The sequence below is a fragment of the Artemia sp. Qi Xiang Cuo genome, unplaced genomic scaffold (genome assembly GCF_049724085.1).
Source record: "Artemia sp. Qi Xiang Cuo unplaced genomic scaffold, ASM4972408v1 HiC_scaffold_3007, whole genome shotgun sequence".
NCBI lineage: Eukaryota > Metazoa > Arthropoda > Branchiopoda > Anostraca > Artemiidae > Artemia > Artemia sp. Qi Xiang Cuo.
In genome coordinates this window covers 325,207-441,939 of record NW_028300402.1, presented here as the reverse complement: position 1 = coordinate 441,939, position 116,733 = coordinate 325,207, and the positions used below count along the sequence as shown (strand labels likewise).

The following is a 116,733-nucleotide window of genomic DNA, read 5'->3' as shown; positions in this document are numbered from 1 at the left end:
TGCTGAAAATGCAGTTTTATAGACGTTATTTTTGATTATTTTCACTTTATGGTAGCCTTTGGTAAGGTGCAAAGAAGTAAAGATTTACTTTTTGCTTGGGATTGAGTAAAGAATTTCATCTATTCTTGGTAGAGGGAATTCATCACAAACTATTTGTGTGTTGAGTGCTCTATAATCTACTACGAGTCTAAGAACATTCTTTTTTGGTACTAAGATCACTGGTGCACTATACGGACTTATACTTGGACGTATAATTTCATTTTTTCTAATTCATGAATTTTATTTTTTAACCATTCTTTGTGCTTATATGGCACACGATACGGCTGTTTTGCTACGGGATTACCAGTCGTTAAAATTGAATGTTCATAAAATGGTATCAGCCCGATGTCATCTTCAGATGTAGAGAATACATCCTTATAATTCCATAATAATTCGCATAATTTTGTCTTAAATTCCAAGTCTGTAATATGATCCATATTAAATTTGTTTAAAAATTGTGATTTAGTTAAAGGATATTTGTCATTTGAAGTTTTAATACCGTTAACTAGGCTTCTTTTAGAATTTTCCCATGAATTTAAATCATTCTCCGTTAAAACCTGGATTTGAACTAAACACGTCCCCTTTTTAATTGTAATTGTATCATTTTCACGGTTATTGGTTACCCAAATAAAACCTTCTCCTTTGTCAATAGGATATAATCTGTTCCTCGCATAGCAGATTTTCTGGTATTTCAGATGGGGTCGCAACCATATTTCTGATTTGCTAACCACTGGCTCAATCATCTGTAATATTTGAATTTTTGCATCGTTCTGGGAGGGACTTTTGTTTTCCTTATCGCGAATCCGTAATATTGCTCTTTATTTTCATTATTTATTAGATTTATACTGGCGCTATGCTGCGCAATTGCGGCATCTTGCGGAGTCACATTGGGTTTTACTATGTTTTTCATTAATTCCGCTATTTTCTTAATTTCGTTTGACCTGTACTGTCGCATATCTCCTATTTTTGTTTTCGCAGATTCAATACTTCTATTATTTAAATTCACTTCATTTTTGCAATGTCTCTCAGGGTAATTGAACAAATTTCTAATTATGCCATGTCTTTGCGAGACATGAGGTTCAAAATACTGCGACATTATACTACCAGAAATTTTGTTGACTTTTACGTTGTCTTCGTAACCTCTGTTAAAATTTCTTAAGGTAGAAATTTCTTCGCCTACCTTAGCTGGGTAGAAAAGCTTTTCATTAGCCACGTCTAATAGTATTCTATTAGACCTTAGAAAATTTGCGCCTATAATAGCCTCATATGGAAAGTTATCGCATATTATAAAATTTGTTATAAAGGTCCTATTGTCTCTTTTTACGCTTAGGCAAATTGAACCTTTTGCGTCTAATTTATGGCCTGTCACACTACTTAAATTGGGATTATTAGGGTTCCTCTGTCGCCTAATATGCAGAGGCAACATATTAAATACGCAAGAGTTTATGATACTAATTGTCGCTCCGGAGTCAATCAAAGCCTTGAAATAATATTTTATACACAAAAATCATTAAATATAGGTAACTTGTTATTAATATCACTACAAGACGGCACTAACATTGTTTTGGACCTATTAAATATATTCGGCACCATCGGGGTCCCATTTATATTTCTGAGGGGCCTGAAATGTTTCCCTGAGGATTTATTTCATGTGTCGGTGCCTGTAATAGGTATTCAGACGTATGAGATACCGTAGGCATATTTAATTGATTTACGTCTGTCTGTCTTCGCCATGTATTATTATGGTAACGTGGACTTCTCGTGTCAGTGCCGCTTGCTGGCGCTGACTGCCAATTCCGTTGGTTTGCAAAATTTTCATTTCTCATCGACAAATTTTCGTGATTTCTATATTGCATTCTCGCATTATATTGGCCTGGGCGAGTATTTGGGTTTTCAAACCGGTAATTAATTTGTCTGTTGGGGGGGGGTTATACAAATTTGGTTGGTACGTGTTGTAAGGTACTGATTGGCACAATCCCCCTGGCTATAGCCTATTGCACGACCGGTGCTAAAATTTGTTCTTCCGAACAAATGGTTGCCGTAATTTTGCGTATTACCGACAGCAATTCTTGGCATGCGATTGGGGACATAGTGGCACTCTCTCGTAATATGGCCAACATGATTGCAATTATAGCACCATATTATTGTAGGGATATTTTCGTAATTGGATTGTTTGATAAGCTGAAAGCGTACTGTTTTCTGCCTAGCGGGATCTTGCGTTTTATTTCTTTGTGGCACTGGGGAGTTATCCCTGGAAAAGAAATTGGGGGATGCCTGATCGCCCTTGAAGATTAGGTTCGCGTTTGAATTGCCTAGGCTATTTATTTTGCTTTACTATGATTAGAGACCATTGTATCAACTTCGATGGATCGCTCTACCTCCTGAACTGCAAGATCCAACGTCTGAATATTTTTGGATATTACCACTCTATATAGTTTTGGGGGTAGCCCTTGCAAAAAGGTATTTAGTATGACTTTTTCATACAGTTGCCCCGAACCACTTCCGTATTTTGCCTCTACCGAAATGCTTATGCTATCAAGGTATTCTCTTATATTTTGTGAAAAGTCAAAGCTCATTGTTCCGTGTTTTAATTTATTTATGGAACTGGTGTCTATAAACATATCTTTGAATGCTTTTAACAAGTTATCAACCGTATTTATTGGCAAGTTGGCGTTATTGCCTATGGTATGTTCGATCTGTTTTATAAAGGTTAAGGCCTGGCCTTTTAATCGTAGTAGGAGCATGTCTTTTAACGCTCCAACGTCTGTTTTTGTTAGTTGTACAAACTGGATCAATTGGATATTAAATTCGTCAATATCTGATTGACCATTGTACTCTGGTATAGACTTTGCTATCTTTATATTTTTCGCGACTAACTTCTGCACTATTAATAAATCGTTCAGTTCGTCCATTTATTTTTGAATCAATTGAAAATAAATTTATCTTTACATACCCTATTTTGGGGGATGCTATTATCTCCTATGAGATATAAGGGGTTTCCTATCGTAGCCTATCGGTTATAGGCCTAATCACTTTACTTATATGTCTGTATCTCTATAATAATTAAATTCAAATTACAAAGTTTATAGCGTGACTAGTTCGCAATTTTTCCTCCAATTTCCGACTGTTCCATTTGTAGCAATAGAATTTTTCTTTGTAGCAATAAAAAGTTTTCTGGCCGTCCTGATAGCGGTAATGAAGATTGATCGCGTCAAGTCTAAAATTATACCTTAAACTGTGAACTTACACTTTATAGGTACTCCGATAGCGCCGCTTATAGCGCTAAAGATTGTATCAACTAGGCTAGCGCCGCCCTCAATCAATGGGAGAAAATTGAATATGTAGACATATAAATGTGGCCTCTTTTTTTCTCGAGCTATCTGGAGATCCGATTCCCTGGGAGTGTTTACCTTGGAGACATGCGAACTAACTACCTATTATTAGACTAGATGCAACAAATAAAATGAAATAAACACAGATAAAAAAGGCAATAGATTTATTGAACTTACATACTTAGGTGCACAGCAATGGGTCACTTCAAATGACAAATAACGGTGACAACGATGGAAGAATATAAGAATTTTGTCTGAGTGGTTTTGACTCTGATTTACCAATAATCTCCAAAAGCACTTCTACCCCACTATCAAACATAGCTCTTCAGTCCTGCGCCGTGAGAACTGGCTCACCATTGGCCCGAGTGGACCAAGTATGTGAACCCGTCGTCCAATAATCTTTCTTAACTATTTTTGATGATTTAGACGTTCACACGGTTTCTATCGTTTAAACTTCCTTAGAAATATTGTACTTAGCATAATTTTTATTACTCACTCTCTTAGCGAAATCTAAAGCCTGGATAGTGCCGTTCTTTGTCTGGAGGTGACTGTACTTTTTCTCTTTGCTGATTAAGGACTTCATTTTTGAAACTAGGTTTAATTTAATTATAGGAAATCGGAATAATCTTTAGAAAGAAGGAACTTTATTTTGGTATTTTAAATACATCGCATTTTACTCATGGTACATTAAAGTGGCGTGTCATCTCCTGGTAATCGAGTTGAGCCACTCGGCATCCAAGCTTGATCTTAATTTGTATTACGAATAGGTTCTACATTCTCTACGTAGAGCTGAAGCCGCTGCAGTTCCACTCTTAAGGGTCCGAGTTGGTTGAGAGAAATCAGGTTTGTCTCTCTCCCCGGATCTTGTGAAGGCTAGCCAGCATGACGAATTTTGGCTGCGGTTCTGGATTGCCTGCGGAAGACAACATCGTGGTACCACTTTTGACCTAAAGTACAGGACAAAGCGTAATTATAAAAAATTACTCCGTAAGTTTCACCTGAAAAGAATTTCCTAGTTCTCTGGTTCGTAGAAATCATGGCGCCAAGTTCATAAAACTGAAGATAAGATATTTATTTCAAAAAATGACTATCACAAGCCCCGAAGGGCCGAATTCACATTTCGGGGTCATATAAAAAAAAACATAGAAATAGCACAACAACTAAAAAACTGGCTAAACAATGCCAAAAACAACAATATCAGAAAGGCAAAGCCAATCATTAGTCTAAAAAAAAAAAAGTGTCAAATGTAAGAAAGTTAAAAAGGCACAAACTAAAACAACCCCCCCCCCAAAAAAAAAAAATTGTGATAAAAATAGTGTTAAAAAGGTTTAAAAGAGAGTATATAAAAAGGGGAGGGAAAGGAAGAACCAAACGGACACAAGCGTATCATCAGTACAAAAAAAAACAAAAAAAAACTAGTGGTTTATTTGATCAGCAATGAAGGGGACAAAGGTTTTTTCATATCTGGAGGATAAAAAACGGATGGGGGACAAGATAAGGACGGGTTCAGAAACAGTACGTGGCGGGTGGTGTCTGGATGGGGAGTGTCTTTTGGGGAAAATGTTTTCCGTGCGAGGGTTTATTATTGCATTTTTTGCAAAACAGAGGCACAGCGTTCTTCTTCTGCGCTCAAGAGTTTTCAGCTTGGCCTTTTTTAGAAGGAGTGAATATGGTGCCAAAGTTTCTTTAAAAATTATTCTTAGGTCTCTTTTTTGAATAGATTCAATTTTATCTGATTCATCGCGGGAGATGCCAGGATGCCAAACTGGACAAGCATATTCAAGATGCGGGCGGACAAAGGAGGTATAAATCCTTAAAGAATGGGATGGGGGGAGGTTAAATTTATTCAAGAGCTTAAGGAGAGACATGTACGCATTAGTTCTACGGTCAATATCTTTCACATGGATATCCCACTTTAAATTAGAGGAAATTGTAACCCCAAGTAATTTATAGGAAGACACAGAAATATCTGGCGGGATAGGGTCAAGGAAGGCAGGAGTAGATTTCAAGAAATTTATTGTCATTATATTTGATTTAGTGGAATTTACTTTCATATTTAGGTTCTTAACTTCATCCAAAATGTGGGTTAGAATTTCAAGGGGGTCACTTGTAATGTTCCTGTGACATACTTCGAGGATCGACAAGTCATCCACGTATTTCCACCTTTGGGGGAAGTCCTTACCAATATCGTTAATCATGACTAGAAATAAAAGGTTTCTTGAGGAATTAAAAGGTCCCAATAAGGTTTCTTGAGGAATTCCACAATATATATGGAGGGGGTCAGAGAAAATATTTTTGTATTTGACAACTTGAGATCTATTTGTAAGAAACGATATAACAATATTTACTAACAGAGGATCAAGTTTAAAGTTAACCAGTAGTGAACGAATTAGGGTGGTGTGGTCAACCAGGTCAAAAGCTTTTTGGAAGTCAACTAAGACAAGGTTCAGCCAAACATTTGGTTTATCAAGGTTACTTACGATGGTATGCATTAAGTGCACAAGGTAATGGGTGGTGGAAGTTTTCTTTAAGTTACCAAACTGCCAGGTGTCAATACGCGGACAAATTTTATCCTTAAGCCAGTCACAGAGGAAACCTTCATAAAGTTTGGAAAACACCGAAGTGAGTGTAATGGGGCGAATGTTGGCGAAAGTCAGACTAGTGCTTTTTTTGGGACAGGTGTTATAAAACCTTGTTTCCAGCAACTTGGGAATTTGCCAAATTTTGTGATGTGGTTGAAAATATTTGACAAAGGCTCAGCAATTTTGTCCGAAAAGGCTTTAATTAAGTCAAGTGGGATGTCCACGGGACAAATACTTGATTTTCTAAGCTTAAGAATTTTATTTATAACATCAGAGGGAGAAATAAAGGGGAAAGAAGTATTGGGAAGAATAGTTGGACTTGAGCCAGTGAAAGGGGGGAGACTTTGCACGATGGAAGCAAGGTACAAGTTCAGATCGTTGGGAGTCTTATTAGGGGGTTCAGAGAGATGAAAATCAATTTCGGAAGGACTTTTTCCGCATATTTCTTTAATTTTTCTGTATCATTGTTTGGGCATGCTAGAACATAGATCGTTGGACTTCACTATTATAATAATCTGAACCTCCGTTTCTTAATATTTTCTTTAGGAACTTCCTTAGACTATTAGCCTCAGTAATACGACCTGCTTTGAAAAAATTGATTTTTTTTTCTGATAAGTTTTTAAAAGACTCAGTAATATAAGGCTTATCTGTAAAACACGTTTTAAATTTTTTCTTAGGGAAGTGGAATTTATAATTACTCCTCAATAAATTTTGTAGGGACAAAGCCATGTAGTCAACGTCATTTGTTTCATACACAGTGGACCAATTTTCAGTAGTAATCAAGGAGCCAAAATTGAAAATTCGTGAGTCAGTGAGAGGTCTATAGGCGGTTTCAGCTATAGAAAACGATTGTTTAATTTTAGCCAGCGGAGATGGGAAGAGGCTAAAGCGGAAACTACCCCCTAGAGGGGGCAGAGTGGAGACGGGTTTGTAAAACTTCGAAAAATTAGTGCAAATTAAATCGAGAGTAGTATTGCCTTTTGTAGTAGGGACATTAACGACCTGTTTTAAATTAAAAGCGTTACATGTAGAATCAAGTCTTATATCGTTTGCGTCACCCATCAAGAAAATTCCTGCATTTGGGTATTTTGATAGTACAAAATCAGCACTTGCATGTAATTTTTCGATAAAATTTATTTTGTCAGCGGATCTCTGATTAGGGGAGTAATAAAAACAACAAAGGACAATTAATTGAAAGGACGCGGTAAGACTTTAGGTCGAACACACACCCACATAACTTCATCAAAGGGAGTAAGACACAGAATTGGGATTTCATTTGGGCTCAAATAATTACGGACAAAGAACAGAATTCCACCACCTTTCTTACCCAGATGGTGGTTTTCTGGTCTGAGTTTGATAAACTGAGAAAAATTGTTAATCTTTAACATGTGCAAATTTCGAGCTAGAACTTCAGTAATACCGATTATATCTAATCTATATATTTTAGAAAGGGTGTCTAATTCATTAAGTTTTTCAAAGTTAAGGCTTTCAGCGTTGCTCAACAAAAGTTTGGGGAATCGAAAGCGACTTGTGAAGGTACCATTTTTACACTTTACTTTTTTTATATCACAGGTGGGGTCAGGGGTTAAAGTGGAATTCTTGACGGGGGCTAAACTTGGATAGTGAGAACAAGGGACAGGGGGATCAAATCCGTCTTTTTCAAATACAATTGCATTTAATTGAGCAGGTACTAGAGGAGACTCTAAACAGCGGTAACTATTTGAAGTTTTAAAAACTCTGCATGGAGGTGTTTCAAGTGGATTGTTCTGCTTGTTTACTCTTGAACCAGAGTCATACTGGTAGGGTAGCCAGGGGGGATAAAGTGCAAGGGAAGGGAGAAAGGTTTCCTGGTGATTTGGGAATAAGTCAAATTGGGAGTGTTCATTATATGGGGGGGGCAAGATGATGCTGAGGGAGGGAAGTACGGTGGGAGTGTCTGAGAGGGGAGGGGTTGGGTTTGTTTGGGCAAATAACGGGTGGAGTCCAGAACCGGACGGTAACTTCTTGGACGCACGGAGAAGAACGGAGTCGAAAGGAAGTGGATTTTTGGGAGGAATATGAGTGAGGGGGGGTTTGGGGATGGTCCGTATTGAGTGAAGTGATTTTGGGGGTTGGACTGACTGGGCACGCGTAATTACTTGGGGCGGGGGATTGTTTCGAGGGAGGGATTCCTGAGGTATACTGCTCTGTATCGGGTATGCAGGGGGATAAGACTGAAAGTCGAATGGAACACAAACTAGGGGAGGGGGGGAGGGTGGTGAATACTTTCGGCGTCGCTCTAAAAAACTTTCGGTTTTAAACCTGCGCTCCAATCCTGAAGATACATGAGCAAAAGTACACGACTTATCAATACAAGATAAAACAGAACACAGATCAACATGGTCAAAAATACACTTATCAGACACACAAACTCCCGAAATAAAATGACGACAAATATGTAGAAATTTGCATTGTTTGCGGAACTTGCAGAAACCACTATCAAAATGCTGAAGAGAGTTCGCGCGGCCAACCACCTTCCAATCTCTCACTTAGTGCATGGGAAGTATACTATAACGACCCTTTTTCTGATAAGACTCCTTCAATCAGCGCAACATTTTCTGCTTGTGTTCATTCACTACTGCCCGCTTGATTCACGCAATCAAGTGGTTCTTGCATGACTTTTCTAGTATTGGCTTCAAATTAATAATTTAAAGTGTGCATTTTTAGCGTTTAACTGTGGTTACCCAGTTTCTGTTTCTATCGGTACTTCTGCTATTTCTTGCGTTGATTCATTTGTGTATCTAGGAGCACAGTTCGCTTGTACGTTACATCAGACAAGAGAGGCAATATGTTGTCAAATAGTGGAAAGTTTTTTGGTCTAGTCATGATTCAATTGTACAAAATCAGGGTAGATTTTGCCGGAAAGATCTTGGAAAAATCTCCTCCTCTTGTGTTGCGCCCCACGTTACGTGTTTGCTGGGAGTGTTCCTCCTCCTGACAGGAAGAGATATGTCGCGTCTTAGAAAAAATTACTTTAAGTTTTGTAAATATTTCCCATATCTTCCTTCTAGGCACAGTAATTCAAAATAATTCGCAATTTCCATGTCCGGGATTCTTTCCGTCACTTAGATAGTACTGAGCTCCGTGCTATGCGTAAATCAGCATCAGTAAAGTCGCACCTTGTGCCTAGTTTTTGTAAATAGTGTTTTTTTTTTTTTTTTTTAATAGTAATAGTAATTTATTAACACACACAAGGACAATACATTTTACTCACTACCGACCCAAGAACCTGGGGTCAGGTTGTCCTAAGGGTAGGCATATATCAAAATTTCATATTCACAACAGAAATATACAACCTAGGCCTAAAAAAAATAAAATAAAAGAAAAAATCATTCCCCTTCGCACGCAGTTCCTACCACCAATCACAAAATCACCATACTTGTCCTCCAGGTACAAAAAAAAATTTATCCAAAAAAAAAAAAAAAAAAAAAAAAAAAAAAAAAAAAAAAAAATTAAAAATAAAATTTCTCATATAACATTCCTTTTATTTTATTTTTAAATTCCTTCAGATCCCCTATTTCTCTTAACTCTTTATTAACCCCATTCCACAACTTTAATCCCCTATAAATAGGCGAGAATGTCGACCTGGCAGACACCACGAGCGGGGCATGTAAATTTTCCCTTTGGCGAGTTTCATGATCATGAATCGAAGATCTAGCTTTTAGCATTCCTGAAAAGCAAGACGGTAATAATTCATTATTATATTTGAACATAAATTGAAGGCTATAAAAATCTCTAAGGCCTGCAGCAGGTAATACTTTTACATCAATATAGGTAGCTCTAACGGATACAAGATTTGATTTACCAGTCAACACACGGATTCCGTTATTTTGGATCACTCGAACTCGATTAGTAATTGATGGAAACGTACTCAGCCAAATAGATGAGCAATACAATATATGTGGATGTATAATAGAAAAATACAAAGTGCGAAGAACAGAAGGGGGTAATACATGTTTCAATTTACGCAGTATTCCCAGATTACGGCACAGGATTCCTGACACCTTTTCAACATGTTTCCTAAAAGATAGTGTTTCATCTAGCATAATACCCAAATATCTAACACACTGATCACGCTTAACTTTACCTTCCAGGTAACTCACTTCTTGGATCCATGGGTAGTAATTAGATGTACGCGAAAATATTACAAAACTGCTCTTTGATGGGTTTACTTTTATTTTATTAACTCTTAGCCAGCTAGACACTTGATCTAAACACTGTGTCATTAATTCAACTAAAAGGCGTTCTGTTTTTGCAATGCAAATCAATGAAGTATCATCGGCAAATAGAGGTACTGTAACGTCACTGTCACTGTGAAACATGTCGCTCATTTTAGTTTTCGCATCCTTCAGGGACAGTACAAGATCAATTACAAATATCAAAAATAGCAAGGGGCCAAGAACGGACCCATGTGGCACACCACAATTCAAATCTACAACGGAAGAAGTAGATCCATTTATTCGCACATACTGCTGCCTATTAGACAAAAAACTACGTAGGAAATCAAGAGCAGGCCCTCTAATCCCATCAAATTCACATTTTTCAAGCAATATACCATGGTCTACAGTGTCGAAAGCTTTTATAATGTCCAAAAAGATGGTAGACACTTTAAAACCAAGGTCCAGGGCAGTGTTCACAACACCACAGAGATAAGCCACAGCTTGTTCGGTCGTGCGTCCATTTCTGAATCCAAACTGGGTGGATGTTAGTATTGAATGGCACTCTAAATAATGGTACAACCTCCGGGAAAAGCACTTTTCCACAAGTCTTGACATGACCGGTAAAACGGAAATCGGGCGATAGTTACTTACCTCACTGTGATCACCCCCCTTCTGAACCGGTGTAATTCGTGCCAACTTGAAACAAGATGGAAATACTCCCTGTTTAAAACAAAGATTTATTAGGTTAACTAATACATGCGATATAGCTGGCCACAGATATTTAATTATCCGTAGAGACAAAATGTCACTACCAGCTGCACTATTTTTCATGTCGAAAATTATTTCTTTTACTTCACTCTCGGTCACCGGTTTCAGGTAAACTGAAAATTCTGTTTCGCTATTTCCAAGGTAATGTTGGAAAGGGCGGTCGCCATCCACTATTCTTACTCCCTCAGCCACATTATGTCCAACTGTAGCGAAGTGGTCAACAAATTCTTGGGCTATATCAGACGGGTCACTTAATTCTGCACCTACTCGACCAATAATCTGATCCGGGGCGACTGTGTGGGGAGGATTTATGAGCTGTTTAATTATCCGCCATGTTTTATTGGGGTTTCCAGCTGCATCACCAAACTTTTTCTTATAATGAGCTTCCTTTGCTTTTCGCAAAAGTCTATTTAATGCATGTCTGTAGTTTTTGTATATCCTTTCATTAACATCACTAGGTTGTAACATTTTCTTTTTAAACAGCAAATCCCTTCGATTTATTGATCTGAGCAATCCTTTTGTCACCCACGGCTTCTTAGGCATTTCTCTGCGAGCTCTTTTCCGTACCTCTTTAGTGCAACTAATCAGCAGATTATGCAGTTTATTATAGAATTTCACAAACTTCGCATCAGCATGATCAGGTAGAGCTAGCTCTTCATCCCAATTAACATCCATTATTTTGTTTTTACAATCACGGAGGGCACTAGGATCCAGTACTTGTGTAATCTTATTAAACCTGCCATTTACCGAAGGAGAAGTCTGCGTCGATGTTGAATATGAGCCAAAAACACCAAAGTGGTCCGAGGTATCACTAACCAGGACACACGGATTAGAAAACGGTACATTTGTAAAAATGTTATCAAGGCACTTCGCAGTTGACGCAGTTACTCGAGTACTTACATTAATTGACGGAATCAGGCCATAAGAAATCATCATATCTAATAGAAGATTAGTCTTTTGACCAGGATCAATTAGGTCAACGTTTAAATCACCCATCAAAAAACAAGGGGTCTCCACTGGAATCATCTCTAGCTGCTGCTCATGGAGGTCCACAAATTCAACAACCGCACTCTATGGTGGGCGTTATGAAACAATAAAAAAACTTTGTAATTTATAAATATACAACTTTAAAACAAACGACTCAAATACCATTTCTTTATAAACCGACATATCACTTTTTACCGTTACCTTAATATCCGAGCGAACATACGCTGCCAATCCCCCATGTTGACGAAGCTCCCGATTTTTGGTGAATAAAGAGTATCCAGGAATCCGCAGCAATTCAGAATTATGCTTGTTAAGCCAGGTTTCCGTAAGGCCTCTTACCTGAAATACAGAGAGACTAGATATATCATTAATAAAATAAAAGCTGGAATTCAACCCTTGGCAATTTATATGGAAAATACTGATCTGCTTCTCATCCCCCCGGCTCTCCGAAGGGACATCACTCAAAAACACATACCTTGAATCCTCACATGCCAGCCGACAGCATCCACCAGGATCAACGTTCTCACTCAAAATTTCATTATATCTTTCAAAACTTACTTTTTTACTTTCCAACTCCTTAAAATCAGGTGTACCTGGAGGTGATTCATTCATTCTAACCAATTCTTACAAGAAACCTTGCGTGCGAAAGAGGGAACCAATAAAGCATATAAAATGTCCACGGCATTCGGTTACAAAAAACAACACATAAAAAAAAAACAAATTCCAATTTACTCCCAACCATCTGGTCATTCATAAATAATGTCAATATTCTTTTCCAAAATAGAACTATATTATCGAACCAAATTCCGGTCGCAGTTAACGGGCATTGGTAATTTTCACCAAAACACATACAACAAAGAAACAAAAACAAAAACACGTATTGGGTTTCTGCATTCGCAGTTTCGCCCATTACATTCCCTAATACTAGTGGGTATCGTAGCTATTTCAAATCATCACATTTATTAACACACATTTCATAACACACGAAAAAAAAATAAAAAAAAAGTAAAATGTTAAGTGATTTCTATTGTCCATTTTTTTATTATTTCGTATATATTACACATCTTACATTGTGTTTTTATAGTGGGTTTGTAATAGTGGGTTAATGGGTCCTTGGTATGCTAAAAGTAACTATTTTTCCTAAGAAGACTTTCAAGGTTTTCAAAACCAAAGCATAACTTCCGTATCTATCCTAAAGTTTCGTGAAATCATACTGTATAGCCTGATTTCGAAACAAAGAAGTTTTTTATTATTTATTTTTAAGGGTCTACCAATACAGTTATGCATGTTCATCGTCCCCATCATTCAATTCTGACTCCTGGGTCTGAATTTACCTTCCGGATACCACAAAATGCAATAATATGAGGGGCATTACAAAAATACCTGACATTTTTGTAAGGAACCCTTTTTTATGACTCTGAAGGAGTTGTATTTCTGGTTTTTAGAAGGTTGAATGGATCTCTGAATTTCCCTAAAAATGGTCTAAATCAATAAGAGTTCCAAATAGGAGTTCCAAATTGATTTCGTCATGGAAAAGGCAGTGTGGTCATGGAAAAAAATACCAACATCGCATATATGGGGATGACAGACCAACTTTAGAATCAGCAACCTTTCATTTGCTATTAGAAGAATAAAATGATAAGTTTAGCACCTACAAATTCAGCATTATTCCATTTTTAATTAGAAGAATATTCAACGCAGTATTACAGAATCCAGGAACAGGGTTTGAGATTTGTATGTCAATGATCAGTTGCAATTAATCTACCTAGGAAATTTATGATTATTGTAAAAACTTTATTCAGCGAAAAGTTAAACTTATCAAGAGAAGTTATATAGCATACTATGTCAAATAACCGGTCCAAACAGGTGACCTAAGATTTTGAAGAAAATTTTACCACCTTTATTCAACGAAGTATTACAAAACTCAAGAACAGTTAGTGAACTTTCTAAGTCAATTGACCGGTAACCTGCTTTGACCTAAGATTTTGAAGAAAATTGTGCCACCTTTATTCAACGCAGTATCAAACAGTTCGTGGTAACGAACTGTAAGTAAGGAGCGACCCGGCTCAATGGTAACCGAAACTCTAGAAAACGGGTTATTGATACCAATAGATATAACAAAAGAATTAGATTCCAATGCTGATTTCAAAGATATAACTTTCATCAAGTTTAGTGCTAACCATCAAAAGTTACGCGCCTGAGAAAATTTGGCTGATTTTCAAAAAAAGGGGGAAAGACCCCCTAAAAGTTATGAAACCTTAATGAAAATCACACCATCATATTCAGCGTATCAGAGAACCCTACTGTGGAGGTTTCAAGCTCCTATCTACGAAAAAGTGGAATTTTTCATTTTTTGCCAGAAGAAAGATCAGGGATGCGTGTTTATTTGTTTGTTTGTTTGTTTTTGTTTTTTTCCCCAGGGGTGATCGTATCGACCCAGTGGTCCTAGAATATCGTGGGAAGGCTCAATCGAAAGGAAATTAAACGTTCTAGTGCCCTTTTTAAGTGACCAAAAAATTGGACGGCAACTAGGCCCCTTCCCACGTTATTTTTTTCCCGAAGTCACCCGATCAAAATTTTGAGATAGCCATTTTGTTCAAGATAGTCGAAAATCTGATAAATAAGTCTTTGAAGATGACTTAATCCCCCGAAGTTCCCAGAGGGAGGGCTAAAAGTTATGAACTTTACCCAATGTTAACATATAGTATTGGTTATTGGGAAGTATACAGAAGTTTTCAGGTGGTTTTTTTTCGGTCAGGGGGAGGTATGGGGGGGGAGGTGGTTATGTTGGAGGATCTGTTCATGAAGGAAGTTTTCATGGGGGAAGGGAAATTGCCATGAAGGGGGCGCCGGACTTGCCAGCATTATTTATTGGTTATTGGGAAGTATACAACCATTTTCAGGAAGGATTTTTTCTGGAGGGGGGGCTAGAGGAGGGAGTTACTCTGGAGAATATTTCCATGGAGGAGGTTTCTTTGGGGTAAGGGACATTTCTATGAAGGGGGTGCCGGATTTTCAAGCATTATTTAAGAAACGATCAGAAATTAAATAAAAAAAAACAAGTTTTTTCAACTGAAATGTAAGAAGGAATATTAGAACTTAAAACGAACAGAAATTATAACATATGTGATGGGGTTCTCCCCCAAGTCAGTACCTCGCTCTTTACGCTACAGTTTTTTTTTAGTGCTTTCAAAAGAGCTATCTATTCTAATTAAACGGCCTTTGTGATTCAGGGGTTTCTGAATCAAATTTTTTTTTAACTTTTAACTTAAAGAGCGTGGTATTGACTAAGGGGAGAACCCCTTCATATAAGTAATAACATATACGTAATAAAAAAAACAATAAAAAAACAAGCGATACGGCTCAATAGTAATCGAAACTTTTAAAAACGAAATTTTGATGTCAATAAATGTATCAAAAGAATGTGTTTATAATGCTGATCCTAAATATATAATTTTTATCAGGTTTGGTATTACTCATCAAAGGCTACGAGCATGAGAAAATTTACTCGATTTTTTAAAGAGGGGGGAAACATCCCCTACAAGTGAGAGAATTTTAATGAAAATCATATCGTCAGGTTCAGCGTTTCAGAAAACCCTATTACATAGGTTTTAAGCTCATTACTGCAAAAATTTGTAACTTTGTATTTTTTGCCTGAAGAAAAATATACGAATATAGAAGTTAGTTACGTAAGTTAATTTGTAAAGACATCCATTTAGCAAAAGAAAAGTAAAATTTTTATACAAATAAAAGCTGCATTAACTAAAAAACGATCAGAAATTAAATAAAAAAAACAAGTTTTTTAAACTGAAAGTAAGGAGCGACATTAAAACTTAAAACGAACAGAAATTATTCCGTATATGAAAGGGGCTGTCCCCTCCTCAACGCCTCGCTCTTTACGCTAAAGTTTGACTCTGTCTCACAACTTTATTTTTTAAAACAATAAAAAACTTTAGCGTAAAGAGCGAGGCGTTGAGGAGGGGACAGCCCCTTTCATATACGGAATAATTTCTGTTCGTTTTAAGTTTTAATGTCGCTCCTTACTTTCAGTTTAAAAAACTTGTTTTTTTTATTTTATTACAAAACTCAAGAGCAGTTAGTGAACTTTGTAAGTCAATGGACCGGTAACCATCTTTGACGTTATATTTTGAAGAAAATGTTGCCACATTTATTCAACGAAATATTAAAAAACTCAAGAGCAGTAAGTGAGGATTGTAAGTCAATTAACCGGAGAAATGCTTTGAACTAAAATTTTTAAGAAAATGGTACAAACTTTATTCAACGCAGTATTACAAAACTCAAGAACAGTTAGTGAACTTTGTAAGTCAATGGACCGGTAACCTGCTTTGACCTAAGATTTTGAAGAAAATTGTACCACCTTTATTCAACGCAATATTACAAAACTCAAGAACAGTTAGTGAACTTTCTAAGCTACCAAGACCATGAGATGAGACCAGTAACCTTCTTTGAGCTAAGATTTTGAAGTATTTTTTACCAAATTTATTCTTCTAATTATTAAAATAATCAAGACCAGAAAGTAATCATTGTAAGTAAATGGACCGTAGACCTGCTTCGAAATAGAAGTTTTAAGACTATTATAACACCTTATTCAAAGACTTATGAAAAAAATCAAGAACAGTAAGTAAACTTTCTATGTAAATTAACCGGTAACCAGCTTTGACCTAAGATTTTGAAAAAAATTGTACCACCTTTATTCGACGAAGAATTAAACAACTCAAGAGCAGTTAGTGAAGAGTGTATGTAAATTAACCGGAGACCTGCGTTGACCTATAATTTTGAAGAAACTTATACCACCTTTATTCAACGAAGTATTAAAAAACTCAAGAGCACTTAGTGAAAATTGTATGTAAATTGACCTGTGACCTGCTTCGACCTAGAATTTGTAAGAAAATTGTACCACCTTTATTCAACTAAGTATTAAAAAAATCAAGAACAGGTAGTAACCTTTCTATGTAAATGGACCTGTGACCTGCTTCGAACTAGGATATTGAAAAAAATTGTACCACCTTTATTCAACGAATTATTAAAAAAATCAAGAACAGTTAGTAAAATGTGTATGTAAATTAACCGTTAACCTGCTTCGACCTAAGATTTTTAAGAAAATTGTACCACCTTATTCGACGAAGTATTAAAAAAATCGAGAACAGTTAGTGAACTTTCTATGTAAATTAACCGGTGACCTGCTTCGACCTAGGAATATGAAGAAAATGGTACCACCTTTATTAGACGAAGTATTAAAAAACTCAACAACAGTAAGTGAAATTTCTAAGTAAATTAAACGCTGCCATGCTTCGTCCTAGGATTTAGACGAAAATGGTAACAACTTTATTCAACGAAGTATGAAACAACTCAATAACAGTTAGTGAACTTTGTAAGTAAATGAACCGGTGACCTGCTTTGACATAGGAATTGGAAGAAAATGGTACCACCTTTATTCGACGAAGTATGAAAAAAATCAAGAGCAGTTAGTGAACTTTTTAAGTAAATGAACCGGTGACCTGCTTTGACCTAAGATTTTTAAGAAAATGGTACCACCTTTATTCAACGCAGTATTACAACACACGAGAAAACTTAGTAATCTTTGTAAGTCAATTATCCGGTGAACTGCTTCGACTTAAGTATTTTGAAAAAAATGGTACAACCTATAAACAACTAAATATTACAAATCTCAAAAACAGTTAGTGAACTTTGTAAGTTAATGGACCGGTAACCTGCTTTGACCTAGGATTTTGAAGAAAAAGATACCAACTTTATTCAACGAAGTATTAAAAAACTCAACAGCAGTAAGTGAACTATGTATGTAAATTGACCGGTAAACTGCTTTTAACTAATAAATTTAAGAAAATTGTAACAACTTGTGTCGACTACGGATGAAAAAAATAAAATACTTAATTTGAAGCTTTGTATGACAATTAAACGGAGAAAATATTTTACCTAATTTATTTAAGTCAAATGAAAAAACATACTTAGCATAAAACTTACAAAAAAAGAGAAACTTTATATTTCTTTGTCTTGCACTTATCCGGTAAACAGCTTTGACCTCATATTTTTAAGAAATTGGTTACAACTTTATTATACTAATTTTTTATAATCAATAGAAAACTGATTTATCTTTGTAAGTCACTGGACAGTAGTACATATTCTAAAGAATAGAATGATGAAAAATGAGACAAGATTATAATCCTATAAAAGAAACATATAACATAAAGTTAGAGTGCATTGTAATTCAATGGAACAGAGAACTGAGTTGTACTCATATTGTTACAACCCTTGTCCCACCTTTATTCAACTCAGTATTAAAAAACACAAGAACAGTTAGTGATGTTTGTAAGTTACTGAACCAGTAACCTGCTTTGACCTAATATATTGAAGAAAATGGAACCACCTTTATTCAACTCAGTATAACAACAATCAAGAACAGTAAGTGAACTTTGTAAGTAAATAGACCTGTGACCTGCTTTGACCTAAGATTTTGAAGAAAATGGTACCACCTTTATTCAACGCAGTATTACAAAACTCAAGAACAGTTAGTGAACTTTGTAAGTCAATTGACCGGTGACCTGCTTTGACCTAAGATTTTGAAGAAAATGGTACCACCTTTATTCAACGAATTATTAAAAAAATCAAGAACAGTTAGTGAAATTTGTATGTAAATGAACCGTTGACCTGCTTTGACCTAAGATTTTGAAGAAAATGGTACCAAATTTATTCAACTAAGTATTAAAACACTCTAGAGCAGAAATTGTACTTTTAAATTAACTTAACCTTTTAACTGATGTGACCTCCTATTGGTATGAACAATTTACCACCTTTTTTCAACGACGTATTAAAAAAATCAAGAGCAGGTATTGAAATTTGTAAGTAAATTAACCGGACACCTGCTTAGACCTTGGATTTTTCAGACAATGATACCAACTTATTCAACGAAGTATTAAAAAACTCAAGAGCAGTTAGTAAAATTTCTATGTAAATTAACCGGAAACCTGCTTTGACCTAGGATTTGGCAGACAATTTTAACACCTTATTCTACTAAGTATTAAAAAACTACACAGCACTTAGTTATATTTGTATGTAAATGGACCGGTGCCCTGCTTCGACCTAGGATTTTGCAAAAAATGTTACAAACTTTATTCAACGAAGTATTAAAAAAATCAAGAGCAGTTAGTGAAATTTTTAAGTAACTGAACCTGTAACCTTCTTCGACCTAATATATTGAATAACTTTGGACCACGAAGTGACTCCGACGAAGAAAAATAAACAAGTAGTGTTTTTTACATGTGTTAGTAAATTGAACTTTCCAAATCAGTTTACTACTAAATAGTAGAATCATGTCCATAACTTAGACTTCTATGTGTTAATCCTATAACGAACATTTATTGAAATTTGAATTTAACTTGACATGAGACATGCTTTGTCCTCATATTTTGCAAATAATGGTACAACCTTTCTTCAGCGAAGTATTAAAAAACTCAACATCAGTTAGTGAACTTTGTAAGTCAATGGACCGGTAACCTGCTTCGACCTAAGATTTTGAAGAAAATTATACCACCTTTATTCAACGCAGTATTACAAAACTCAAGAACAGTTAGTGAGCTTTGTAAGTCAATGGACCGGTAACCTGCTTTGACCTAAGAATTTGAAAAAAATTATACCAACTTTATTCAACGAAGTATTACAAAACTCAATACCAGTTAGTGAAATTTGTAAGTAAATGAACCGGTGACCTGCTTTGACCTAGTATTTTGAAGAAAATTGTACCACCTTTATTCAACGCAGTATTAAAAAACTCAAAAACAGTGAGTGAAGTTTTTAAGTAACTGGACCGGTAACCTGCTTTGACCTCAGATTATGAAGAAAATGTTACCACCTTTATTCAACGAAGTATTACAAAAATCTAAAGCAGTTAGTGAAATTTTTAAGTAAAGGAACCTTTAAACTTCTTTGAACTTATAGATAGCAAAACATTTTTACAACTTTATTCAAATAAGTTTGAAAAAAATCAAGAACTGATAGTTATCATTTTAAATCCATTGAACTCTAAACTTCAGTGACCACATATAATGAAAACAATGGTACAACATTTATTCAACTAAGTATTAAAAAACTAAAAAACAGTTAGTGAACTTTGTAAGTCAATGGACCGGTAACCTGCTTTGACCTAAGATTTTGAAGAAAATGGTACCACCTATATACAGCGCAGTATTACAAAACTCAAGAGCAGTAAGATAGCAGTGTAATTCACTTAACGAGAATCGTTAAATTACCATCTAATATTAATAATTGTAGTCCAAATGGTTTAGAATCATTATTCCTAAAATAAAGAAATTGTATTTATCTTTGTCAGTTAATTAACATTAAAACATCTGGGTCCTCATATATTTTAGACAATTTTAACACATGTCTTATAATATGAATTACAAAAATCAAGAAAAGAAAGTGAAGTTTGTAAGTTAATGAACCGGAAACCTGCATTTACCTAAGATTTTTAAGAAAATTGGACCACATTTATTCAACTCAGTATTACAAAACTCAATAGCAGTTAGTGAACTTTTTAAGTCACTTGACATGTAACCTTCTTTGACATAATTTAAATAATAATAAGGTTAAACGATTTTTCAACTAATTATTAAATAAAACATTAGCATTAAGTTAACATTGTAAGTCAATGGAACTTTGAAATGAATCTACATAAGATTTATAAAACAATGATACTACATTTATTAACCTAAGAATTACAAAACTCAAAAACAGTTAGTGAATTTTATAAGTAAATGGACAGGTAACCTGCTTTGACCTAAGATTTTGAAGAAAATTGTACCACGTTTATTCAAAGCATTATTAAAAAACTCAAGAAAATTAAGTGAACATTTTAAGTAAATGGACGTGTGAACTGCTTTGACCTAAGATTTTGAAGAAAATGGTACCACCTTTATTCAACGCAGTATTACAAAACTCAAGAACAGTTAGTGAAGTTTTTAAGTTAATGGACCGGTAACCTGCTTTGACCTAAGATTTTGAAGAAAATGGTACCACCTTTATTCAACGCAGTATTAAAAAACACGAGAACAGTTAGTGAAATTTGTAAGTCAATAAACCGGTAACCTTCTTTGACCTAATATTTTGAAGAAAATTGTACCCCCTATATTCGACTCATTATTAAACATCTCAAGAAGAGTTAGTTATGTTTGTTATTTACTGAACATTAACAATGATTTGAACGAAGATTTTGAAGAAAATTGTACAAACTTTATTAAAATAAGTAATAAAAAACAAAATAACAGTTAGTGAAGTTTTTAAGTTAATGGACCGGTAACTTGCTTTGACCCTTAAGTGATTATTTTGTTTAGTATAAATACAGGTTGTTTTTATTTTGATATGTCAGTGACTCTACTGATGATGATGACCGACTGTGTCATCGAAATATTTAGAGTCTTTGTTTATATTTTTGATTCACTGTCTTATAAAAGGACCTATCCTTATTTGGAACTCTTCAAATAAGGATATCAACGGGAAGAAAACAATTTGCTATTGAGTCTAAAAGAAATTTAAAACGAACAGAAATTAAATAAACAATCAATGCAAACAAACATACAATAGATATTAATGTAAGTTAATAAATAAATCTTAAAACGAATGAAACATAAATTTCATTCGAAATTAATAGCGACTTTTGACGATATTAATAAAAAAAAAATTCCGAAAAATAAGTTTTTCAAAGAAAAGTAAAGGCCATTTTAAGCTTAAGCTCAGCAGATACAGATACCTTTTAAAATTCCAACACAAAACGACCAAAAATTACTATTAGAGAATAAATGAAACCCAAAACGAACAGAAATTGAATAAACAATAATAGCAAAAACATACAACAAGTAATAATATAAATGAATAAATGGATCTTAAAGCGAGTAATGCTTAGATTGAATATGATTGAATTTAGATTAAATTTTTTGACGGTGTGCCAGGGGCTTTAAGATTTGAGATTGAAGTATTTAGGTGATGGGGAAGTGTTTTTTCCTGGGATCCTTAAATCTTCATCCCGGGAGACGATTATAGCAGTGACTGGATTTATAAAAGAGGATTTAAAAACATACGAGTAATGGGTTTATGGCTTTGGTTTGTTTTTAGTAGTTATACCATTTATTTAAGTGTAAACTGGCTGCTGTGTTATATAATCATTGCAATGTTTGTGTATGGCCTAGCGGCTGAATAAATTATCTATCTATCTATCTATGAAAATCAAGCTTAAAGCGAAAAAAAATATTTTCCTATTGAAGTACAAATGAAACTTAAAACGAACAGAAGTTAAATAAACAATCAATTCAAACATACATACGATAGATATTAATGTAAATTAATAAATAAATCTTAAAACGAGTGAAACTTAAATTGAATATGCAAATCAAACTTGAAACGAACAAAAATCACTACAAACAAGAGGTTGGGTATGACCTCCTTCTCTCACTGTAAAAATCGAAAACCTACTGCGTCATTGGCGCTTTACTGAAAACGAATTTTATGACAAATATTTTATTTTATACTTAATATTGAAAATAAACATTAAAATTATAGTAACATTTGAACCGATGGGCTTTCAGCAATTAATATCATTATACATCAAGTATTCAGTATAATTTATTAGCTCTTTTTAAAGTAGTTAAAGACGAATATAGTTTCACTTCAAACAAGTGTTTGGATACTGTCTCCTTTCCTAACTGTAAATAAAAACCAAAAGCCTACTGCGTCATTGGCGCTTAACTGAAAACGAATTATATTACAAATATTTTATTTTCCAGTTCTTACATTATTTAAAATAAAAATATAATTGCAGTGAAATAAATTCTTTAACTGATGGATCTTTCAACAATTAATATCATTATACATCAAATATTCAATTTGATGTTGTTTATACTTTCCAACACTGTTCAAGACGCATATAATTTTCAGTAAAGCGCCAGTGACACAGTAGGTTTTAGACTTTTACAGTGAGAGAAGAAGGTCATACCCAAACTCTTGTTTATAGTGATTTTTGTTCGTTTCAAGCTTGATTTGCATATTCAATTTAAGTTTCACTCGTTTTAAGATTTATTTATTAATTTACATTAATATCTATTGTATGTAAGTTTAAAATGGCCTTTACTTTTCTTTGAAAAACTTATTTTTCGGAAGGTTTTTTCTAATTAGTATCGTCAAAAGTCTATATTTTCCTCATCGGTACACAGAATTTTACATCCTAGTTTACATCTTAGGTTTCAGCGGTAGCTAACTACCTAGCAAGAGACGATCACACAGAATATTAAGAAACATAATGACCCGTAACTCCAAAAATAGACTCAGATCAAAAGAAAAATTACATCATTAGAACCACCTTGTTCGAAACCCTTATATAGGAAACTTACTTTCCGTTGGCTTGACCATCATGGGAAATATATTGGCTTGAAAATAGAGAAAAGTGGAAGCTCCTACAGCATTCTGCCTAAACGGCATCTTGTTTTCTCTTTTCTTTTTCAAAGATATTTTGGCACTGGAATATTGTAGATAGTTGTTCAATGGCTCATTTTAAAGGAAATTACTAGATATTGTGCAATTTATTCCATTAATTAATAATTCCATTGGTCAAATTAAAAGAAATTCCCTAAATACTTCCCAATCAATTAATAGTAAGTATGTTTCTGATTTAAAGTGGGCTACTAGACGAGATGATCATTTTTCGGTCCTTCAACTCAATACTCAGGGTCTATGCTCTTCTATTGATCAGTTGAGGCAGATAGTTATTGATGGGCGACCCGATGTTATCGGATTGTGTGAGACTTTTCTTAATTCTAGCAATGAAATGCTTTTAGATATACCCGGTTACAAAATGGAGAGACTAAATCGTAGAAGGATGGCAAAGGGTGGAGCAATGTATATTTCTGATATTTTTCCGTATACTGTTTGAAGCGATCTGTCAAGGTGTGATAAACGGGCTTCTTAATCACAGTTTGCTGAAATTGATCTAAGAAATAAAACATCAATTATCTATAATTTTTATAAATAATCCAGTGGATCCATCCCTGCTTATCTTCGGGTTCTTGACAATACCTTGGAATCAATAGGTAGACATCCATGTGATATTAAAATAATAGGAAACTTTAACTTAAATAAAATTAACATGGCTTCCTCCACTACGGTGGATTTTCTCTCAAATATGCTCACTGCTGGGGTTCTACCAACAACTTGTATTCCAACACGTGTAACTGATACGTCAGCCTTTTTGATTGATAACATTTTTTCGTCTCTTAATTTGGTTCGGAATTCTGTTGTTGTGAGTGATATTTCAGACCATTTTCCTGTATTTTCTAGTTTTATCCTTGAAAAAACATTGAATAGGGACACTCCAGCATCTGCTTCAGCTTCTTTTAGGTTTGGTTTGAATGAATTGATCCACCTTCAATCCCATTTAGCTGAGAAGACATGAAATGTTTTTGGTGAAGATAATGATTTTTGTTCAAAGTTTGATTCCTTTTATGAGTCAGTAAAGGAGTCTATTTGTGACGTATGTGCTCTGTCCTCCTCTACTTCAAGGTCAAAAGGATCTATCCCTCTTAATCCATGGATGACCCCTGGTCTTCTAAAAAATTGGAGATGAAAAAATAATCTCTGGAAAGCTTTTAAGTCAGCAAAGCCATCTTTGAATAATGCACGTCTTCAGCAATTCAAACTCTACAGGAATGTTTTTAATTCCTTATGCCGGAAGGCTAAATTCCTTTATTATTCCAAAAAATTCTCGGATTGTGGGAAAGATATTCGAAAAGCATGGCAAGTGATCCTCAAACGTTCTTCTCCGGCTCCTTTTATCCCTCCAAGTCTTGTAGTTGGTGATGTGGTTGTTGAGGGTATTCTATCTGTTCAAGAAGTCTTTACATCATATTTTGCCAATATTGGGAAAACCACTGATTCTTCAATCAGGTCTTCAAAGTCACAACCAGAATACAAATCTTATCTTGGTCCGTCTTATCTCAAATCATTGGTGTTATATCCGGCTTCTGATGTTGAAGTAGCCAGGATTGTAAATAGCTTGAAGGGTTCTTCGTCGTCTGGCACTGACTGTATTCCAGCTATGTTAGTTAAGTTAATTCTTCCTTCAATTATTTCTCCATTGACGAAGCTTATAAACCTTTCTTTGAAAATGGGACTTTCCCAGTTCTCTTAAGTAAGCTAGAGTAAATGTTTTATATAAAAGTGGATCAAGAAGTGATCCAGGCAATTATTGCCCTATATTTTTGCTGTCTGTTTTTAGACAAATTTTTGAAAAGACCATTCTTTCCCGTCTACTTGCTTTTCTAGAGGCTAAAAGATTTTTTCATTATTTTCAGTTTGGCTTCCGAGCTAAACATTCTACGGAGCATGTGTGTGGAGCTCTCTTGACCGGTCTCCACGCTGTAAGTGACTCTGGTTTGATTTCTGCTACTATATTCTTAGATGTTCGTAAAGCTTTTGCCTCTTTAACTCATGAGATTATGTTGTATAAGCTATCACACAATACTGTAAAAGGATGGATTCATGCTTGGATTGATTCCTATTTGTTAGGTAGAACCATCTCCGTAGAGTCCCTCTCCCGCTTTTAGCCTGAAGTTTAGTGTGGTGTTCCTCAAGGTTCTGTTCTTGGACTGTTTCTGTTTTTTATTTGTGTTAACGACATTATAGTGGCAGTCATGAATCAAAAACCTACAGTTTGCTGTCGCCTATGTCCTCCTGAATCTTTCAATGCTAAAAAAAAATCCAGCGTTTTCGCAGGATGTGGACACTCTCGTTGCTTTCGCTGATGACAGTACCATTGGTACTGTAGTAGGAACTGAGTCTGAGATGCTTCCCAAATTAGTTGACCTTTTTGAGAGAGTCGTGCTTTGGTTTTATGCAAATTGCCTTGCCCTAAATGTTTCTAAGTAAAGTTTTTTAATTTTTTCACGTATTTATCTGGCGTGCCCTGACTTATCTAAAATCCAGCTTTCAAAGGGCTCTCTCAGTAGACCTAAGGAACGATATGTCCAATTTCTCGGTATTCTTCTCGATGAAAACCTTTCATTCAAGTATCATATTGGACTAATTAATATGAAGATCTCAAGGAGTCTTGGAATTTTGAGGAAGCTAAAACACGTTATATCTGGATCAGTTTTAAAAATTCTGTTCCATTGCTTAGTTCAGTCCTACGTCTCTTATTGCCCTACAATATGGATGTCAACTTTCTCTTCTTTTTTGAAACCACTTTCTAAATTATATGATAAGGTAAGAAGGCTTATACAGGAAACAAATTGTTCTACATCTAACCCAACTAGCCTATTACTTGATTTGCAGTCTCTCTACACTCTTTCGTGTGCGTCTTTCACTTTTCATTAAATTCATGGTGATGTTCCCACAGCCCTTCAAACTACTCCTTCGTTCGTCACTGATAGGTCTTTGCATCATCTTTGTAATTCAAGGAATATTAATATTTTATTTACTCCATCGGTGAGGTCTGACTTTAATCCATTAACTGCTTGTCACATCGTTTGGAATAGCCTACCTGAGTCAGCTAAAGGATGTCACTCGTTTGGTACTTTCAAAATAATCTTAAGAAATTTTTTAATGTCTTGATTTTTCATGTTTAAATATATTTTTGTTAATTTTTATTATTATTATTTGGGGGGGGGTGACACTAGCCTGGGCTGGAAACATTTGTTTTGAGGGGTTTTGAGTTTGTATAATATTTTTTTTTGTGGTTTGGTTTCAAATATATATTTGGAATTTGGTTTATTTTATTGCAGTGTCCTACATCTTTTTTTTTTTTTTTTGGGGGGGGGGGGGTCTCATAAAATTGCTTTTTGTTTGGGTCTTTAATTATTGTTTTTTTTCTCTTTCTGTTTTTTTTTGTGTGTGTGTGTGTGTTGAGTCTTTGAAAGGTTGAAATGCAATGCATTATATTGAAAATACTTGTATTTGTTTCATTTTTGTTTCTCCCCTGTTTTTTCCTGGCCATAGAGCCTTACGGGGGAGTTTATATAATACAAGCATCTTTCGAAATGTTGCTTATCTGGGGTATGGTGCCAAACTAAGGAAGATGTCTTACTGTTTCAACTAAGAAAAGCCATAGGCTTTTTCCTGTTTATAATCCGGGTCTCTAAAAAAGAGCAATGCGATAGTTAGTTTAAAATTTTACATTAAAATATGATCATTTGAATAACAAACCATTGCATAAATTGGACTTAGTTAATTACTTGATTGTTTGATATAGTAAGAGATGACCTTAAGAAAATCAGGTAGCAGTAAGTTCCAAGGTTTATTCTTTACTAGGTTTTTATACTAGAGGCAATCTTGAATGAGCGTAAATACGTATATAGGCTAAAAGATGCATAAATTTTATTAGCGAAATATATTGAAGACTCATCCTGAAACAAGAAATCTACAAGACTTTTTATTCTACATACAATTTTTATTAATAAATAGATATATAAACATTATTGAAAAACTTTATTCTTAGTGTACGGGGAACATAGCAATTCATTATTTTATGGTAATACTCTATGGTAATTCCCAGCCTGTGACACTCAATGGCCGGCTCGTGGCGCTTTCCGGGACGTATTATAGCTGTTTTGTAGTTTAGCTTGTCTGTGTTAACTTTCAGCTGCTTCCAAGTGTGTCTTGGAAGTTTTTCGTTTGAAATGTATGATTTAGGATGTTTACTTTGGCTGTTTCGTGGTTTAGATTCCCTGTTTTAGCGTTGTTGGCGTTTCCAAGTGTATTAGGAATTTTTTCGTTTAAAAGCATTATTTAGGATGTTTAGCTGTGCTCTTTCATGGTTTAGCTTGTCTGTGATAGCTTTTTTGATTTTTAAGGATTGTTTTGGAAGACGTTGTTTAGTTTTACTGTTTTGTGCTATAGCTTGTCAGTGTTTACTTTGGTGGTATTTCCAAGTGTGTTTTGGAAGTTTTTCGTTTGAAATATATAATTTAGAATGTTTAGTTTTGCTGTTTCGCGGTTAAGCTTGTCTGTCGATCGTTATTAGTTTTTCCAAATGCATTTTGGAAGTTTTGCGTTTAAAACCAATGATTTAGGATGTTTAGTTGTGTTGTTTCGTAGTTTAGCTTGTCTCTGTTAGCTTTGTTAGTATTTCAGAGAGTATTTTGGAAGAATTTTTTTAGCTCTGCTGTTTCCTGGTTTAGCTTGTCTGTGTTAGCTTTGTTGATTTTTCAAAGAGTATTTTGGAAGAAATTGTTTAGTTCTGTTTCGTGGTTTAGCTTGTCTGTGATAGCTTTGTTGATTTTTCAAGGGCTATTTTGGAAGAAATTTTTTAGTTGTACTGTTATGTGCTATAGCTTGTCAGTGTTTGCTTTGGTGGTATTTCCAAGTGTGTTTTGTAAGTTTGTCGTTTGAAACATATAATTTAGGATGTTTAGTTTTGCTGTTTCGCGGTTTAGCTTGTCTTTTTTAGTGTTATTAGTTTTTCCAAGTCTATTTTGGAAGCTTCTCGTTTGAAACGCATGATTTAGGGTGTTTAGTTGTGTTGTTTCGTAGTTTAGCTTGTTTATGTTAGCTTTGTTAGTATTTCAAAAAGTATATTGGAAGAATTATTTTAGCTCTGCTGTTTCGTGGTTTAGCTTGTCTGCGTTAGCTTTGTTGATTTTTCAAAGAGTAGTTTGGAAGAAATTGTTTAGTTCTGCTGTTTCGTGGTTTAGCTTGTTTGTGTTAACTTCGTCGGTGTTTCCAAATGTATATAGGAAGTTTTTTTTTAAACGTATGATTTAGGATGTCTACTTGTGCTGTTTTGCGGTCTAGCTTGTCTGGGTTAGTTTTGTTGGTGCTTCCAAGTATGTTTTGGAAGGTTTTCGTTCAAAATGTATGATTTTAGATATATTGTTATGCTGTTTTGTGGTTTATCTTGTCTGTTTTACCGTTGCTGGTGCTTCCAGGTGTATTTTGAAAGTTTTTCGTTTGAAACATATGATATATGATTTTCTTTATGCTGTTTTGTGGTTTAGCTTTTCTGTATTGGCTTTGTTCTTTTCCAGGTTTATTTTGGAACTTTTTCGTTTGAAAAGTATGCTTCAGTATGTTTCGTCGTGCTGTTTCATGATTTAACTTGTTTATGTTAGCTTTTTTGGTTTTTTCAAGTGTATCTTGGAAGTTTTCGTTTGAAACGTACAACTTATGATGTTTAGTTGTGTTGTTTCGTAGTTTAGCTTATCTGTGTTAGCATTGCTGGTGTTTCAAAGAGTATTTTGGAAGAAATTGTTTAGTTTTGCTGTTTCTAGATTTAACTTGTCTGTGTTATTGTTGTTGGTGTTCCAAGTGTATTTTAGAATTTTTCGTTTGAAACGTAAGATTTAGGATGTTTAGTTGTGTTGTTTCGTGGTTTAGCTTATCTGTGTTAGCTCTGTTGATGTTTCAAAGACTATTTTGGAAAAAGTTTTTAAGTTTTAATGTTTCGCGCTTACGCTTGTCAGTGTTAGCTTTGGTGGTATTTCAGAGTGTGTTTTGGAAGTTTTCCGATTGAAACATATGATTAGGATGCTTAGTTTTAGTTCAGTAAATATACCAAATTCTGGGACAAAATTGAAATATTAAAGGTTTTTAAACCGTATTGTAGAGAAGAAAAATTATATATAACATATCAAAAGTCTCCAAAAATCCCCTTGGCGGAACAGGGTAAACAACAGGAGGAAAGAGGGAAAAGTGGAAAAATTCATGGGCAGATTTATTGTGCGCTTGAATTTCACGTCTGCTCTTTTTCTGCGCAGAGAACTCAAAAAAGGAAGTTATATTGTTTTATCTCTGGACATGGTTCGATTTCTCCTTTTAGCGGGGAAGGGGGAGACAGGAAGCAGTTTCCTCGGGAGTTGTACAAAATGGCTGGTTAAAATAATTCCCCCAAGGTATTTTGACTTGATGATTTAAAAAAAAAAACATGCTATTAGATTCGTATCTTTCTTTTCTGCAGTGTTTTCACCGTAGGGAGGACAAAGCATCGGGCCTTTGGAGTAAGTGGGCAGATTTACTTCGACTATATAATAAAAACCTAAGACAAATATAATTGAAAAAAATGAAACAAATTAGGTAACTTCGGTAATTACAGTAGAAGATAATTACGGTTTTTATTGAACTAAGAAGGATAAGATCAAGGATTTGTACTAAACATCGTCTTCTACATCGTTATCAACAAAAACATCTTTATTGGAACACGCAATCCCTTGGCAGTCTTTGCAAGCAAGTTTGCAAGGCAATCCATTTTTTTTTTGGCAACTACAGCGTGAACTGTCACGGTTGGAACGCATGCAGCTGCGACGAATCACATTTAGCAAATGAGGCGGATTAGGTCTGATGTCTGTCATGATCGAAGTGAGGTGTCCGTCACATAATCACCAACCCAGTCTTTCGGGTGGAGTTCTGACGCAGTATTACGCCATTCCATTACCTGATAGAAGACTCTATAAGAATGAAATTTCACAGCCGATGTAGTTGGTGGAAGTCTCTCTCGGTTCAAAAACTTTGATGTCTTTGAGCTGTTCAGTTTTTAAAGAAAAACCTTGTACTTAGATTTACTGAGACACTCCCCTTTCTTCGCCTTATAAAAAAACATCAAAATATTTTCACCGGCTTGCTGGACTTCTTCCTTCGTAGAGCGCGGATTAAGGAATACTTCACAGTTACTCCTAAATTCTTCATGGCTTTTCAGGAATGGCAGAACAGCCTGCTTTCCTATCCCAAACAAACGGGATGTCGTGTCGCAACCAAGAAAAGTGTGGCAACAAGAATAGAGTAACAAACTTGTTCCAGCGATCTTTGATAAAGTTGATATGCCAGTATTTAGTTGACAGCGCTCTTGACTTGGTACTGGTTTTGAAATAGAGATCCCTGCTTCCGCAGGCAGGTAATGGAGGAGAAGGATCAGTAAATCATTTTTATTTCCGACTACTGTAGTTATTCTTTCCTAGGCTACATCAGAAGATGTCAATGCAATAAGAATTTCCGCATCTCTCTCTGCATGAAGGACAATGATGCTGGTTTGAACACGATTCTTACCCATAGCTCGAATAATTTTCTGCGTGTTGTTGTGATTCAACAAGAAGTTCTTCTTCCTTTGCAGCTTCATACTCAGTGTGAAATCTTCGGTAGAACACTGAATACCTTTGGTTCGTCTAACCTAGGTTACATCTTTGGTAGACGGAAATGAAGTGTAACCATCAAAGACGACGAAAGCATTTAATACTTCTGTGTCACGAATGAAATGTAACTGTTGCAAATCTGTTCGAAATTGTTTCCTGTTTCCCGTGGAATACCCTGGAGCGGCCATCCACCATCGATCACGTATTTTTCCGGCTCTTTTGATAGGAAGTTCACAGCCCTTTGCTAATTTTCAAATAGCTTTCACTAGCTCCGCTTTATCTGGCTGTCGAGGTAGGCTTGACGATTCGAAAAGGGCAGTATGATAGCTGGAGAATTCGAATCTGATAGTTTCTTCCATATCCCCTTCGGCTGTAGTTGCCGCTGCGGTAAGATGTTGCAACAGAAGACTTGCGTCAATTTGCATGTGATCACCGTCAGCTTTGGAAATGTTGCTTTGATAGGACATCATAACAGTTTGCTTTTGCACTTGAAGATGTAGGGATCGGCATCGCCGTCGTCCATTGACTTCAGATTTTTCTTCCTATCGCCTTTGCTGCATTCGCGTTGACATCCCTTGCTGCTGTCATACCATTCTATATATTGCGCAATTGAGTGAAGTTGTCGCACGGACAGGACTGCGCAAAAAAGCTATTAAAGCCTTTACGTCCTTTCGATCTTTCTATTCGAGCTGATCTTGCGGAAACGTGCTGGTCAGATGACACATACTAAACACCGGTGAGTGACTGCATCAGCCTACTAGTTTCAGCTCGTACTGGCATTGACATTGTCCAGATCTACCTTTGAGACTGACTCATTTCATTTCCTCTCGTGAATCCCATGCTTGTTTTTAGTGACCTCATCAGTACTTGCTCAATTACTAAGTCGGAAGAAAGCCTAGCCCAAAAGCTATCGCTTCTTCGAATGACAAAAATCCCATCCACGACGTCTTTATGTAGCTTTTGGTTACTTTCTTTCAGCTCTTCTATTTATTGAATAGATATTTTCGACAATTTCGAATACAGGTTGTGGCCTGCAGCTACAAAGTAAGGGAGCATCTCAGAGAGTTCTTGAAGATGCTGCACCCAGTTTCCGGTCCGTTCTGCCCTGATGGCCTTCTTAAGCACTCCGAAAATTTCTGAATAGTGAAGCCATATTTTTGCAGTTCTGTTGTTCTGCAGCGTGTCTTGAAACTGCATCATTCGTGTTTGGATTTGACGCACTACATCTGTATTGGATGCATCTTCAAGGGTTACTTCCTCATGCAGTAGAGCTATACATATTGCGGAAGCTTCTACAAAGTCGTGATGACTCGCACGTATGTCATCTGTGCAGTCGAAACCATACGATTTGCAAATAAGAGTGATCTGCAATGCTGAATCTATAAGCTTGTGTGCTCTCATGGCTCTTGAAACAGCCTTACCGCTAAGGATATGCTTAATGGTGATACCGGTATATAAGCGTTCGAGCACTTCTTTTATTCCTGTTTCCGTCATCAAGTGCCCGATCGCTCCAAGAAAGCTCATACATCAATGAAGACCACCAACCATTTAAAATACTGCCTTGAGATGACTATCAGCAGGCTCAGTATTGATGATATTCACCGCTTTCATGTACAAAGGTTGGTAGGAAATAACAACTAGTACCATTCCCGGCTGGCGTGTTTATCGGAGATAGAACGTATGGTCGTGTATACACAAGAAAGATCGGAGGGATTACAGTCGATCAAAGGCAGAAAAATAATTGACGACGCACCTTTGTATGACCCATGGTTAATTACTTGCATAAATCCACTCTATTTGACCCCTTTCATGCCATGTATTTAACTTGCATGCCATAATAGGGCAATGCCATCGGTCTTGTCGTCGAAGGTGATGGTCGGGATGGGTTTGTACACAAGACTGTTCTCCTGTTGGCTTCTGTTGTAGAAGAAGAAAGGCACTTGCCCAACCTGCTAGAGTACTTTAATGTTTACAACTGCTCTTGGGATTAGGTTGGGAATTTGGGTAGCCTTGGTGTGGCAGCAGCTAGTACGCCCATCCCATTGAAAATACCTTTTCCGTGGATAGTGCAAATGGTGTGGTCAAAAATGTCCGCAATAAACTGGATGAAAGTTTTAGAAATCATCCCTGGAAATTCTGTACCATGAGTTTCTGCGGCAAAACGCAAAAATCGAAGCACTTCAGAGTAAGAAGTAGAAAAACATAGCCTATTCAGCTGGTCGATGAAAAAACGTAGACCAGATTGCTGGTGTAGCTAGACTCCGAGGTATACTTGTAAAAGAGCGAGCAAAGATTGGGGACGACAAGCCTGCATTATTTCTTGACCGATTGAACCTACCCGTATGTAGTGAATTTCCAGCAAAAAGGAAAAGATAGGCACCAGGGATTAGGACATTAAACTCTCGTCAAAACGGTGTCAGAGGGTTTTAAGACCGAGTTGATAAGCCTTTATCTCCTCTCCAAATTCTGTAGAGCCGTCTGACTCTCTTTTTCTTTTAGAGGATATCTTGATTTCCTCCTCTTTTTCCCTAGTAACTGGAAAACGAGGGAAAAGGCTAATGACAGAGCAATCAAAGTAACATATTCTTTCTTCTCGCACTGGGAAACCCCAGAAAACAAGTTTTGCAGACTTTTGTACAGGATCTTTATTTACCCCCTCTTTTCCCCCTGTAAGTGGGGAAACGGGGGAACGACTTATTACACAGCAATGACGAAACGCATATTCGGTTTTTTTGGACCCAAGAGAATCAGGATTCAGGAATGCCATTCTCAACATCAAAAACTACCGGTCGTAGATTTTCGAGTTTTCCCCTGGATTTTCCCCTTTCTCCCCATTTTTCATCCTGTTCCGCCAGGGGATTCTTGGGGACTTTTGGAATGCTGTACAAAATTTTTTTCTCTACAAAATGGTGTAAAAATCATTTATATTGCTATTTTGACCCAGTTCGTCGATTTTTTCCGTAGAACTAGACTATTTTGCTGTTCGTGGTTTAGCTTGTCTGTTTTAGCGTTGTTAGTGTTTCCAAGTGTATATCTGAAGTTTCTCGTCTAAAACGTATGATTTAGGATGTTTGGGTGTTTTGCTTCGTAGTTCAGCTTGTCTGTGTTAGCTTTGTTACTGTTTCTATGAGTATTTTGAAAGAAGTTGTATAGTTCTAGTCTTTCTTGGTTTAGCTTGTCTGTGTTAGCTTTCTTTATGTTTCCAAGTGTATTTTGGAAGTTTATGTGGTGTAAATATAAGATTTAGGACTGTTTAGTTATGTGGTTTCGTGGTTTAGCTTATCAATGTTAGCGTTATTCATGTTTCCAAGTGTATTTTGGAAGTTTTCGTCTGAGACATATGATTCAGGATGTTTATTTGTCATGTCTCGTGGTTTAGATTGTCTGTGGTAGCTTCGTTGGCAGGGTTGGATCCAGGATTTTTTTTATAGGGGGACGCAAAATAGGTGGATCCGATAAACTTGCGTTAGGACCAAGTTTAATTAACACAATCTTGCGTTAATTAAGTAAAATAAACTACTTTAGACTACGTTATGGGGGGACGCGCACCCCCCTAGCCCCCTGGATCCGCCACTGTTTGCTGGTGCTTTAAATTGTATTTTGGAAGTTGTTCGTTGGAAACGTAAGATTTAAGATGTTTAGTTGTGTTCTTTCGTGGTTTTTCTTGTCTGTGTTAGCTTTGTGGATGTTTCAAAGAGTATTTTGGAAGAAAGTTGTTTAGCTTTGCGGTTTCATCGTTTAGCTTGTCTGTGTTAGCTTTCTTTGTGTTTCCAAGTGTATTTTGGAAGTTTGTGTTTAAAACGTAAGATTTAGGATGTCTGCTTGTGCTGTTTTGTCGTCTAGCTTGTCTGAGTTATCTTTATTGGTAATTCCAAGTGTGTTTTGGAAGTTCTTCGTTTGAAGCGTATGATTTAGGACGTTTAGTTTTGCTTTTTTATGGTTTAGCTTGTCTGTTTTAGCCTTATTGGTGTTTCCATGTGTATTTCGAAAGTTTTCCGTTTGAAACATATGGTTTAAGACATTTTGTTATGCGTTTTCGTGTTTTAGCTTGTCTGTGTTCGCTTTGTTGCTGTTTCTAGGTCTATTTTGGAAGTTTTTTGTTTGAAAAGTAGGATTTAGGACTTTTAGTCGTCCTGTTTCATGGTTTAGCATGTCTGTGTTAGGCTTGTTGGTCTTTCCAAGTGTATTTTTGAAAGTCTTTCGTTTGAAATGTTTGATTTAGGGTGTTTTGTTGTGCTGTTTCAGGATTTAGCTTGTTTCATTTAGCTTTGTTGGTGTTTCCTAGTGTATTTTGTAAGTTTTAATTTTAAACGTATGATTTAGGATGTTTAGTTCTGCTGTTGGATAGTTTAGCTTGTCCGTGTTAGCTTTCTTGGTGTTTCAAAGACTATTTTGGAAAAAAATTGTTTAGTTTTTCTGTTTTGTGGTTTAGTTTGTCTGTGCTAATATGGTTGGTGTTTCCAAGTGTATTTTGGAAGTTTTCGCCTGAAACATATCAGTTAGGTTGTTTACTTGTTCTGTTTCGTGGTTTAGCTGGTCGGGGTTAGTTTTGTTGGTGCTTCCAAGTGTATTTTGGTAGTTTTTTCGTTTGAAATATATGATTTAGGATTTTTAGTTTTGCTGTTTCGTGGTTTAGCTTGTCTGTTTTATTTTTGTTGGTGTTTCCAGGTGTATTTTGGAATTTTTCTGTTTGAAAAATACGATTTAGGATGTTTAGCCGCCCTGTTTCATGGTTTAGCTTGTCTGTGTTAGCGTTTTTGGTATTTCTCTACTGTTTCAAAGAGTACTATGGCAGAAGCTGTTTAGTTCTGCTGTTTCATTGCGTAGCTTATCTGCTTGTGCTTTTTTGTTTCGCTGCTTCTTGTGCTGTTTTGTTTAGTTTTGCTGTTTGATGGTTTAGCTTGTCTTTTCTAGCATTGCTAGTGTTTACAAGTGTCTTTTGCTAGTTACTCGTTTGAAACGTGAGATTTAGGATGTTTAGTTGTGTTGTTTTGTTGTTTGACTTGTCTGTGTTAGCTTTGTTAGTGATTCAAAGTGAATTGTGAATTTTGGCAGAAGTTGTTTATTTTAAGAAATCTTACGTTTCCAACGAAAACTTACAAAATACACTTGGAAACACGAACAATGATAACACAGACACACTAAACCACGAAAAAGCAAAACTAAACAATTCCTTCAAAAATACTCTTTGAAACACCAAAAAAGCTAACACAGACAAGCTAAACAACATAAACAGAACAAATGTACATCCTAAATTATATTTTTCAAACGAAAACGTCGAAAATGCATTTGGAAACATCAAGAACGCTAACATAGACAAGCTAAACCATGAAACAACACAAATAAACATCCTAAACCTTATTTTTCAAACGAAAACTTCCAAATAACACTTGGAAACACCAACCATGCTAACACAGACAAACTAAACAACGAAAGACCAAAACTAAACAATTTCTAAAATACGCTTGGAAACACCAAAAAAGCTAACACAGACAAGCTAAACTACAGAATAACACAACTAAACATCCTAAATCATACGTTTCGAACTAAAAAGTCCAAAATACAATTGGAAACACTAACAAAGCTAACACAAACAATCTAAACCATGAAACACCAAAATTAAACATTCTAAATCATACGTTTTAAACGAAAAACTTCCAAAACACGTTTGGAATCACCAACAAAGCTAAAACGGACAAGCTAGACCACAAAACAGCACAAGTAGACATCCTAACTCATATGTTTAAAAAAACTTCAAAAATACACTTGGAGACCCCAAGAAAGCTAACATAGACAAGCTAAACCACGAAACAGCAGAACTAAGCAACTTCTTTCTAAATACTCTTTTAAAAATCAACAAAGCTAACACATACAAGCTAAGCCACGAAAGAGCACAACTAAACATCCTAAATCTTACATTTCAAAAACAAATTACTTCAAAAATACACCTGGAAGCACTAACCAAGCTAACACAGGCAATCTAAACCACGAAACAGGAGAGGTAAACGTCCTAAATCATATGTTTCAAACGAAAATTCCAAAACAACCTTGTAAACATCAAAAACGCTAACATAAGTAAGCTAACTCTCGAAACAACATAACTAAACATCCTAAATCTTATGTTTCAAACGAAAACTTCCAAATAACACTTGGAAACACCAACAATGCTAACACAGACAAGCTAAACAACGAAAGAGCAAAACTAAACAATTTCTAAAATACGCTTGGAAACACCAACAAAGCTAACGCAGACAAGCTAAACTGCAGAATAACACGAACTAAACATCCTAAATCATACGTTTCGAACTAAAAAGTCCAAAATGCAATTGGAAACACTAACAAAGCTAACACAAACAAGCTAAACCATGAAACACCAAAACTAAACATCTTAAATCATACGTTTTAAATGAAAAACTTCCAAAATACGCTTGGAATCACCAACAAAGCTAAAACAGACAAGCTAGACCATAAAACAGCACAAGTAGACATCCTAACTCATATGTTTAAAAAAATTCAAAAATACACTTGGAGACCCCAAGAAAGCTAACATAGACAAGCTAAAACACGAAACAGCAGAACTAAGCAACTTCTTCCTGAATACTCTTTTAAAAATCAACAAAGCTAACAAATACAAGCTAAGCCACGAAAGAGCACAACTAAACATCCTAAATCTTACGTTTCAAACGCAGAAGTTCTAAAATACACTTGGAAGCACCAACAAAGCTAGCACAGGCAAGCTAAACCACGAAACGGAACAAGTAAAACCTCCTAAATCATATGTTTAAAACCAAAATTTCCAAAACAACCTTGTAAACATCAAAAACGCTAACATAAGTAAGCTAACTCTCGAAACAACATAACTAAACAACCTAAATCTTATGTTTCAAACAAAAAAACTTCCAAAATACACTTGGAAACACCAAGAAAGCTAACAAAGACAATATAAACCGAAAAAAAAGCAGAACTAAACAACTTCTTCAGGGATAAGCCAAATTACGAAACAGTAAGACTTAGCAACTTCTTCCAAAACACTTTTTGAAACACCAACAAAGCTAACATAGACAAGCTTAACCACGAGACAGCAGAACTAAATCTAACACATACAAGCTAACACATACAACAAAGCTAACACATACAAGCCAAGTCATGAAAGAGAACAACTAAACATCCTAAATATTACGTATCAAACGAGAAACTCCCAAAATAAACTTTGAAACACTAATAATTCTAAAAAAGACAAGCTAAACCAAGATATAGCAAAACTAAACATCCTAAATAATATTTTTCAAATGAAAAACTTGCAAAATTTACTTGGAAGCACCAACAAAACTAACACCGACAAGCTAAACCACGAAACAGGACAAGTAAACATCCTAAATCATGTGTTTCCTACAAAAACTTCAAAAATACACTTGAAAACATCAAACCGCAAATAAACGAAGGCTAACCCAATTAAATATTACTAGGGCACTACAAGTTTGTTTTTAAACCTTATTACTTTCCTAGAAACCAGCATCATTCATTTATACAAAAACGTTGCCCTGAATGAAGTTCGAACTTGACGCCCTGGGATTTTAATGCCTACACTCTACTGACAGACTCACCAACACTAGTATATTACAAAATAATATACAGGTTGAGACCTGCTGCAACCTAGTAAAGAGCAAACCACAGCCCATAGTAACAAAAAGTTAAAAACCGTGTTTAGAAAAAAACTATCTAGTGAAAAAATTGAAATCTGATACTGATTCAGGAATGAGGACTATTATTTCGGTTTGTCTTAAAAGTAAAAGTTCACTGCGAAAAACAATTTATGGTGATATCGAAAAACCGCCTGAAACCCCTCGAAGACGAAGTTAGATAAAATAAAAAAATGTACCATTGGAATAAGCATGGTTGAAAACAGTTTACATGGAATTTACAGTCCCCCTCCTTGAACAGCTAAGAAAATCAATTTTTGCATCGGTAGCACTGATCTGTCTCCCTTTTTTATTCTTTTTTTTCTAACAGGGCTAGGGAGTGACAAGAGCATCATTATCTTCACAGAGTGTCTTATAAAGTGTTTAAATTTATATCGTATAGGCTCTTTAATGAGAAGTAAGAGTATGGAGTATCAATGTATGGGCAATCCCCCCTCATATATGGAAAAATTTCTGTTCGTTTTAATTTTTAATGCTGTTCATTACTTACACTATATTAGGTTTCAAAACTATGCATCGAATATTTGTTTTTGAGTTTCGGAATAAAAGGATTGTAAATTTCAGAATTGTTTTAATATTACCTTTATACTACAATTTAAAGTTCTTTTATCTTCACCAACTATTTTAAAAAGTATAAACGAACAATGAAAATTTGTCTCGCAGGGGCTCTTTAATGAGAATTGTGAGTGTGAAGTATCGAAATGTGGGCAATCTTCCCTTTTAAATGGAAAATTTTCTATTCATTCTAAGTTTTAATGATGCTCCTTACTTACACTATGTTAGGTTTCAAAGCTCTGTATCGGAATTTCTATTTTTTAAATTTCGGACATAAAAGGATTGTAAATTTCTGAATTTTATAGTGTGATTTTTTTTTAAATATTAGAGTGTGGAATATCGATTAGTGGACAATCCTCCCTCATATATGAAAAAATTTCTGTGCGTTTTAAGTTTTAATGCTGCTCCTTACTTACACTATGTTAGGTTTAAAAGCTATGCATCGATTTTTTTTTATTTCGGAGATAAAAGGATTTAGAATTTCAGAGCTCTTTAAATGTTGCCTTTATACTACAATTTAAAGTTCATTCTTTTCAAAGTTAAGCATTGAAAATCTTTATCTTCAGTGAGTGTCTTAATAAGTATAAATGAACAATGCAAATTTATCTTGCATGGCCTCTTTAATGTGACTTCTGAGTGTGGAGTCACGATGTGTGGGTAATCTCCCCTCATATATGAAAACATTTCTGTTCGTTTTAAGTTTTAATGCTGCTTCTTATTTACACTATGTTAGGTTTAAAAACTTTGCATCGAAACTTTTTCTGATTTTTGGACATAAAAGGATTGTAGATTTCAGAATCCTTTAAGTATTTCCTTTATACTACAATTTAAAGTTCATTTTTTTCAAAGTTAAGCATTGCAAATCTTTTATCTTCACCGAGTGTCTTAATAAGTATAAACGGACAATGAAAAAGTATGCGAAATGTCTATCTGATGTAATTTTAACACATGGAAAAAAAATGAAAAAAAAATGTCAAAAAAGGTGGAATGAGGGGGCGTGGAGGGGAGGGGTGCCTATAGGGGAGGGGAGTCTTGAAGTGGGGCGTTCTGGAGGGTGGATGGAAGGGTATTGATTAGGGACTTAGGACCCTAGTTTGGGGCTTAGGAGCCAGGCATAGGGCTTGGGACCCTGTTCGGGGTCTTAAGGCCCTGAATGGGGGACTTTGGACCCGGGAGTGGTGAGATGGACTCTTTTCAAGTTCATTTAGATACTACGTGCTTTTTAAGTTCATAACCAGGAAAATTTTAAATGGGAGTATGGGCACTGTCACACTCATAATATATATTTTAATATTATTAATGTTAAGGCTTGGGTTCAATAATAACCCATGGACTTAATACAAAAGATTATGAATAAGTACTAGAAAGAAAACATTTTTTTTAAAACTAACGATTATATATAACGTCCAAACCCATAAAATCGAGTAAACATTCTTTTTAAAGAGCCACCTTATGAATGAAATCGGTTCAAAATATTCCACGGATTGAATCCATTAGCTCAATAGTAGTGTATGAAGATTTTAAAACTATACATTTCGTTAACTATAGTGGACTGTGAATCCCATTTGATAAACTATATTAGAGTTAGTCCCGCCACCCACTAAGAATACCATGGAAAATAAATCACTTACTTCTTACTGCTTATAGCATTCATCATCACAAGTCCCCTTGGTTCAAACCCTATTATTAGTTCAAATTCGAGTATCAACTGAACAAAAGCAATGACCTATGTTCTTTTATAACGGAACATTGGATTAAGATAAGGACCGGAAGCCCCGCCAAAATCTTGGTATTCTTACAGAAACATTTCTTATCGGAAACCTCAAGATATCACGGTATGCATGAAACGGTTTCCTATGTGTTTTGTTTAATTAATAGCATTTCTTTCGATGAGAAAAAATGTTCCTGAAAAACGTCTTGATGTAAGGATGGATGCTTGAAATGTTGGCATTCTTACGGAAGAATTCTAGGAAATCCTCATCGCTCCGGAACGGTCCATCATGCCATCATGCCCGATGGTCGATAGAATTGATGTCTCCAATGCCCTCTTTTATTGCGGGACAGGGCATCCGCAGGAATGATAGGCAGATTGTATGGTGGGACAGGGCATCCGCAGGAAGGATAGGCCGCTTGTATGGTTGGACCGGGTACCCGCAGGAAGGGTTAAATAGGGCCCCCACCGAATCGCACTGATCTGCATCGGTAGAACTGATCTGTCTCCCGTTTTTCTGTTTTTGTTTTTTTCAACAGGTCTAGCGAGCTACCAAAACATCATAAAGAAATTCTTAATGGCTTATTCAAAATTTATTTCTCATACCCACGTTCTTTTTACAAAAATCTGCCCTCCGCAAGTGCCATATGGCACTAAAATGGCGCTTTTTGTGCTATTTCTCAAAGGGTGGCACTAGCAGGCTACCAGAACATCGTTGGTAAATCTTTTATAGCTCATATAAGAGATATTGCACATATCTACGTCTTTCATATAAGTTCCACCATCATCAAGTTCAAATGACACTAAAAATGGCCCTTTTGGTGTTGTGTCTCAAGTGGAAAAGCTGCACTGTAAAAAAGAATTTGATTTCAAACAATATGTTTTGCTCGAATTCAAACAAGTCAAAAAAAAATGTCTGTATTGTGTATCCAAGAGGTGAATTCAAGAAAGAGTTTGTTACTTACTTACATTTTTTTCATAATTTCTTGAATGAAATGTCTGTAATGTGTATCCAAGAGGTGAATTCAAGAAGGAGTTTGTTACTTACTTAAAATTTTTTCAAAATTTCTTGAATGAAATTTCTGTATTGTGTATCTAAGAGGCGAATTCAAGAAAGAGTTTGTTACTTACTTACAATTTTTTCATTATGTCTTGAATGAATTTCTGTATTGTGCATCCATGAGGCGAATTCAAGAACGAGTTTGTTACTTATTTACAATTTTTACATAATTTCTTGAATGAAATTTATGTATTGTGTATCCATGAGGCGAATTCAAGATAGAGTTTGTTACTTACTTACTTACAATTTTTTATAATTTCTTGAATGAAATGTCTGTACTGTGTATCCAGGAGGAGAATTCAAGAAAGAATTTGTTACTTACTTACAATTTTTTCATAATTTTTTGAATGAAATGTCTGTATTGTGTGTCCAGAAGGAGAATTCAAGAAAGAGTTTGTTACTTACTTACAGTTTTTTCTTTATTTCTTGAATGAAATTGCTGTATTGTCTGTCCAGGAAGCGAATTCAAGAAAGAGTTTGTTTACAATTTTTTTCAAACATTTCATTCAAGCAATTATGAAAAAATGTAAGTAAGTAACAAAATCTTTCTTGAATTCACCTCTTGGATACACAATGCAGACATCTCATTCAAGAAAATATGAAAAAATTGTAAGTAGGTAACAAACTCTTTCTTGAATTCACCTTTTGGATAAACAATACAGAAATTTCAATCACGAAATCATGAAAAAATTGTAAGTAAATAATAAACTCATTCTTGAATTCACCTCTTGAATGCACAATACAGAAATTTCATTCATGACATTTAGAAAAAATTGTAAGTAAGTAACAAAATCTTTTTGAATTCACCTCTTGAAGACACAATACATAAATTTCATTCAATAAACTATGGAAAAAAATTGTAAGTAAGTAAGTAACAAACTCTTTATTGAATTCGCCTCAGGGGCCTAGTGAAAAACACATGCAAAAAATTAGGTTATTTTAGGTTTACTTAGAGTGGCGCAAAACTCTAAGTAAACCTAAATTAACCTAACTTTTTGCATGTCTCTCTCACTATGACTGTGTGTCTGAGCAGGTGTGCTGCCATCTAAAACAACATGAAATATGCTTGCGGCTGTACCAATCGTACTCTATGCGTCACGATAAGTAAATATAAATGAACCTAACTTTTTGTGTGTCTCTCTCACTAGGCCCCTGAGGCGAATTCAATAAAGAGTTTGTTATTTACTTACTTACAATGTTTTTTATAGTTTCTTGAATGAAATTTCTGTATAGTGTATTCAAGAGGTGAATTAAAAAAAAGTTTGTTACTCACTTACATACAATTTTTTCATAATTTCATGAATGAAATTTCTGTATTGGTTATCCAAGAGGTGAATTCAAGAATGAGTTTGTTACTTACCTACAATTTTTTCATGATTTCATTATTGAAATTTCTGTATTGTGTTTCCATGAGATAAATTCAAGAAAGAGTTTGTTACCTACTTACAATTTTTTATAATTTCTTGAATGAGATGTCTGTATTGTGTATCCAAGAGGTGAATTCAAGAAAGAGTTTGTTACTTACATTTTTTCATAATTTATTGAATGAAATGTCTTTATTGTGTATCCAAGAGGTGAATTCAAGAAGGAGTTTGTTACTTACTTACAATGTTTTCATAATTCCTTGAATGAAATTTTTATATTGTGTATCCAAGAGGTGAATCCAAGAAAGAGTTTGGTACTTACTTACAATTTTTTCATAATTTCTTGAATGAAATTTCTGCATTGTGTATCCATGAGGCGAATTCAAGAAAGAGTTTGTTACTTACTTACTTACAATTTTTTTTATAATTTCTTGAATGAAATTTCCGTATTGTGTATCCAAGAGCTAAATTCTAGAATGAGTTTCTTACTTACTTACAATTTTTTTTCATAATTTCGTGAATGAAATTTCTGTATTGTGTATCCAGGATGAGAATACAAGAAAGAGTTTATTACTTACTTGCAATTTTTTCATAATTTCCTGAATGAAATTTCTGTATTGTCTTTCCAGGAAGTGAATTCAAGAAAGAGTTTGTTTACAATTTTTTTCACAATTTCCTGAATTAAATTTCTGTATTGTACATCCAAAAGGCGAATTCGAGAAAGAGTTTGTTACTTACTTAGAATTTTGTCATAATGTCTTGAACGAAATTTCTGCATTGTGTATCCAAGATATGACTTCAAGAAAGAGTTTGTTACTTACTTACGATTTTTTCCTAATTTTTTGAGTGAAATTTCCGTATTGTGTATCCAAGAGGTGAAAAAAATAAAGATTTTGTTACTTACTTACGATTTCTCCCTAATTTCTTGAATTAAATATCTGTATTGTGTATCCAAGAGGTGAAATCAATAAAGAGTTTTTTTACTTACTTACAATCTTTTCATAATTTCTTGAATGAAATTTCCGTATTGTGTATCCAAGAGGTGAATTCAAGAAAGAGATTGTTACTTAATTAGAATTTTTTCATAATTTCTTGAATGAAATATCTGCGTCGTGTATCCAAGGGGTGACTTCAAGAAACAGTTTGTTACTTACTTATAATTTTTTCATTATTTCTTGAATGAAATTACCGTATTGTGTGTCCAAGAGGTGAATTCAATAAAGAGTTTATTACTTACTTACAACATTTTCATGATTTCTTGAATGAAATTTCCATATTGTGTATCCAAGAGGTAAATTTAAGAAAGAGATTATAACTTACTTACAATTTCTTCATAATTTAATGAATGAATATAACTATTCTAAACAATAAAGACGGGCTAAGCTTAATGATATTTATTGCTTAAACATATTAAAAGATTTTTTGAAAAAACACATATTTACATAAAAATACCAAGGCCGTATCCAGGGGAGTTACACGGTTTTAACCCCCCCCCCCCAAAAAAAAAAAAAAAATTGACCGAGTTAAAAATTAGTCTAACAAATACCTATAAAGACAAAACCTTACCAGAAAAAAATATGCTCCCACACTAAATCCTATTGCATTTTGTGGGTAAACGGTTCTGATCAGCTTACGCATCTAGGTATCCGTAAGTAGCCCCATGTTCACCTGACCTTGCATAGTAAATTAGTGTTAATTTGCCCTATTATCCTATTGCATTTTGTGGCATACAAAAATCCTATTGCAATTTTGTGGGTAAACGGTTGTAATCAGCTTATGCAATTGGGAACCCTATGTTCGCCTTATTATGCAAGGTCAGACCTTGCATAGTGAATTAGGATTAATGGGGGATCGAGGTAAATGTTATAAGAGAGTGCAAGATTGTAAGTTCAGTTCAATTTCGGACTTGGATAAGAGAAGAGTGATTTTAAATATGAAGAGGAAGTGTGACATTATGTCGTTTTTCAAGCCCAAGCGGACCAGGGCTGTTTTTGACAGTGGCGTTAGCGGGGTGTCTGCGGAGCATTCATCTACACCTGTGGATCTGAAGGGCACTGGAGCCATCGTTGAAGCTTCTGAATCACGCACACTGGAACCAACCACGACACAACACGCACCTGCACCAACCCAGTGTCTGTCGTTGTTTGCAAATGACATCGGTCGTTTTGTCAACAAATACTCCAGTCTCGATGCAAATACTAAACTTCGTTTGCTGAAGAGCCCTTGAACTCCAGATATCTCCTACATTTTTCCAGTATCCGAAAAACGGAAGCTGAAGTTTCAGTTACCTTGGCTTGCTCGTTTCAGTTGGTTGCCCTACTCTCCTTCTGAGGACGCTGCTTTTGCAGATTTTTTCGCTCTGTTCTCGTCAGACAGCTGGCAAAGGCTGCCACCAGCGCTTGGGGAATCTAGTCACCAAACCATTTAGGAACTGGAAGGATGCGATAGATTGCTTCATAGCTCACCAACAAGCAGAGTTTCATAGAAACTGCATCGTATCGGCTGAAAACTTCATTTCTGTCTAGGAGAAAAGGTAGAAAAATATTGTGCACCAACTAGACAAGGCGAGGAAAGTGCAGGTTCAAAAAAATCGCCAGATGCGACCAATTGTTGAGACGGTGATATTTTATGGGCGGTAACAGCTTGCCCTTCGTGGTACCAACGATTCCGGCCCCATTTCGGTCTCGGATCCAGAACCTTCTCACAATGATGGCAACTTCCGAGCACTACTGCGGCTGAGGGCGAGACATGGTGACGATGTTCTGAAGAACCATTTTTTTTCTGCAGCCGGAAATGCCACATATCTTTCTCCCATCATCCAGAATGGTATTATCGCCGTATCTGGGGAGCTTCTTCAGCAGTCTATTGTGGAAAGAGTAAACGCAAGTTCATGCTTTTCGGTACTTGCCGATAAAACGGCGGACGTTTCGAATACCGAGCAGCTGTATGTTTGCGCCCGCTACACTTTCAAAGGGAACCTGCATGAGGACTTCTTTGGTTTTACCCCAGTTTCTGATTTGACCCCAGTTTCTGGTTCCCCCCCCCCCGAACAAAAATCCTGAATACGGCCCTGAAAAATACTACTTAAAGTTCACTGTTGAACATCCAGAAACGAGGATCCCATGATATAGAGTAGTTTTTACCGAGTCTTATGCACTTATCGCGATCAGGTATGTTCTTCGGTATCCACTGCGCGAAAAACCTAACTTCGTCTTCAGGACGGTGATAAGTCCCTTCAAATTTAGAACACTTAAATTTTTCCAGATTGAAAACTGGAATCCTAGGGTCATTCTTTTGAATTAAAACTCTATATGTAGGTACACTACCCTTTACGTAGAGTGCTTCAACCCCGAAAAAGCTGCAAATTTCAGTGACTTCCTCCTGAACATTTCTCAGTTCCTGACCACTTTTTTTAAGTGGTGTAATCACTCTATCGTAAAATCCCAGTCTGTTTATACGACGTAATGTAGTACTCCACAAGCTTTTATCATACTCAAACATATTATAGTTCACTATCCAATGATAACAGTCAATTTTCTCGAGTTCCATAGACAATAATAAAAATACACATTCAAATACAACACCACAAGATGATTTTTTCAAACCGATAAATTCTGTGTCATACAGTCCTATCTTCTTGGAAGCTATTAATCAATCCTGTGATTTCTCGAAAGTCTTGGTCTTAATCTGAACAAGATGGTTGGTCAGGGATATGACGGTGCAGCAGCGATGAGTGGGCATCTTAGGGGTGTCTAGGCTGTTATAAATGAAAAGTATCCGAAGGCGCTTTACGTCCATTGTAGTGCGCACAGTCTCAACCTGGTCATCTCTTCTGTATACTCTATTCTGGTGTTGAAGAATCTCTTCTGTGTCTTGTCACAAGTCTGCAGTTTTTACCATACTTCCCCACTCAGGACACAGAATTTAAAAGAGAAGGTCAACGAAATACTACCGGATTCGAGGAAACATACTCTAACAGGACTCTGGGAAACAAGATGGGTGGAATGCCACGATTTAGTCGTACGTTTTATTGAGCTGTACCGACCAATCCTGCGATCCCTGGAAGCTCTTGAAGAGAACGGAAATGCAGAAACTTCTGTTAAAGCGGCGCAGTTCTTGGACACGATGAACCAGTCGCAATTTGTTTTGTTTCTCCATGTGGTCAAAGAGCTTTTCTGCCTTACGCTTCCACTGTGCAAGAACCTTCAGTCAGTTGACTGTGATTTGGCAGCTGCATGCAGGCACGTTGAAACTGTCTTTTCAAAAACAAAGGAAATGTGGGGAAATGCTGCTACTGCTTTCACGTCTATTTTCGACGAAGCCCAGCGTTTTGCCAACAATTTAGGACTGGAGATGACTCGTCCAAGGACGAGAGGTGGCCGGAGTATGCATACAGACGATCCAGACATTCTCAACCACTATAGAACCTCGCTTTTTATTCCTTTCCTGGACCCCTTCACTTTCGAGCGGAAAGAACGAATTGTGCTTCACCAGAAACTGCTGTCAAATCTGAGTGTCTTTTCTCCTGCCAAAATTGTCTCTGTCGATCTGAAAGCATTAAACCTGGAGTCATTGGTTGAATTGTACGGCGATATTCTTCCCGAGTCAGACTGTCTGAAGCAAGAGATTGAGCTATGGCGCATCAAGTGGGAGAAGGTTCCGGTATCAGAGAGGCCTACTTGTGCTGTGTCTTCACTTCAGGCATGCAACGCCCCCTTTTTTTCAAATGTTTTTCTTCTTCTGGCTGTTCTTGCGACGTTACTTGTTAGCACTACTACTCCGAAAAGAAGTTTCTTAACGCTCAGAAGGCTCAATACCTGGCTGAGAAATTCAACAGGAGAAGAATGATTGAGTGGCTTAGCCTTCCTTGCAGTCCATAGGGCCGTTGACATCTGCCCTGACCAGGTATTCGACATTTTTGCAGGGAAGAAACATCGTCACCTGGATTTCGTTCTATAGATATTCGCCCTGACTTTTAGCTAAAAAAAAACCCTAAAAAATATATAGACTACTTCTACTATTTGGCTTTTTTTTGCGTTAACTGTCTTTGCTGTCTCCAAAAAAACAAAAAAATTAGCTTGCAGTATTTAACTGTATGTAAATACTTGTCTTGTTTTTGTGTTACTAAAAAAAAAAAAATCCCCTTACCCCTTAAAGATACGAAAGTATGCCTAGTGGACGCGTCCTCGTTCGCAAGGGGCGTACTAACGGTCTCGAGCCAACGTAATGTTGCTCGAGGATGTTAGACAAAGTCCACAGGAAAAAATCGGGTACCCCCCCCCCCGAACAAAATTCCTGGATACGGCCCTGAAAAATACTACTTAAAGTTCACTGTTGAACATCCAGAAATGAGGATCCCATGATATAGAGTAGTTTTTACCGAGTCTTATGCACTTATCGCGATCAGGTATGTTCTTCGGTGTCCACTGTGCGAAAAACCTAACTTCGTCTTCAGGACGGTGATAAGTCCCTTCAAATTTAGAACACTTAAATTTTTCCAGATTGAAAACTGGAATCCTAGGGTCATTCTTTTGAATTAAAACTCTATATGTAGGTACACTACCCTTTACGTAGAGTGCTTCAACCCCGAAAAAGCTGCAAATTTCACTGACTTCCTCCTGAACATTTCTCAGTTCCTGACCACTTTTTTTAAGTGGTGTAATCACTCTATCGTAAAATCCCAGTCTGTTTATACGACGTAATGTAGAACTCCACAAGCTTTTATCATACTCAAACATATTATAGTTCACTATCCAATGATAACAATCAATTTCCTCGAGTTCCATAGACAATAATAAAAATTCACATTCAAATATAACACCACAAGATGATTTTTTCAAACCGATAAATTCTGTGTCATACAGTCCTATCTTCTTGGAAGCTATTAATGTAGTATTTAAGTAGAGAAGTACTTCATCAAACTTTTATACCTTTGCTCAAGGTTGAATAGACGTATGGCTGTGGGGGATGGATCCAAAAACCATCTGAATTTATTGCGGGGAGGAGCCATAAAACTCTCGATATCTATTGCATGCAAATGAAGCCTGGAAATTACAATTTTTTCATAATTTCTTGAATGAAATGTCTGCATTGTATATCCAAGTGGTGAATTCAAGAAAGAGTTTGTTGCTTACTTACAATTTTTTCATAATGACATATCCGACAACGGATGATGATAAAGAATTTATTCATTCTAATACATAGATTTTGTCAATGTTATCCGACGTATCCGACAAATGATATCGACAAAGAATGTTAATAAAGAATTTGTTCAATTTGGTACTTAAATTATGTCAGTGTTATTAAATGTATCTGTCAAAAGACATTGATAAAGAATTTATTCACTCTGATACTTAGATTTTCTCAATTTTATCAAGCATTTTTGACAAAGCATGATGATAAAGAATTTATTCATGCTGATACTTAGATTTTGTGAATGTTATCTGATGTATCCGACAAAAGAATTTGATATAGAATTTATTAACTATTATACTTAGATTTGGTCAGTGTTATCAAACGGATCCGTCAAAAGACATTGATAAAGAATTTATTCACTCTGATGCTTAGATTTTCTCAATTTTATCAATCATATCTGACAAAAGACAATGATAAAGAATTTATTCACTCTGACACTATCAAACGTATCTGGTAAATCAAATTGATAAAGAATTTATTTATCTGATGCATAGGTTTTCTCAATTTTATCCGTTGTATCCGATAAGGATGCTGATAGAACAAATTTATTCACTCTGATACTTAGATTTTGTCAATGCTATCCCAAATATCTGACAATAGATGTTGATAGAGAATTTAATCACTCTGACACTTAGGTTTCGATAATGTTAACTGACATTTCCAGCAAATGATGTTAATAAAGAATCTGTTCGCACTGATACATAGATTTTATCAATTTTATCCCGAGCTATACAACTAAAGAAGTTGAAAAAGAATTTATTCACCATGATACTTAGATTTAGTCAGTGCTAACAAACCTATCTTTAAAAAGACATTGATAAAAAAAAATTATTCACTCTGATGCTTAGATTTTGTCAATTTTTTTATGCATATCTTACAAAATACGATGATAAAGAATTTATTAACTCTGATACTTAGATATTGTGATTGTTATCTGATGTATCAGACAAAAGAAAGTTGATAAAGAATTTATCCACTCTAATACATAGATTTTGACAATGTTATCCAACGTATCCAAAAAAAGGATGTTGATAAATAATTTATTCAATATGATACATAGATTTAGTCAATTTTATCCGATGTATCTGAAAAAAATGTTGATAGAAAAAATTTATTCACTCTTATACTTAGATTTTGTTAATGTTATCCCATGTGTATGACAATAGATGTTGATACAGAACTTCATCGCTCTGACATTTAGGTTTTGATAATGTTAACCGACATATCCAGTAATGGATGTTGATAAAGAATCTATTCGCTCTGATACTTAGATAGTTATCAATTTTATCCTGACCTAACCAACAAAAGGTGTTGATAAAGAATTTATTCATTCTTATACTTAGATTTTCTCCATGTTAACCTATTTATCCGATTTATGATGTATGCAAATTCCTTTTCTTACATCTCCGATGTTTTAAAAGATATTCTAAACATTTAACATGCTAGCATACTCTAAAAATAATGAACACATAACAATGTAATGCATAATATATTTTTAATGAAATAATCTCATGTAGAATATCAATACAAAAAATATATTATTATACATTTTTAAGATCAATGAACAACTTTGGACATTTTCCTCAAAATAGTTCACCATGTTCTCTCTTGATATTGTAGCTATTGTCTTCTCTTAGCTCGTAATCAGTAGAATAATCATTATTCCATTTTGAGTCATACACAATTTTTACTGGTGTGTCACCGACAGGTTCAATATGTGTTTAGTCTTTGGTATGATTTGGTTCATTGAGTGTTTGATATATGCTAGTAATAATGTTCACTTATGCTTTGCTTTTCATCGATTCATTTTTATATTCCTTAGTGATATTTTCCACCAATGCCCTTTTTATTTTTCCGGCAATTTCGATGTCTCTTACAACATTATTTTTACACAGGTAACAGTTTCGGTACGTAGAAAAGATATGGTTTATGATATTAGTAGAAGAGTAGGCCTTTCTTTTCCTCTTTGCTTTCATTTGAATGCTAATACCCGAAAGCTGACGATATAGTTTAACACTGGGTAATATGATACCACAAGCACTAGCAAGAAGATGCCCCTCTTCATCAACTATTATTTTTATGTTGGCATTCTCTTTGAGTGCAATCATCTCCGGAGATCTCAATCTCGCATATCCATGATCATAAGAGTTAAATTTTTTTGGTACTCCAAAGAAATTTAATTCCTTACTGTCATGACAATGCACGCATACGTTTCCGATAGTCCTACCACTTTTACTTGTTTCATAGTTTAAATACTTCTCCTTGTCAGCATTCAATGCTACAATCACACTCATGTGAACACACTTTCTTAAAATGCTTCATCTTCACTTTTTAAAGATATGAGTTATGTGTTTATCCTGCCACTGCGTAAAAATTACTGATATAATACATGCAATAGACTAGGTAGTGTCAATAACCCGCCATAGAGTACCAGTGGGAAAACCGCGTCGTGTCTCTGAGCAAGCATAGAGTAGGATTGGTAGAGCCAAAAGCATATTTCATGTCATTTTAAGATACGTAAAAAAAGTTGAATAATTTCCACGTTCAAAAATATTCGGTCCAAGAAAAGTGCTACTACAAACATTATTTTTCTAATAGTGAAAGTCATGACTAACATATCTATACCATTCTCATTTTGAGTTTCGAAAATATTATATGTGAATTTTTTATGTTTTAAGTATGTAAAAAAAGACATTTACTTAAAGTACTTAAAGACATGTTTTAAGTACGTGTTTAAGACATGTGAAAAAAAGTTGAAAAATATCATGTTAAAAAAAATTTAAAAAAAAGTCCAAAAAAAAAATCAAAAATAAAATATAAAAAATGTGGTAGGGGGCCCAAAAATTTGGAGGGAGGAGGGCCCCTGGAGGTTGAGGATAGGGGACCTTTGGAGGTTGAGGTCCTTGGTGGTTAGGGTCATTGATGGTTGCGATCCTTGATGATTCAAACCTATAATCATCTCACTATTCGATTTCTAAGGAGTTCAAAAGATTGTTCTGAATTTCTTTATTAAAATTCTTTTCTTGCCATCTGCATCTCCATTAGTATCAAATTTTTAGTATACTAGAATGTTAGAGCATATTTTATATTGACAAAACTGTTCAAATGGTACTTGTGTATTATACAGAACACATCCGAGAATTAAAGCTAGGTCAAGTCACAAGATCATCTTGTCATTGTTAACCATTTCCATAGATTGATGCTAACCATGCTATTCTAAATTTATTATAAATTGCCTATAAGTTAGCCACCCCTTCGGGGTTCCCTTTACCAGTAAGCAATTTAACCCTTTTTTACCACCTTCATACAATCCAATTGCAAATGTTATCTAGCCCTGTTTCACCCCTATTATTCAATGACCAATTAAGATCATTCATTGCATCATTATCCAAATGCTATACCTTTTTTCGCGAATTGAGTTAGTTTACGCACATGTTGTAACTTTCAACTCATACAATTTTGACAATAGCATCCCATTCCTCATTCTTTAATTACCCACGACGCATTCCTAAGCAAACCAGTCTTGACTAAAGGCAATGGTCCAGAAAATGAGTTTTGGTGAAAGAGTTGTTACACACGATTATATGACATCCAGGCCAAAACTAGTATTTTTACCAAGAGAGCACCTTTGAATACGCAATTTGACGATCTAGAGATTTGGCTATTGAACCTAGAAAAACATGTCTGACAAGACTTGTACCCTCTGTATCAATTGATGCCTGCCAGCAGTAAGCCATATACCCGTGAAACTGAGCAAATATTCTTGTGTAAATCATTGTACATCTCTGATTGGCCCAGAAATAGGTGTTGCCTCAGAAACCAGTCTGGTTGCATTACACAATCTCCTCCCTGAATATATAGTTCCAAATATAACATTCACGACACTTTATAGGTCCATAGTATAGAGGGATTGGTCACTTAATACCATCTAGTTTCGGACCTTATATGTGGATACTACTATCACAGATGCGCTTCTATTTGTTTTTTTTGTTCTAGTGTCCTTTTTGTTTTCGAATGCTATGATTTGAGATTAATTTAACAAAAAAAATCATCTCCTTCAACTACCTACAAACACATAATATTGGAATATAATATTGCCTTTTTATTGGAAAAGGCGCTTGTTTCAACTAAAAAAGTTGGGGAAACAACCGAAAGTGCACTTTGTGGGAAGGTGCTATCAAGTCAAATTTATAAAACGTGATTAATTATAAATATAAGCTTTTAAATGAGCCCTTAAACGGCAATCTTTTGTTACAGTAGCCTTCTAGTGTCTGCTAGTCAGAAGGCGGTTTATAAAGCCCTGTCTTCATTATGGCTTTTTCAGGCGAAGTTGGCCAATTAAAAACGGTTTTTTGCTCATCGGAAAATAAACGTTCCTGCAAAAAATGTATTGTTTTGTGAAGTATGGATAATGAACTTTATGTTATAGACTGAAAGTTTTTCTTAGCTGTCAAGGTTGTTTGCAGCATTCTTTTAGAGCTGTCTTATCTCCCCTAGATCGGTGATAATTAGAAATTATATTAAAAATAAGTTTTTAACTGAAACTAAGAAATGACACTAAAACTTAAAACGAGTATACATTATTCCGTATAAATAAACAGAAGATGGAAGCGTTTTTTCTGCATTAAATTTTAATCAAAAATGAACAAAGATTAATTTTTAAAAAACTAAGTTTTTCCGAGGGAAGTAAAGAGCAAAGCTGAAACTTAAAACGAAAAAAAATTATTACTTCACAGCATATTTAATATATATATTAATATAACTAGTACAAATAAACCAAATAATTATGTTTCCCTATGCTTTTATGATTATACAAAACTAGCGCTTTGCTGAAAACACAAAATAGTATAGGAGCTTTGGTACAGTAAAAGCAAACCAATTAAGGAAAATTTTTGTAGAATCAAAGTATTATCAATCCCTTTAAGGATCAATCCCTTTTAAGATAAAGCAACAATCCATTTTAGGGCTTTCTTTATTTTTTTAAGTTTAATTTGGTATCACTTCTGCACAATGGCTCAGTTCAATGACTGGCTCTCGTTTTGATTCTTAAAAGGACATGTCATGATTAATTTGTACACAAGTTCGAAGTAAAGCCGTCTTGATCGAATTAGAACTATAGACTAGCTTTACAATTTGTATCATAGCTTGAAATTCACTATTGTATAGAGAGGAATAATCGAATTTCCAGAGTTCATATTATGTCTTATTTTATCTTTATTTCAGGTGATACTAAAGCATTTTTCTTACAATTTAAGACTATATATTCCCCACTAGTGGTATTATAGCTGGTGAGAGCAAAATGCTGCTTGATAAATCAATCCAATATTTCTGCATGCTGTTCAATTACTTCGCGGCTATTAAAAAATATTTAGTTTCAAGCTTATGTTTTTGAGATAATTTTAAGAGTATACTGAAAATTCCTAATGTCACAACTGGTGTAAGACTATGAAAAGCTTTATAGATTCGTTTAGTGTTGTCAGGCTACATACTCACTTTTGACACTTTTGACTTTAAATCAGTAATCCTATACTTGACTTTGGTGTTTTCAGTAAAGCGCTAGTTTTGTACAATCATAAAAGCATAGGAAAACATAATTAGTTGGTTTATTTGTGCTATTTATATTAATATATATTAAATATGCTGTGAAGTAATAATTCTTGTCCGTTTTAAGTTTCAACTTCGGTCTTTACTTCCCTCGAAAAACTTTGTTTTTTTTAATTAATCACTTAAAAAGGCACTTAAAAATTGTAATCTTTATCGAATGAGTCCTCTCCCGATCTTCTAGGACCCTTGGTTCGATACGTTTATCTTTTTGTAAAGATACAAAAAGGGGAAAGTTTTTGTAAGTTTGATTTAATTCAACAAAATACAGAATTAATTCTGAGAGCTCCCAAACGAGGCTGGAGGTAAAGTTTATATATATATATATATATATATATATATATATATATATATATATATATATATATATATCCTAAGGATTATATGCAGGCCTTTTTTTTGGAGGGGTGGTTGTACAAAAAAGTAGTAGCGTTAAACCCAAAAATGAGCAGAACTTATTCCGTGTATGAGGGGGAATGCCCCTTCCTTCACAACTGGGGGTAAGACTATAAAAAGCTTTATAGATTCGTTTATTGTTGTCCGGCTAAATACTCACTTTTGACTCCCAAATCAATATTCCTGTTTTTTATGCTTGAATTTTGTGTTTTCTGTAAAGCGCTAGTTTTTATAATCCTAAAAGCATAGGGAAACAAAATTAGTTGGTTTATTTGTCCAAGTATTATTGGTATATATTAGAGAGACTCTGAAGTAATGATTTTTGTCCATTTTAAGTTTTAACTTCGCTCTTTACTTCCCTCGGAATAACTTCGTTTTTTTAAATTAATAGAGAAAAAGGTTTTTATAATTCAGTCATATAATGAATAGAATGTTGTTTTTTTCTTTAGCTGCACCTGACACATATGAGAGAATGCAGTGGGGTTACATTTCAGGATACGATTTTAAAAAAGCTAAAAAAAAGGGAGAAAATAAACCGAAAAAATCGGCAAACCTCGGGAAATATATTTTTTTAACTCAAATTTTGAGGGGTATGAGTACGAACTTAAGAACTTGAGTATCATCTTTGGTTTAAGTACCTAATTTAGCTTATTCCTTGTAGAATCAAGATATGACGTGAAAACTAAGACTATTGACGTAGACTTCACAAATGGCCCCGAAATTTTTGAGAAAATTGCAAAGAACATTGAAGGGTTGGACATTGGAATTCTTATCAACAACGTGGGGATGTCTTACAGCTACCCAGAATTTTTGGATCAGGTAAGCTACATATATTTGTATTATTAAAAATCGATGATGGGGCGGGGGGGAGGTAATTTTTCACCATTGGTGGCGTTCGTAAAAATAATGAATGCTAAGTGTCAAATTTGAAGATGAGAAGTCAATAAGAAAAAGTGCATAATTCACCTAACTTCCAGGGAAGGAATTAGGACTGAAGTCCCCTTCCATGTATGCCTGCCTGTTAACAAAAGTTTGTTCGTATAAGGGACGGTTTCCCGACATTCAGAAGGCGCAGAAAAGTATCGGTATCAAAAGATTCGAGTTTAAACTATTTCTGCAAGAAGGAAATACAGACGGGACACATTTGGAAAAAGAGAGTACGTTTTTGTTATTTTTCGCCTGTTGTTCTTTTTCATTAAAGGTCTACTTTGTCTTCAGTTTTTTCTTCGCCTGCTCTGCTCATGTGTGCTTTTTTACCAAACATTTACGATAATTATGCTTTTCACTTTTTGAAGCTGGTGGGTCTATAGTGTGGGTGTAGTTATGCTTGGGTAGGGGACACCGTCCAGTAGAAACCTTGTTGCCCTTTAAGAAAACCAAAAAATATATAGAAATAATATTAAGGGTAATTCGGTAAACTTACCCCTTATTCTTCCCCTAACTTGCGCGCTGGCTTCACAGGTAACATCCCTAGCTATGCCCATGCCCAGATTCCTGCTTTTTTTTAGTTATGGTTTGTCAGCTCGGCTTTTGTTCTTCACTTATTGAATAAAAGAAATAAAACAACTTTTCTCAAGTAAAAGTAAAGAGTGACATTAAAAATTCAAAGATTTTCAGGGTTGGTCCTTCTTTATCGCCGCCCTTTCCCCGATTTGTTTTATAGTTTTAAGAATAGTTCTTATTAAAATTCAACAGCCTTTGTGTTTGTCCTGTCGTTCTCAAAGAATTGGGGCAAAAATAAAAAGCAGGAGGTTGAGGAGGAGGCGGTCCCTTCACCTAAATGCGAGGATGGTTCTCACCCCTCAAATGTTTGCACAGCAATGCTTCGGGAAAAAGAGCTCATATCGTGTTTTCCTATATTTTTGAGCAATCTGTCATTTAGGAAAATTTAGCTATTTTTAGAAAAGAATTCAAAATTTTGCCATCAGTGTGAGTGATTGCTGTCTCTGAAACTGGAAAAGTTATGTAGTTTATATAATTATTATATAGTTTTTTGATAAATTAGATTTTATTTGCTGTGCCAGAATTTTCACTCGATTGATTTCGCCACCCTTTGGGCTAAAATTGGTTTCTTGCCACAAAATGGCAGAAGATATAAATTTTGTCGGCACAGTCTTTTTTAGTAATCGCAATAATCAGTACAATGCTCATTTTTTTCTATTGAGACTTCTTCCGACATTCTGAAACCATTGATACCATACAAACACCCACGGGACACAAAACAAATGAACATGCATCAGAGACCATTTTTTCGGATGAAATAAACATTCAAATCTTTGTAGATACGAGCTTGAAACCTCTACAACAGAAGTCTGAAAAGCTGAATTCAATGGCATAGTTTTCATCCAAATCACTCATACGCTTTGGGTTGCTCTACCCCTTTTTCAAAGAGAGGGAGAGTCGAAATGTTTGTCCGACTCGTAAAGACGTAACAAAAATGTATATAAACATATGTTTTTTAAAGTTGGTTTTTTATTACCCCTACCAAAAAAAAAACCACTGAACAACATTTTTGGATACGGCCTTGTATATAACATACCTGCAAATAACTTTTCAACATGTTATCGATTTAAATGATCCCTTTACACAAGGCCACAGTTTATAGAATTAGCAGTATGATCATTCTCTATCTCTCCCATTATAAAAACCCGGACAGGGGTGCGAGTGCTCCGGAGAACGTTTTTGCAGATAGAAACATAGGCGTTATCAGATCTTTTCGCGGGTAGACAAGTCAGATTTCTCTTGGACACGAAACAAGTGGAAACCCGCTATTACGAATAATGCACTTGGTAACCATTTCTCAGTGATTGACGATAACAAACTAATCCGCTAAGGCAGAAACAAGTGGGAGGAGCTTTTTGTTCGCACCGAGACCGAAGACCAGAAATTATCTGCGATAAGCCTACTGTCTATAAACTGTGCACAAGGCACAGGGTCGTTGCTCTTATCATGCGAAGTTTATTCATAGTTTTATGGTGAGTGAAATAAGATCCATTTATTGACTTTCCAATAAAAATAAATTTACATTCATGATTTGCATAACATGGACTTTGTCTTTTGGAAGACAAACTACTCATGGGTCATTTAAATGCTAATAGATGAAGCGATTTTTGAAAAACAGCGTGAAACATTTATCTTGCTTTGTCTGAAAATATATCTGACATAATTAAAATGATCGGCTCGATCAAGATCATATGATATCATCAAGTGAGATATCATCATATCATGTGACATGATTCATCAAATCGAATTCGACGGAGCCGGAGATTGCACATATAGCATTCATTACATATAGCTTTACTGCTAAACCAATTAAGGATCTGTCTAATTATCATTTATGCATGTTTTATCTTCCCTGCGTTACAATTGCTACTTTTTTTTAAATAAGTTTAGGTCTCCTTATACGAAAATAAGTTCTTGAGTGGTTGGCTGCTTCTGCCCTAGCAAACACGCTAGCAGAATGAAATTCAGAGGCGGTTTTAGGGGGGTGGACAGAGGATGCAGGAATTTTAGGCGTGTAAAATTTCAAATAAATAGTGAAACGGATATAATAATTTTGTAATTTTGCAATTTTACTTATATTGAAATAAAGTAGAGGGTGCAGTTGGCAGTAAATATAAACAAATTGAATCCAAAGATTTCCCTTTTTCCAATATCTTCTTCGCCATTCCATGAAAATAGAAGTAAGTGGACTGCATTTAATTAATTTTAATGTTCTTATTGATATTTTGTTTCCAAATTTTGTTGATAAATGAACGTTTTAGGGGGACAGGAGGAGGCTAATTCAGATTTTGCCCCGGGCGGAAGATAGGCTTGGACCACCACTGATAAAATTGAGCTATTTTTCCGGATGTAAGTAAATCATAAAGTTGGATCTGTCTGACTAGTTGACACATTGATAGGTCATTAAAATTGTACCAAGTTTGGAAATTGCGCCACGTTCGGAATTCAGTTTCGATTGTTCATTTCGTGATAGTTCAGTTATCATGACAACACTAAGTTGATATCATAAAGGCAATGAAATGGAATAAAGCTATTTACTTTTGCGATATACAGAATATATTTTACCTTTCGCGTGTTTGGTTCTTTTTATTGGCGGAATGCCGACAAAAACGGTCGCTAAGTTTCAGAAACTTGAAATAATCGCTTTGACACAAAATCCCGGCTTTCAGGATTTCTCAAAGAGCCACTAGCTCGTTTAGTTTTGAATAAGGGTGACCGTTTCCCACATTAGACCAGGCTAAAACAAAATATAGAGGAATGTGATATATAGTCAAATGTTTACTCCAAGGCCTTATCCAGGGGAGGGGTTATGGGATTCGAATCCCACCATCCTCTCCCCAAAATGTTTGTTCGACTCGTAAAAACGTTACAAAAACGCATATAGACAAAGTTTTCACGCTTTAAAAAATTGTAACCCATCCCCTTACAGGACAGGAGGAATGGACTCTATCTGCACCCCTCCCAAAAAAAATCTTCTGAAGAATTTGGACAGTAGGTTGAGTTGAAAATTCTCCTCCATCGCATAAAACGCTCAGATTAATATAAATGGATATGTTACTGTGAATGTCCGAAATCTGGCTAATGTCGACATTCACCAGTGAATGTCCGAAATTCCCTTTTCTCTGCTTGGATTCAATTAGCTTTGCCAATCAGCTTTTTCAGTCTTAATGCAAACTTTTATGGTAAACGTTAAAGTTAGGTTAGGTTAAATGGTTCTAGGCGCTTACCCCCGGAAAATACCCCCCCGGAAAAATAAGGATTTCCAAATTTGAGAATTTTATTTGAGTTTGTTTTTTTAATTTCCGTAGGGGGAACGAATTTCGATACTTGTGTATTATGCGCCACTCACTCAAGTTCACGCCGCGTAAAACTGGAGAACAGACCGTTTTTTTGTTAGTTTCTTCGTTATTTTAGAAATAAATTTGGGCTATTGATTTGCAGAGTAAAGGGAGGGGGGTAAATATAGCGGGTCTGCCTGCAAATTGTGTTTGGTACAATTATTCCGCATATTAGATAGATAGATAGATAAGTTTATTTTAAAGCCAAATATACGGCCATGAACACAGTAAAATAACATAAATGAAAGGCGCAAATAACATAGACTTTGATCAGCGATCACCATAAAGCACTTAAATGAAACACTAGATTAACCTAATAATAGTACTTAATGCTTGGAAATACGGTCATTGAAAAAAAAAACATTTAACCCTTGAAAAAAAACTTAAATGAAACATTACATTTAATTTATACTGGGATTTCTTTTTTTCTTATATAACAAATGTCCAGATACCTCGCTATTCTTCTGTAATTTGTTAGTGGCAATATACTTAGAAATAATTGTTTTCTGACTTCAAACTGTCCAAATACTTTACCCCCCCCCCCTTATATGCAAATATATAGACGGAATTATATATTTCCCATATATTTTGTCACTTGTCTTGTCTCTCGCTAAGCTGAAAAAAACTAACGAAGAAACTGGCTTGTTCTCTAGTTTTACGCAGCATGAACTTGAGTGAGTGGCACATAATACAATAAGCTACCTAAATCCCTTGCCTCAAGGGAAATAAAAAAAAATAAACTCAAATAAAATTCACAAATTTGGAAAGCCTTATTTTCCACGGGCGTCTTTCCGGGGAGGGGGGGCATTAACCTAACTCGTCATCATCATACCTTGTATAAAACTGAAAAAGTTGACTGGCAACACTGACTAAATCCAAGAAAAAAAATGCATTTGGTACATTCACCGGTGAATGTCGACATTCACCGGTGAATGTTGACATTCACCAATTTCGGACATTCACGGCATCATATATACCAATGAGTCGATAAAAAAGTGAATAAATTAATAACTTAGGACATGTAAGTAAGCAGGAATTTATTTCAGAGGGATAGTGTAATTAAAACGGCTGAGCCATAGAAAAATGTTTTAAACCATCCAGAAAATTGCAGATTTTTATTGGGCGATGGGTAGCCCATCATGTGCGTTCTCCTTGGTGAATAGTATTTTCGTCGGAATCACGTAAAAGACAAAAAAAAAAAAAAAAAAAAATAGGAAGTTTACTCCAAAAATATTGATTTTTTTTAGAAATCATAAAACATTGTCATATGTGAGAAAGACCTGCCCTTAACCCTCCCTGCCCTCTACCCTCCACACTTGTTTCATAGAGGTTGTTGTTGTCCTCAGAATCTGTAGTTGTATTCAATGATTTTATCTAGTTGCATCATTAGGATCGGGCCCCTGAATAAGTGTTCAGGGGCTCGGAGGGGTGGAGGTAATCTTACATGGTTGTGGAAACTTTATAACAAAGTATATATTTAAATTATGATGAACAATCTATTTTGTCAAGCTTGTTCCTGATATTTTTATTGAAAATTTTTTTTTTTGCATTTTTATTGAACAAAATGAAAAAAAAACACAAATATGCCCCCTTTTTGATATTCTGGCCCCTTCCTAAATTAACATGAATTGACGCCATCGTTGAAGTTGGGGGAGGGGCTTCAATTTCAAAACTCTTCTTGCTTTGACGAGTTACCAACAGTTTGGGCAGCTCCTGGCTCCCTAACGTAGCAATTTATATCTGTAATGGTTTATATTCTTATTTATTATGTTAAATAAAAGTAAAAAAAAGGAGTCATGGTTCTCCTGCTTAATATTTTGCGTGTAATATAATGATTGGTGGCGATGATATTGGGACCGCATCCAGATTTAGCCGGTTTTAGTCTGTCGTTGTTGTACTGTTTTGGGTTTTATACCCAAAACAAACCCAAAAAATGTTTTGGGTTTGGGTTTTGTACTGTTTTGGGTTTGGCTAGTCAAATCTCTTGAAAATTTAAAGATCCCTTGTAAGTTTCAAACAAATACCCTAGTACCCAGTAATATTCGACTTATCATTGCATGTGGTTATGCATATACGAGGCAACCCCCACATTCCGAACGCGTTCTTCATTTTGAAATATTGAATGATCAAACATTTCGTTGTAACGAACCATAAGTAAGGAGCGACCCGGGTCAATAGTTAACGAAACTCTAAAAAACGGAATTTTGGTACCGATTGATACATCAAAAGAATCAGCTTATCATGCTGATTTTAAATATATAAGTTTCATTAAGTTTAGTCTTACCGGTTAAAGGCTAAGAGCCTGAGACACGCCCTAAAAGTATTAGAATCACACCATCAGATTCAGCATATCATAACCCTACTGTAATGGTTTCAAGCTCGTATCTGCAGAAATGTGGACTTCTGTATTTTTTGCCAGAAGAAAGATCACGGATGCATGTTTTTTTTCTAGCGGTGATTGTATCGACCCAGTGGTCCTAGAATATCTTGAGACGGATCATTCGAACGGAAATTAAATGTTCTAGTGCCCTCTTTAAGTCACCAAAAAGATTGGAGGGCAGCCTGGCCCCTTCTCTCGTCCCTTTTTTCCCAATTCGTCCGATCAAAATGTTGAGATAGCCATTTCGCTCATCATAGTTGAACAGCCCCAGGAGAAAGGTCTAGGCCATAATATTCGCCCATTTTATATACATACTATTTGTTATTGTGAAGAATGAATACATTTTCGAGTGGGGGGGGTAAATTTTGGCTAGAAGTTGTTTCACGGGAGAATTTTCTATGGGGAGAGAAGTTTCCCGGGGTTAGAACTTTTCAGGGGAATTATACACTGGGGGAATTTGTCAGAATTCCTATGTACAATTATTTTTCAATGTCTTGCTTTCTCTTTTCCGTCTCAATTTTACGCGTGGAGTTGTTAAGGGTCATTGTCCAGGGTAAATTTTCACCGGGATTGAATTGTCTAGAGGATATTTCCGTGCGGAGAGTAAATTCTCCGTGGAGCTGGGGCTAGATTTCATGGTATTGCTTAAAAACTGTCAGAAATTAAATTAAAAAAACAAGTTTTTAAAATGAAAGTAAGAAGCAACATTAAAGCTTAAAACGAACAGAAATTATTAGGTGTATGAAGGAATTGCCCCTTCCTCAACATCTTGTTCTTTACGTTATAGTTGGAATTGTGTCCCACTTCTCTAAGAACGACTCGTTCCACTTCCCTAGGAACGACTCGTTCCACTTCCTTAAGAACGGGTCGTTTAATTAGAACAATAGGAAGTTCTTTAAAAATACTAAAATCCTTTAGCGTAAAGAGCGAGGTGTTGAAGACGGGGCGATTCCCTTCGTATGCGTAATAATTTCTGTTCGTTTTAAGTTCAATGTTGCTCCTTACTTTCAGTTGAAAAAACTTGTTTGTTTTTTTAATTTAGTAACTAGAAAAGGACACATTTATATTGTGTTAATTATGACAGAAAATAGTCTTTATGTCATATCAAACTGTGTAATTGACTAATTGATTCTGATATTATCATAAGCAATTATTTTGATATTATTTTTAGGAGAATGGTCATTTCTGTTATAAGCAGTGATTAGTAAATATGATTTAAAACAAGAGATCATAGACAAATAAGCCTCCTAAACAGTGCTGGAAAAGTTCTAGAAAAAATTATAAATAAAAGGCAGGGTATATGCATAGAAGAGAAACAAAAATCTTGCAAGAAGAACAAGGTGGGTTCAGACCATGCTATTTTACAGTCGATAGAGTTTTTGTTGTTAATGCTCTTGTAGAAAAATATTGTAAAGGTAAGGAAAGTTATATGTGGCTTTAATTTATTTGAAATCAGTATTTTATAGTGTAGATCCTGTTTTATTGTTTAATGTTTTGTTAAATCTAGGCCTACCAATCCCTTTTATACAAATTCTATTATCTATGTATTCATTGAATAGAAGTTTTGCGAAAGTTGTTAGGAATGGAATATCTCTACCATTTTTCTCGAAAAAGGGCGTGCGCCAAGAAAGTACACTTTCGCCAAAATTACTTGCCACGTTTATTAATAATATTGTTCTTTATTTCCGACTAAGATGGGCACCTACCCTCCGACTGGGAAATCTGAATATGTCAATGCTACTATTTGCAGACGATATTATGTTACTGGCAAAGACAAAGAATGATTTACAGACTCTTGATTCTCCTTGAAAAAAAATATTTGCAAGAGAAGAAATTAGAGACGAATGTCACGAAATCCCAAATCATGATTTTTAGAAAAAAAACCATTGGAATCAGTACCGCAATTTTTATTGAATGGAAAAATGCTGGAAGTGGTGGAAAAAAAAACAAATACTTAGGTTTCATCCTTTGTCGAAATGAAAAATGGACGAGTCATAATACAACAATGGCACAGAAAGGAAAAAATGCATTATTTGGAATACATCTATAGTATCACACTAACATCAGAAATAAGTGAATTAAGCCTCCACAAATATATATTTAATACTAAAATTATGCCTATCCTACATTACGGATCAGAAATATGGAGATATCAGCCGGCAAAGCAACTAGAAACCCTTCAACTTCAATATTATAAGAGTTTTTGACTTACAGAATACAACACATACATTAGTATTAGAAGGTGATCTTGGTATATTTAATCTGAAATTGAAAAGGTACACCCAAATCATCAAATTTTGGTTAAGACTCCTCAAGCGGGGTGCTACCATTTCAGCTAACCGTCACAAGCACTAAACGTCATTTCGTCGACAAGGAAAATACGTCAGAACATCAACACGTCAGGACATTGACAGTCACAATCGCAACCTGTCAGAACGTCGACAGTCATAACATCGACACGTCAGTTCATTGACAGTCACAATCGCTAACCGTCAGAACATCGACACGTCGATGAACTGTCGATGTTATGACTGTCGAGGTTCTGACAGGTTGCGATTGTGACTGTCAATGTCCTGACGTGTCGATGTTCTGACGGATTTTTTGTCGATGTTATGACGGATTTTGTCGATGTCCTGACGGTAGTGGTCCTGACGTGTCGATGTCCTGACGCCTTCCCCCTCAAACTGCCCCAGACTAGACTTGCTCGAGCAGCATAAAAAGATCTTCTCCTTCATTATTAACAGAACATCATGGACAGCACAAATCAAAAAGATATTAGATGAGAATGTATTTTTACGTTCGTGGGAGAAAGGAAAAGGGCCAAAAGATCATGAAAAGTTCTTCAAGGAATTTAGTGCTAGACTTGAAGATCAAGAAGAGTAGCTATGGCAATCAGCTGTGGATAAATCTCCGAGTCTTACTTTGTATAGAGAAGTAGAAAAGAATTTTGGACAAGAGTTTTATGTTAAGCTGGGATCGCTCATTAAATATCTGAGGATTTGGATTCAGATTCGAGCTAATTGTCTTCCTATTTATGGTAAAGTTGCAAAGAAAATGAAGGAAGGTCCCGAGCTCGGGTTTATTTGCTTGAGATGTGGAGAGATTGATTATGGGTTGGGCCATTTCCTCCTCCGGTGTAAGCAGCTTTCTCATTTAAGGGGATCAATTATCCAAGAAGGGGAAAATATGCTCCTTTGTGAGTTAATGAGGTCTAGGTCTCCCCGTTATATTGTGGCAGTAGGAAATTTTGTTTTGAAGGGAAGGAAGTCAAAAGAAGTGTAATTTTTCTTTAGTATTTGTCTTTTTTTGTATATGGCTTTAAAAAGCTCTTAAATATAGATTATTATTATTATTTTTATTATGGAATCCAATAAAAGTATGTTGCGAAAAAAAAAGAATCTAGTCTGACATTATTTGTAAAAACATTAAAGTGGTGTGTTTTATATATATATATATATATATATATATATATATATATATATATATATATATATATATATATATATATATATATATATATATATATATATATAAGAAAAAGTACCGCTTCGGAACAAGGAACTTGCTTAGGAGGTGCTTTTGTGTCACCCCCCCCCCCGTGATATTTCGCGATGTTACGATTCCTGATGTTATTTTCTTTATCATTTGCCCATTTCCGTGTGTTTTAATTTGACCTCCCCTCCACAGTTTCCAACACCCTGAAATAAGATCATGCCTACGTACCCGATCCGAACACTAAAAACGTACTCTAAACAATATTTGCTTTTGTGAAAAATTACACAAGTCTAGTCAAACGCACTTTTAGGGTCCTTTTTTTTAGGGTCCTTTTTTAGGTTTCCTTTTTTCAACTCCTTTCTTTTTACACCTATTTACACCTATTTACACCTATTTACACCTATTTTCTATTTACAACATTCTCGGGAACAAGCGCATAAAGTTATTGATATGGAACTACTTGAAACAACGAAAAAAAATGTCAGAAAAATCGTAGAACAATTTTTTTGTGAAAGAGTCAAGAATAGAAGCCTCCCACAGTAGTCATTGACGCCTAATGTGCCCAGTTCCCCTTCTTCTTCTTTTGTTATTGCACCTTTCGATCAGGTTAATGTTTTTACGCTCAACTAGAAAGAATAGAAAAAAATGAAAACGATGCATCTAGTAATTGAAATATGATTAATGCTTGAATATGAGGTTACTGGCGCTATTGATCTAGTTGATCTAGACAATAACAAAATCGTTTAGTTCAATGTATCGTTAAACATTCAAATGTATGCTGTCTTGTGCGGCTGATTAAATAGCTATCAGGAACCGGTTAACAAACTCAGTGCACGAGCTTCTACTAACTAATTCTTAAGTAAATGAGAGCAGGGCCATATCCAGAATTTTGTTCGTGTATGGGGGGGGGAGGGGCAACCAAAAGAATTTTGTTCGTGGTGCGGTTAATGTTTTTTCATCTTTATTTTAAGACAAATTCACGAGTCGGAGTGATATTCCAGGGGTTTAGCCTTTATCCCTTCCCATGGATGCTCCCCTGTGTGGTGTACCTTTGTAAGTGAGGTATCTATTTAATATTATTCGACAGTTGTAAATTAAAGATATTCTTATGAGGATCTTTTCTGCTTCTTGATATGCTGCGACTCTACTAACCTCAAAAAGATAGACTGACGTTTCACAGATATTTATCTCCTATGCGACACTACACACAACTAACTGCGAATGGTGGATCGTTCCAACACTGTTTCCAGCATCTAATTTAGTTCTTTTCTCATTTGCAGAAATTGTCGGAACACGGAATGCTTAGTTTCAATTTTTTGCCATGTTTTGGAGGCATTGATGAACATATCCTTCCTTCTACGCTTCTTTCAGTAATTGTCAAATAGTTCGTGGTAACGAACTGTAAGTAAGGAGTGACTCGGCTCAATAGTATCCGAAACTCCAAAAAAACGGAATTCTGATATCAATAGACAAATCAAAATAATCAAAATATTCAACAAATCAAACAAATCAAATCAAAATATTCCAAATATATAAGATTCATCAAGTTTAGTTTTACCTAAACTTGCCTTACTTGCCAAAAATTTGCCTTATTTTTGAAAGGGGGGGGGATCCCCTAAAATTCATGAAATCTCGAAGAAAATCACACCATCAGGTTCGGGGTACCTGAGAATCCTACTGTAGAAGTTTCAAGCTCCTATATACAAAAATGTGGGATTTTGCCAGAAGACAGAAGACAAATAAACACGTATGCGTGTTTATTTGTTTTTGTTGTTATTGTTTCCAGGTGTGATCGTATTGAAATAATGGTCCTAGAAGATCGAGAGAGGGCATATTCGAAGGGAAATTAAAAAGTTCTAGCGTCCTTTGTAGGTGACAAAAAATTGGAAGGCAATTGTTCCCCTTCCCACGCCAATTATTTTCCAAAGTTATCTGATCAAAGTTTTGAGATAGCCATTTTGTTCATTATAGTTGAAATATCAAATAACTATGTCATAAGGGGTAAAATGAACCCCCACAGTCTGTGGGGAGAGGCTTGTAATTTATAAAATTTGCCCATTGTTTACGTATAGTGTTTGTTATTGGGAAGTATACAGACACTTTTCGGGGGAAGGGGGGTTCTGTACTTGGGGTTGATTTCCATTGAGAGAATCTTCCTTGGGGAGGGAAATTCGAGGGGGGGGCTGAATTATCCAGGGAAAATTTTACACTGGGGGGATTTGACCGAAATACTACAGACACTTTTCGGGGGAAGGGGGGTTCTGTGCTTGGGGTTGATTTTCATTGAGAGAATCTTCCTTGGAGAGGGAAATTCCAGGGGGGGGGGCTGAATTATCCAGGGAAAATTTTACACTGGGGGGATTTGACCGAAATACTATACGAAATTTGTCTTACATTCTCTTTGCCAACTCAATTTTGCATGTGGAGATGCTCCGAAGGAAATATCTGGGGGCTATTTTCCACATGTTTTGATTTCCAGAAAAAAAAATTCCACGGAAGAAGACATTTTCGGAGTTATCGGGAAACGAATTAGAAATTAAAGTCTTTTTCAAATGAAAGTATGCTAAGGATAATTTTTAGGGCTGAATCGTCCGCATGAAATTTTAAGAGGAGAGAGATTTTCAGGGAGGAAGGAACTGTCTGGAGGGAACTTCAAGGGGGGTCTAATTTACGTTGGATGATATTTTCACGGAGGAGTTTCCTGTGAGTGGGGTATATTTCATGGAGGGTGAGCCAGATTAATCTGTATTATTTGAAAAACGAACAGAAATTAAATAGAAAATAAACAAGTTTTTTTTAACTGAAAGTAAGGAGGAACATTAAAACTAAAAACGAACAGAAATTATTCCGTATATGAAGGATTTCCCTCTGGTCAACTCCTTGCTCTTTATGCTAAAGTTTGACTATTTGTCCCAACTTTTTTAAGAACGGCTACAGAAACACGGGCCGTTTAATTAAATAGAAAGCTTTTTTAAAAGTGCTAATAGCTCTAGCATGAAGAGCAAGGTATTGAGGAGGGGGCAACCCTTCATATACGGAATAATTTGTGTTCATTTTGAGTTGCTCCTTACTTTCACTTAATTTCTTTTTACCCCCCCCCCCCTGAAATGTGTGTCCGACTCGTAAAAGCGTAACAAAAATGAGCATAAACCAATTTTCGATGCGTTTTTTTAAGTTTTTTTTACCTCCCCCCGGCTTTGTAAGGCTATGTTTTTTGAAGTTGTAAAAAATATTTTTGATTGATTTGACTTTTAAAACTGTTTTCTTTTCAATTTTCCAATAGCAATGTTTTAGGGCTTCAAGTGCAAGGCCTGATGAAAATATGTGTATGTCTGCCTTAGCCTGAAACTGTTGAACCTTTTCATAAGCTGACCGACCTTAGATGAAAAGTAGGGGAGGTAAAAGCATCCGGCCTAAGCCCAAACATAGGTGCATTGAGTTGGAGACTTCTGTTCCTACCCACCCTCTGGTCCTCAAAGTTTCTTTATACTTGAGAATTCTATGTAATGTGTTTTTTTTTCTGCAGCTTTGAAGGATAGAGCACACTGTTCGAAAAACCTGCATGCTTCTGCTTTAGTTATTGTTCCTGTAAAAATAACTTAGTGGCCTTTAGTATTGAACTTAGACATCACCTTGCTCTAATAGCTGCCTTTCGAAACTTGTCAAGCTTACACTGCATGTAGGGTATAATTTATCCAAATAATAATTCGTATTATAAAACAAAATATTTTAATAGTTTCCTTGACTAAAAGATATTTATGTTTTTTCGTCGAGTGAAGATTTTCCCGCGTTGGAGCGCAGCCAAAGTTTATTCATGGGGGGGGGGAGACTAAAGTTGGGAGGAAATTTAAAATAGGTGAATTAAATTAAAATATATAGGGAAGCATGGGAATATCGCAGATATTTCAAGATTGGGGTTCCGCGATGGAAACCCCCCTCCTCCAGATCTGCTTATTTTCTTAACAGAACGCCTGCCAGTGTACTTGATTAATTAATCGTTAGATTGGATTATACTCGTAGCTCGGAATGAATGCCATGAATAGTAATGAAGAGCCATCATAAGGACCAAAATTGGATGGAGAGCCCTAAGGCCGTATTTAGTGGTGTTAAGGGGGTTTGAATCCCTCCCCCCGAAATGTTTGTCTGACTTATAAAAATGCATATACACTAATTTTCGATACATTTTGTTGTTGTTTTTTAGCCCCTCCTCCGGATTCGGCCCTGGAGAGTCCATATTAAAAAAAATATATTTGCTTAGAGTAAATTTGGGCCTTATTAAATCTAGGATAATGAAAATGTACTAAAAAGAGGCACATGCTGCTATTTTCTTTGTAAAGTGGTCAGTCTGAAAGTCTTAAGTTCTCAAGCTAGTAATTAGAGGTACAACAAAAATTCCAGAAGTTCGTTGGCAAAGAAAGCATACTAAATATTCGTTCTTGCAGCAATGTCAAGGCTTTTCCTGGTTGCTGATCCTGTTTTTCTGCTATAAGCCACCGTGCGTTAAGGAATTGCGCAATGTTACTCAGGACACACATCACCACCATTATAGCGCTATCAACAGAAACAAAATCAACAAAGTTTACAAACTTGTTATGACTTTTTTTTGGCTTGACAATAGTTTTTACAATAATTAGAACTAAATTAAGTTGTCTATTGACAAAGAACTACTCCCAATTGTTTTTCAATTTATATATATATATATATATATATATATATATATATATATATATATATATATATATATATATATATATATATATATATATATATATATATATATATATATATATATATATATATATATATATTAACGTAATCAATAATGATGCAACTTTGACAATATTTAACAACCTAATTAAAAAATCTATTAAATTAAAAATGTACTTTAGGTACTTATCTGTTAGCCAGTACACATTCGATAATTTGGACCTACAGGTAAGGGGTTGAAACAACTGAGACGCTTGGGAAATGGATAGGATATATATAATTTGCGCAGTATATTTTGCACGTTACGGGGGGGGGGGGTTATGTATGTCGGGGCTGCATGTAAAATGTAACCCAACTTAACCTAACCAAAATACCAACTAAATGTTTATTAAAATATAACTACAATGTAGTTTTCCGCTGAGCCGAAGCTAATTGACTCCGTACACAAACATCAACAAACCGGTTATTGTCCAATCTTATAGATCAAAATTTTCGAGTGTGTACTGGCTAAGAGATAAGTACCCAGCTTTATTCCAATGATAGTGAATAGCGACGCTAAGATTTGAAACGAAGAGAAATGATTTTATGTATGATGGCATCTCTTTGTCCTCACTCCTTATGCTAAGGTTCTACGAGTGTTTGACTGAAAGCTGTTTGTAATGCAACAAACGTAACCATTTGGATATTATGAATTATGTTTATTGATTGCTTTTCAAAGCATTTGAACTGAAAATTTTACTGTGAAAAGAAATTACGAATAATAATTCTTGAGGTTTTGTCCAACTTTAGTGCAAAACACACGGAATTCGGGGTGTAAAAAACCTCCTCATTCATATATTGGGTAATTCATTTCCATTTCAAGTTTCAGTGTCGCACTTTTTTTTATTCAAAAAATCCAATTATTGAACTTTAATTTCTGATCTTTTTCATTCCATATTCAGTGCCATCCTAAATATAAGTGGGTTCTATCACCCCCCCCTCGACCCTAAAATATCCACTAATGCTAGCAGGAAAGTGGTTTATTGAAGTTTGTTTGTAATTCAAAATAATGTACATTAATCTTAAATACGAAAGAATTAAACCTCCACCCTACACGCCTAATTTCAATTTCTAATAATTTTTAGTACTTATTTTTCCGCAATAAGAGGAGAGTTCCAACCCCCCTCCCTTCCCAGCACACATACTCTTTATTTTTCCAAATGTACTCCTCGAAATGTTAGCAAGTCTGAATATAGGTCTTCCTTCATATTCACCCGAATCCCCTTTCATAAAAAGTTTAGAGATGTGGGCCAAAATGCACTTTTTGAGGTTCTAACCCCCGGCCCCCGCCTCCCGAAAAAAAGGCAAATCCCCTAATAGGTGGTTTGGAACAGTATTGTACTCTATAGTCGGTAGTTTATTGTACAAAAGGTCTAAAATAACTGTTAATCATACAAAGTATATGTTCTTTAGGGACAAGTGTGCCACCACACACCGGAGCGTCCCTTGAGGTTTACCCTCTATAGTCGATAGTCTATTGGACGAAAGGTCTACAATAACGGTTAATCTTACAATGCATATGTTTTCAGGGACAGGTGTGCCACTGTGCACCGGAATGTTCCTTGAGACTGAGAGCCCATATTAATATCGTTTCGACTGTCAGTATTGGGTCAGTTCGGGTTCGGATAGCTATAGCCATTTGGCAGCGTCACAACTTTTTCTTGGTAATATTTGGCCTGATATATTTATTTAATTCCCAAATTTAAGTATCGTTTGGGAATCTTAATATGTGGCTTATTATGATGTTTGCGTATAGATGTTTCTTATTTTGTCATTTTTTTTCTGCATAATTGTTAGGATTTTTTAGATAGAATTCATGAAAGAAATTGCATCGTACGTCATACTAGTGTTATCTTTTAGAGCGTTTGAAAAGCCTTGTTTTTATTGCCGCGACTAATTGCCACAAAATGCCCCCAAAAAGAAAAATTGATCCAGTGTCTGTGTTCCTAAGGGAAATGACATACGACAGGATCCTTAAATAGCCTTCGATTGTCCGAGAACAGAAAACACAAAAAATACGCACATGTGTTCATCTTTCTCGATAGAAATAAAAATTTTGTAGTCTGTAGACAGTGGTCATAGGTTCTCAGACATATTGAATTTCATTGTTCCGAAAAGTAGTGGTAAGTTCAGATTTTACGGGAGACGATTTTCACTTCAAAAGTTGAAGTTCAATTCTTCTGATGTGAAATTGGGTCTTGACGCTGATGTGTATCAGGCTAGACGCTGATGTGTATCAGGCAATTCTGTCTCAATTTAAATTTAAAAATTCTTGCTTTTCTATAATTTTTAAAACACACGCTATTAGCCTCTGGCATTATAGTGTTTTAAAGAAGTCCACGCATGTGAATCTATTTAGTTCGTGCTTCACCATTCTATTCTGCTCTAACGGAAATCCAACCAGTCGTGGCAGAAGTCAATTTTCTATTTGTCGTCAGGATTTCAGGTGGTCTGTTTTAGAAAGGGCTTTTATGTCATCAAATATTCAGTCCGCTTCTGTTTTGATTCAAATTTGGAAATTTTTGGTTCTCTGTTAAGTTCAACTCACACAGTACTATCTAGAGGGATTGAGAAGTTAAATACTAAAGCATTCTTATTAGTAGCATTTATTTATTTTCAAAAATTATTTTAAGTCAAATTCCATTTCTTTGCAAAGCGCACCTATATCTAGATTAGCTTGGCAAAAATCACCAAATGTTGGTGTTTGTAACGGAAAAGATTACAACTTTAACACACTTCCACTTCCAACTTCAACTTCCACAAAGCCGAGAAAAATCAATAGTTACGCTGTTTCAAATTTTGTGCGATTTTTCGACGAATACTAAACCGTCGGAGATTTTGCGCATCATGGTTGCAGCGGTAGCTGCCACCTAGTAAAGAGCGAACCACGGGCCATAGTGACCAAAAGTTAAAAAACCTGTTTGGAAAAAACTACCTAGTGGAAAAAAAGCCATCTGACACAGATTCAGGAATGGTAACTATTATTTCGGTTCGTCTTAAAAGTAAAAGTTTATTGCGAAAAGAAATTTATGGTGATTTTGAAAAATAGTCTGAAACCACTGTTAAACGGAGTCGGATCAAAATGAAAAGTCTACCACTGGAATCAGCACGGTCAAAAACCTTGTTATGGGAAATTACAGCCCCCTTCCTTGAGCAACAAGGAAAATGACTTTTTTCATGGGTAGCACTGATTTTTTTTTTTTTTTTTTGTTATAGCAAGGCTAGGGGGTGACCAGAACATCATAGACAGATGTGTAATAGCTAATTCGAACGGAAATTGAATTTGCTAGTGCCCTGTTTAAGTGACCAAAGATATTTGAGGGCAACTAGCCCCCCTCCCTATAGGCCCCCTCCCCCAAAGTCATCCAATCACAATTTTAAGACAGCCATTTTCTTCAACACAGTTCAAAGGTCAAAAATCTGGTTTTGGTAATGATATGACCCTCCATAGTCCCTGGGGAAAGAGCCGCACACTGTATTGGTATTGGACGTATTGATATCACGCGTATCGGTATTGGCGTATTTTTATTCGGCGTATTGGTATCGCAGGTATCTAGACAGATTTTTAATAGCTCATATAAAGAAATTACTCATATCTACCTCCTTCCTATGAATTCAACCATTAGCAAGTTCCAAATGGCTCTAAAAGCGGCACTTTTGGTGCCAGGTCTCAAGTGGAAAATCTGGGGCCGGGGGGCTACCAGAACTTTTTAGTGACGTTTAGTGGCTCATTTGAAAGCTATTGCTCATATATATGTGATTTTTATCAATTATGCCATCCGTAAGTGTGATATAGAACTAAAAACAACAGTTTTGTTATCACTTCTTAGGTAGAAAAGCTTGGAATTATAAAGTGATATCTTCATCATAATTAATATAATAATTATGGTCCAAAACCTTTAACTGGAGGTTTACAAGAACACCTCTCGTATGTTCCTCCTTCAAGCCCCCTTAAATAAGCTACGCAATTAAGGTACAAACACTAATATGTCAAATTAGATTATTAAAGGAGTGGTTCTGTTAGTACAGCGTTCGACTTCGAATTAGAATTTCTTGTGTTCGATTCCTGTTTGTTTGCTTTTTTTCAATCATGGTTTTCTCCCTTCTATATGATCATTTTCAGATAATTTCACTTTTTTTTAAATGCACTCATTTTTAAAAGCATATCCCAGGAAGGTATTTGGTCAAGCATTTTGATTCAAAAAGGAATAGAGGCCATCCCGTTCATGGTTTGCAAGGCAATTCTGAGGAGATCACTAAATCTATACCCCAACGAATGTCGTAATTTTTTCAAAATGCTGTGGGGGGGGGGGGTCAAAGTTGGAGCCATTTTTTCCAAATCAAGTGAAAATGACAGCAAAAATTGAAAAACTAGCCGTATAGTAATGAAATAGGTAAAGATAATTCTTTCCAAAATTCTCGAAATGAAACCAAACTTATTTTATAATATCAGTTATTTTACCTGCGCAAAAAACGATCATTTTTTTTTTTTTTTTATAAATTTCCCTTCATTTCTGAGTAGGCCTAATGAGAGGCTTTTTATTTAGGGACAGGTCAAATAAATCGCTAAGTCTAATGGCACATTTCTGTTGAGCTAGTAACATTTTCCGCAAATATGTCGATATACAAACCTGTCCACTCAGTTAATCTTTTAAGATAAGATAAGATTTATTATTCATTAAATACACATACAAAATTACATGTTATTAATCCCTCAAAGGCTCATTGGCCTGTACAAAGAGGGACGACATATGAATTACATACTCAGAGATAAAAAACAAAAGAAAATTTGAAATGATCACTTACTCACATATGAAGGAGAAGAAAAGAAAATATAAATAAAATGGAAACTATAGAAAAAATTATAATAAATAAACTAAATTTATTAATTATATTAAATAGACTCAAAAAAAAAGAAAAAGTATTATTATTACTATAAGCGAATTCCAATCGTCGAAACAGAATTATGTGTATTGTCAGGAGAACCAACATCATAATAGCTGTTACGATACTCGCCTGGAGCTTTTCTTTAATTATTGTACGGCTTCTTAGTCCAGCTCCTTAATAAGGTTTGAGGTATCTTATCTCCCCTAGATTGGAGGTGATCAGAAATTATATAAGAAAACAAGTTTTCAACTGAAACTAAGGATCAACATTAAAGTTTAAAACGAAGAGAAATTAATCCGTATAAATAAACAAGGTCGTAGTAGTGTTGTTTCTAAATTAAATTTTAATCAAAAACAAGCATAGATTAATTTAAAAAAAACAAAGTTATTCCGAGGGAAGTAAAGAGCGAAGTTGAAACTTAAAACGAACAAAAGTTATTACTTCAAAGCCTATCTAATATATATCAATAAAACTAGTGCAAATAAACCAATTAATTATGTTTCTGGGATTATAAAAACTAACACTTTACTCAAAACACAGAAGCCAAAGCACATAAAACAAGAACATTGATTTAGGAGTCAAAAGTGACGTAACCTGATAACAATAAACTAATCTATAAAGCTTTTCATAGTCTTACACCAGCTATGACATCAGTAACTTTCAGTATACAATTAAAATTGTCTTAAAAATATAAGCATACAAATAAATCTAATTTTAATAGCCGCAAAGTCATTGAACAGCACACAAAAATAATGAATTGATCTATCAAGTAAAATCTTGGTCTAACCAGCTGTAAAGCCAATAGTGAGTAATATACAATCTTAAATTGTAAGAAATACGCTTTAGTATTACTCGAAATGAAGATGAAATATGGCATATGAACTCAGGAAATCATTTCTCTATATACAACAGAAAATTTCAAGATACACATTCTAAAGCTAGTCTATAGTGCTAATACTATCAAGATGGTTTTCCTTCAAACTTATCTACAAACTAATAATGACATTTCCTTTTCAGAACAAAAACAAGAGCCTGTCATCGGACTGAGCCATTGTGCAGGAGTGATAATAAATTAAACGACACAAAAAATAAAGCAACAGTCCTAAAATGATTTATTTTTATACTGTAAACAGTGTCCTTAATCGGTTAGCTGTTATTCTACCAAAACTCCTATATTATTTTGTGTTTTCAAGTAAAGCGCTAGTTTTTTATAATCCTAGAAACATAGTGAAACATAATTAGTTTGTTTATTTGTACTAGTGTTATTGATATATATTAGATAGGCTGTGGAGTAATAATTTTCGTTCGTTTTAAGTTTCAACTTTGCTCTTTACTTCCCAGGGAAAATTGTTTTTTTAAAAATTAATAATGGTATGGGAAGATAGGGATTGAAGTATACTAGGGCATTCTTATTATTAGTATTATTTATTTTCCAAAACTATAAGTCAAATTTCAATCTGCGCAAAGCATACCTAGATTAGATTGGGAGAAATCAACAAACGTGGAGTGTATCTAACGGAAAAGATTACCAGTTTTAATCACACTTCCACTTTACGCTTTTCAAAATTACTTTTAGACTATGGTTTCCGCAAAGTAAACTTATTATTCTGCTCTAATAAGAATTCAACCGGTTCCGAAAAATGGGCGATGTCGTAATATCAACACAACTTCAGTTACATAATTAGCTAAGACCTTGACACTGATCACATTACTAGAAAACCTAAAAACTTGTTATCCTGATCTTCTACCCGAATAGTTTTCATTGATTTTGCGTAATTTATAGCGCCTATTATAGACTGGATTAGAATTCAAGTTTTCACACACTATTCGGGTAATATGGCAACCACAGTTGAATGACACTTTGGCCATGGCGTTTGGTTATCACGGCTGACTTGGATTCCTTTAAAGTACTAGAGACGAAAAAACATTTTTTGATCCCTGGACCTTAATAATATATTTTCTTAGAATGAAATATTAACGAAAATATTTAAAATATTTTCCCTGGACCTTAAAATTTTATCCTTAATAATATAATTTCAATGGCAGAAATATTTTTTTTTTTTTTTAATTAGGCCCAAATAAATGTTAAACGTATTTTAGGCCCATTCATAATTGATGAAATCGATTTTATACTATTGTTATTTTACCTGTTTCAACAGTATGCAGTTTTTAAGGCATTACCACATATCCGTCAGTGTTGTCACGTTGAACCGTGAAAATAGACAAAATTAGTTATAATTTGACAACGTGCATCATCTGCTAAAGTTTGAAATATTAACAATCCGTTGAATCCTAAGGAAAACATCTTCAAACGAAAGCTTCTGAATCTGTTTACTCCCACATATATTTAGCCTTTTTTGGTGATTTTTTTACCCAGGTTTCTTTTTTTGGTACCCACTGCTGCTAGCGCCTCTATAACTCCATGTGATGGTCTTTTTCATTAAAGCTTAAACAGCTTAAGGCTTCGACATGCCTGTCCTTGGTATGTCAAACATTGATTTAAGAAGGGGAATATTCCCTGAGCTGTCAGCCGTTCCGAAATCCTCTCCAGTTAAGCAACTGATGATATTTAGGGTCTTCTAGAAAACAAGTTGACATATTCTCTAAAGCAACGTATGGAATATCTTACTCAAAATTTTCTCAACTAAATATCAACTTAATTAAAATCAGCTTCGTGGAAGTGAATAAAAACCAAATCCTTTGATTTTTTGAATTAAAATCAACTTGTTGGAAGTGAATAAAAACTTGAGAGCCAAAGTCTCAGGTAGGCGACCGAGTTTTAGGATTGACACATGACCGACAAGTCCCCCGGACTAACAGATGAACGGGACAACCAATATTTTTAATGGCACGGGTAGACGGCAATATATGACCCAATATACAGCACGGGTAGACGACGGGAGTAACTATGACTCTCGTCGGGAGTAGCTCAAATACGTGTGTATTTGCTTTTGAAGAGGCACGCCTGCCTAAAGTCTCAGGCAGGCGATTCAATTTACAGAGCTCAGACATTTGCACTAATACAAAATTAATAATTTATTATATTTAAAATTTTGTTGTATATACAATTGTAAATAAACAGAAAAAAGCAAATAAATTTATTTGTATGTAAGTTTAAAAAAAAACATTAGGCTAAAACGTAATTACTCCATTCATGTTACTAAATATAAATACCTACTTATCTTATCTGCAACGCTTCTGAATCTTTGCTGATTTAATTCTTCTTTAGTGAAAACCATTGGAAATTCCAATTTACTAGATTTTAGTAAATTTAGTAATTTTTTACTGAAAACACCGCTGTTTCTGAAAAATCCATAAAATTAGTATTTTTATGGCACAAATATTTCGTATTTACCAGTTTTGTAGGAGAAACCTGAGTAAACATGTAACTTTACTAAGTAGTCTCGAAAACGCGTGAGAAAAGAGATCAACCTCAAATAAATTGATAAACAAATGATTCTTTCACTAACGGACTGAAAAATTTGTGCTTTTCCCAGATGTGAAAAGTTTACCATGTTAGCTCTTTCACAGATTTTAGATTTTTAAGGTAAAATTTGAGGTTAAGGCAAAAAAGTTGATTGAGTAAATACCAGAAAGTTCGATCTAATCTAAAATCGATATAAAACGTTTTATTTCTGATCATAAAGAAGCTAAATATTTGAAGTCAAGTGAATTAATCGTGGCTCAAAGCCCTGTGTGAGAGTGAGGTTAGGAAGAGTTGGGGTCCCGCAGGCATATAATAAAATTGGAGCATGCGAAAAAATGTGCAGTCTTGCACATGTGGTAACAGCCAAGACTAGATCTAGCTTCACTCCGGAATGCCTTGAACTTTTAGTTTTGTGAAAGTGAGTAAGATTGAGGAGGAGGAAAGGGAGTGGAAAGGCATATTTGGCAACATAAAAAAACAATACAAAATTGGTCAAAGAGTTTTCCTTAATTGAGACGAAATACCACTTTTCCAATAAGAGATCAATATACTCAGATATAATGTTACACATAGATCAATTACATATGGCAGACAAAAAATCACAACCACACAGAGGCTCATAGGGTAGGAGTAAAGCTATTTAAAATTTGGTCATCTTGTTCGCTACAATCGTTTTCAGGGTTTCCGGCACCAGCTATTTCACGGTTAGAACACCTTGCTCCTTTACAATTACCGCACACACTGTCACATTTTAAGCCATTGTTTTGCAAGAATATCGCAGCTTCGAACCCCAAGGTTTACCTCTTTTAGGTCGACTATTTTCTAAAGATAAATTGTGTAGAACTTCGCGTAAAAGTGATGTTTGGAAGATGCAAAGAACCGAAGCATCTCTTCACTAGTGTAGAAATGAAGGTCCCAATTGCCTGTTCAATCTGTCACAAAGACGGTAGAAGGTCAACAGCATTCATATAAAAGTCAGTCCAGAGACTCGAAGTGCATGATGCCAATGACAGTGACACTTTGAGGGAAATTAGCTTACTTGCAAACACTTGAATGGACGGCTCTTGCTTTAGTTCATTTGCTTTAACGCATGCTTCTAAGACAAGGAAAAATACTGAGTGAGAAACTCGAAGCTCGTCTGAACTGTTGCAAAGATAGACCTGATCAAAATCCACTATCGGCGAAATATAGCATATTTGTGCCACTAGTAAGGCATTCAGGGCCCTGATAGCCAATGAACACCCTTCCGCCGAGAGTTTGCTAAACAACATTCGGTGCATATATCAGCTTCAGTATTTCCTCAAAACTAGAAGCTTTAATCAGATATCCAATGGCAGATAAGACGCTTATTGTGTCGTAAAATGTCCCAAGAGTAAGACTATGCGTTTCAAAAGATATCCTATTCATTCAATCTCTGTGATATATTCAATGATTTCCAGTAAAGGGGTTGATCGAATGTCAGAACTGGTATGGTGTCATATTTTTCACACTGAGTACGCACAAAATGAAAGGTAGTGTAAATTCAGGTCGGATCATTCGGGCTAACATCAATCATCCGCATACAGATCAAGGAAGCCTTTCCAGGATAAACCCACGGTGAGGGAAATCAATAATCTGTAGTGTTCCTTGGCAACTTGAAAATGGGATGCGAAACAGTTTTGGCATTTTCCACCAAAGATTCCAATTACACGAAGGGTTTTGTGAGGAAACTCTCAGTAGCTTCTAATATGAGATGGAAGCCTTGCTACTTGAGTTTTGTAGCAAAGAGTAGGTATTTCTCCCGCCTTCAGCGTCTCTTTCGTGCTCACTCTTTTTCGGTATTTTTTTCGGTGAGTGCTTGTGACGACTGCATACGTGTCGTAATTGCAACTAATAGTCCTATGTCGTGGATCGTTTTGTGTCTTATCAATTGTTCTTGCATTGTAGTCTTTATTGTCGGCAACATGATGTATGCAAAAGTTGCCTTGCAACTCCTGTATTTCGATGTTTGCAGACAATGGAGCATTTTAATCAAAGAAAATGTTTTGTAGCAGGATCAACAAGAGCCCATAGCGCTGGGAGATCAGATAGGTTTCGTCTTTCTTGCTGATGATGAACCTTCACGTCGATTCTCATTTGAAGAGGAGTTTTATGGCCTCAGGTCGAATGGTTGACACGATGCTTTGGTCACTGGTAGCTTTTTTTCAATTTTGTATCTTTGTCCACGAACTAGTTCTCCAGGAAGAACTTGCAGAGTCTGTGGCAAGTAGTTCTAATTTTCTTCGAGATTTTTAAGTTGTATATAACATACTCAGTCATATTTTGAGTAATACATATTATATCGCTCTCAAACAACTCAACAGCAACACTAATAATGTTTGTTCCCTTTTGGTCTTCGTTGCTTCAGGGGCGGATCCAAAATTCCCTTAGGGGGGGGGGTGCGCAAAATAGGTTGATCCAATAAACATGCGTTAGGAGCAAGTTTATTTAACGCAAACTTGGGTTAATTAAGGAAATCAAACAACTTTAGACTATTTTAGGGGCAGGGGGTGCCCCCCACCCTCCCCTTGGATCTGCCACTACGTTGCTTTCATTTGCGCAAAAGTAATTTTTGTTCTTTTTTTTAGGTTGAAGACTCTGTAGGTTTTGCTATGAGACTGGTAAATTGCAACTGTATCTCGGTTGTCAGAATGTCAATCATGGTGTTACCTCAAATGGTACAAAAAAGAAAAGGACTCATTATTAATGTATCATCTGCAGCCGCACTACTGCCTACTCCTCTCATGACTATGTATTCCAGCACTAAGGTAAGTACCCAGAGATTGGTCGTAAGACCCCATTCCAAAAGTGAAACTTTTTTTCATTTTGAGGACATCAAACCGAGGATAAATAGTCTATATTATTTTTATACCTCTATTGGTAATATTATTGGTAATAATCTCTGCTATTGGTATGACATATGTGCACCTATTACATTAAGCATATGTGCAAGGCCGTACCCAGGATTTTTTACGGAGGGGGTGTTACCCCAAAAAAATTCGGGGGGGGGGGGCAGGTTTACACAAAAAAAACCTCAAAAAAGCATACAAAATTTGTTTATATCCATTTTTGTTACGTTTTTACGAGTCAGACAAACATTTCGGGGGGGGGGGGTCAAACCCCCTAACCCTCCCTCTGGGTACGGCCTTGCATATGTGATCTAAAACATATTTCTACGAATATGTGACTTTACGTAAAAGGGCTCTAAGATTTCCTTATTTATCACTCATTTTCACCTGAGTAAAATATATAATTCTTCTACACATGGTCGTATACGTTTTGGAGGGGCTTCAGATTAGGCAAAATTAGACAAACCAAATAAAAACCTCGGCAGAGGACGACTTTAAAAGAATTTTTGGCGTATTTGAGGCAGGAAGAATCAAAAGCTGTCATTTTGTCTTATGTTAAATAACCTTTTTAAGGACGTCCATTTTTCAGCACAATTATGGAATCGTGAGAAAATCCATTATTTGCATTCATTTGTAGTAGATGACTCTGTGGTTATTATGTGTAAAATTAAACAGGACTACATGAAAAATATCAAGTCATTATCATTGTTTTTTATTTTGATTTGCGTATTACTATCCTTTCGTTAATTATTGTCAAAATGAACGTGCAAGCAGAATGTTGCTGACTGTATGATGTTTAATCACTGAATGTAACATGTATAAAGCCAAAATTTATCAAAGGAGACATTTATTAATTCTCTACCTGCTCAAATCCTTAGCTCAGGGCCTTGTGCACAACTTGGCCAAGGCTGAGATTATTCCGAAATCCATTAATTCTATCTTAATTTTCTGCTTCACCCTGAAAAAAAAAGATGCTTTGAATACAGAGGGCAAGCTTGAATCGAATACATTGCACAATACATTGCACAAACTCAATGCAGAGACTGACAAGTACCTTTAGATACCCAACCATTGAAAATTGCAGGGGAAGTAAATCTCCTCCCCCCTCCATCTAAGGTAAAAATGGTCAAAAATGCTTTTTTTAGTATTCGGTGGTAAAAAACATGACACAAAGCCCTATTTTCAGACTTTTATCCTTCCGATCACCCGTAGAAATTTTTTTTTACATTGAAAATGTTTATGTAAGCGTTGTTGCATAAGAGCCCAGAAAATGGGACAGTGGAAAATTTTCTGCCGCATGTTGGGTTTGTGTTCGTTCTCACAACTCCTCAGGTACATGTTAGCACATAAATCTACTTATTTTCTAATATAACAAAAACCAAATTATGTGTCACAATGACCAAATGACATTTGGTCATGTCACAATGACATTTATGGTGACCCATCTCATCTTGCTCTCTTTAACGCCATTTTAACCTGTAAGCATTTTTGAAACATCGCATTAGCAGTTTACAGCTGTAATCAAGATAGATGCTAAGGAATTTTCTATTGACCTATAAAAAAATTCTAATTTTGTATTTTAAAGACAATTCTAAGGAACTGGTTTGATGACGTGGGAAAATTCTGAGAATTTTGGCTGTACTTGAAACATTTTGATCAAAAGATTTAATTTTGAGAGTTTGTAATTGTTTTTTATTCACTAGGAATATGGAAGCTGGCTTCTTTTGGCTTATGTTTTTATGTCAAACAACTATGGCTTTGAGGCAAAAAATAGCAATCAGGAAATTTTGCCACATGATTTTACTATTTCTGCTGTAAAATACCACATTTTTTGTTTAATTAGCCTTGAATTGGCAGTAATTTTTTAATGCACCTGCTTATTATAATAGCTTAAACTTAGTTTGTTTGTGGTGCCAAAATACTGCTAGCTGAGCAGTGGTGACAACCCTGCGCGATGAGATGGAATGCCACAGGGCTTCAAGGTATGAGCTCCATTTTTTTTTTTTCAATTTTAGCCACCTTTTTTATGAGGACGGGTTTAATGTAACCGATCATTTCTTTCGCTCAGAAACAATGTCGTCTCCGGTGAATATTTTATCCCTTGTGTGTATATTTAGTTTATCCCAAAGCTAATAATTATTTAAAATAATAATTGCTCAAGCTAGTTGCATATAATAAGTAAAGTGGTTTTACCCCATAGATGGCAAGAAGAAATGACAACATACCTTGAAAAGCAACTGTAAGGCTGCAACTACAGATCATGCACCTCCTTTTTAAGGCGTGTTTAAGATAGTATGTACGTGCTGCTAAATGCAGCACGTACACTTTTGAATATTTCTTTTCTTTCCTCTAGCAGCTAATGAGCTCCGGTCTATTGGAGTAAGGTACGAATGTAGGAACGTTTTTCGGGGGGGGGGGGGCAATGTTAAAAAAAAACTGTTTTTATAATTTTAATAGCAAGTGCCCAGAAACTCAGAAAAATCTAGGATTTAAGAGTGCCGCGCCCTGAGTTTCTTTTTTTGTACGTCCCTGAGTGGAGTCACGAGCCTGGTGGCGTTCCTCCAAAATATATGTACATAGCTGCTGTATAACAATTGCTTCTTGTTAATACTTTTTCTAAGTTATTGCTTTTGATTATGTGGCTTTGACATTTTTATTTTAGCTTGCATTTAATCTATTATAAAAATAAAGTATAGATGCAAACGCTATAAAAAAGTATGGGTTGAATATAGTAAGAGTTGTACCATTCGGCCCTATAAATTTAAAGTAAATTGGTTCCAATATTGCCCCAGTTTTCATGGAAATAAAGAATCAAATAAGTTTTAGAGCAAATTTGTTGTTATTACAAAATACAACAATTTCAATTTTAAGCTCATTATATCTGCGTAGTTACAATGCAAACCTCGAAGTATTTTCAATTTTGAAGTCTCTGAAGTCCTATAAAATTGGCTATTTGCATATTTATTTAGGTTAAAACAAAGAAATTAGGATAAAAAAATAGACATAATGATTGTTTGCTTGTACCAGGACTAAGAACTTAAGACTGAAAAGGTACATAACAAACTGTTGTAATTTGACCTTTGAAATTTGAGCCTGAATTTAAATGTGCCAACAGTTACCAATACCTTACTTAGAATGTAAGGACAAACTGGGGGAAATGCACAGGTGGCAAGGTCTCATAGTGATGTCTTCCTTTTTCCCTGGGTGGGTTGTTGTCCCTCCAGCCCATCCTCATTGCACTAATGTACACGGTTTGAAACAGGTTTTAAAGTAATTAGATTTCTAACTATCTGGTAACATTAAAAATATATCGCCATCTATGATTACACTGTCAGTCATCTACGACTTACTTGGTTTTAGCATTCAAACTATTATGCAACTCTGTCACACTAGACGCATAACAAATGGCTGCAATTAAATTGCTCGCATTTTGAGTTTTCCTTGACATTTGTTCAAAACAAATTTCAGCTACACAGTTGTTCAATTGCGTTCGCCTGTGTGTAATTGCAGAAAATTCTCGAAATTGAAAACACGCAAAAAAATTCTCTTTCTTTTAACACATTTTAATTTGCCACAAGTCAGTTATATTCACAGATATAATGATGTGTGGTACAAAGAAAATATGCAAATTGAATATGGACTTCGCCATGATTTACGATCCAAAAATAATTAAATTTTTACTACCATGTTGCCCATACCAAAGGGTAAATGAAATTGACAGAGAGGAAACTCAAGCTGTTTAACGTAGATTTAATAGACATTAAAAACTAACAGTGCCATTGACAGTACGGTGCTGGTGACTAGGACTAAAAAATATCCAAACAAGCTTATCTTAATTTATTAAATTTCTATTTAACGGTCTAACTTTCTGAAAGTAGACAGTTTTTTAGTTTCTAATGTTATTATAAATTATCGAATAATTAAGCCAAGATCATTCTGCCCAGCATAGACCAAATTAAAAAAAAAAAAATGTGCAGATGTACATTTTGTTCATATATGTATATAATTAAATATATTTTATGTGTATAAGATATGCATGTTAATATACCAATCTAAAGTAAAAATAGAGAATAGAGAATGAAGTAACAAATAGAGCTGTTTTTATATTTAATTTTTCCACAAAAATTCCTGTTAGGGTTTTATAATTTCATCTATGATTTTACTGGGCCATGCTAGACGGTGTAGGATGTTCTTTCTTAACAAGTGTCAAATAACACCAATTAAATAGAAGTGAATAGCGAAAGCTGAATATTTCAGCCATAATTTTATGAACCTTCCTTAGTTTTTTTTTCTTTCGGTTTTAAAGTATTCCAGCTTCATTTATTGTTTTTTCTTTTCATTCTTGTTAGTTTTGACTATTCAACAATAGTCTTTGCTAGAAAATCTTAAAGCGAAACATAATTCGTTCTGAATATGGAAAATGGATATGAAGAAAGATAACGAGCAGATTTTTTGCTATGTTCTTCTTTACTTGTACGTTTCTTTCACATTTTGCATTTTTTTTTTTTTTTATTAATCCTCTTTTTATTGCAAATGTAGAACACAAAGTGTCTAGTTAGGTAATGTGCACGATCTGTCAATGAGTTAAGTTGCTATTTATTTTTTTATTTTATTTTTTTTTTTGGGGGGGGGGGAGGAGGGGACGAGAAAAAGCGAAACATGTTCAACAAGGGAAGACAAGATTGATAAATATCTCACTGTTATACCATCCTAAATACAACTCGCTCTTTTTTTTACCCTTAGCTTATAAATTTTTGATTACTCAGCAAAGAATTATGGTTAGAAGTAGATTCAAATGAAAATTTTCATTTGATTTTTATAACTCCCACAAAAGTCTTTAAAAGGGTTTTTAAGAAATTCTTCTAGTGAAGTAGGACAAAGCCTGTACATTGTTTTTCTAGGTGGCTGGGACAGGTAACTTTTTTTGCCGAAAAATGTAACTGCTCTAACTAAATTTGTCCATCATCTTAAAAGTGACATAACTCTCATCGATTTGTCTAATTCCTTTTTCCAAATCTTATCTGGTTTTGAAAATGCTTAGAAGGTCATGTTTTCCCAAAAAAATGTATTTAATCCCCTGGTCCTACCCATAAAAATGATTATATTTCACAGCTTGGGATTATAAAAATTATTTTTATCGTATTTTAAGGCCTAAAATAACACTAAGAAAAACATCAAATTTTCTAAAAAAAATTTTCACTCGGCTATAAATTTATGTTTTTGTGACATAATTAGCGTCATTTTCATTTTTATTTCAAAATTATAAAGCTTTCAGCATTTTTGAAATATTTTTGGTCCTCTCAGGAAGCTGATGCCTTGTCCTGCGCGTGCTCTTGGTATATGTTGCTTATGAACTAACTGTTTTAGCTATGGCAAACAATCCCAGCCAAAGAGAAACAGATAGATTACTGCCCTATATTTCGGTATTAAAAAGTTTGTATAATTTCATTGCTTTATTTTTATGAAACATCTTAAAAACTCAGTCAGCTTATGCACTTCTAATGCTGAACAAAAAATTCAAAAAATTCGAAAAGTTCTAAATTCGAAAAATTTAGACATACAGGGAAATCCACTTCCTGACAAAATGGAAGAGAAGTACTTTCACCTTTTAATATTTTTTTCTTTTTTTTTTTGCGAGAATCAAACTACTAAAAAGAACAAATAGTTTTCGAGTCACAACATTTCTTATAGGTAAAATTTCTGTTTCTCTTTGGCCTTACTAATTAGTTGCGCTTTAAATAGCTATAACTCTTGTAAATACTGTACAAGTACATATTGTACATATTGGGTTTTTATTTCACTTTCAGGCTTTTGTACATAAGTTTAGCCAAGATATCTCTCTGGAATACAGACCCTCTGGAGTTACTATTCAATGTGTTTTGCCAGGGTTTGTTGCCACAAATATGAGTAGGATAAAACATTCATCTTTGTCAATTCCGACACCAGAAAAATTCGTTAAAGAGCATTTGAAGACCCTTGGTTTAGAAGTCTGGTCTGCAGGATACTGGTGTCATAATCTACAGGTAAAAATATACTTTTTTTAAATTCTTTGATAGTGGTATATATTTATAAGATATTTACTCAACGAGTCACATGCACGTATTTTTCTATGGGTATAAGCAGATTTTGGTAGGGGTAGAGCAGGGGTGGAAAATTTGACAGTAAATAGAAAATAGGTGAACTATAAAACAGTAAAATGGAAAATAGAATAAACTGTATAATTGAAAATAGGTGAATTATGTGAAAATCGTAGGGTATTGTGGAAAAGATGATAAAGTTGGGATATAAAAGCTTGGTTTTACTTAGTCCTTTTGCTAGATTTTTACATTTACAGAAAACTTACATCAGCCTGAAATTTGTGCGTAAACAGTGTGGTTGTAGTCTTTTTTTTCTCTTATTATTAGATAATAGATATCTAAAAAAAGAAATATAATAAATTAGCCACGTATGTGGCATTCTTCTACGTTTTTCTTAAGGGAAGGGCATGGGGAGAGTGAAGTCGTTAGGCAGCAGAAACAAGTGAACTATAGAAAAATCGTAGGAAACTGGGAAAATTGCCAATTTATAAGATTTGGGGTTGAAGTGCTGGCCGGGTCTAATTTTCTCTCTTCTCTTTTCATTCTCTCTTTCTCTCTTTTCTTTCTCTCTTCATTTTATTTACTCAAACAATCTGTTACTTTGAAATTCCTGCATTAAATGAGTAAAGTGTTCCCATTGTTAAACATTGCGTTGCTATTTTGAGTGAAAACCCAACCTAAAGTAAAACTAAAATAAAGAAGATGGAGTAAAAAGAACAAAAAAAACAATACATATTTGTAAATTTTATTTGAGAATATTAAGGACTAATCTATTCTTTTTAGAATGAATGCAAAACAAAAGAAAGATTATAATGTATATTTTTATTTTTTCTAAGAATTACAGTTTCAAATTGGCTTGTGAATGCTAATAGATAACTGCAAGCGAAATTTATATTGGGAATCGCATGGGACCTAAAGTTGCAAAAGTGGCCAAAATAAATTAATAATTTCGAAGATTGAATTTTCCTTTGACTTAAAATCTTCTAATATTTTTACAAATTTTGAAAAGATCAACGAATTTGAAAAGAAACTTCCTATTTGGCTCGTTGGAAAAATGAATTGATAGAATGAATTGAAATATTGGAAGAATGAATGTTGTAGAACTACAAGTCCAAAAATCAGGAGCAAAACATCTGTAAAAATATTAAAAAACAGGTAGTGCCAATTATGCTTTTGAGCAGCTCTAACTTATGAAAATGTCAAAAAGAAATTAATCGATATTTAACATAACCTTGATGAAATGTAACGAGTTGTAGCCTCAAAAAAAGAAATCAATTGAAAGTGGCAATAAAATGAGTCCTTACTGGTAAAATATGGGGCCAGTTAATAAAATGGTTAAACTTCTTCTAAAAGAAAAAGTTTTGTGATAATCTGTGGCAGGCATCCTTTCTAAAGTGTGTTTTGTGTCAAGAAACATATATGGTATTTACTGTTCTGGGATACTCTATACTTACTATTGATGGACAAATGGTCTTAGATCTTGTATGTTTAGCTACAGCTTTAAGTATTGGAATAAAAAATAGTTCAGGACTAAAAGAAAAGAAGGTATTCTCATCATTATCACAATTAGGGGAAAATTTATTTAGTACCACACTTTTTTTGTCGGGTGTTTTGACAGGAGATCCGGCTTTTAATAATCTGTAAAACTTTGAAATAAAGTGGTCAGATAATTTTAATATTTCTCAATTACTCGTCTGAGCGTCAAAAGTATGGATCCTGGCCTGAGCTTCAATTGGATCCTATGATGGTTCAAACGTGGTCCTACGAGAACTCAAGACCTTGATGGTTTGGCAAGACTAAAATTGGTGATAACCTAAGATATCACCCGAATAGGTCCCCATAAATGATTGTTATGTCAGTTCAAAATCCATTTGACTTATTTCTTGTACGTTTCTTTGGGTGGCCTTGGGGTAAACTCCTTTACACGTTGACAGATCAGCTTTCCATATGGTATCCGGTCGTCTTCTCCTTTCAGAAGGCATAAGAGATATTATCCTCCGGGATTAAATCTACCGTAGATCCTTGTAATATCTAGTTACAGTTAATTATTTTATCAGATATTAAATTTTGATTTCTCAGCTGTTCTGTTACAGAGCCTTTATCAAACAGTTCGTGGTAACGAACTGTAGGTAAGGAGCGACCCGGCTCAATGGTAACCGAAACTCTAAAAAACGGAATTTAGATGCCAATAGATACATCAAAAGAATCAGATTTTAATTATGATTTCAAATATATAAGTTTCATCAAGCTTAATCTTACCGATCAAAAGTTACGCGCCTGAGAAAATTTGCCTGATTTTTGAAAAAAGGGAGAAAGACCCCCTAAAAGCTATAGAATCTTAATGAAAATCACACCATCATATTCAGCGTATCAGAGAACCCTATTGTAGAGGTTTCAAGCTCCTATCTACAAAAATGTGGAATTTTCCGTTTTTTGCCAGAAGAAAGATCACGGATGCGTGTTTATTTGTTTTTTTGTTTCTATGAAGGGGGCGCCTGATTTCCAAGCATTATTTAAAAAACGATCAGAAATTAAATAAAAAAAAAACAAGTTTTTTCAACTGAAAGTAATAATCAACATTAGAACTTAAAACGAACAGAAATTATTACGTATATGAGGGGGGTCACCCTCAAGTCAATACCTCACTCTTTACGCTACAGTTTTCTTTTTTTTAGTGCTTTCAAAAGAGCTATCTATTCTAATTAAACGGCCTTTGTGATTCAGGGGTTTGTGAATTAAACAAAAATTGAGCTATTATCGTAAAGAGCGTAGTATTGACTAAGGGGAGAACCCCCTCATATACGTAATAACATATACGTAATAAAAAAACAATAAAAAAACAAGTGATACGGCTCAATAATAATCGAAACTTTTAAAAACGGAATTTTCATGTCAATAAATGTATCAAAAGAATGGGCTTATAATGCTGATTCTAAATATAAAAATTTTATTAAGTTTAGTATTACTCATCAAAGGCTACGAGCCTGAGAAAATTTACTCAATTTTTAAAGAGGGGGGAAACATCCCCTACAAGTGAAAGAATTTTAATGAAAATCACACCATCAGATTCAGCTTATCAAAAAACCCTGTTACATAGGTTTCAAGCTCATATCTGCAAAAATCTGCAACTTTGTATTTTTTGCCAGAAGAAAAATATACGAATATAGAAGTTCGTTACGTAAGTTAATTTGTAAATTACGTCAGAACCAAATTTAGAGACAGCCATTTAGCAAAAGAAAAGTGAAATTTTTATGCAAACTTTGTTTACTTATTCAAAGACGGTGAGCCAAAATAAAAGCTGTATTAACTAAAAAACGATCAGAAATTAAATAAAAAAAAACAAGTTTTTTAAACTGAAAGTAAGGAGCGACATTAAAACTTAAAACGAACAGAAATTATTCCGTATATGAAAGGGGCTGTCCCCTCCTCAACGCCTCGCTCTTTACGCTAAAGTTTGACTTTCTCACAACTCCATTTTTGTTAAACAATAAAAAACTTTAGCGTAAAGAGCGAGACGTTGAGGAGGGGACAGCCCCTTTCATATACGGAATAATTTCTGTTGTGGTACTGCGTTTTAAGTTTTAATGTCGCTCCTTACTTTCAGTTTAAAAAACTTTTTTTTTTTTTAATGCTTTACCTAGAGCCATATGTAATATTTTTAGATGGCCATTGTTTCTTATTTTGTTTTTTTTTATGATTGTTTTGATTATTATTTTTATCACATTATTCTTCTTATATTATTTAGTTGTCTTTAGCCACTATTATTTTCACTTTTAGTTGGTATTTGTCAGTTTATTTGTTATAATTAAGACTTATTATTATCATTATGTTATTTAGTAATTCTTTATTAGTTATTTTATATTTATGTTCTAGCTGATCAACTAACTCTTATGGGGTCTTAGGAACAGTTTTTTGAAGCAGTTCGTAGAAGATTAGTTTTTATTTCAATATCTTTTTATCAATTTATTTTCGTTTTATTAATTTATTGTCCTAGCTCCTCGCTATTTCATTGTTATTATATCTATTTTATTGACATTATCATTATTATATTACTAGTTATTTTACCTCAATTATATACTTTTATTATTTATTTGACCTGAAGTCACAAAAATTTGTAAACTAGTTGAGCTTACTAGCACACAGGGAATTTTATTAGTATAACATCAGTATACATACCCAGATTTTCCCGAATTAGCCCAGGCCTTGAAAAAAAAACTCTGACTTATTAATTATCATCTGCAGAGAAATATATTAATTTATTTTAAATCTATTCATCTACTGTATTAGCTGTTTGTTATTCTGTTACTTTTTATTTGTTAAATTTGATACTATTTTTTAGTTTTTCTTATATTACAGAGTTATTATTTGTTACTTATTAGAAATTTTATTTTTATTTTTAGCTGATCTACTACAGAACCCTCATGCATTTTTTTGAGCAATACGTCGAGACCTTCTGTAGAAGACAACTGGCAACTATTAGACAAAAAGCTTTATTCAAGAGATCAAAAATTAATGACACCACCAGTTCTATCAAAGAGCACAACGCGTAAAACGCTACGCGAACGTTTATAAACGTTCTAAACGTTATAAACGTAGAATATCATTCTTCTGTTAAGTCTCTCTGCAATGAAGTTCTCTCTGCAAGTCGCCCCACCAATAACTCATCAATGTCTTTTGTTGTAATAATGCTGTAAATATTAGTTCATTTATTGCTCAGTTTCTTTGCTTAGGGCAGTGAAATTAACAAATGGACTTGAAGCTTTCTTGTACTGCTTCTGTAAATATTTGCTTGAAGAAATGCAAAGTTCCTGTCAAGTGATGATTTTCTTTACACTCATTTTGCTTTTGTCTGTTTTGTAATTAAATTAAATATTATAACATTTTAATAGAAAGTGTTTACTTCAAGTCTAAGTCAGATTTTTCACTGACTCATTCTATTTTAATAATCTGTTTTTTAATTGGGAACTAGCTCTTAGAAAATTATTTAATTAAACCAACTATGTGCATCATTTTTACTTTATCATTAATTAATAACCTTGCTTTCTAAATTTTTAAAAGGCCACAAATGTATTTAAAACTAATTGAAAAAAAGAGTAGTTCTTCCCCAAAGCTAAAAGGCGAAACCTTTGTTTTCTAATCTAGACCCATTTATCTTTGGGAGTTATAAAATCAAGAGTTGCGTCTCTTCAAGCACAATAAAGATAGGTAAGTATCAATGTCGTATTCAGGGGCCATGTTTTAACACCCCCCCCCCAAAAGTGACAAAAATGCATTTAAACTAATTTTTGATGCGCTTTGAACAGTTTCTTTTTGTTGAGGCGAATTTTTGAATTCTGAACCGAGACAGAGGCAAATTGACAGAGGTAACGCTATCATAAAGATATTCTTCTCTCATGAAGGAGACGTAAAATCTTGCTGTTAGGGTGAAATTTGATTTCTTTCGGCACCAATCATGACTGAATAGTTAAGAACTATAAAAATCTAAAAAATAACTATTATATATAAAAAAATATTTAAATTATATACATATATAAAAAATATAACAAAGTATTAAAATATAAGTTATATATAAAAATAACTGCGATTTTGCCTTGACTTTATAAAAAGTTAAGAGAGTATTTTTACTTTTTGAACGGACTGAAACTTTTGATTGAAAATCAATATTACCATTTATCAAGAGCTAGGAACAAGTCCATTTTCTCGTTTGTTAAGATAGAGTGATCGAGAATAAGTATAAAGATTCAACTTCCCTTTATTGTTAATAAACACGAGTTATTCGAATTAGTAAGTTTGAATTCGTAATCACTGTCTCTTCTCATGTTTAAAAAATAATCAAATGGATACGGGTCTTTCAGGATACAGTTGCGGGTTTTCTAATATTTTGTAAATTATTTGGTGATTATCTTCCCTAACTCCAGTTGCTTTTTTCCCGAGTTACTCCCATTTTTCTGCTTTTTTAATCTTCTTCCTTTTTTTGAGAAGCGTAAATTTTTGTTGTTGTTTCTTGTGATAAAGGAGTGCATCGAGTTCTACCTTTCATCTGACTTGTTGCAAGTTCAGATGCAAGTTGTGACCTATTCATTCAAAATAAAAAATCTTCAACACCCATTATTAGATCCAAAGAAAAAAAAAATCAAGTGAACCAAGTTAAGCTATCAATTTTATTCAAAAATTTATTCAGTTTTTCGGCTGAAAAATCCACCACCCCAGGTTTAAAGCCTCAATTCCTTACAACTATAGTCCTTACTCCCAGTAATTAAATGGAAATTCAGTAGGCCTACCACATTTAAAATCATCTGAAAATCTGAAATCTGAAATTATCTGAAAATAATCTGAAATTATCTGAAATTATCTGAAAATAATCTGAAATTATCTGAAATTATCTGAAAATATCTGAAATTATCTGAAAAAAATGATCTGAAAATAATCTGAAAAATTATTACTGATTTCCAAAGGTGTAATTAATGGGTTTATTAAAATACTCATTACTGAAATCTGGATTATATTCAGGGCAGGCATACAGAGACATGGGAGGGGCTTCTTGTCTTTCCCCCCAAAGAAATAGGGTCTCTTTCTGCTTAAGGTATATTTCACACTTAGGGTCGCAGTGTATGTTTCATTTGCTTCTTTTCATAGTATTTATGTGTCTTACTTTGGCTTTCAATTACCCCTCACCAGGGGCGTCGTTTGGGGGTGGCAAGAGGGGGCAGTTGCCCCCCCCCCAATAATGTGAAGAAAAAATGTATTATACATTCCATGCCCTTTGACTGGACCTTTGATCCGGATATTGACCTCTCTTGCCCCCTCCCCCCCCCAGTAAAAATGCTGGAGATTCAACCCTGCCCCTCACCCAAATCCCCTAATCAGGTAAATGTGTAATTTAAGTTGGCCACATTCTATCGTAGTGCAATACAATCAAGCATGAGTGTAAATTAATTCCACTTCCTGGGTATGTGACCTTTAGAGAAGAAACGGGTTGCGCTCAGACAACATTGTTTGGGATCTACTACAGCCAGCCAGTTCTCGAGCATTACAGCCTTAAATTGACGCTTGTTATGAATACTCGCATCATTCCCAAGTTTAAAAGAATAAATTAAGCTGTTCCAAGCGACACGGCCAACTGATGTCCCACTGGTCTGCGTGATCAGGGTTACTACCCCTTGTGATATATCGCTAATTCTAGTGATTTTTATACTGTCTTTTTTATTGGGTGAATATTTCATGCTGAAATATTCGGAAAAAATAAAATCAATTAAAACTTAAAATCAAACGTTACCACTTATTTCACGTTGCCCCAGCAACGAAAATCCGAGCGAAAATCAAGATATCCTTTATGAAAAGCAAATAACAATAACACCCCTCACCCAAATCCCCTAATCAGGTAAATGTGTAATTTAAGTTGGCCACATTCTATCGTAGTGCAATACAATCAAGCATGAATGTAAATTAATTCCACTTCCTGGGTATGTGACCTTTAGAGAAGAAACGGGTTGCGCTCAGACAACATTGTTTGGGATCTACTACAGCCAGCCAGTTCTCGAGCATTACAGCCTTAAATTGACGCTTGGTATGAATACTCGCATCATTCCCAAGTTTAAAAGAATAAATTAAGCTGTTCCAAGCGACACGGCCAACTGATGTCCCACTGGTCTGCGTGATCAGGGTTACTACCCCTTGTGATATATCGCTAATTCTAGTGATTTTTATACTGTCTAGAAAAAAAATCAGCAAATAAATCACTTGATTGTTGAAGAAGATCACTAAATCAACCAAGAAATTACTAAAATCAAGTGTTTTTTTTTCATCGAGCGGCAACCTTGTGTGTGATCGACTACAAAATTTTCTTGTCTTCCTCTGCTACTATATGTACCAAAATCTAAAATGAGATAATGATTTTAGAATACATGATGACATGTTGTGTTTGAAGTGTTATAGTATTTATATTTTTTGTTGACATGTATCTATGACAAATCTATTCGAAACGGGCTACATAATTTGGGGCCTTTTACATAATTTTAGGCCCTTTTCTCTGGTTTGAAACACTCTGTTTTGTTTTATTACTAAGTTCTGGGACTCCAATTACTAGCTTATTTATTAATTGGAATTCGTGGATATCTATCGATTCTAAATCTTCAATCTTAATTTATTACACATCTGATTCTGACACCTTAGCTATAAATTAGTAATGATTTTGACATCACGGCCCTGATAGCAGTGGTGTAAAATCTAAAAATAATAGAATGCACTTTTAAAATAGATTTTTTTAATAAAAAATACACTTCTTTTTAGGCGTTTGTGCTCAAGTTTAGCCAGGATTTAGCCTTGGAATATAAGCCATGCGGTGTCGTAGTCCAATGTGTGACACCTGGATTTGTTGCCACTAATATGAGCCGAATTCGCCGCCACTCCCTTTCTATACCAACTCCGCAAACTTTTGTCAAGGAACATATTCACACATTTGGTTTGGAGACCTGGTCTGGTGGATACTGGTATCACAAGCTTCAGGTAAAACCAAGCTTTGGATTTCTTTGGATTTCTTATTTTGGATAGCTTTGGATTTCTTTATTTTGAAGTACCAAGAACCGTCAAAAGGAAATTTGATTGCCTAATTGGTTTGGTGGTTGATTATTGGTTAATTAATGGTTAATTAATTGGTTTATTTGGCCTAATTGGTTAAGTGGAAACTTTTACAATCAGCTATATTTAATGAATTAGAAAGAATTGAGAATATCCAATTCTTTATCCAATAATGGAATTTTGATACTAGCCGGTGCCAAATGAATAAAAACGGAAACGTGGAAATGGAAAAGTAAGCAAAAAATAAGATGAGCTAAAACAGAAGGAGCCAAACAGCCGAAGAAAATGTAATTTTCGTTAGAAGATGCTGTTAAGGATTGAATTATCACGGTTTAAAATGTTTTCAGATTTAACTAATTTTGGTTATTTATTTTCACGGCTTAGCGTGACAACAATGACAAAAATATGGTACTGCTCCAAGCAGCTTCGAAGTTTTGAAAAAAAAAAGAATCTCACGATTTTGTGTTATTTCAGTATGTATTGACCAAAGAGGCAGTATTTCCACTCGGCATGGTCCAGAAAGAAGTAGATGAGCCCAAAAAATAAGTAGATTGGCAGTAGAAACGGTTTCAAATATAAGTAGAAAATAAGTAGTTTACACATAAATTATTTGACGGATTTGGATTAGAAATTAGATTTCCCGAGGCTCACATAAGGATTTTCGGTACAATCCCTTTATATGGGACTTTCTAAAAAGTCAAGTTTGGTTAATGCTAATGAAATAAAATATAATAGGATGACTATATAATAGTTTAGAAACAAATTTGGGCTATGTATTTGCACATTAGGGGGAGTGGGGGGCAAAGGATAGCATATATTAAATACGTAACCTGACCTAGGTACCTTCCCCCCCCCCCTCCAAAAAAAACACCCCAAAAAACAACACTTTAAATATCTTAAAACCACGCTATACAATGTATTTCTCTACAGCGGTGTATTGAATCATCTCTTAAAAGCGGGTTTTTCATTGCGTCTCTCCCGTTTGACTGTAGCATCTCTTGTTGGACTTCTTTAGAGAGGCCCATATAAAGGGATTGTACCGGGTTTTCTCTGATAAATGACTTTAATTGTAACCAGCACAAAATTAAAAAGGGACTATATCAGATAAAATACTGGCTAGCTTAACCAAATGTGATCAGACCAAAAAAGTTCAAACGCTTTCCACTATAAAGGCGGAATTTACTTCAAAAAACTGTTTCAAATTTCAAATCTTAAGAGGAAATATCTTCTTTAATATTCTGAAAATGTCACGTTAGATTTGACCCGCTTCTAACACTTTTAAGCGAATCGTCAACGACCATATGGCTGGCCACCTATTCGTTTTAGTCGGCACTTTGTTTGAAGAGTGGTGTAAAGGGTTACACTGGCTAGCCGATTGTGCTTTTCAGCCTTGATCGATTTTAAGAAACTAAACAGTCGTTCTACTGCAACATTTGAAAGTTGCAAACTGAAGAGAAATTCGACTACTTTCAACACGTTTTCAAACTTCTTACGTCCATTAGGCATTTTTACACTTGCGATACATTCCAGAACAAAACTGGGTCAACACTTTCACAGTCTATGTCATCTGGGGGCAAACTAAAGCCAATTCTTGGCACTCCCGGGAGTGCCAATTCTTGGCACTCCCGCTGGCAAACATTGGCTTGACTTGTCAAATGCCCCGTCTGCAGTACAATCTGGGCAAGAGAGTTTATCAAGCATATCAACTTTCGTCTCTAAACCACAATAAGCAAAAGCGACGCAAATCGTCAGCTGTCTATCAGCAAACACTTGAGTGGTTTCATCCACGATTATAGAAAAGCAGTACTGTTTCAACATACCAACTAGTTCTTTACTGAAGTGTGGCTCAAGTACCTGACGCATCACTTTTGTCCCTTTCTGCTTGCCCAGTGCAAGCCTACTCAGTAGGTCTAACCCTGGTAATGACCTTTTAGCTTTGTGAGGTTGTTGTATAGGGTGTAAGGCAAATACTAAAAAGCAGACAATTTTACTTTTAATCTCCAACAAACGATTTTCAACTGATTTGTCCTAGAAGTGAGACCTTATAGATAACCTATTTCGTGCTTAGATCCAGGCTTTCTTACTAGTAAGGTACGCTGAAGTTGTGGCATGCTTCCACAAGGCTGTCTTACTCTGAGAGCAGCTTTAGTCTTTCTTGCAGCAATTACTGTGTGCCATCCCCTCTCCTCCCAGCTGAAATATACTTTCTCCAAAAATATTGTCAAAACTAAGATAAATTTTACATAATTTAAACATCCACAGAAACGGGTCAGTTTTCTTTAGTACATCTTTACCTTTTTTATTACTGTATAGTTCATTTTTCAGTTTTCTCTGTCATTTTTACTTGATTTGGGAAGGTTGACTCCAACTTTGCAGCCCCCCTCCAGGATTTTGACGAAATCAAACCACTGGTTGGGGTATAGATCGAGTGATCTACCAAGAATGTAGTTGCAAACCATGAGCTGGATTACCTCTATTACATTTTGAATTAAAAGGCTTGACAAGTTTAAAAAATAAGTGTACGTGCATCTCTTTTGCAAAAATAGTGAATTATCTGAAAAATAGTCACATAAATGGGACAAAACCGTGATTGAAAAAAAAAAAAATATCGAAACAGGAATTGAACGAAAGACACTCTGATTTGAAGTCTAACGCTCTACTAACAGAAACACGGCTCTAATAATCTAATTGAATGTATTAGTGATTGAAGAGCCATAATTGTTTAGCTTATTAAGGGGGCTTGGAGAACGAACGTACAGGAGTTGTTCTCGAAAACCTCCAGTCAAAGGTTTTGGAACATAGTTATTACAATGAAATTGTTCTATACTTACACGCTTTTCTACTTGTAAAGTGATACCAAAAGTGTTGGTTTTAATGCTAAATCGCACTTATGGATGGTAGAATTAAGAATCATATAGATATTAGCAAGAACTTCCAAATGAGCCATTAAAAGTCACTCTTAGAGTTCTGGTAGCCCACCAGCCCCAGATTTTCCACTCGAGACGTGGGAACAAAAATGTCATTTTTAGTGGAATTTGGAGCTTTTAGAATGTGGAATTTATAGGAATAGCATAGATATGAGCGATATGTTTTATATGAGCTATTAAAAGTATGTCTACGATGTTCTGGTAGCCTTAACCCTTGAGAAATGGCACAAAAAATGTCGTTTTTAGAGCCATAGGGCACTTGCACATGGTGGGATTTCTAAAAAGCACGTAGATAGGAGAAATAGCTTTTGAATGAGTCATTCAGAATCTCTCTATGATGTTCTGGTAATCCACTAGCCCTTGTATAAAGAAAAAAACAGGAGACAGATCAGTCCTACCCATGCAAGATAGTGATTTTCCTTGTTGTTCAAGGTGGGGGACTGTAATATCTCTGTATAAGGTTGTCCAACTTGCTGATTCCAATGGTATATCTTTTGGTTTGATCTGACACCATTTTTGAGGGATTTCGTGCTCTTTTTTCAAAATCACCATAAATTTCTTTTCGTAATAAATTTTTACTTTTAACACGAACCGCAATAATAGTTTTCATTCCTAAATCAGTGTCAGATAACAATCATTTTTTACTAAGCAGTTTTTTTAAACACGTTTTTTAACTTTTGGTTACTGTAGGCTGTGGTTCGCTCTTCACTAGGCTGCAGCTACTGCTGCAACCATGAAGGCGGAAAAGTCAAAGTGGGGACGGGTGAGGAATGTTATGACAGAGACGGACAGAAATAGACAAAAACAGACAATGGAAGTTATAGCTGAGACCTCTGAACCCCCAGAAAATGCAATTGCCAAAGGGAAAAAATGGAAGTGGAAAAGCTGGTAGCTACAGCCCATTTTCCCGCTTTCACTTTCCACTATTCCATCTACTGGCTTGTCTGGACTTGCTTTTATAAGTTTTGAACGAGCGAAAAAACTTTCTGTTAAATTGACTACAGAAAAAAAAAACATCTTAAAATAGGATACCGATGGCCACGGGATGATGTGGCACATTATATCTTATTTTGAAGTTATTCATTTGTATAAAATATAAAAAAAGAACATATTTACCATTCTCTCGATATGAGAGGAAGCAGAAGGTCCCTGGGGTTCCATGTTTCACTATCTCAATGACTCTTCAACTACTGACAGTAGTTACTAAACTAGCGAATAATACGTCACTAACTCTAGCAGTTTTAACTAGAACGGCCTAATTAAGGCGACATTAAGTCAAAATAAACAAAATTGCGTCCTGGTCAGTCCCTTGGAAATTGTAATAGGCTACCTTTGAGATATGAGAAGATTCCACTCCTGACAGATGCCACTGCTAAAAATAATTGCACCCTTCCATTCTATGAAACATAGCATTATAATTCAACAGAATCAAAACCAAAACAATTAGCTGGCATGTAAACTTAAGCCCCCAAAAATAAGAAGAAAGTAAGTATATAAGTAGATTTAATATTTGGAAGTAGAAAAGTCCAAAAATAAGTATTCTACTGCCAAAATAAGTAGAAGTGGAAACATTGCTAAGAGGGCCCTGTGTGGTTTTGTATTCCGCATTATTTAATCAAAGATTCTTAATAGAGTTGTTAGTTTTTGCAGTTTAATTTGCTAAAGATGGCTATTAGTCATATAGCCTTAAGTTTTACTCAGTTTTTTTTTAAATATAGCAATATTTTTTCAATATGGCAATTTTCTTCATGATATCCATAAAATTCAAAATGACTTAACCTAACAACAGCAGGAGAAAGCACTGAAAGTGTACTTTATTGTTATAGGAAAGAAAACTTTTGGATTCTTGCCGAAAACGCAATGAATCAACAAGTGGGAAGGCAGTTTAATATAAGCCTTTTCTGGTGACGTTGTTTATCAACAGTCATGTGTTTATTAAGACCATGGATGAAAACGACCCACAATGGAAATCGTTGTGGTACAATCCCATTATATGGGCCTTTCTAAAAGTCAAGTTGGGTTAATGCTAATGAAATAAAGTAAATAGGATGACTACATAATAGTTTAGAAACAAATTTGGGCTATATATTTACACATTAGGGGGGTGGGGGCAAAGCATTGCATATATTAAATACGTAACCTAACCTAGGTACCTTTTTCCCCATCTAAACTCCAGAAAACAACACTTTAAATATCTTAAAACCATGTATTTTAGACAAAGTAGACAAAGTATTTCTCTCAGCGGTGTCTTGAATCATCTTGTAAAAACGGGTTTTTCGAAGCGTCTCTGCCGTTTGACTGTAGCATCTCTTGTTGGACTTCTTTAGAGAGACCCATGTAATGGGATTGTACCATCGTTGTTTTTCAAACTTGCTGGTCAGATTTAAACTGGAAATTTCAGGGATGATTTTTATCGGGGAAAATTGTTTTTGTTATTGCAATTTTAGGAAAGTAAAAACAGTTACTTTGCCATAAAAGTTGTTATATTTACTATTGGTTTTATCTCTTACTAAAAATTTGAATTGAAGTTATCAAGTATTTTGCAGGGTGCATAGGTTGCATCAAGACATGGCTAATTGTAGATAGAGAAAAGCAAAGACAGATAATCGAATTAATTGAGAGGCAAATGTTTAAATGGCTGGGGCACGGGTAAATGGCGGGAATAAGACATGAGAAGGTGCTTTTTTAATTACCCAACCCTTTCCCTTCCATAGGGCATTAATTGAAACTTTTAGAATTTGATCGGTCAATAAAAAGGTGTATAAAAAGTGAAAATTACAGGAGTAAACATGATTCCAATTGAAAATAGTAAATCAACGCTCAATCGATTTTGAAAATATTGCTGTTTATTAAGAGTAATAATAAAAATATATTTTCTCGTGATAATTATTGTCAATCCGCAATTTTTGATAAGAAAAATCTATTCTTGCAATTGTTGATTACTAATTTGTTCACTAGAAAAGGCCCTATAACTGGACTAAAATGCCATCTATAATAAAAATATGTTATTGAAAATCTACCTCCCTGTTTTTCGTTCACCTATATAGCCTACCTTTCTATAGCCTTTCCCTAACAAATTGATGATAAAAAAATGGAAAAAGCAAAAGACAAGTGGCACTTACAAAATCTCACAATTTTCAAAGGGTCTTAGTACCTTATTGAATAAAAATTCTATCTTCAAAATATAGTTTTCCGTTTCTTTGTGGCTACTGCTTCCAACTGGCATATATGCAAGAACATGAAAACACTAAAGAATGGGCGAATCATATACTGATTTTTTTTTCTCGGAAACAAACATGATTTTACTCTACTATCAGTTTCCCACACTCTTTGTCTCCCACTCAAACCAGCGCCTTTTCTATTAGAAACTAAGGGCATTTTTTTTTTTCAGTGGGCTTACTATGGCAATTTAATGCTGTTCCTCGAATCTTACGTTGAGGATCTTTGCCGAAGAAGCTTGGCGCTAATGCGGGAAAAGGCAAAAAAGAAGAGAGCGGCCCAGAAAGAAAAGCTTGCTCTCCTTGAAGAAAAGAAAGTGGAACTTGGAAAAGAGCACACCGCTTAGAAAAAGCTAAAACAAGTACAACTGAAACAGACTTGATCAAATTTAGGAGTTACGTAGTTAAAATTAAATGACGGTCTATTTACCTAGGGGTGTCTAGGTGTTGTTCGTCAAGGTGACTGTTCTCAGAGAAAAATATATCGATTGCCAATTATTTTCATTTTATTGTGTTATCTATTTTTGTACACAATTCGCAATTTTTAGAATATACGATTTTCCTATTAAAGAATCGAAGTATTTTTAATATAATTTTTGCGACTAGCCAATTAGAGTAAATATTCAAGACATAATTTGTGAACTAGGGTTCATAAAAACTTGAATTAACAGTTTGCTCATCTAGAAACTGAATCTGTTCAGAGATTCAGGGCTTAGCGGAAATACTTAAATAAAATTATTTTAAAAGGATTGTCTATTAATTAGGCCATGCGATTCAAGCTGCCCCTTCCTACGGACAAAAGTGTGACGGTAAGTCAACAGAGAAGAACACAGTTCATTCATAAATCTTGACTATATTAATTAGCCCATGCCATTTAACGTGCCCGTGCCCTTTTCTACGGGCAAAAGTGGGGCGGTAAGTCAACAAAGAAGATCACAGTTCATTCATAAATCTTGGCTATATTTTATCGGCAGGTGTGATTATAGTCTGCTAGCCTCTAGCTTTTGAAAGTCTTAATCAGTTTCCCCCCTCAGAATTCCAATCGATAGTATTTAGACCTCGTTAGCAGACACCGTCGTTTTACAATATAAAAGTGCCAGGACTTTCGATTTTTGTTCGAGTGATCCCTCTCCCAATGTTTTACGTGTGATCGACGAGGGCTTAAAAATTTTTATCCTAGAGGCTCCCCAACATTCTACTGCTACTATCAACTCACTACAGCACCAAATCGCCTGAGGCCAACACAACTACTTTCGCTCCTCCTCCATCTTAATCTATTCAAACCATCACCAAGGCCATTCATTTTTTCACAGGTTTCCGCCTGTCTTTAAATTATACTGGTTTGTGTTTGTGATAATCACTTTTGAATGACAGCTTTAGACTTAATGAATATTACTTATCTACAAGCAAGACAAAAAGGAAGTTATTTCGCTGTGTATATTGTCATCGAAATACCTTTTGTTTAAGGTTCTATTTACTATTGGTACGAGTTTCCCCTTACTTATATTTTGCTACCGCCAACGGTTGACAAATTTTGAACTTCTAAAATATACAATTTTATCAGGAGAGGGAGGAGGGTTTGTTGAACTAATGTTGAAACACCGAAGGCATCTCTGAAAAAGTAATTTCTAAAGGAGACTCATAACTAATATTGCTAATAAAATTAAGGCTCTAGAAAAAATTAAATTTCGTTTGATTATGAATACTCGCCAATCAGGAGATGGCTTAGATCTAAGAAACCATTACAGAACTGGACTGATAATATTTGCCATAATGAATTTGGCGTAATCATGTGGTGTGTAGAAACAGCTACTTATTTAGTAATCATACTAGATTTCTTGAATTTGTACCGGAACAATATCCGTTTTTCAAAAAAGAAACATTTATCAGAAACGAAATTTGTTTATTAGAAAAAAATGTGCATTTCTGCTGGGTCTATTGAAATAATATCTGTCGACTGATGGTGCATATTGAAGAAAGGATTATTGTAAGGCTCTTGTCTATAAAATCTAACCTGTTTCAATCAGCTAGATTAAAATTCTGGAAGAAGCCTTATAGTTTATATTATTAATGAATTGAACCCGCTGTTATGTTAACATAATTTTTTTTTCTGTCATTAATCAATAGCTTGTGGAAGCAGGGTTTCCAACTTACACACTTCTCGTGTGAAATTCATTACGCATTAAACTCTGATGAAACTCTATCTTTTAAGGACCATGGAACTTTAACTAGCAAAATTTTGGCAAGAAATCTCGGTATAATGAAGAAACTTCAACATTGTTTTCCCAAATCTGTCCTTCGCCATCTTTATTTTTCTTGAATACACCCGTATATACTTTATTGTTTGAGTATTTGGCTCTCTACTTTTTCTTCTATCCTAAAACCGATAAAAGTTCTACAAAATCATGCTGTAAGAATTTTAGCCGGTATATCTCCATGTATGTCTATTCGAGAAATTTACCCAACTTTAAAAATTTTGCCGGCTGCAGGCATTCGTGAGTTCTATGTATTGTGGTTTATTTTTGGACTGCAGCAGGATGTTCAGCCTCGTTGTTTTGATGATTTATTGTCCATTAGGTCTACTGTTCATTCTCATGATAAAAGGGGTAGCGCGGACTTCTGTGTACCTAGAGGTATATCTTCCCGTTCATGTTTTTCTGTTTTTTATAGAGGTACACGGAAATGGAATAGTTTGAATAGTGATATTAAGACTATTGGTGACCCAATGTTTTTAGAAAAATCATTAAGGAACTGCTTTTTGCTGAATATGAGTTTTGATTGATTGATTGATTTATTGATTGTGGGGGTTTTGTTGATATGATGTTCCCAGAGGAAGTATAATATATGATATTATTTTGTATTTATTGTTTAGTATGATGGTATTAGTGGTATTGGTGGCCAAGTGTTCTTTGTTTTAAGGATCTTGTTTTCTCTACCTCCCCCATGGACAAGCTTTGCTTTTTAGGGGAGGAAGTAATAATTTTTTGTTGATATGTTTTTTTTAAAATAAATCTTTCTTCATTGCACTTTTTCTTTCATTGCACCCTTTCACTCCACGGACCAGATTCTCACTTTCTTTTTCCCATTATTTGCTCTTTGCACTCTTTTTTGAAATGATGATAGGAAAAGTATGAGCGAAATAAAAATCTTCAAAATAAATTATTTAAGTGCAAAATATAGAACAGCTAGCCAGTATGATCTCTGCTATCTCTGCATGGACCGTCCCCCAGGCGTTTTTCTGGTATTTTTAACCATTTACGAAGAAGTAGATCAAATTATAGATAACAAGTGAAAACGTGGTAGACTCAACGTCAAATTCTATGGAAGGAAGTTAAGAGCTGTTGGGCAAAACCATTGTTCTTGGAAATGGGCAAAACCATGGGCAAAAACAATGGGCAAAACCATTGTTCTTGGAAATGGAAAAGTGAGTATGCAACCTGCAGTAAAGCGACGGAGAAGCAACAACCAAAACAAACCTTTTCAAAGTCTACTCTCAAACTGATGAAATTCTGCAAAGACTTTGGGCCTATGCACCATTTTAAAGCATGAATGACCCATCTTTGCTTGTGATGGCCATTTTTTTCTGAAAAAAAAAAATCTCTTCTTATCAAGCAGGGGTCCAAGAATTTGCTTTGGAAGGGATCCATACTACCAAAATGAGATAAAAGGGTACTTTAGAAAATATATGGGGTAGCCTAAAGTTGTAGTTTAGACACTTCTTGCCATCTTTGAAAGTAGCTAATTTAGGTGAATTACACTATCAGAAATGAATCTAGGGCCAAAAATATTGGAGCCAATTGAAAATGACAATGAAAAATGGGTAAATATCGATCAGTTCATATTATTGACCTACGAATAAAGTGAACATAACACTCGATGTCCTTTCTTATGCTCTTTCCTAATTTGATTATCGCTGTTGCCGCAAATTCACTTCACCCCACCCCTATATACCAATCCATGGTATATATCTGCATCTTGGGGGCGGGGGGGATAATATTCAAACTTATCTCTATAGTCAGAATTGCATCCTGAATCCAAATTCAACATTCATTGTGCGAGAATAGCCTTCCTACTAGTCAACAGGATGAATGTATTCCCTGATGTTTCTAGTGTAGAAAATAATTCTTTTTTGTTTACATAGAAGGGAGCGTAAACAAATATGTTATTGTTTTAACTTGCCTTTTTTTAGACTTGCATACTGTCTATTGTGTGTCAGTTGTAAACACTATGCCCACAAGAGAACAGTTATGGATACAGACTTTTGCAATTCTGTAGGTATAACAATCTAGTTATAACCATTACAGTGTTTGGTCATAAAATGGCTCATAAGCTAACATGGTATTCACGTGATGGTAAGACAGCAAACCTTGTTGATTATGTTATAGTAAATTGAAGACTGGCAGGATCAATACAAGATACTAGGGTATATAGGAGTGCTGTTATAGATGTTAAAAGTAAAGATCACCATCTAGTAGTGTCAAGGGTTAATTTAAAGCTGAAATATCGGAAGGGTAATTACTTCCCGGGAAGTTATGATGTTAGTAGACTCCAGGATGAGAATTTGAGAGAAACTTCCCAGGGACAGTTGAATACTAAACTTGAGAGTTTAAAATTTGATAATATGGAAGATGGTTGGAATAATTTTAGAAAAACAATTTTTGAAGTTGCTGAAGGTGTATTAGGGAAGAAAGCTTGAGCTGCAGCTAAGAATATTAATGAAAAAGCTTTATGTTTAACAGAAAGGATAAAGGACTTGTACAAGAATTATCTGAGTGATAGATCGCATGAAAACAAAAGAAATGTAAAGAAAGTGGAGAAAGCATTGAAATATGAACTAAGGAGGTGTGAAGTGGAGGCCATGGATAAAATTACCGAGGATTTAGAAGATGCAGCTAGACGGCATAATAGTAAAATATTGTACTGGCACGTTAACAAATTGAGAGGAAGTAGTCAATCCGGACTTGTCCCAGTTAAAGATAGGAATGGGGTGGCAATTAGCGATAAGGAAACAGCTAAAGAGAGATGGACCGAACATTTTGAGAATTTGCTTAACCGAGATAGAGTTGCAGGAAAAAATATAGAGGAAAATGAAAAAGTTTGTGATACCTTGGATGTGAAGGAAGATTTGTTCTTTGAGGAGGAATTAGGAACAGTACTTAAAGGATTAAAGAATAATAAGGCTCCAGGTACTGATGGGGTGGTAACTGAGTTTCTTAAATATGGTGGCTCTGAGGTTAGAAATAAGTTATTGAAGATTATGATTATGATTTTTGAAAAAGGGGAAGTACCTAACGATTTTAGGAAAACCTTAATTAAAGCGCTTTACAAGAAAGTTGATAAAAGTGAGAGTGGTAATTATTGAGGCATTTGTCTGGTCTCTGTAGGTAGCAAATTACTTAGTAATATGATACTTTTTAGACTGAGAGATGCCGTAGACAAAGTTTTAAGAGAAGAGCAGTGCGGTTTTAGAAAAGGTAGAGGATGGGTTGACCAAATTTTCACTCTTAGGTTAATAATTGAGAAGCGCCTAAGTTTTCAAACACCTTTGGTCCTCAGTTTTATAGATTATGTGCAAGCATTCAGCTCTGTTTATAAAAGAGCTTTAGTAAAGGTTTTATCCTTGTATGGTATACCAAACAAATACATTAAAGTGATTAGGGGTATATACGAGAATAACACTGCTGCGGTTAAGGTAGGAAATGAGGTTAGCAGCTGGTTTTGTATTAAATCAGGAGTTAAGCAGGGTTTTGTTCTATCCCCATTTAAATTGATTATTTTGATGGACTTTGTCTTAAGGAGCACATGAAAGGCAATGGGAGACCACGGAATCAAATGGGGAGAAAAAGTCTCCTGGACTTGGATTATGCTGACGATTTAATCAACCTAGATGAAAGTGTGAGCAAAATAAATGAAGTTTTAGAGGTTTTGCGAGTTCAGGGTGCTAGTATTGGTTTGAAAATTAATGTTAGAAAGAATAAGTCACTAAGGCTAGGAATAAGTGAAGATGAAAAGGTGACGCTGCGTAATGAAAAGATTGATCAGGTGGGCAGCTTTACTTACCTTGGTAGTATTATTAGTAAAGACGGTGGGACTAGTGAATATGTTAAAATAGAATAGCCAAGGCTCAGGGTATTTTTTCACAGTTGAAAGAATAGGAAGATAAGTCTGCAAACCAATATTAGAATCTTAGAAGCTAAAGTGATGACAGTGGTCAAATGAAGCATGGACGCTCCGAAAAGCGGATGAAGATTTGCTAGATGTTTTCCAGAGAAATTGCTTAAGGATTGTTCTGGGTTCCCGGCTGACTGACCGTATTTCAAACAATAGGCTATACGAAAAATGTGGTTCAATACCACTTTCTAGGTTTATAATGAAAGAAAGGTTGAGGTGGTTAGGGCATGTTGTGCGGATGAAGGATGACAGATTGCCAAAGATTGTTCTTTTCGGCCAACCATCTAGGGCTAAACGGAAAGCAGGTCGTCCCCGTCTGGGGTGGGGGGACGTCATAAAGAAAGATTTAAAGGAAATGGGAACGTCGTGAGCGGGTGTAAAAAGGGAGGCTTTGAATAGATTGGGGTGGAGGAGGAGCGTGCGTAGCTGTGTTGGCCTCAGGCGACTTGGTGCTGCGATGAGTTGTTAGTAGTAGTAGTAGTAGTACATATTTTGTATCTTGTTTGATTGTTAGTTTTAATTGTTAATTTATCAACATGAGTTTGATCCTACACGTAATTCTATGTGCTGTCTCTAAGGATGATAAATCCGTTTTGTTTCTGCTTCCTTAAAGAAACTTCACTACTGATAGTTACAAGCAATCATTCACAGAGTGTTTCGTTTATTAACTTTATTATTGTTTATGAAATTATGTGTAGTTGTTAATGGGCTCTGACTTCTCCTCGATCGACACTGCAAATACATCAAAATAAAATGTTATGTCACTTGTATCATTGAACATTTTTGCAAGCTATTGTTGTGCTTTTTCTATAGCAAAAAATTTAAATTTGCACTTCTGTGTTGTTGGGGTAAACAACCCAGATAGATCTTTTTCTCTGATTAACATGATCTAAAATACCCCTTTCGCAGTACTCTTGTCTCATTCGCATTTATTCATGTTCATTAATTTGCTCAAATTTAAAGTGCTCAAATTAAAGCAGCACATTCGCCAAACAAGCAGCTATCCACCTTCTGGGAATGTCTCAGAAAACTAATCATTTCATATAAAAATTTGGCATAAATTTATAAGAAAAGGATAGAAGGAGAAAATCGAGTAGGGGAAGAAGATGAATTCTTTTGTGTGACTAAGAACGTTTTCACCATTTTTTTTTGTTCTTCCTGCCACGGTACGGTACTTGACTTGACTACATTGAAGTCAGCTATAGTTCACGACTATTTACTTGGATCTCTTGTATTCCTTGCAAAACATTTGGATAAAATGAAGAGAAAACTTTATCTAAACATTTGATGAATTTAATTCTAGTTCAGTTACAGATCCAAGCAATCAAAATAAACACCAGCAAATTTCAAGCAGAAGGGAGTCCTCCGAACTTTGTTTAAACACATCTGAAAAATTGAAAGATAATATGTTTTTTGATCGAACGATAACTGATAATTATTTGTAAATGGCGTAAGAGTGGCCCGAACAGTGAAAGGGGCTGACCACGCGGCAGCAGCCATGCGCGCAAATTTTTTGACTTTCACTCTTTTTTAAAAACTTACACTTTTTCGGCCTTGGTTTGTATTCTTTTTTTATGTCGGCAGTTGGCAACCCTGGGAGGAGTTCCACAAAAACTATTACCTAAAATTTGTGGTCTAATAATTTTACTTTTCGTGTTTAGAAACAATAAAACATTCTAGAAATATCATCAGATTTCTGCAAAATTATCAGAAATAACTCCTGTGTTAAAATACCTCAGAATCTCATTGAAAAAAAAAAAAAACCGATTATAAGGGTGGTGTGGGGGTGAATTATCAAATTAGTTATTATTTTGCCTAAGTTTCACATCCTAACATAAAAATTTTATCACTTTGTCACAAAATGTGCAAATTTTATTTGTTTCTATATCCCGTAAAAATAAATTTGGTAGACAAATTTTTATCTACCTTTTAGTGTTAATTTAAGCTTTGAAACCAGTCTACCATTTTCGGAACCAAATAGAATTTTTGAAAGTAGATTGAGTCAGCCGATCAGGAGTGATTAAATGAGGCAGCATTATTAGAAACAAACATCTTTTTGTTTTTAAACAACAACAGAACCGGATAAGAAACAGCACGTTTCTGAAGAGTGGACTAGTGAAGTAAATGACTGTCAACAAAAAGGCCATTTTGACAAAAGACCGCAGAGAATTTAGAATAAGATAATCAAGAATAAGGTTATAGAGAAAACTCTCTATTTCTCAGAGATAAATTAGAGAACTTAGAGAGAATAGAAAAAAAGACCATAGAAAAAAAATGGAAAAAGGACAAATAAGACACATGGAGATTCAGATTATAGAGAAACAGAAAAAACTGTTTATATTAAAAAAAAGCTTTAAAAAAAATGAATTGACTAATAAAATTAGTTGTTAGTTACAGTAGCTTAACATTTCTCACACAAGAACTAGTCGGATTTTAAAACTGATGTTACTTGTCCCCCTAGAAATTTTGCTATTTTAGAAGATATTTTAGATATAAAGATATTTTAAAAATATATTTTAGAAGATTTATTTTAGATGTTTAGTTTAAAAGAGAGGATACGATAAACTCTTATCTTAGCTAGTTATAAAACAGGAATCTGCTAACCTTGGTAACCAGTGTTATCAGTTTTTACATTCACTTTTAGGTCGATTGTATCCCGGACTTAATATTTTAGTTACTAGGATTCTCTACTTAAAGAACTTGTTCCTTACTAATTGGTCATTTTTTTTTTCATTCTAGATTATTGATTATTCTAGATATAGATTATTCATAGATATTCTAGATTATTTGTCCAAATTTTTATAGTATAAATTTGTAAATACTAAGGGATAAACCTCTCTATTTATTAATCATCCTTAGTTAGCTTGCCTCTAAGCATGTGGTGCTTTTTCATGGTTCTGGAAGTAAATTTCCTGGCTTGTAAATATACGCTTAAAAAAAGACCATAGGGATTAAAAATATTTTGTAACAGTATAGGGCAGCAATCCCTTTTTCTTGTCTTTGATAATTCTCTTGTCCAATATACAACATATTCTGAGATGCAACAAGACGAATTTTTAGTACTAAAGGATTCATGTTTAAAACAAACATACATTTTTGGATAAGGAAAAAAACCCTCTTTATGAGTTTTGTAGTCAAATAATAAAAAGATTTTGTGTGAGAGAGAAGGTGGAAAATAGTCACAGGAGTTCTAGTTCTGGGACACTCTAACTTCTAGAACTCTAGCAATCATTCTTAGAATCTAAAAGAGAGGAAATTTCTGAATTCCTTAATGTAACGTCTGTCATCCTAAAAATGCATCTGTCAAGAAGACAATCGTTCTGGTTTGTAACTGTATTAACGATGAGGTGAAAGAATAATTTCCAATTTTGTTCTAATTAATTTTAAATTTAATCAAAATTTATTATATAAAATAATTTTAGTTATTAATTTTTGAAAACTTACAAATCTGCATCATTTCCATAGCAGTTTCGTATTTACATTTTTCTGAGAAAAACGGAAACGTCAATATTGTCGCTTATTCCCCGGATCCACCTTGGCTCCCCCAGCAATCGAATTCCAAAATACTTCAATAACTCTGATTTTGAAAAGGGCTAACATATATACCATTATGAAATATGTACTCAATGTGTCTTGTTTTTCGGTTTGGATAGGTATCTTAACAAAACTACCGTCTTAAAAGTTTTGTCCAATGTCCAACATGATTTGAATACTCTAATAAAAATTGGCATCCATCTTCACCATATGAATAACAAGGATGGATTGAACCAATAGCTAAATTTGGTTTGTTCTTCCGTGATGATTAAGGTCAAGAGCTGTAGTATCATGTCATATTGAAAAAAAAATTATATCGCAAGGACACCTAGTCGTGTTGGTTTCCTTTAAAAAGGATCTGTTAATACAAGAATCTGGTTTGACCCCTGCAACGATGTAAATCTTTTAATAACCGGTTGGGGTTCAACGGTCTGTTTTATTCTGTCTCCTTAATTTTTTTTGGTGAGAGGAGGGTTTCAATCAGTGGCGTCGTTTTGGTGGGGGGGGGGGGGCATTTTCCCCGGAATAATTTGGAGAAAAAATTATTTAGTAGGCTACATTTAAACTGTTGCTTGTTTAATTTTTTCTGGTGAGTGGAAGGTTTCAATCGTGCTTGTTGAATATAGGAATTTTTTTTAAAAACGAAAAATGTTGTAAATGACAGGCAGGATGCATAAATCATCCGATTTTGAATACAAAAATTTGAAAAACCGCACTTGATCTTTTCGAAAAATTAGGCGTAATTTTATTCCTAATTCTTGATTATATTCTTGAATATTCCTAATTATTCGTAATTTAATTCTGTTTCTCACATTTTATTTTGTTCATATGTTTTATTTTACTCTTTTTACTTTGAAACGCTTTTTTTTACTCTAAATATTGCTGGGAACTTTAAAGAAAAGAAGATAAAAAATGAAAGTTCGCATAAACAAAAGAACGACAACAATTAGACGTAATTGCAGTCTATACAAAAGAAAATTACAAGCCGATTATAATTCAAACAAGAATACTTAACAACATGTGGCTTGTTCCTTGCTTTTTATGTTTTTGGAAAGTCAGTTTTTTTCATAATTTTTTTTTTAATATTTTATGCCAGTACTGAGATTATCTATTTTTATGAAATTAAAAAAAAACTTCTCAAAAAAGAACTTTAATTTATAATGCAAAGTATCTATGGTTGTGAACTTGAGAGTGATAGGGAGCGGTCTGAAGTAAAATAGAGATAAAAAAGTTTGTTGCTTAAAAAAAATAGTTCTAAACAAGTTATATTTTTTGAAATAATTTTCTAAAAAGATAGGAATATTGGAAGCTACAGTGATGACAGTGGTCAATTACAACATTCCTCCGTGTGGTTGCCTGAAACTATCATTCATATTCATCTACCAAATACCATAAGTTGAGACCTGGCCAACAGAATTAAGTCCTAAGAATACAATAAGACCTGACCGGCCTCCGCTTTGAAGGCACCCAGTAAAGCATCACTCTTTTAACAAACATGTCCAGAAGTCGATGTTGACTAAAATTAGATCTCACAATTGACGAGATACGCGAATTGGTATACTTAAAGTTTGGGGGCCCCTGGCTAATCATTCACCACGTAAAGGACTGATTGGCTTGTCGTTTTGGGATTAAATGGTAATAGAATAAACAAGTTTGTTCAAATGAGACTAAATAATAACATTATAACTACAGACAGAGAGAAATCATCATGTATATTAGAGGTTCTGCCGCCCCTATCGACCACTACACAAAAGTTCATTTTCTTTAATATAAAACTACTGCGCAAATTGCTCTTGTTTTAGATGTATCCCCCCTCAAAATAGATTTCTGCGTATTTAGCTGATGAACTTGATGGTTCATAAAGAGTCTAAATCATGAACGCAAGGAATTTGACTGCTGAATATTTATTTAGTTATTGCCAGAATGCATTATTTACTTAAAAGGAAATGTTTCGAAGAAGAACCTGTTCAGTTTCCTTTATTCTAAGAAAACGAAAGAGTTAGAACCCTGGCACCCTTAGATCTTGTTCTAGATTTGTGAGTGCCTATCGTAACAATTTACAATGAAATCTGCATTATATACCTGCTGCTTCCCATGATTCGTACACAGCTATGCTGTTCCAGGTTAATTTTGAGGCTTTCAAAAATCAAATTGCTGATTTCGTCAGTTTTATTAAATTATCAGAGGAATGACTCGCGGATTTGCCAGGGCTGGGCACTTGGCAGTCTGATCAGTATGGTCTCCTCTATATCCCTGAATAGAAGACTCACTCCTTCTGATTATAAGTTTGTTGTGGTCATATGTAATCCAATTTGAAGGTTTTTGACTCTATTTTGTACCAACAGAACGGGCTCTGTTTTGTACGGCTTTAAAAAATGGCTTAGTCCATTCGACTTTTAGGAAGTGTTGTATACTTTGAACTTTGACTTTGAACTTTGACTTTATTCAATATAAACACACAAATAAAACGCAACTCCAGGGACTGATCAATGCGCCCTAGGGCCTAAATTTAGTCCCTAGAGAACTCGAATATTCATACAAATACTATCACTAATTATTGAAAAAAAACAACAAATTGACAAACAAACAAACTTTGAAAAAAAAGACTGATCAATGATCTCTAGGGCCTAAATGTAATTATTTGAAAAAAACTACGTTTTCTAAAGAGTTAAAGAGGCTGAGTTACAAGGTCGAACCTTAAAACGTACAGGGATTAGGAGGCACAGTTGGGGGGCTGCCGCCCCCAAGCAGCCTTTAAATAAATAAAAAGTGTTTTAAACTGAAAGTAAGGAGCGACATTAAATCTTAAAGCGAACAGAAATTATTCTGTATATGAAAGGGTCTGTGCCCTCCTCAACGCCTCGCTCTTTACGCTAAAGTTTTTATTGTTTAAAAAAAAGAGTTGTGAGAAAGTCAAACTTTAGCATAAAGAGCGAGGCGTTGAGGAGGGCACAGCCCCTTTCATATACGGAATAATTTCTGTTCGTTTTAAGTTTTAATGTCGCTCCTTACTTTCAGTTTAAAATTATTTTTTTTTATTTAAAGGCTGCGAAAGCGGAGGTTTTGGGGGGTGGCAGCCCCCCAACTGTGCCTCCTAATCCCTGTACGTTTTAAGGTTCGACCTTGTAACTCAGCCGCTTTAACTCTTTAGAAAACGTAGTTTTTTTCAAATAATTTCTGCACGTTTTTGTACAGTTTATTACTTATTATTGCTTGACTAACTGTTAGCTGATTTGACAGCTTGTGGGCTTGCGGGCTCTTATAGGAAAACGAGCCCGCGTTTTCGCGGGCTCTTATAGGAAAACGATGAGAGCCCGCTTATAGCGGGTTCTTATAGGAAAACGAGGTTTTTCGTAAATGTAAATTCGGGGGATAATTTTTTCGGTCTGAAAATATCAAAAGACCCTAACAGGCCAAATTCTGCTTCGAATGAGTCCTCATTCACCCGGATCAGTTGCCAACTGTGGCCTGTAGGCGTGGCTAAGAAAAAAAAAATTTGAACTTTAAGTGGCTATATTTGGTTTTTGGAAAACAAGGAAGGAGTGATCGGATTGAGCTGAAATTTGGAGGAGAAGCTTCCGGGCCCTAGGAAAGCCTAATCTCTAAATTTCAACCCAATTGGACAACGTTAAAGGGGGGCTGTGGTCGAAGGGTCGAAACTTCCGGCCCACTTTTACCCATGAAGATAAAGTCGGAGGGGGGTGAAATTTTGCACGTTTCTTAGTTTGAGTTTGGGCTACAAAATGCGATTACAGCTGTCTCTCTGTGACCGCTAGGACCGGAAATCGCTTAACATTGTGGTGGGTTGCCTCTTTATAGAGGCACAAGTGTGCCTCCTTGATCCCTGGAGAACTCGAATATTCATAAAAGTAATATCACTAATTATTGACAAGCAACAAATTGACAAACAAAAAAACTTTGAAAAAAAAAACGAAAAAAGGCACTGTGCACTATATAAAAA

The 116,733-nt window shown here is 34.9% G+C and overlaps 2 protein-coding genes across 2 annotated transcripts; one reads left to right on the top strand and one right to left on the bottom strand.

Moving 5' to 3' along the window:
• Positions 1-10,557: 10,557 nt before the first annotated feature.
• On the bottom strand, positions 10,558-31,030 carry LOC148938723 (uncharacterized; the record flags this gene model as incomplete). Its single annotated transcript, XM_089107590.1, has 4 exons — positions 30,961-31,030; positions 23,775-23,920; positions 12,070-12,246; positions 10,558-11,991 (listed from the first exon to the last, which is right to left on the bottom strand). Coding segments are annotated over exons 1-4 (1,827 nt in total), but the record flags the coding sequence as incomplete, so codon positions are not given.
• A 16,398-nt stretch (positions 31,031-47,428) lies between these two features.
• On the top strand, positions 47,429-103,634 carry LOC148938722 (very-long-chain 3-oxoacyl-CoA reductase-B-like). Its single transcript, XM_089107589.1, has 5 exons — positions 47,429-47,453; positions 56,287-56,444; positions 82,008-82,187; positions 96,635-96,850; positions 103,241-103,634. The coding sequence occupies exons 1-5, from the start codon at positions 47,429-47,431 to the stop codon at positions 103,412-103,414; spliced, it is 753 nt and encodes a 250-aa protein (XP_088963715.1). The 3' UTR covers positions 103,415-103,634.
• The last annotated feature ends 13,099 nt before the right edge of the window (positions 103,635-116,733 follow it).

Excerpts from the sequence above, each read along its gene's own strand:
- LOC148938722 (XM_089107589.1), top strand. The coding sequence starts at position 47,429 with ATGGGTGGAATGCCACGATTTAGTC. Across the intron at positions 56,445-82,007 it reads ACCCAGAATTTTTGGATCAG|GTTGAAGACTCTGTAGGTTT; the intron begins GTAAGCTACATA and ends TCTTTTTTTTAG. Across the intron at positions 96,851-103,240 it reads ACTGGTATCACAAGCTTCAG|TGGGCTTACTATGGCAATTT; the intron begins GTAAAACCAAGC and ends TTTTTTTTTCAG.